Source organism: Prunus avium, chromosome 7 (genome assembly GCF_965620075.1).
Source record: "Prunus avium chromosome 7, drPruAviu1.hap1.1, whole genome shotgun sequence".
Classification (NCBI taxonomy): Eukaryota; Viridiplantae; Streptophyta; class Magnoliopsida; order Rosales; family Rosaceae; genus Prunus; species Prunus avium.
Genome location: NC_142290.1, coordinates 26279690 through 26391039, shown reverse-complemented (window position 1 = coordinate 26391039; position 111350 = coordinate 26279690). Strand labels below are relative to the sequence as shown.

Here is a 111350-nt window from a genome sequence, read left to right as displayed (position 1 = left end):
CCATAAGCCTTGGAGATCATTGTAGTAAGTTTCAATCGAACCTCCCCCTTGTCGCATACGGGAGATTCGCCTTTTAAGATCATACACCTGGGAGGTGTCAGTGCCATCAAAGTAAGTTGTGGCAATTGCATCCCATACTCCTTTGGCCGTCGGGAATCTAATGAAGTTGTCAATCAACCTTGGCTCCATGGAGTTGATTAGCCACCCTTTCACAATTGCATTTTCTGTCCGCCATCGGTTGAATGTAGAGTCTGTCTGAGGAGGTGCTGGGAGCTCACCCGTGAGATATCCCAGCTTGTCTTTGCCAGCAACATACATCTCAATAACTTGAGACCATAAGGCATAGTTGGAGCCATCCAATTTAATGCCAATTTGTACAGAGGAGGTTTCGTAGGTAATTGTCGGAGTCGGAGTCGTAGTCGATGTTGATGCTTGTGTCTTCATCAACTCAGCCATTTGAGTAGCAAATTCTGTGAAGGTAGGTTGATAAGGAGTAGCCGGATCGGTGGTGCTACTTTCAGTGGGAAAGAAATCGTTTTCTCCCATGATTGCAGCAACGATTCGAGACTAGAGTCAGCAAGATCGCTGCTCTGATACCATGTCAAATTAAGGAGAAATATTGAAGGTTGAGTAGAGATAATGGAGAGTGTAGAGAATTTTGGGTGCTATGCATATTTTCTGATTTCAACTTATGTTCATTCTATTACACATCAAAACATATATACATGTAATAACCCTAAAACATTCCATGAAACATTCCCTAAGACATTCCATGAAACATTCCCTAAAACAAGGATTACATTGCTCAAGAAAAGTATTCCCTAAAACAAGGAATGAGACAAGTGCCATGAGACAAGGGGTGTCTTGTGTTTCATGTCTTTGTGTTCCACAAAGGACAATCACACAAGAAGCCAATATTGCTAACATATCATACGACCCTTGATTTTCAAGGCGCCGGAGCACCATCCTTGTTGTTCGTTCACTCACCCCATATATCACACGACCGTCGCTCCCTGAGCAGCGCGCCGGAGCACCGCCCAAAATCCACCGCCAACACCATCACTCGACGGCCTTGTAGTTCAGGCCGTGAACCTAACAGCCGAGACCAGTTCCTCTCTCGGCTACAATCGTTTGACTAGGAAGACAGATCAAACAGGCGCACCATTCATCCATCCAAAACTCATCGAAACATCAACGCACGGTAAACCGTGCTGGCACGCCCGCGCACAACCGCACCGCACCCAAAAGCAGGAAACCCCGTGTTAACGCACATCCCCTCGGCCCGGAACTCCAGGCCGTGAGATTTGCGCGGCAGACACTAAATAAAAACAACGTCCTGAAGTGCTCTTTCTATCATCTATATTACCAGCCCAATCTGCATCCGAAAATCCTGCAATTTCCACATTTGAGTCAAAGGAATAATGAATTCCAAAGTGTAAAGTCCCACTTATATATCGTATTATTCTTTTAACAAAAGGCCATAGGCTGATTTAACTTAAAACATCCCATTAGAAGTGGCACTCCATATCTGAGTATCCTGCAACTTACTCCCAGCCCCAATAGGAAAATTAATGATCTTCTGTACAATTTCTTCAGTCACTACACCCCTAAATTTATCAATATCCCACCATCTATTTTTAAAAAAGCTATCCACTATACAATCCTGCTTAACAGCATTTAGCACACCTTCTTGGTGCAACAAAGGAGCCTCATGGAGCCAATGATCCTTCCAAAACAAAACATTATCACCCCGACCAAGCCTCCAACTCATACCTTGTCTAAGCAGCTGGGCACCATAAATAACACCTTTCCAGGTAGAAGAACCATCCTTCTTACACTTACACAGTAAGGAAAGATTAAGAATGGATTGGGCTTTTAAATACTTGTCCTCAAACATCTTTACCCATAATCCTTGATCTTTGTTATGAATTCTCCAACCAATCTTAGCAAGCAGAGCTTGATTCATATTGGCAAAATTTTTGAAGCCTAAACCACCGTTATTCTTAGGCCTACAAACCAAATCCCACTAACAGAGATGAACCTTATGCTTCGCATCAGTTCCTCCCCAAAAGAAATTCCTATTAAGCTTGTCTAACTCCTCACAAGTACTCATAGGCAATTTAGCAGTTTGCATTGCATACACTGGCATAGCAAACATGACAGCTTGAATCAAAGTGGTTTGACCAGCAAAAGACAACAATTTACTTTTCTAAGAAGCCAATCTCTTATGCACCTTGTCCACGATACCAGTAAATGTACCTTTCGTAACTATAAAGTGTAACAGGGGCATACCCAAATACCTCCCCAAATTATTAGTCAAAGGGGAACCACAAATACCACTTATTTCGCTAGCTAACTCCATACTAGGGCTTGTCAATGGGCCGGGCCGGGTTAGCCCGGCCCAAATTTAATGGGCTTGGGCCGGGCCGGGCCGGGCTTTAAAGAGGAGAGAGAAAATATCGGGCCGGGCCAGACTGGGCTTTTTTAGAAAATTCAAAGCCCAAGCCCAGCCCATGAGCCGGGCTTGAAATAGCCCATCGGGCCGGGCCGGGCCGAAATGGGCCTAAAAAATAAAATTTTTTTATAAGGATGGTATATGCAGACTGAAGTGGGCTAAATGCAGCGTGACCCAAGCTTTAGCTAAACCACAAAATCATAGAGTTATAAACAACTAAACTCATTAAACATAGTCCTATTACATAACATTTCAACTTTGAATGGTCTCATTTTCAGATTCACCAACAATCTCAACGTCACTGTCTACCATCCAATCTGGTCTTGATGCTCTAATGTTCATTAATTCTTCAGCTCGTTGCTCATCCACTGATGCATCTTGCTTTCTTGAATCTGCCAAGGCCCAATCTTACAAGCAAATTAAAGCTTCTATTGTACTCGGACTCAAACTAGCCCTTTTCTCCGATACAACTCTACCACTTGCACTAAAACATGATTCTGATGCTACAGTAGAAGCTGGAATAGTTAGCAAATCTCGAGCCATAAGGGAAACAATAGGGTATAATGATTGATTGTTTTTCCACCAACCCAAAAGACTAAATTGATTATCATCAACAACTTCTATGGTTGGTAAATCAAGATAAAATTGTAATTCAGAAGTGTTGGTGGAGGAAGAAGAAGAAGAAGATAGCTTTTTCTTTTTCCAGCCTTCAATTGAGAAATTTCTCATTATAGGGACAGATATAGAACTAGGAGTTTGGCCAGTAGAAGTTGCAACAATATTTTGCACATTTTGAACAACATTAGGAATTACATTCTTCTTGTAGATATCAAATAACTGAAATAATAAAGTCTTTATAGCTAAAATTTTTGAGTCAATGGTTAATTGATCAATACCTATCATGTCTAACCATTCAGCAATTGCAAATAATTTAAACCTAGGGTCCATAATAGTAGCAAAGCAAAAAACCATAGGAAACTCTTTCCAATATTTATCAAATTTTGTTTTCATTTCAGTCAAAGCATCCTTAAAAACAGAAAATTCAGAATGCACGCTGAATCAAACCTTTAAAATCATGGCTATCAACAAATGTAAATGGCAGTTCAGCTCTAATAATAAAATCCACAAGTTCTTTACGAGCAACATCATGATCATAAACAAAATTAGTCAAATTTCCAGCAACATCAGCATTTAATAACATTTGACCTGGACTTGCCCTAGCTTGTGCATCTTCATGCTTTTTTAAATGACGAGATAAATGGCTAGTACCACAATTAGAATTACCAACCAACAAAGTATTACAAATAACACACTTAGCCTTAATTACTGGTTTACCACTTTCAATTTTGTTAACCTTTTCAAAAAAAGACCAAACTTTACTTGTTAATCTAGGTGCACTACGTGACTCTGAAGGGGTATTTGAATCATTTGTACTTTCAAGCAAAGGTGACGCAGGTGATGTACTAGAAGAATCCATTTTGATGATATTAAGAAAAATAAAGACAAATGGAAAGTGTTACTTGATAAACAGCAGAGCACAAGCTTTAGTTTTGTAGCACTAACACCTGCAAAATAAACCAAGAACTCGTTAATAATCAAAGTTCAACACTAATACAGCAAGATATATTATAAAATTAAAACAATTGAATCAAATCAAAGTTCAACACTAATACAGCAAGATATATTATAAAATTAAAACAATTGATAATTCCTTACCTTTTTCCACCAACAACCATAGAAAATGAAAGAAGGCCACTGTGACTGCCCCTTTAGTGTTTCTCCCTAGTGCACGAAACTGGTACATAACAGAGATGAACGTGATAAGATGCAAATTAGTAAGTGGGTAGCCACAAGAGATAAACAAAGAGATAAAGTGCACGGGAGATACAAGATGAAAGAGAGAAAGAAAGAGATAACAAATAAATAAAATGGGAGAACATGGGTAGCCACAAGAACAGCAAATCATCACAAACAAAGCATAAAAAGTCATAAAAAGTCATAAAGCCAAAGCAAATCATCACAAACAAAGAGCTAAACATAAAAATAATAATAACAAAAGGAAGAGATGAACTTCTATACAGCAAACAGATTTTAGCAAAAGGATAGATATGAACTTCTCATAACCTCAGTTCCTCTTGCACACAAATAAGATCAAAGAGAGAGATCTTAGCCAAAAGAAGAAATCAAGATGGATACCTGGATTATTGGACTTGGATCATTATTTTAGATCTGCAATCTTAGTTTCTCTTGGACTTGGATCTACAAGAGAAATGAAGAGGAAGACAGAGCCGAAGAGGAAGAGTGAAGTGAAGTGGGCGGCACTAGGTTTAGACTGAATTATTTGATAATACCTCTTTTATATAGAGGCATTGTATTGGGTTGTCTGACCTAAATGGCTATTGGGCCTTTCTCTTTTCTTTTTTTTTTTCCAGAAACAAGCACCAGCCCCTAACGGCTATGTATTATTATTAGATAACGGCTATATATATATGGGCCTACGGGCCGGGCTGGGCTTCATCGGGCCGGGCCTATGGGCCGGGCTGGGCTTCAAACACTCAAGCCCAAGCCCAGCCCAAGCCCAAGCGGGCCGGGCTCTCTCAAAGCCCATAACGGGCCGGGCCGGGCTTTTTTTCGATGGGCCGGGCGGGCCCCCGTAAGCCCATGAGCCCGCGGGCCAAATGATGAGGCCTACTCCATACTAATGTTGGGAGAGCAAAAGATAGTCGATTTATCAAAATTAACCGATTGACCAAAAGCTTGACAGAACAAATCAAGACAGCCCTTCATAACTTGAGCTTGTTTAATACTAGCTTCAGCAAACAACACCAAATCATCAGCAAAAAATAAATGAGAGACTGCAGGCCCTGATTGAGATGTCTTCACAAGCTTCCAACACTTTCTATTCACATAATCAAAGATGATATGCGATAATTTCTCAATGCACAACACAAACAAATAAGGGGAGAGAGGATCTCCTTGCCCAATACCATTACTAGGCATAAAATCTTTAGTAAGCTCCCCATTAACATAAACTTGGTATCTCACGGAATTAACACAAGCCATATGTAAGATCCCACATCGACCAACAGAGAGGGGGTGATGTGCCTTATATATACACACCCGCATCCATCTAGCACGAGGCCTTTTGGGAGCTAACTGGCTTTGGAGTCATGGGAACTCCGAAGTTAAGCGAGTTGGGGGCTAGAGCAATCCCAGGATGGGTGACCCACTGGGAAGTTGCTCGTGAGCTCCCAAAAACAAAACCTTGAGGGCAGAGCGAGGGGCCCAAAGCAGACAATATCGTGCTACGGCGGAGCTGATCTCGGGATGTGACAATTTGGTATCAGAGCCACTCTGCCGTGTGGTGCGAGTGTGCCGACGAGGACGTCGGGCCCCTAAAGGGGGTGGATTGTAAGATCCCACATCGACCAACGGAGAGAGAGTGATGAGTCTTATATGTACACACCCGCATCCATCTAGCACGAGGCCTTTTAGGAGCTCACTGGCTTCGGAATCATGGGAACTCCGAAGTTAAGCGAGTTGGGGGCTCGAGAAATCCCAGGATGGGTGACCCACTGGAAGTTGCTCGTGAGCTCTCAAAAAAAAAACCGTGAGGGCAGAGAGGGGGGCCCAAAGTGGACAATATCGTGCTATGACGAAACCAATCCTGGGATGTGACACCATAATCAACTTGCTACATTGGGCAGGCAACCCTATTTCCTCTCGAACATACTCAATAAACTTCCAGTTTAAACGATCATAAGCTTTAGAAAGGTTGATCTTCCACGCAATGAAACCTTTCTTACCTTTAGAAACCCTAAACTTATACATCATCTCTTGAGCAATTCAAATATTGTCAAATGTTCCCACCTCTCGCCAAGAAAGTCCTTAAACCCCTGGTGCTTTAGCCACATCATTTCAAATCTAAAAGGCCTGCATTGGGGATTAGGATGAAAGCCAGATTGTGGACAAATCTTTATAAGGCAATGATCAGATTTGGTTCGAGGCAAATGCTTAACATGAGCCTCAGCAAAGCAAGATCTCCACTCCAAATTACAAACCACCTGATCCAATCTTTCAAACACTCTCCCATTGGTCTAAGTGAATTTAGGGCCAGAAAACCCCAAATTCACCATCTCATTACTAAAAAACCATCTCCTAAATCCCTTGAATCTCCAAGACTAACCACCTCCAAGCTTATCCTCAACTTGCAACATCTCATTGAAATCCCCAGCAAGCAACCAAGGCATTTTTTGACAACTAGCAACAAAGTTCAAATAATTCCACAGTTTCTCCCTCTTGCAACTACAAAGCTTAGCATAAACAGTAGTCAACAACCAAGGAACTTGACCAGGCCATGAAACACAAGCTGTAATGGCCTGATCCATAGTGCCAAGCACCTCAACTTTAACTCTATCACCATGCCAAAGCAACCTTAAGCCACCTGAAAATCCCACAGGATCCACAATTTCAAAGAAAGAGAACCCCAAAGATTTCACCATATCCATAGCTTTTTGGCCACTAATCCTAGGCTCACACAAAAACAAAATATCCATACAATGAGTGTAGATCAACTCCATCATATTAGCTCAAAATTTGGTTCAAGCAGCACCTCTCACATTCTAGCAAACAATATCCATAAACCTAACAACAACAAGCAGAAACCTAAGGGCTAAACCCTTAAAAACCAAAATTCATACCTTCAGTGTTAGTGAAGGTATTATCCAGCAACTTCCCATTAGGAGATCTCACTTGACCTTCAGAAGTATCCATTTCTGCAGGCAAAGGAACACCCTCCTCCTCTGGCACACTCTCATGATCAGAAGAACCAATAGAATCTACATCACTATTAATCCCACCTCCATCCTCCTGGACACTCTCATTATTAACTATATTTGGTGGTTAATGCCCAAATATATAAATTCCCTTCCCACTTTGCACATCCTTGGAACTGACCCAATTAGCAACCTTATTCGGCAAAGACTGTGAGCTCTCTACCCTTTTCCCACCAATTACCATCTTGCCTCTAGCAATTAAAGCCCCAAAACCCGTGCTCTTAGACCCTCCTTCCTTTCAGGCAGTAGCCGTCAAATGCTTTTTATCCTGTTGAGGCATATTAGAGATATCATTCAAGGGGTTTAGAACATCTGACTTAACAGCCTTCGATTTGGTCCACACTTTCTTATCCAAGTCTTCATCTCTTGTAGATGGTTCACCTTTCCCATAAAAACTTTGCCCAGCAACGCCATTAACAACCAACTCTTTTTGGCCAAAATTTTCACTTACACCATGCAGGCCATCAAATCTTGAGCCCTTAGCTCTAACCCCATTATTTCTACCTCCCTGATCCTTATGCATTGCTTTAGGCCGTCTCCTTGCTGGAACATTCATCCAAGGGCCTCGTAAGTTTTCCAAACGATCTTCACTATTCATAACAACACCACCTTCCAAAACATCCTTAGCAACTGAACTTTGTCCCTCCCCAGGCACAGCAACAGGAACATAATTCCTCTTCTCACAATGCTCTCTCTTGTGACCATACCGCCCACACAAATAACAAATATCAGGTAGGCCCTCGTACTCAATATTATACCATTCTTGATTAATCTGGACAAAAGCTTCAAGAGGCTGTAAGATCCAGTTCAACACACAGTCTTGCAAACTTACCCCTATTCTGAGACGTAGTTAGAGCATCAATCTTTAACAACTTACCCAACAAGTTGCCAATTTGCTTCAACGCCCACACATCAAAGCATTCCAACTGGATTGCCGAAACACAAATCCACGCAGCCATTCGAGTAATATGAGCAGTGGCAGGACAAAACGCAAGCCTCCATTTCTGCAACACGAAATATTGTCCTGCAATTATCCAAGGCCCTCCAGTTAGAACAAACTCCAGATCTTCCTCAAGATCAAACTTAACAACAAAATAGTCATTCACCAAATCCACAAGTTTCCAGCCTCCTTTCAAGCTCCATTTCTGTTGTAACCTATCATGGAGGTATTTGTAAGTATGAGAACGACCCAGGAGCTTAACTATCAAGGCATTTTTCCAAGGTTGACAGAGCCGAGACATAGGCTTCTCAGAAAACTGAATGCTGGGTCCCTTATCCCCTTTAGAAATCACTACATCCTCATCATCGTTCAACTCATCATAATCAGTATCCAGACTATTAACATCAATGCCAATATTTTTCACCAAATTTACCTTATTCATGAGTATATCCCTAAAACTCGCACCATCAATCTCATATTGCAGACTTGCAATTCCCATGGTATCCATCACAGGGTTAAGATTCTGACCTAAATTCAAATCATGAGCCACCATCGGAGCCGGAATTGCATCAGAGATGAACGCATCTTGACAACCCAGCTCAGCGCGACTCCGCTTTGTTAATCGATAATCCTTTAAGAAAACACCTGGAGACCCCTCTTCCATGGTGGAGAGAGATTTAGAAACTCTTCAGAACCAAGGAGATCGGAAGACGACCTGGAAACCACCGTAGAACGTAGTTTCCAACGAAACGAAAGAGATAAATCTAGATGCAGATAAATTCGTGCGCGTTACTACTTGTCCCTTTGCTATCTAAGAAAGAGGGTTAAACACTTAACCTGTTCAAATTTTAATCAAGTTGGCATCCATATGATATAGCAGCAGAGTATTATGACCTTGTTGGTTTCTTGTTTGAGAAGCAGTCAAAAGGCTTCAGCTATATCAGTTTTCACTTTTGCTTTGTAAATAATCCTCATGAATATAATTTTCTGATCAGCATAACCAAGATCACACATTGAAAGCAGCAAATTGGTTCATGCACAATTTTATCTTATAAATGAAATTGCTAGATGTATTAAATCTTTTTGTGATATTAAGCCTAATAGAAAATAATGAAACATATAGTAAAAACAAACCTAACAATTTGGGGAACATGGTGGCCCAATCAAGGCATCATTCAGAACACTAAATTTTACCACTGTTGCATCACCAGAGGTGCTCAAATTTGGATCTTCAAATCCAAGCCCCGATGACCAGCACAAAATCTATAGAAAACACAAAGAAAGGAGCCTTAGGCCTTGTCTGGTGGGCCGGACTGGACTGGATATAATCAATTAAAATAGACACGGAGGACTGGACTTGATATTTTATTTTATTTTTCTCTGAAATTCAGATGTCGAAAGCTACGGTTTTTTACGCTTTAAATTGAAGCCCATTTTCTGCTGGCTCTGTTCTTTTGTTCTTCTACTCGCTTTTCTGCTTTGTTCTTCTGCCCATTTCTTGATATGCTTCACTTCTTTTGCTAAAGCAATTTTCGACCAATTGTATGGTCCTGAGTTTTTTTTATCTTGGTTTTCGTGTATTCCCTTCAATCTTGTTTTTGATTGCTTTGAAAAATTTCAGATGTGGAACCCATTAACATCTTTCAAATTGCTTTAATTTTTCGTCAGATCTGGAACCCAGTTTTCGTTTGTGCGTTAATTTTTATTATTTTTTCAAAATGTTCATATGTTCTTGTGGTGAATCTTTCAAATTTCATAGCTTCATACTATCGATTTTTTACTTTTGTTTCAATTTATATTTTTGTACTTATGTTTTGCCAGACTATAATTTTGTTCATTATGGGAAAAATAAATAGTTTTTAATCTCATAAAGAAAAGATACTTTAAAAAATCTAATAATAAAATTATTATGTTTTCCGTCCAGTACAAAGTAAGTATAGCACCAAACAACATACTTAAAGTCTGGTCCAGTCCAAATTATGAAGTCCAATCCAGTAGCCGGCCCACCAAACATGGCCTTGATGTATAACTGCACACAGAACAAGAAAATGTGGGATATGTAAACACACAACAGCAACTGGAAAAAATTATTAGATAACCAATATGAACAAAAGTTCTGAACCCAGAAAATTTTTTAGATGAAAACCCTAGGACTTGAGAGTGACTCTTCAAGTGTAAACCCTGCAGTCTTCCTAAAGTCGCATAGTTTTAATACCACGTAAGCCCAGCCCTCTCCAATGGTTAAAATAGAACCCTTTGTACCCATGTTCTCTTAAAGTTGGAGTAAACTTCCAGGTCCAAAGTATCAGATTTTCTATAATTTATAAATTCCCCTGATAATATTCAACAAAAGCATTTTCTCAATAGCTTGAATAAAATTGACATTCAACTTTTGAGTAAGAATAAATTTCACTGAACCTAAAGGCATGAGAAAAGTATTTTCTTAGTGTCTTCATTGAACTAAGCAAACTTCTCTCGCATTGCAGACTTGAAACATAATTAAATTTTCTGAGTAAAGAAGCAAAAAAAGGCTCACAACATTAGCCAAAAATGGACAACGTACTTCAATCGAGTAAACACTTGAATTTAACTGCTTGGATGTACATACCAAGAGTTCCACCTGTGCTGATTCCATTGTTCAAGTTCAGGGGCTTCAGCCATAGGCCACTCGCATCGCATGGGAAGAAAGTGAGCTTAGGGCATCTAAATTTCTCCAAATATATCAAGTCTGGAAATGACACCTGGAGTTCATTCCAATCCATCTTTAATTCACTCAAGAACTTCAGACGTAATATCCTAATTGTCCACTTGTCATTCTCGTGAACTTGACCTAGACTTTGGAGCTGTCCTCCTCTAACGTAGAGTTTCTTCAGACTCTTAAGCTTTCCAGGCATCAACCAACTGGGTGCTGTCATCTGAGGGTAGCACTGCAGATCCAGCTTCTCTAGTTCCTTAAAATGTTCCTGATTCATGGTAGTAGTTCTAGTCATTCGCTTGAAGGTTGGTAATCTTGAAGGGATTTTACGGATATGGTTTCTTATGCCAGTTGGTGTTGCTGGCCCTGGTGCAGCATTGTCTTGTGTTTGGTTACCTCCCCTACTCTTCAAAGTGTTTTATGTTGCTGGCTGGATGGCTGGGGGGAGGTATAACCCTCCCCATGCTATTGTTAGCTTTCGAAGCGATCCAAACTGTTGGAAACCAATTAGCTCTTCTTCTCTGGGAAAATCCTTCCTGCTGGTGTTGATTGTCAATTTCCTCAACTTCTTCAAAGCTGACAAATCATGAAGAGTACATGAACTATCATTCTTATGATCACAGATTATGAATCCTTTAAGAACTTGGAGTTCTGAGAGCAAGGCAATCCCCTTAGGCATGTGCTCCAGCAAGTAACACTCAGACATATCCAAATGAGTGAGCATCTTAAGCGAGCCTATTTTCTCTGGAAGTGTTTCTAAATTGTGGCATGCACTAAGATCCAAGATCCTGAGACTAGAAAGCTTGCATAGTGAATCAGGAAGCTCCATAATCCTAGATATCCCTCGTAGGCTGAAGAAAATCAAATGTCTCATATACCTCATCCCTTTAAAGAATTCAATGTCATCTACTTCAATGTGATGATTAGCTCTGCTGTGCCACCTTCCAAGATAAAGAACCTTCACATTCCTTAACCTAGACCAGTCAACTTTGGAAAAATCTGGATAAGCCTCATTCACATTGAATATAGTCTGCAGCTTCTCTGGATCCAAATCGGGTCTGTTTGCCAATGTCAGATGAGAAGACCCATTCATCAAGCAAGCCCGGTGAGACCATGAAAAGTTGGCAGTGGGATTTCCTTTACTATCAAAATCAAAGAATCTCACTTCTTTGGCAATCACAATCACTGCGGAACGAATAAGAGGGTGCATTTTAAAACTATGCACAACTGATCTCCGTTTCTTGTAAACAGGTTCAATGCAGCCCTTCTTTGTTAACTCTTCAAATACACCATATGCAGTTTCCACGATCGTCTCTTTGCTATCAACAGGAGGGTTCAGGAACCCTTCTCCAATCCACCAATGTACCAAAAGCCTCTTCTTTATAACCTCATTTTCTGGAAACACGGCGAAACACAACAAGCAGAGCTTTGTAGTAACATGAAGACTGTTATATACAACCCGAAAATCTTTAAAAGTGGGGCTATCTCCAAAAACCTTACTGAAATGTAAGTCAGACAATTGATCAAGTACTTTGTTGGGATCGAACACAACACCAGTCAATGACAAAGGATTAGCCTTGTTCAACACCATTTTGTGCGGGGACGGAATTAGGAGTTTTAGTTTGATGATTATCTCACTCAGGACCCGAAGCTTGGATTGAAATTGCTTCACTCGTGAGTCATGGATGTGGAATTGAGTGGGCTGATCCAAGAGTTGGTGGAGGCTGTGCTGTGGTTGTAGGAGAATCTTGAAAAGAGCGCTAGCGCTTTCTTCTAAATTCTTGAGCCCGGTGAATGCCTGCCTGATGTAAATGAGGTCTTTCCAGAACTTTTCGATTTGGGTGGCCATGTTGATCTCATAATCCCTTTGGCTGTTAGAGAGGGAGAGTTTGGCCTTGGAGAGATGGTCAAGGAGAGAGGGAATGATGGTTCCTCTGATTCTCTCAAGGGGCAAGATTTCTTCGGAATTTGTAGCCATGCTTCAACAAAAAAATCCCAAGAAATGGAACTCAATTAGTGAACATTTCTGTCAACAGAGTTAAAGTTTTGATTACAAACAAGATTTTTTTTTTCTACAATCAAGCCTCAAGGCTTTAGCAAAAACATATATTCACAAAAAAGACCGAAGAGATGCATTTCCTATTATTTTAACATCAATTGCATGAATTATTCAGATTCAATTTAGCTACTACTCCTGCGGAATGTAATTAACTAAGATCTAAGATCCAATTTACTTATAATTATTTTTTGAATTTTACCACTTTATTTCCCCCAAAAGTAAACTCTAAAGGATGATTAAACAGGGGAATTACATACTGAAAATACAGTTTACAAAATATATAAAGTGGCAAAGAACTTACACTTGAGTTCAGGAGCTTTCACTGTATAATTCTAAGCTCAGGAGGGAGGCAGGACCAACCCTAATCACAAGCCATCCATTTCAATTAGCCTTAGCTATCGAGTCCTTGATGTTCTTCAAATTGCAATCGAAGTCCTTGGCTAGCTCTTCTTTCTCTTGGGGGGCTGGCTGCGACTACCTGTGTGAGGTTTCCTTCTGGAACAACACCCAAACAGAATTTCAACAAATATTAAGGGGGCAAACGCACGAACTACGAGGACGCCGTCAATCTATCCCTAAATACTATTTTTGCAGCCAATCAAGAACTTGAACTGTATGAGTGTTGCTACTTACCAGTCAAACTAGTGTTGATATTTCCACGAACCATATTTTCGCACCCATTTTAGGACCACTTCAGTAACATTTGAGTAAGTTATTTTCAAAAAAAGAAATTATTTTAAAACAATAAGAATTTAGCATTTTTAGGATTTTGTTGAGTACAAGCGATAGTCTAAACTACAGAGAGGCTGTTTCTTACACACACAATCAGGGTCAGTTCTGTGCACAGGGTAAGTTGGGTGTCCGCGTAGCGCAAAATTTAAATAAATAAAAATTACCTACATACGTTATAAGCCCAGTCCAAAATTAAAAAAATTAAAAGTAAACCCTACATCATATCTTCTCTGCCCATTCAAGTGGTCTTATGTCTTCTCTCTCCTTCGCTTTTGGCTATGCGACATCAGTTTGTTTCTCTATCTTTTAGCTACCCAACATCAGCATCTTCTTTCTCCTTCCATTTTCTATATATCTTTAATTATAGTTTTAATTTAATTAGGGATGAAAGAGAGTTTTCTAATAATATCGATAATGCATTGATATATATATATATATATATTTAAAATTTTGGAAATGTGTTTATTTTTCTTTTTCTTTTTCTTTTATAACTTAGTTTATTTTCTTTCCGAAAAAAAAAAAAAAAAAAATTTGGGCTTTCGTTTGGATTGGGTTTTCAATTGATTTGGAGGTTCCAATGGGCTGGACTTCTTCGTCTTTTGGGTTTCGGTTTGCGTAGAACTGTTTGTTAGGGTTTACTGTTTTGTTTGGTTATTTTTGTTTTCCTTTATTTTTATTTTTTATTATTTTTGCAACTAAATTATAATTTTAATTCTTTTTTGTTCTTTTATTTAATTGCTTTACTCCATTTCATTTCTTGTTATAACTTTGTTGATACCTACATTCTTCAACATTGAGGACAATGATTGATTTAGGTTTGGGGGTAAGGTTTAGAAGTTTTGTTTTGTTTTTTTTTATTATTTTATTTCACCCAAAAATTAAAAAAAAATTAATTAAAAAATAAAAATGGTGTTATCTCTAGATTTTTATGCTTACTATCATCAAATCAGATTTAACACTCATGAATGATTTTTACGATTGGAAACATATTATTAAATTTTAAACCCATAATTTTAGTTTTTTTTTTTTTTTTTTTCACTTATTTCTATTTAGTGGATAATTCATGAGTTATACTTTGAACTCTCACATGCACATCAACACTTTAGTGAGAATGAAAGAAAAGATCAATTATAGTTAACTTTGTTGTTTTAAGTAGAGTTAGAAGACATTGCTCTTGATTGACCTTGGCGTAAAAAAACAAATAAGTAAATAAATAAAATAATAATAATGATGTTAATTTATCCAGAGTTTTACTTAGTAACCGGGCCTCTTGCCTAAACAGCAGCGAGTGTTCGCGTCAAACGGTAAAGTTTTGGGGTAAATACATTTTGTGACTAGTTTAGTTCTGTAGCCTTTTTAACTCGAGTTAATAAGCCCTTAGGGGTGTTTCTACACCTAATGCCTTAAAACCTTTGGTTTGAGAGTCGTTGGCCTAAATCTCGCTACATGGGTTAATTAGAAAGCTTAATGGAACTAAACATTGCACAGTCACAATCAAAAAAAAAAAAAAAAAAAAAAAATTGTATATATATGCTTTGGTTAGTTATTTGCACTGAATTTTGATAATGATTGAAATAATGAGGTTACTATGATTGAAATTAACTTTTGTCTCTAAAATGTGTTGGTTCACTTAAACACCAAAGGAAACAAATGAAAAATTTACTAAATGATTATAAGTGATCAAAACTTTATGTGGGGATTAATTTGAAGCATGTTTGCTCTTTTAAAAATTGTTCATGAATTTTTCAATCCAAATAGCTTTTGATGATGGTTAAGCATTTGTTTAAATTTTCAAATTTTGTTGTAGCATAAATTTTTAAACTCTCATTTCGATGTTTGTGGGTATCATCACTGAAAGCCCTCACGAGACTATACTCGTCCACTAGGGTAACCTAGGGGTTTAAAGGCTTGTTGCATATGCTAAATGCAATCGAGATCCCTGCGAAAGTGGCTTAGTTTTCTTTTCTACTTAGTTTTTATTTTCTTTTGCTCGAGGACTAGCAAAATATAGGTTTGGGGGTATTTGATGAGCACAAAATTAATACAAGTTTTATCCTTAAATTTATATTTGTTAGTATTTTCTTTTGTTTTATATAAATCTATTAAAGTATTTTTATTGTTTCTTTCCAATCTTTGTTTTTATATTTAATGAGTGGTTGTTTGTAGATATTAAGTGTCTTCCACCAATAGCATGTTGAGGAAAAGAAGTAAGTAATGTGTTGCAAGAAGAAAGTAAAGGATGAGAAGAAATATGTGCAGCAGCAAATGCAATTGAAGATAAAACAAATGAAAAGAAGAAGCAATCAATTGCATGAATATACTCTAGGACATGCATGCAAAGCTTCCATCATTGAAGAAATAAAGAAAGAATGAATAAACAATGAAGGAGAAGTTCAAATTGACTACTTGCAACCAATGAATGCAAAGAAGAATGATGATGCTTGAGTTGTTATCTAGCTACAATTTGAGGAAAGTTGCTGCAGTTTTTATGAGAAGATACGATAGATGAGCAAGTGGAGCAATTGATAAGAAGACTCAAAGATCTTTGTGAAAACCAAAGTCAAGGAACTAGGCCAAGATTAAGGAATATATTTGAAAATGATGGGTACTTATTTGAAATGATAAAAGCTTGGAGTAAAGAAGCAAGTGGAGAGTGGTGTGGAGAAATTCAAGAGTGATACCCGACAATGAGAAGAAGGAAAGTATGGAAATGCATGACAAAGTGTTCAAGTGGAAGAAAGTTTTGAAGAATTTAGATAAGGAGTCATCATCACAATGAATTAATTAAAGAAAGCAACTTGGCAATTGGTTTGATGGCAAGTGGAAGACATATTAAAATCATGAATATTGCTCCCATCCTCCTATAAATAGATGGAGCTACGGCATTGTAAAACTACACCAAGCTCCACAATCTTGAGCTTTTTCTCTTTTCCCTCCATATTTCTAAGTCTTAAATTCTGTTTTTAGTTTTATTTTATTATGGGGAACTAACTCCCTAGATAGGGCTAGGGAGGAAACTTTTAATATAAGTGTGTAATTTTTATTAGTTTGATCCAAACTTAAGCTTTAATGTGAATTTGTAGTTTTTGTTTAAATGGAATTTGTAGTTTTCTTTTTAATTAATTGATGAATGTTTGATAATCTATTTCATGGGTTCAATCATGTTTTTCCCATAGTGTAGTAAAAACTTTCATGCTTTTAAAAGAGAAGAGAATTACTAAAGATTAATAGAATTTTGATGAAGATTATTTTTTTGATAGTTTGTTGCCAATGGTACAAGTTATGCTTAGAATACTTCTAAAGGAAATTAAAAAGAGCTTTAATTATTTTGAACAACTACAATGGAAAATATTTTGTGGATCAAATTATTAAGAGTTGCATGCTTATGTTAAAAGTGGAAACCCAATGCCTTAGTGTTTTAATCAATTAAATTTTCTCCAAATCAAATCTTGCATAATTCTACCTCTCAATCACACTTGTTCTTTTTCATCTCTGTTATTTTCTTTACACTGCTCTCTGTGGATACGACACTCGGACTTCCGAGCTACACTACTATACGATACTATCTCCTTTGATTTTTGTAAAAGTGGTACGAACAAATTGTTAAGGTTTAGAAGTTTTGTTTTGTTTTTTTTTATTATTTTATTTCACCCAAAAATTAAAAAAAAATTAATTAAAAAATAAAAATGGTGTTATCTCTAGATTTTTATGCTTACTATCATCAAATCAGATTTAACACTCATGAATGATTTTTACGATTGGAAACATATTATTAAATTTTAAACCCATAATTTTAGTTTTTTTTTTTTTTTTTTTTTTTTTTTTTTTTTTTTTTGTGTGTGTGGGTAATTTCTACAGCTTATGAATATCTAAAAAAACATAAATAGCACAAATAAATAATAAATACGAAACTAAAGATAGTCTGAGAATTCAATCCTGATAAACAGGATTCTCCAAGTGAATCGTGTCATCCTGCATAACAAAATTATCCAAAAATGGTTTAAGACGTTGACCATTAACTTTAAAAACATTACCATTTTTTGGATCCTCAATCTCCACTGCTCCAAAAGGAAAAACTCTTGTGACCACAAATGGACCTGTCCATCTGGAACGAAGTTTACCAGGAAAAATATGCAATCTCGAATTATATAAGAGAACTTTCTGTGATGGTTCAAAGTTTTTCCTCAAAATATTTCTATCATGAAAAACCTTCATTTTCTCTTTGTAAATTCGAGAGTTTTCGTAAGCATCATTCCTTAATTCTGCCAACTCACTCAACTGAAGCTTCCTATTTGAACTTGCATCATTTAAACCAAAATTAAACATTTTAATTGCCCAATATGCCTTATGTTCAAGTTCAACTGGTAAATGACAAGCCTTACCGTAGACAAGTCTGTAAGGTGACATCCCTAAGGGGGATTTGTATGCTGTACGGTATGCCCATAAAGCATCAATTAATCTCAAAGACCAATCTTTACGGTTAGGACTCACAGTTTTTTCCAAAATTTGTTTTATCTCCCGATTAGCAAGTTCAACTTGACCGCTTGTTTGTGGGTGATATGGGGTAGCGACTTTATGAGTGACACCATATTTTTTCATTAAAGCCTCAAAAGGTTTATTACAAAAGTGTTTTCCCCCATCACTTATAATAGCTCGAGGTGTTCCAAATCTTGCGAAAATATTTTCTTTTAAAAACCGCAAAACAGTTTTATGATCATTATGTCGACAAGGAACAGCCTCTACCCATTTAGAAACATAATCAATACCGACCAAGATATAAAGATATCCAAAAGAAATAGGGAAAGGACCCATAAAATCAATGCCCCAACAATCAAATATTTCAATTACCAAAATTGGGTTCAAAGGCATCATGTTTCTACGGGTAATTGCCCCCAACTTTTGACAACGGTCACAAGTTCGACAAAAAGAATTAGTGTCTTTAAAAAGCGTAGGCCAATAGAATCCACACTGCAAAATTTTTGCAGCGGTTTTCTTTACAGAAAAATGACCGCCACATGCTTCATTATGACAAAAAGAAATTACTGCATGGATTTCATTATCAGGTACACACCTTCTAATGATCTGATCAGGGCAATATTTAAACAGATAAGGGTCATCCCAAAAGAAATTTCGAACCTCTGTAAGAAATTTCCTCTTGTCTTGAGCAGTCCAATCAGATGGAATTTTACCTGTAGCAAGAAAATTAACAATGTTAGCAAACCAAGGTAATTCTGAAATAGCAAATAATTGCTCATCTGGAAAAGAATCATTAATTGGCAATGTTTCAATGATATCCTCAAAACTCAATCTAGACAAATGATCAGCCACTACATTTTCTACTCCCTTTTTATCTTTGATTGTGATGTCAAATTCTTGAAGTAGTAGGATCCACCTAATCAGTCGAGCTTTAGCATCTTTTTTTTCAAAAAGGTATTTTAAAGCTGCATGGTCAGTGAAAATAACAATAGGTGATCCAACTATATAAGAACGAAACTTATCCAAAGCAAATACCACAGCAAGGAGTTCTTTTTCAGTTGTAGAATAATTCATCTGAGCACTGTTCAAGGTTCTGCTTGCATAATGTATGACATGTGGCTTCTTATCCTTTCTTTGCCCCAAAACAGCTCCAACCGCGTAATCACTAGCATCACACATAATTTCAAAAGGTAAAGTCCAGTCAGGTGGTTGCATAATTGGAGCAGATGTGAGCATTTTAATTAATTTCTCAAAAGCCTTTTGACATGAATCAGACCACTCAAATTTACAATCTTTTAATAGGAGATTACACAAGGGTCTAGATATTGCACTAAAATTCTGAATAAATCTCCTATAAAAACCAGCATGACCTAAAAATGATCTGACATCTTTAACAGTTTTTGGAACTGGCAATTTTGAAATCAATTCAATTTTTGCTTTATCCACTGCAATTCCTTTAGATGAAACAATATGACCAAGAACAATTCCAGAAGAAACCATAAAATGACACTTCTCCCAATTTAAAACAAAGTTTTTCTCTTGGCATCGAACCAATACTTTTTCCAAATTACTCAAGCAATTATCAAAAGAATCACCAAAAACAGATATATCATCCATGAAAACTTCAAGAAATTGCTCAACCATATCACTGAAAATACTGATCATGCATCTTTGAAAAGTAGCTGGAGCATTACATAATCCGAAAGGCATTCTACGAAAAGCAAAAGTACCAAAAGGACATGTAAAAGTAGTTTTTTCTTGATCTTCAATGGCAATTTCAATTTGATAATAACCTGAGTATCCATCTAAGAAGCAATAAAATTCATGACCGGCTACCCTTTCTAAGATTTGATCAATAAAAGGTAAAGGGAAATGGTCTTTTCTAGTTGCAGAATTCAGCTTTCTATAATCAATGCACATACGCCAACTTGAAACCACTCTAGTAGGTATCAATTCATTTTTATCATTTTCAACCACAGTTATGCCAGATTTCTTAGGTACAACTTGAGTAGGACTTACCCATTTACTATCAGAGATGGAATAAATAATACCTGCATCTATTAATTTTAACACCTCAGTTTTAACAACATCTTTCATGATTGGGTTTAACCTACGTTGTGCCTCCCTAGAAGACTTGGCTTCATCCTCTAAAAATATTTTATGAGTACAAACAAGAGGACTAATTCCCTTAATGTCAGCAAGAGTCCAACCAATGGCAGATCTGTGAGAATTCAACACATTAAGTAACTTACCTTCTTGCAAAGAGTCAAGTTCAGAAGATATTACCACTGGAAAAGTGTTGTTGGACCCCAAGAAGGCATGTTTAAGTCCCATGGGTAAAGGCTTCAATTCTAGATTAGGAACTTCCACATTTGATGGCAATGTCTTTTCCTTTCGAGGTGGAAGCTTCTCAAACCTTGGAGTCCATTTATCAGCCTGTAAGGAATTAAACAACGAATTAAGATAAGCAATTTCTGGCTCCTCAAGTAATTCGGATTCTTTAGAATTCAATAAAAGAGTCTCAAAAGGTTCAGAAATACTAGTCTTCTCAAATTGATCCTGTACAAGAACTTCAATCAAGTTCACCACTCCACATTCATCATCTTCATAAGGTTTCCTGAAAACATTAAAAATGTTAATTTCCAATGTCATGTTACCAAAACTGAGTTTCATTATCCCACTCCTACAACTGATGTGTGCATCACATGTAGCAAGGAAGGGACGTCCTAAAATGACAGGAATTTCATTTTCAGAATGCAAAACAGGTTGTGTATCCAAAACAACAAAGTCAACAGGGTAGTAAAATTTGTCCACTTGGACCAATACATCCTCAATTACCCCTCTCGGCACTCGTACAGAACGATCAGCAAGTTGCAACTTCATTGTTGTGGGCTTCAATTCACCAAGACCTAACTGCAAATACACTGAATATGGCAACAAATTTACACTAGCCCCCAAATCAAGCAAAGCACAATTGATGTAATTTTTTCCAATTACACATGAAAGAGTGGGACTTCCTGGATCTTTGTATTTAGGAGGGACCTTATGTTGCAACAATGCACTCACATGTTCAGTCAAAAATGCAGTTTTCTTCACCTGATGCTTTCTTTTAAATGTGCACAGATCTTTTAAAAATTTAGCATAAGAAGGAATCTGTTTAATAGCATCTAACAGAGGAATATTAACTTTGACTTCTTTAAAAACATCCAAAATTTCATGATTTTGATTCAATTTCTTTGGAGGATTTAAAGCTTGGGGAAAAGGAGCAGGAAAATTATTTTCATTTAATTCACTCAATTTGGACTTGTTTAGTTCATCATTATTCTTAGATTTTTCAACTTCCTTTGGTGAAGGTGTTGTATCAATTATTTTACCACTTTTAAGAGCAATGACAGACTTAGCATGTTCAATTGAGGTTTCACACAAATTAACATTTTTTGGATTTGGTTGAGTTTGAGAAGGAAATTTCCCTTTTTCATTTATTGCAAAAGAATTTGTCAATTTAGAAATTTGGCTTTTAATTTCTTTATTTTCATCAACCATTTGACCAAACAAGGTATCATACCTTTGATTTTGCTTCTGTTGTTCCTGCATAAATGCTTGAAGAGTATCGCTCAAAGATGGTCTAGCATTAAATGTATTAGTTGTAGGAAATTGATGATTGAAAGAATTTCTCTCACTTACCTGAGGTTGTGAATCATTGCTCCAACGAAAATTTGGATGATTCCTTGTCGCTGGATTGTAAGTGTTGGAAAAAGGAGAATATTGTTGTTTGAAGTTTCCAACAGCAGCACAACGCTCCTCATAAGCTCCTTTCATTTCCTGAAAAATTGGGCAATTTTTAACAGTATGACCAATCTCATAACAAGAATCACATACTTGATTAACATCAGCTTGAAAAACAGGTTGAGGCAAATTTGATTTTTCCGTTTTCAAAGCAGCTATCTCTTTAGTCAAAACCTCAAATTTTAATTTCCAATCATCTTCTTCTTTTAATTGATAAATTCCTTTATTAGTAGAAGATGTGGCAATTCTTGACCGATCAGTGGTCTCAACTGGACTGGGGACAGTCCATTGATGAGCTTTTTCAGCAATTTCATCCAAAAATTCTAGGGCATCATCAGGGTCTTTTTGCATAAAATTTCCATTACACATTGACTCAACAAATTGGCGATCACGAGGGAGAAGTCCCTCATAGATATAACTAGCAAGACGCCAATTTTCAAAACCATGGTGTGGGCACAAATTCAAAAGCTCTTTAAATTTTTCCCAAGTTTGATACAAAGTTTCATTTTCCTTTTGAGAGAAATTTGAGATTCTTTTCTTAAGAGCAATCGTCTTGTGATTAGGAAAATACTTGTTAAAAAATGCTTGAGTCATTTCCCCCCAAGAACCTATGGATCTAGCCCTTAATGAATACAACCAACTTTTAGCCTTTTCTTTTAAGGAAAAAGGAAAAAATTTCAACCTTATGAAATTAAGCCTATCAAGTTGAACATTGTAAAAAGTGCCAATAGCCTCTTCAAATTCCCTAACATGCACATAAGGATTTTCACTTTCCATGCCATGAAAAATGGGAAGCAGTTGAATCATTCCAGGTTTGAAATCATAATTTGGCATGTTAGGTGGAAACATGATGCATGACGGATTTGGTGCACGAATAGGATGCAAAAATGTCTCTAAAGTTCTAGGTGCAACTACTTCTCTCATTTCATTATTCTCAATCTCATTATTTTCAATATGAGCATTAATTTCTTGTTCATTATTCGCAATTTCTTGTTCATCATTCACAATTGCTGCCATGCTTTCAGATTTGTTGGAATTTTCAGTTGAAGAAGTTGAAGCAGAATGTTCTAAATTAACAGTTTCAGACTTTTTGACAAACCTTCCTAGATGATCTCTAGGTCGCATAAAGAAAATAAATAGATAAACAAAAAATACAAATACAAATATATATTAACAATGAGATAAGTTTGGAAAGAGTGTACCAGATGTGAAGAATTTCACATAACCAGCAAACCTTTGACCAAGGGGATCTCTGCACTCTTTGACAAGCCGCTCCCCGGCAACGGCGCCAATTTGTTCGTACCACTTTTACAAAAATCAAAGGAGATAGTATCGTATAGTAGTGTAGCTCGGAAGTCCGAGTGTCGTATCCACAGAGAGCAGTGTAAAGAAAATAACAGAGATGAAAAAGAACAAGTGTGATTGAGAGGTAGAATTATGCAAGATTTGATTTGGAGAAAATTTAATTGATTAAAACACTAAGGCATTGGGTTTCCACTTTTAACATAAGCATGCAACTCTTAATAATTTGATCCACAAAATATTTTCCATTGTAGTTGTTCAAAATAATTAAAGCTCTTTTTAATTTCCTTTAGAAGTATTCTAAGCATAACTTGTACCATTGGCAACAAACTATCAAAAAAATAATCTTCATCAAAATTCTATTAATCTTTAGTAATTCTCTTCTCTTTTAAAAGCATGAAAGTTTTTACTACACTATGGGAAAAACATGATTGAACCCATGAAATAGATTATCAAACATTCATCAATTAATTAAAAAGAAAACTACAAATTCCATTTAAACAAAAACTACAAATTCACATTAAAGCTTAAGTTTGGATCAAACTAATAAAAATTACACACTTATATTAAAAGTTTCCTCCCTAGCCCTATCTAGGGAGTTAGTTCCCCATAATAAAATAAAACTAAAAACAGAATTTAAGACTTAGAAATATGGAGGGAAAAGAGAAAAAGCTCAAGATTGTGGAGCTTGGTGTAGTTTTACAATGCCGTAGCTCCATCTATTTATAGGAGGATGGGAGCAATATTCATGATTTTAATATGTCTTCCACTTGCCATCAAACCAATTGCCAAGTTGCTTTCTTTAATTAATTCATTGTGATGATGACTCCTTATCTAAATTCTTCAAAACTTTCTTCCACTTGAACACTTTGTCATGCATTTCCATACTTTCCTTCTTCTCATTGTCGGGTATCACTCTTGAATTTCTCCACACCACTCTCCACTTGCTTCTTTACTCCAAGCTTTTATCATTTCAAATAAGTACCCATCATTTTCAAATATATTCCTTAATCTTGGCCTAGTTCCTTGACTTTGGTTTTCACAAAGATCTTTGAGTCTTCTTATCAATTGCTCCACTTGCTCATCTATCGTATCTTCTCATAAAAACTGCAGCAACTTTCCTCAAATTGTAGCTAGATAACAACTCAAGCATCATCATTCTTCTTTGCATTCATTGGTTGCAAGTAGTCAATTTGAACTTATCCTTCATTGTTTATTCATTCTTTCTTTATTTCTTCAATGATGGAAGCTTTGCATGCATGTCCTAGAGTATATTCATGCAATTGATTGCTTCTTCTTTTCATTTGTTTTATCTTCAATTGCATTTGCTGCTGCACATATTTCTTCTCATCCTTTACTTTCTTCTTGCAACACATTACTTACTTCTTTTCCTCAACATGCTATTGGTGGAAGACACTTAATATCTACAAACAACCACTCATTAAATATAAAAACAAAGATTGGAAAGAAACAATAAAAATACTTTAATAGATTTATATAAAACAAAAGAAAATACTAACAAATATAAATTTAAGGATAAAACTTGTATTAATTTTGTGCTCATCAAATACCCCCAAACCTATATTTTGCTAGTCCTCGAGCAAAAGAAAATAAAAACTAAGTAGAAAAGAAAACTAAGCCACTTTCGCAGGGATCTCGATTGCATTTAGCATATGCAACAAGCCTTTAAACCCCTAGGTTACCCTAGTGGACGAGTATAGTCTCGTGAGGGCTTTCAGTGATGATACCCACAAACATCGAAATGAGAGTTTAAAAATTTATGCTACAACAAAATTTGAAAATTTAAACAAATGCTTAACCATCATCAAAAGCTATTTGGATTGAAAAATTCATGAACAATTTTTAAAAGAGCAAACATGCTTCAAATTAATCCCCACATAAAGTTTTGATCACTTATAATCATTTAGTAAATTTTTCATTTGTTTCCTTTGGTGTTTAAGTGAACCAACACATTTTAGAGACAAAAGTTAATTTCAATCATAGTAACCTCATTATTTCAATCATTATCAAAATTCAGTGCAAATAACTAACCAAAGCATATATATACAATTTTTTTTCTTTTTTCTTTTTTCTTTTTTTTTTTTTTTGATTGTGACTGTGCAATGTTTAGTTCCATTAAGCTTTCTAATTAACCCATGTAGCGAGATTTAGGCCAACGACTCTCAAACCAAAGGTTTTAAGGCATTAGGTGTAGAAACACCCCTAAGGGCTTATTAACTCGAGTTAAAAAGGCTACAGAACTAAACTAGTCACAAAATGTATTTACCCCAAAACTTTACCGTTTGACGCGAACACTCGCTGCTGTTTAGGCAAGAGGCCCGGTTACTAAGTAAAACTCTGGATAAATTAACATCATTATTATTATTTTATTTATTTACTTATTTGTTTTTTTACGCCAAGGTCAATCAAGAGCAATGTCTTCTAACTCTACTTAAAACAACAAAGTTAACTATAATTGATCTTTTCTTTCATTCTCACTAAAGTGTTGATGTGCATGTGAGAGTTCAAAGTATAACTCATGAATTATCCACTAAATAGAAATAAGTGAAAAAAAAAAAAAAACTAAAATTATGGGTTTAAAATTTAATAATATGTTTCCAATCGTAAAAATCATTCATGAGTGTTAAATCTGATTTGATGATAGTAAGCATAAAAATCTAGAGATAACACCATTTTTATTTTTTAATTAATTTTTTTTTAATTTTTGGGTGAAATAAAATAATAATAAAAAACAAAACAAAACTTCTAAACCTTACCCCCAAACCTAAATCAATCATTGTCCTCAATGTTGAAGAATGTAGGTATCAACAAAGTTATAACAAGAAATGAAATGGAGTAAAGCAATTAAATAAAAGAACAAAAAAGAATTAAAATTATAATTTAGTTGCAAAAATAATAAAAAATAAAAATAAAAATAAAGGAAAACAAAAATAACCAAACAAAACAGTAAACCCTAACAAACAGTTCTACGCAAACCGAAACCCAAAAGACGAAGAAGTCCAGCCCATTGGAACCTCCAAATCAATTGAAAACCCAATCCAAACGAAAGCCCAAAATTTTTTTTTTTTTTTTTCGGAAAGAAAATAAACTAAGTTATAAAAGAAAAAGAAAAAGAAAAATAAACACATTTCCAAAATTTTAAATATATATATATATATATAGAAAAATAAAAACAAAAACTGGAAAGGGAAGGTCACGGATAAAAGAAGGAAGGGATGTGTCGGCGTGCAGAGACAGCGTTCAATAATTAAGCAGAAAACACGGAAAGTGAAAGTGAAAGTAAAAAACATGAAGGTAAAAGAAAAAAAATTGTCTCCCCTCTAAAAACACGCGGCTGCAAAACGTTAGGGAATCCGAGAGAAACAAACGCAGAAGCCGAAGTCTATTTAACCCGTCTCTGTGGAGTTGAGCTTGCGTCTGTGTTTCATCCTGAAAACTCAGAGTAAAACATCAATAAGCAAGAAACACAAATCACAATGGCAACCTCACCCACTTCCCTCGATGATTTGAATCTAGAGTTGGCCCTTGCGCCATCAGTGGCTCAAGTAAGTGCTCCTCCTCAATCCGTCTTCCCAAACTCCACATATCATCATGGCTCGGCCTCAAACTTTGCTGAGGCAATGCCGAGAAGAGTAGTGCTGCCAGGAGGGATGACTGTTAGGAGACTCACACCGGCAGATCATCTGTACATGACACAGAGGTCAGACAAGGCCGCGGTGGAGGAGTCTCATGATTTAACTGTTCTCCACGCAACCTCCTCCACAAATCTGGGCATAAGATTACTGGCGAGGACGCGAGAGTGCGCAGTTCTGACCGAGGAAGTAGCCTCTTTGAAGGCTCAGGTGGCGGATTTGCAAAAGCGGCTCTACTGTGCCAACCAGCAAGTAGAAGCACTGTGGAAGAGAAACAATGATCATGCAGAGCTTTTGCAGATTCTACAAATAAGAGAAAATAGAGGCAATTAGTATGATGCCTCAGGTGGCTCAATATCTGGGAAGAAACATGTGATTTTTAAATATATGTATGCATTTTCACGTCTATGTATGTAATCACATGTTTATGAAATGAATAAGTATTCGAGCCAAATTTCCGTGTGTGCAATCAAGAAGCAATCTACTTCCCAAACTTAACAACAAATTAAATACATAAACAAGTAAAAGAAAGAAAGAAAGAATTACAGTAATAAAAGCAAAGAGAAACAAGAAATTCAGAATTGCCTTAGTTGGAGATCGGGTTCCGATCTGTTTATTTATTTATTTATTATTTTTATTTTTATTTTTTTTACAGTACTTAAATAGAAAGATAATACCTGGAAAATATGCATGTCAATCCCTTTGGTATTTATCCCGTACAGAATGAAAGACAAAAATAATAAATAAATAAAATCCAAGCAAAAAGAAATAAAGACCAAAATAAAATAAAACACACAAAAAGAAAACTAAAATCTATACAAATACAAAATAAACAGTCATAAAAGAGTGCAGAGATCCCCTTGGTCAAAGGTTTGCTGGTTATGTGAAATTCTTCACATCTGGTACACTCTTTCCAAACTTATCTCATTGTTAATATATATTTGTATTTGTATTTTTTGTTTATCTATTTATTTTCTTTATGCGACCTAGAGATCATCTAGGAAGGTTTGTCAAAAAGTCTGAAACTGTTAATTTAGAACATACAACTCCTGAAGCTTTCTCTATAGATTCTGCAGCTAGCCTGAATGTTGCGCAAAGAATATACAACTCCTCAAGCAATCAACGCACCAAACAAAGGGCAAAGGTGCTTTATTAAAGCAACAACCTTCCCTTTTTTTTTATCAGTTTATGATACCTTGAAATATTATGAAGCCTTCTTATTTCTTTTTTCTTTTTTCCTTTTTCTTTTTTCTTTAGCTTTCTTCTTTAAGAAATAAAAGATAGTGGAAGCTAATTGGATCCAAATTTGAGTTTCTAGTCTAATTTGCTCCTTCTTATTGAGAAATTATAGAATGATACGATAGTACCATGTCAGTGTATAGTACTCCCATTCAAATACAGCTACATGTCTATTTTAGAAAAGAAATTTAATTATCGTTTCACAGCTGGACTTTTTAGTTTAATTCTTAACTTTTGAAATAAAATTTGAAAATAAAAATAAAAACGAGAATTTCCTAACAGCCTAACTATCTCCTAACCCAACAACCCTAATCCCAACTACCTGCTATTACGGCCACCCTTCTCCTTCCAATATCTTCACCCCTTATACTAATTGTAGACGGGGTTTTAGAGGAAGGAGGATTAAACTGGTATTGATGATGATGAAATGGAGTAGTGTTGATAATTAAAAATTGGTTCGATCTTGAGGGTCTAGATCTGGGTCTGAAAATATTCCAAGGTGGCAGTGGGTTGAGGCTGGTGGTGGAATTAACATTGTGTAGAGTGTCATGAGCGAATTTAGAAAAAAATATATATGTAGGGGAATTAAGGAAGATGATGATGTTGGGTTTGAATGTTGATGGTCTTCATGAGGGGCGGCGATGGCAGTGGTGAATAGAAAGAGAGAGGGGAGGAAGAGGAAGAGGAAGAGGATGAGAGAAGGGCGGCTGCCATGGTTTTTCTTCGTTTAAGTTTTCTTTTTTCTAATTTTATTTCAAAAGTTAACAATTAATAAAGTAAAAGTTGTAAAATAATAATTCATTTCTTTTATAAAATGGATACATGGCCGTATTTAAGTGGGAGTATCATACACTGACGTGGTAATACCGTATCATTCTATAATTTCTCCTTCTCATTAGGTTTGAGTGGAGGCTAATATTACAAGGATGGATCGAGTTGGATTTATTTGAGACTGATTGAGAGAGTGAACTTCAATAAAGAAAAAGAAAAAAAAAAAAATTGGATTCTTTCACTTTTCCTTTTCTTAACTTTTATGATGCTTTGACTGGTCCACCAGGTTCTCCAAAGTGATTGGTTTGCTTGCTATAAGAGAGGCTGCTATGATTAGTAAGTCGTGGACCTTGTGGTGAAGAAATTACACAGTTGACTTGACTCTCCCAGTTGTAAAGCAAACTCTCATTGCTCTTCTGCACCAAACCACTCATCAGGTTTGCTCTCTATCTATCTTTGATTTGATTATCTTCATTTTCTTTGGTTTAATTTTAGGTGTTAATTTGTTGTTCTAAACACCATGTCATGAACTGAATATATTCTGATTGTTTGAAACTTGCAAATGCTTGCCTTAAATTCATTTCTGCAAAAAAAAAAATTATTCTGTTCTTGTGTTAGTACGGGTTGTTGCTATAAATATTGCTGTTCCCAGACTTCAATTCTCCCCAACATTGTCTTTGTTTCTTCTAATCTTAGTTCGTAATTTTGTAGTTTTTGTTCTTGAGAAGTCCAGATAATTTTAAAAAGTCATTTCTGTGAGTGCCTTTTGAGCTCTGAAGTCTGAACCATATAATGCATTTTACGGAAGCTTTAATTTTCATCCAAACGGGGCAGTTTTTGCTGTAATTTTGGCATTCCTAAACCAAGCAATTAGAAGATAAATAATTAAATATTTTTCACCACTTTTTTTTATTTATTTATTTATTTTTGGGTTAACAATTGCAGACTAATGGTTCTGAGCTATACAATGGAAGATACCCTCTTTCATTGGTTTTAATTCAGCTACACAATCTAGTTCTTTAGCAACACCAAGGATTTAAACAAATAAGCTAGCAAATGATTAATTTCAATCCAGGCGCTAAAAAAAACAACATAACTGGCACCTTTCCTGTTTTAGCTACTCACCGGTGAGGGAAAACTGAGTTTCTTTTAACTTTCTCAGGAAGTATCCGCGTTTTCAACTGAAGAATTTGGTGATAGTTCCAATTACATTGCCCCAAAGTCAAGTAGGCATGTGAAGATTTGAATAAATTTAGTTTAATTTTATCTTATCATTCATGCTATTATGAGTGCGAAAAACAACAGGTTTTTTTTTTCCCATTAGCTGAAAAATCTACAATTTTATTCTATTCTTATAGAAGTTTCATGCATGCTTTTTTTTTTCGGAGTCAGCAATGGCTTTAGGCACAAAGGAACGGATAGAAAAGATTTTGGAGTTGCTGAAGATGAAGAATGATGATGTCACAACAGTCGTTCTTGATGGGAAGCGTGGAGTAGGGAAAACGTGGACGGCAAGAGAGATAAGCATGCAGGAAGACTCAATATTCCATGACAGTCTATGGCTATATCTGAATAACAAATATGACAGCAAGTCTCTTCATGAGAACCTTGCCAGGCAGATGTCTCTATTCTCTATTCACGAGGAATGCGAAGATGATGATGTTGAGGAGAAGGAGGAGAAGGAGAAGGAGAGCTTGGAAAATTTGAAGCCGAAAATATCCAAGAAGCTTCAAGAGTTGATATCTGCAGCACGTTCAAAAAAGAAGCCTTTTCTACTAATTCTGGATGATGTTCCTCATGAGCAGGATGTGGAGAAGATTATGTCAGAACTGAAGGAACTACTGAATTCAAAGGAGCTCAATTATTATCTAAAGGTTTTAGTCACTAGAGATGAAGGTGATCGCAGACTTACAGCAGAGGGGAGGAACGAAGAGATTCAGACCAACACATGGCTGCACAACATGCATGTAGATCAATTGTCTACAGAAGACTCCGAGATCTTATTAAAACAAAAGGTCAAGAAAGAAATTTCTGACTCTCCAAGCTTTAAAATGCTATCAAATTTTATTGTGGAGAGGAGAAAGTCCAGGCCTAATGAAATCATCGCAATGGCAAAAGCATTGAATTACATTGAGCATATGGATTCTGGGGTTTGGTCCTTGGACAGTGTTTTCGAAGCAGCAGCTAATGATGTGGAAGTTGCAATCAATCTGCTATTTCGCTCCTGGTATGACACGTTGCTAAGCGGTGTTATGATAAACTGTTTCTGGCATAGTGTGCAACTTTTCTGCAAACATGTTGGTGTGCATTACAATGAGTTGATCACTCATTGGATAATGGAAGGATATGTTGGATGCATTGATCATATTGAGAAAGCCTATGAACAAGGACATGATGTTCTGATGAAGCTTATAGATCGTGGCATGCTAAGAAATCAAGAGGATAATATGGTTATCATGGGAGGAATGGTTTCGAGTATCACTGATCAACGCCGTCGAGAATTTAATGGGACTGCAAACCTCGGATTGGCTAATGTGTTTGAAGATGACAAGTGGGAAGGTCTTGGGAGGCTCACACATGCGGATGGTATGATAAAATCACCATGCAGTCCTAAAACCTGGGAGAAAGTCTTGACACTTCAGATGGATGGACGTTCCCTTGGCAGAGAAGTCCCTGAAAGATACTTTCAGCCCATGCAGAAGCTCCAGGTTTTTACTATATTTAATCCCAGGTTTAAATTCCTGCCTTCGTCCTTGACTAGCATAAAGAGTCTTTCTATTCTTGTGCTTAGATGTTGTGATCTCTTGGAGAAAATTGATCATATCCGAGAACTCAAAAACTTAAATGTTCTTGAAATATCTGGTGCTACTTGCTTGAAGGTTATTCCTGGTGATCTTTTTGAAAACATGCCTCACCTTCGAAGCCTTAACCTTTCTGAATCCAAGGTCAGATCACTACCTAGTTCTCTCTTCGATAAAAGTGAACTACGGTGGCTTATCCTTAGAGGATGTGCTCAATTAGAAACACTTCCAAGCTTAAAATCTTTTAAGAACCTCAAGGTGCTTGATCTATCTGGTGCTCTCTCTTTCCAAAAATTCCAAGACAAAACCTTCGACCCACTTGTGAAACTTCAAACAATTGATCTTTCCAATTCCCAAATTAATCGCTTACCTTTTCTTCACAATCTTGGTGAGCTCACTCGGCTCCTTTTAGGTGGCTGTGCACACTTAACAAGATTGCCCACTTTGAACACTCTACCTCGGCTTCAGATTCTTGATCTTTCAGGTGCTACAGGTTTGAAAGAAATGCAGGACGAACCATTAGATGGCCTTAATGTCCTTGATTTATCCAGCACTCAAATTAGTAGTTTACCTTCAAGCACAAGCAACCTTTCTGATCTCTGCTTAAGAGATTGTTCTAAGCTTGTGAAACTGCCAGTCATAAAAGCAATGAAAAAGCTTGAACTACTTAACCTTTCCGGTTCTAGCAATTTGGCTGAAATTGAAGACAAATCCTTAGAAGATATGAGGTTCCTTCGAGTTCTCAACTTTTCACAAGTCAAAGTAAAAGCACTGCCGTCCCTGTCCAACCTAGTTAACCTTCGCCAACTCTTGCTAATGGATTGTTCATGCTTAGAAAAATTGCCAGAGATGGCAGGCCTTAAAAGACTCCAGGAGCTTAATCTTTCTGGTTGTGTGGCATTGGTTGGTTTGCCAGACCTCAAAGCCTTTGACAAATTAGAGATTCTTGATGCTTCAGGTTGCAGGGATTTGAAAGAAATACAAGATAAATCCTTTGAGAACATGTCTCATATTCAGACACTCAATCTCTCAGACACTAGGATTGAGTTCCTTCCATCTGTTCCCAAAGCCAGCAACCTCCGTCACCTCGTACTCAGAAATTGCCAAAACTTAAAAGACCTTCCTCCTCTTGACCATCTGTTAAAACTTGAGGAACTCAACCTATGTGGTGCCATTAATTTAAATGGCATTAAAGCAGAATTCCTGGAGCAGATGGTTCACCTCAGAATTCTTGACCTATCTGGAACCCCACTTACAAAGCTACCCTCCATGTCCAGACTTACAAACCTCAGACAGCTCTCCCTAAAAGCTTGTTCATCCTTAGAAACTGTGCCAAATCTGGAAGCAATAACTTTGCTTGAGATTCTTGATCTTTCTGGAACAGCAATTGGGAGTCTGCCACCTCTAAACATTTTTAGCAACCTCTGCCAGCTCTTGCTAAAAGATTGTTCGGGGATAAAAGAGTTGCAGAATCTGAGGTCTCTTGGTCGTCTGGAGGTTCTTAATCTGTCAGGAACCAGAATAGAAAATTTTCCCTATGAGATATCGGAGTTGACTGATTTAAAGCACCTTGATCTGCCAGACTTGAAGAGTATGCATGATATTGACTTGGGAAAGATAAAGCGTATACCACAAGAGGTGAACTGTGACAAAGGTGGCATCTTTGAGTGTGCTGATATTGGTGGTGACAAGCCTTCCATATCTGTAAGTGGTTCTACAATTTTTCAGTTTTTGGATGAAAATCCACAGTTGTGGGAAACAAAGTTCAAAAGATTTCATTTCTCTGTGGTCGAGAAGCAAGGCGAAGATGGTGATATCAACGGCTGGAAAGATGAACTGTTCTTCAGAGATCTGTACTCCTACACCAGGCATTTTCCTAAAGAGCACGATCGGTCTTTGGAAATCCATGGATCATATGGTCTTCCTAAAGGTTTTGAAAGTGTCCTGCAGCATGCTGATTATATATCCTTGGTTGATAATGACCGTATAAGTTGCCTATCTGAAATAGGTGCTGATAATGTGAAGGTAATGAAAGGCTGTTGGATTGAGAGATGCAGTGAAATTAAGAGCATTCTTCGTGGAGAAGAGGCAGATGTCAGACTGGGGAGCAGTTTAGAGATTCTTTGGATTTCAAACCTTCCAAAGTTGAGCAGTCTATACAATGGGAAAGAGGATCTGGAGTGCTTTAAGAACCTTAAACATTTGTATCTAGATTGCTGTCCAAAGATTGTGAGTGCCTTTCCCTCATCCCAGCTGCTAGAAAACCTCGAAATTTTCCATGTTCAATTTTGTGAGAGATTGACAACTTTGTTTGAAAGTGATTCACCATCTGGATCTACATTGAAAAAGTTGAGGACATTGTATCTGTTGGAACTGCCAGAGTTGACGCGCATTGGGATAAAATTGCAAGCTCAAGTGACTTTGGAAGTTATGGAATGCCCTAAGTTGTCCAAGGACCATCTTGATGTGGATGACCGTTTGTCCGAGTAATTCTATTGGTAAGTTTCCAGCAGTAGTCTATGTTTTGCTGATGTAACCCACTTAAGTCTAGTTAATATAAACATGCATTGTATTCAGTTTTTTGAAACATCAGTGTGTAATACCTTGGTGCAACAGAAACTAGGTTAAAACTTAACATCAAAGACCATATATATATATATATATATATATATATATATATATATATATATATATATATATATATATATAATTACCTAAATTGCTGCAACAATGCCTGATATTGATACAAAGGCTTTCAACATAGCAAACATTCCAACATCAACGTTGAGAAAATCTGGCGAAAGGTGGTGGACATTTATTTCAGCATTGTTGTATTTCATATTAGGCTTTATTTGTAAATGAATTTATTGATGTTTAGTTTTACTTGTTATTTTTCCCTTTTTTGTTAGATTACTGCCAATGAAGATATGTTTCTGAAGTTTCTCAAGCTCAGCTATGGGAATTGGTTTCTGGTCATGTTGTTGGCTCACTCTCAATACAGGTAACAACTAACACTAGAATAATCAATCATTCAGTAGTTTTGTTTAAAGCTGTGATAATAATATTACTTTAAGTAAGACTAATCAATAGTCATATTCGAGGTAAATCGTTAGTACCTTGAGTTTGAAAATCAAATAATTTGAGAATTCTTATACTCCCAATTGAAGTTCCAATTCCAATTCTCTCCAAGGTTTTTTTTATGTGCAATTTTTTAAAGTGTGAAAGATAAGAAATTTTTAAAGTATAGGGCTTGATGAACTTAATCTGAATGAAACTCCCAAAGTTATCTGCAGGCCACCTGTAGCAAGATCAGTGTAAGAACCTGTGCCCAATTACCCACGAAGAGAGTTCATCTACTTCACCTACACCAGCTCACACTCTTCACAGGGGCTTCCTTTAAATAGCTTGTTTGACTATGATGCTTGCTGGACATGTAGTTGGGCTTGGCCTATTGTTTTAGCGGCTTCTACCTTGACATTATTGCGGTACTCTTTCCGACTCTCTTACATACGAGGCTCGTGAACACCCCCTCTTCTTGAACAAAGATCCAAACCACCAATGTCGCGGTTGTAGTGCTTTTGATCTTACAAAAACCCGCTTCAGTTGTAGAGAGTATAACTTCCATCTGTGTATTTCATGTGTTAAACTACTGTTGAAGAATGTATCGGAAACTGACAAAGTAAAAATACAATATATATTGAGTGGTTCAACTACTAATAGTTTTAATTTTTCTTTTTCTCGTGCGTTGATTTCTTCCGTTGAAGCAATTTTTTTATCTTATTTTTCAGTACATACCTCCATGGCAAATTTCACTTATTCAAAGACTGGCCTCAGCTGCTAGTGATTATCTTACCACATCACAGCTGAAGAGGTCATAACACGGCAGCTAAATTTTATATGGGAATTAATCAACCTCAAGCTTCTTAGTAATTTCCTTTCTGGAGACCTCTTAACTTGCATGACAAGATACAAATCCAAATTGAATTGAACAAATACATGAGCAGAGGATTTTTCTGTCTGGTATAGGTACATGAACTTTCATCTAGAAGACTTTAGTTTTCTCTTTTAAATTCGGCCAATACAGCCAAAATTAGACTTTTGCTTGAGACAAAACATGTTTTTCTCCTTGTATATTTTTTCCATTATCTTTTTCTTGCAGACGAGGTTACTCTGATGTTCACATGAACTTTCCTTGTAGATTTCCTTAGGAAACAAACCAATTCAATATCTATTTTTCTATTGACTTTAGTGTTAGAATATATATATGAGAGTTTATGCACTGCCTGACCTCAGTTATAAATAACGAATATACTTCCAAGTTCATGGTATGTTGATCTCACATGCCTTTAAAACATTCAAGTAGAGAAGTAGAGGAAATTTATCAAGAAGTTTCCTCCTAATACAAGTCATTAGTCTGACCTTCAATTTAGCTTAAATATTGCAAACGAATCTGCCCTCGTCATTGAACCTTGAAGTTCGACTTGTTCCTTCGATTTCTCGGTCTCTCAAACTCTGTATCAGATAACCTTGATGTAACATAGAATAAGTAGTACAATACAAACCCACAAGCAATCACCTTGATGTTGAATGTATGTATAAAAATATAATTCCAAGTCCATGGTATGTACAGCAAAGTAGAGAAAACTGACAAAGAAGTTTCCTCCTAATACAAGTCGTTAGTCTGACCTCAATTAGCTTAAATATCTTGCAAAAGAATGTGCTCTCCTTGAACCTTGAAAGCTCAACTTCTTCCTTCAATTTCTCTGTGTTTCAAACTCTATATCCTATATTGCCAAAAACAAAAAGCAACAAACTAAACTCTGTATATATACTCATATAATCTTCATGAGTAGCATGCAACTTTCTTCACTACAAAGGTCTGCACTCCTCCTATTAGCCCTCTTGTGTGGTGCTCTTACTCCAGCAGGAGGCTTGAGTTTCAGCTATCCAACATTTCGAGACAACATAGATGAAAAGGATTTCATTAAATCCGAATATTCACGCATATATTTTAGTGCAATCCAGATCACTCCTGATCTTAGTAACGTGGCTTCCATCGTGAATCAATCTGGAAGGTTTTTATATAAAAAGCCATTCAAGCTGTGGGGAAAAGGCAAAGGCGGTGTTCGCAGCAGAGCATTGTTCAATTCTACCTTTGTACTTAACATCACTCCCAAAACCGATCCAGGTGGTGAAGGCTTGGCCTTTATCTTAACCGGAAGTCCCACTCTTCCAGAGAAGAGCCAAGGAGAATGGCTTGGAATTGTAAATGCAAGTTCAAATGGATCTGCTCAGGCTAACATAGTGGCAGTAGAATTCGACACAAAAAAGAGCTACTTGGAAGATGTAGATGACAACCATGTGGGCTTGGATGTAAACAGCGTTTACTCAATTCAACAAGTTCCTTTACTTAGCTATGGTGTTACTCTTTCAAGCCAAATGAATTACACGGTGACAATTCGGTATGACAGCCAGAACATCACCATCTTTGTTTCCCAGACCAATGAAACTAGGGAGGAAATGAAGAATATTCCAGTTTTGTCTCGCACTCTTGATCTCTCTGAGTATCTTTCACAGAAGGTCTATGTGGGATTCTCAGCTTCCACAAGCAATAGCACTCAACTAAACTGCATACGGTCATGGGATTTCCACTCTTCACATATAGATGAAAATTCAAACCTGCTGTGGGTTTGGATTACGGTCCCAGCAGTAGTTGTCTTTGTAACTGGAGTTTCTGTTTACTTGTTCTGGACAAGACAAGATGAAGAGGAGGACGCACATCTGCAGATAGACGAAGAGATTCAAACAAATTCCACGGCCCCCAAAAAATTCAAACTCAAAGAACTTCAAAGAGCAACAGGTAGATTTAATCCCAAGAACAAGCTCGGAAAAGGTGGCTTTGGAACAGTCTATAAGGGCCTCTTGGGAAACAAAGAGATAGCAGTCAAGAGAGTCTCAAAGGATTCACATCAAGGCAAGCAAGAATTCATAGCAGAAGTCACCACAATCGGCAGCCTTCGTCACAAAAATCTGGTCAAATTAATCGGATGGTGCTATGAAAGACATGAGCTTCTTATCGTCTATGAGTTCATGCCAAATGGAAGCCTAGACAGATTCGTATTCTGGGATGACAAGTTAGGGATGGAGAAAGAGGAACCAACACTGAGCTGGGAAAGAAGGCACAGCATAATACTTGGGGTAGCTCAAGCACTCGATTATCTTCACAATGGATGCGAAAAGAGAGTGCTTCACCGAGACATAAAAGCCAGCAACATCATGTTAGACTCAGATTTCATAGCCAGGCTGGGAGACTTTGGACTGGCTCGTACCATCCAACAAAGTGGTTTAACTCACCACTCCACCAAAGAGATTGCAGGAACACCAGGCTATATGGCTCCAGAAACATTTCTTACCGGCAGGGCTACTGTCGAAACAGATGTTTATGCATTTGGTGTTCTTGTGCTAGAAGTTGTCTGTGGAAGAAGGCCTAGTAATCAAAACGAGCAGAACAACTACAACAACAGCATAGTGTATTGGCTGTGGGATCTTTACAGCAGAGGAAGGATCCTTGATGCTGTTGACTCCAGATTGGATGGAGACATCGATGAGGATGATATGGCATGTGTTCTGGTTTTGGGATTATCTTGCTGCCACCCGAACCCGCATCTGAGGCCATCCATGAGGACTGTCCTTAAGGTTCTTACAAGGGAAGCAGATCCACCAGCACTGCCCACTGAAAGGCCTGCTTTTGTGTGGCCAGCCATGCCTCCATCATTCAAAGAGGACACAGAATTTGATCTGGCTGGAGGGCAAATAACACCATTCACAGATCTCACTGGAAGATGACTTGGCCAAGAAGCTAGAAAGGAAACCTTGCTCTTCTGTCAATGTAATTCATTTAATGAAACTTTGCTTCAAAGAGAAGGGTAAAGTAAAATTTGTAGAGGTAACTCATTAGTACCTTGAATTTGACAGTCTTAAACTTTGGTGGAGAACAACATGTAATTTGGTGGAAAACATTTTCTTATTTTGGGGTGGAAAAACATTCCAATGGGAGCAGTTTGTGTAAGTATATAAGGCACCCCTCTGCTTTGATCTTGTAGTAATGTGCAAATTATTTAGTAATAGACGTTTTATTTAACCACTTTTTTTTACCTTGCAATTAAATCCGCTTACAGCCAAGGGCTGGTTTTCCAGCAGGCTGCAGTCAATGTCTGTCTCATTCTATTTCTTTCCTGGAAATGTTTCTGAGTTACATAACAGATTAAAAGATTTTGTCAAGTTAATACGAAAAATAAAGTTTATAGCATACTTGTTGTAGAATTAGAACTTGGAAGCAAAAGAAGCTAGAAATAAATAATAATAATACAAATTAAAATTAAGGATCAACTACATAAACCTGAACTTTGGGGTCGTTTCAAATTGGTACCCAACCTTTGAAGACCCTACAAACTCATACTCAAACTCACAGAAATTCTACACCAAGCCCCTCCATTAACAAGACCGTTAAAAATTCTTTTAATTGCTGATGTGGTAAAAATCAGTCCTACTTTTGCCACCTCAGCAGTTAACAAAGTGACTTCTTAGAGCATCTCCAAAGGAGATGTCAAATGCAAAATGTTAAATTTGAATTTGATGGCTTATGTGAAAATTTGACACTTTGGAAAAAAAATTAACTTCACACGAAATACCAATTATCATATTATTTATTATATTTTTAAAAGCAAATATGACTCATACGATGCATAAAGTTTAAAAGAGAGTAAATGATAGTGACATCAAACTTTTTTATATGTTATTTTTGACATATGTGGCAATTTAACATATCGGTTGGAGATGCTTAAAATTTCCCTTTTGCATTTTTTTTTTTTAAAATTCCAATACCACCTCCCTTTTCTAATTGCAACAATTTATAATATGAAAGAAGACCACAAAAACATGAACAGAACCATAAACCTCTGATACCAGAGCAACTAATTTTCTTCAATAAAAGAGAATAATATTTCATTACAATGACATGGATCCAATCAAACTCCTCTCTTATATTTTCTAATACTCGCCAACTGGTAATACCATGGTTTCAAATGAAAGTGGGAACAAATCTATATCTCGGACTTCAACCCAATACCATCTTCACTAAATGTCAATCAACGCCGAAACCAGAAACAAAACTCTCAGACATTGTCAGCTTGCACTGTCAAGTCCTGTATTCCCAAATCATGATACAAACCATGCACTAATTGAAGTATGGGGCGATCATCTATCCCTTTCTTTACCTGTTAGCATCACCAACTAAAATCAGCCCCTAAAGGTAGCATATCCTTACTGAGAAATATAGAACTTAATTTCCAATGATTGTTACCTGTATTGAAAGTGAGCCAACAACATGACCAGGAACCAATTCCCAAAACCGTGCTTGAGAAACTTCAGAAACATCTTCGCGAGCAGTAATCTGACAAAAAATATAATGCCAAATTAAACATCAATAACTCCAATACTAACAAAACATAATATTAAACCATACTGCAATAAATTCACACTACCTGTCGCCAGCATTTGCTCAATGCAGAAGTTGGAACGTTTGGTGGTGCCATTTGGAGTAGAATACCACCACTCGCTCTAAATAGTGGCATTACAAGCATAAAAACTGCAACTGAAACTAGTCCGAAACACAAAACTTCTGCATTCTGAACCCTACACAGTTGAAAACAGATCTCACATAGGAAGAAAAATCAGGGGAAACAGAAAAGAGAAGTAGAGAGAATGAACAGTATTTACCCCAGAGACAGAAACCAAGATGCCAATATCAACCCTGCACTGGGAAACAAATTTCCATTTACCAGTGTCAGATGAAAGTTCACATGAGAAATACATATAAAAGAACATGCAGGCACACAAGGAAATTAGTTTACTAGAGAAATAGAAATGGAGGGATAGAGATGAGAAGGGAGCATATTATACCTACGAATGGAATCTGCAAGAACATGCAGGCAAACTGAGTGGTTGTTCATATCTTCTGCGTTTCTGTAAACTGCATGACGTGTACACCATATGAAAAAACATGTACAGGAGGGAAAGAAACATCTCATTTTCCAATACTCATACTCAAAAGCAAAGCCCTTAAAAGAGTAAGAATCATTTATGTGCAATAAGGGAACACTGATGGACACACCAGTACTATCAGTACCAGATATATCTGGAAAAGACAAACAATCAGCAATGAGGCTGATGAAAATGTACGGAATATAATCTCATCATTCTGATGTTTCATAGAAAGTTTTACTTTCGAATTGCTATGCCAAAACCTCTCTATCAATTTCATACAATAGCAATAATTTAGTTGGGGAAAAAACTAGAAGACTTGGCGGCCTTCAATGCAAACTTTTAACTAAGTTGCACTTGCACCAAGGTATATATTGAATCCATTAGCCTGAACTTTCAAAGAACTCAAATAGACTAAACCTAGGTGTAGGTGAAGTAGCTCTCATAAACAAGTACCATGGTAAATTTCATACAGTGAAATCACAAATGGGTCTCAACACCAAAACATAAACTACAGCTGGAAACTTACCAAGATTGACACGGGCATAATTTCTGAAGAACCAAACACCAATAAGATTCACCAGTAGATTTGTCACTGCTGAAACAATCAAGTAATGCCTATAACCAGATAATTAGCAGACAATAAGATCCATAAGAAAAACTGCAACCACAAAAGCAGGAACCAAAAAGTTTCTATGCAGTGATTCATCTAATGAAAAGAGCAGTGCAAAATTAATTTTTTGAAAATTGGTCCAATTTAATTAGATAAATAGAATGATTATTCACGCATAAAAACGTATGTACTAGTGAGATCACTTCAAAACAATCATTATCTGATACAATTGTCATATTGCCCAGTTTTAGTTAAAGATAACCTAACAAACGCATGAATCTACAAATATTTTGGTAAGGAGACAGCACAAGACTTACTGAAGACAATCCTAGAATTATACTTTAATGTTGCATGGAATTGAACTTCCTCAGAAATCAGTCACTAGTTGGAATTGCTTAGCTAGTCAATCAACCACACTAGGAGAGGTCTCAGATACATGATGCCTAACACATATAAGAGTGCACCATAAAAACAACCATCCGAAGACACATGAAATGGAATAAAGAAAAGTTTTGCAACAACAAGGAAAGCAAATGAAATCATGAGATCCCAGTAGTGTTAAGTATATATGGCAAAATACCACAAAATGGTGAAGATTCAATTGACACACCATTGGAATAAAGACCTAGGAATGTAGTAGAGTATCTGGGCATTGTAGTTTCCATAACCAACTTACTTGTGTTCAGATTCATCCTGTATGAACGCATGAAGTGCTTCCACGGCCAAGGAGAATGACATAAACAAAAGAAACAGCTGTCTACATGTGCAGCAGAATCAAAAACGAAGTCCACATATTAGCCGAGAGGATGCACGAAAGGAAGTAATACAATAATTAAATGAGAAGAAAAGGGACTGGAATCCAATGCAACAAGTTGAGATGCATAAAAGATGTTAAAGCGAAAACATATATAGGTCATGGAAAAGGTTTCATCTAAAAGTAGCCACAGAAACAAGCGAACCAAATCAAAACTAATGGCACTTGGATTGCAAGTCACCCAACAAAACGTACATTAAAAATTGACATAAATTTGAGTTTTTAATCAACATCAATATGAGAATTAAAACAAGACTATTACCAATGCCCAGAAAGTAGGAGGACACACGTAATGTTACACCAGTTACCAAAAGTAATAGAATCAAAGAGTCCCAAAATACAAGTACTACGCAAACATCATCACCTAAAAATGGAGAAACTAACTTAAAATCCATAGAAAAAGTTCGGTAATTTATCACAAAAGTGGGTACAATTGCAATGATATGGGAAACGTGAGATACTTACAGCATTGGTAAAAGCAGACAAAACTTCTAGCCTTTTATACCTGATTCATAGAAAAAAAGGAATTCATTATACACATGATTATCAAATCTAAAACATACCCAAATAGATTAACAATCCAACTCGTGTTCATATACATAAAAACACAACAATCTTACCCATAAGTGTAAATTCCATCAGGTTTCTTTCGAGAAGCAGCCATAGCGAACAATGAAAACGTTAATAAGCCACACCCAAAACTTAAATGAAATGAATCTGACACCAAACCTGAAAACACAGCACAACAATTCAACCAAAATTCAAAAAATAAAATCATCGATTAAATATAAAATGGGAAAATTAATAACAATTTACGAACCTATACGTCCCGTGAAGAGTCCAATACATAGCTCCGCTGTCGAATACGCAACATTAAGCGAAATCAACAAGAACAATCTCTTCATATACCGATTTCCGGACCTCAAAATCCGAAACACCGATTCAAAAACCAACAAGACGGATAATTTCTCGGCCGAAACTCTTCGTTCCCCGAAAAGCTTGTCATTTTCCTCTGCCAAATACGCCCCTTGAGGAACGTCAATGCTCGACACGCTCGGCGAGAGAAACGGCGTCGCCTCAGAGTCGTTGAGATTGATCGAAACCGGCGTGTGTGGTTCGTGGTATTGCTGGAACGAGGCTTGGCGCGAAAAAGCCAATCTCCGATCGCTGGTGCCAAGTCCCAAATCGGCGCTCCATGGGTTCTGAGGGCCTTTGAACGAATTGCTCTTCTCCATGAAAACACTAATCCAGAGTCTGATTTGAGATATTAGGGTTTGGATTGGAAGGATCGAAGCCTGAGATTCATACTTATCACGAAACCCTAATTTAAAATTAGGGCCAGGCGAAGACTGAAAGTCAAGTAAACGAAAGGTAGACTTGTTGCATGGGGTGGGGTATGCAGTATGCTACATGTATGAATTGTTCAAAGTTTGGTAATCAAAATATGGGGTCCAGATTTTGTGGACTTTGTTGCCCCTAGATCAACGGCCTGCGTGAGAGAATCAGATGATTTTTTGTTGTGATTTATGGTAAATCTGTGGTTGGACTTAGAATAGTGAGATTTGGAACCATTCAAGCTCAACTCTGTTGAATTCTTTTGCAGTGGATGCTACGATATTGTATGTTTAATTTTTAAAAAAAATTCTTTTATATTTTGCTTTATCAAATTTGTTTATTTGTTTTTGTTGTATAAGAAACCTAAACTTTTCTTATGTTGTTTGTTTTATACATTTTTTTTGTTGGTAAAGATGTTGTATTAAACATCATAAGAGTCTACAAGGAAGATGATGACAACATCCGAAAGTCAAAGTGAAAACCAGGAACAAGAGCGGAGTCTTAAAAAGATTCGCAGTCTGAAACGATCACGAGAAAACAATAAAAAAGAAAAAACTACTGCCAAAATTCTATCAAGGAAAAAGAGTACAACTTTAACATATGTTCAACAACAACAACCAAGGGTGTTGGTCCATCAGTGATCGGTCGATTGATACTTATAAGCCGAACGACCAACCTGATCAACCGACTACATTGTGCAAATTGACCGACCCGATCAACGACTACAGTGTGCCATTCACATCCCGCAACCATCCGACACTTCGGAAACCTCTGATAAGTAGTAGGTTTTCCTGTAGGAAGTACTTTTAGTTGGTTGACATCAATTTCCAAATGTTCCGGTATAAAATACTTGAGGAATATTAATTATCAGCTGGAAAGTAAATAAATCTTTGCTCTGAAAAATGATAATTAACATCAGATGGAGAAAAAGAATTTCATTAATTTTTTAATTTATGTTCATGCTTTATACAATTTGATTCTCTACAGAAGAAGTGAGCAATTAGAGACAACTGCAGAATGAGGGATCTGGAATTATGCACAAGTCTACTGTAGGCTGAATAACTTCGCATTTTGCAGACATCAAGATCAAATTCCAATGTGTACAATGGACTTGGACTTGGAGAAGATATCGGCTCCATTTCTATGCGAAGACACAATCCCAACTTCGCCATTGTGATTAAAAGTTTCAACTCCAATCTTCATACAATTGCTGGGCTCTGCAACTGGCAAGAAATTAAGATTATGAAAACCGTCATTGAAAAGTAAAAGGGTTGGAATTGAGATAACCAAACCTAAATAAGTACATAGATGAAGACTTATGTTGAGGACATTATATATAAATACAGAAGAAAGAAAAAAAAACATTGACCCATCTACAATTTATAGATTATAGATTTTAAGGAACAAACTGACCACTGACTCTATGCAACAGTGTCACAAACATCATACCCGTAGGTGGGAAGGAAATGCCAAAAAATTAAAATGTGATAACTCACCATGTTGTCAGGACTGTAGATGATAATCCAAAGTATAGGCATGCATGTCAGAAGGACTTGTCCCAGGCCTGAAACAAACATCAAGCACGTAAGATCGTTTTAGATATTCAATAGAAATCAAATTTGAATAACTCAACAATGTCTAATTTAATATTAGGCGTGGTTGAATTACTTTTATCCTTAAAAAGCAGAAATTGCACTCATTAAGGTACGGGAGTTGAGTCATTGTTTACTAATTGGAATATCATATAATCTGAACCTACTTTTTATTGATGATACCATAGTGGAACTTAAGTTTTCCGGCCTTTACATCTTCTGCATACTGCAGCCACAAGAGATAAGAAATTGACATAAGATAAATGTTTAGAAGTAATTGAATAGATATTATGGGTAATAGGTATAGCATCCGCAAGAAGCCCATACCAATTTTAAGGTCACTACCATCGACGAAAAAGCCAGAGAATCAAAAGGTATATCATCAATTGCAAATAGTCGGCATTCTGATGATTCTGGACCTGGTGAGAAGTGGGGCTTCTTCAGCCTTGCTAAGAAAATTACATAAGTCTGTTTGAAAAAACACAACATAAACACAAAGACATCTTTATCAAGTGTATGGGATATCAAAAATTTTAACAAAAATAAAAGAAAAGGTTAATAATGAGAAGTTTCTCACTGACCTGGCCAATTAGTGGGATGTCCAACTGAGCAAAAGGAGACAGCACTTCCACTTCTGCACATGCTTCTTCCCAGGTTTCTCTGATTGCTCCTTCTGTAGCTGATTCCCCAATTTCCATATAACCTGCGGGAAGAGTCCTAAATGACAACACCCAACAATGAAAATTAGGATAAACATCATAAATCAAAAAATCTTGATGTTTAGACATAATTTTTTCTCCTTTTCCAGAAATGATTAGTCAGTTGACCATTCCCAGATAAATACTTTATCCATTTACAAACATACCAAAGGCCATATGATGGTTGAATCTTCCTCTTGCAAAGCAGGACCATGTTATCATGCTCAATCAGACAGCCCACAACCTATAAGCATCATTTGAGCAAACAATAACGAAATTGATGTCACATTTGTATAAAACAATTACTTCTAATATGTATAGCACAAATCATATTAAGGACCAAACTTAGGTGACATAATACATAGCTCTAGAACTTCACAATCAAAATACTAAGCACACAACACTACACTTTTTTTTCCCTCCTTTTCAAATTCAATCAATTTTTTTCCTAAATTTTACCATTTATAGAAATTGACTCCAGACGATGAAACAAAGATAAAAGTAAGCAGGCCAGACTGGTTTACAATAGAACCAGAGTGAACAGGATTGTGTCAGTCTGTGAAGGCAACACATGCATGTCAAATCTATTATAGAGTAACGTCTTAAGTAATGCCAGGGAAAAAATAACCAGGGTAGCCCTTCAAGTATAAAACTATGATGTGAATCAAATACAGCAGGTGAAGAAAATAACATAAATAACCTTTATTTTGCACTGCCATCAAAATCAGATTTTGGAATCGACAAAAACTTCTGCAACATAGTATTTCTGAACAATTCCCAAACACTATTAAGTTCCAAAAAGAATAAAGAACACAAAAATCATTCAAGTTAGGATGCATATCATGTGATCATGTGATCGATATTTAAGCTTAAGTGAGAGGAAAACCTGGCTGAAATTGGGACAAATATTGAAGCTGCCAGAAAAATACGGCATACATGGATGTTGTATATTAAATATTATATGTCAAAATATTGGTAGTGTTACATGGAGACAAAACAATAATCTAAAGATACTATAGATGAGATCGATAAATTGTTACGCACTTACCCTAATGTAAATCCTAATAAATAGACCGATCACATAGAGACTTTGTTTCAAATCTATAACATAATAAATTCAGTCTATTTCCAACCAAGAAGTTCCAGCACCTTGTTATAAACTAATTTCAAAATTAAGAAAAACTTGGGACCTCTTGTTCCTGGATTGGCACATGCACAACTCAATGAAATTGTCATCGCAAAACAAAGGCTAATTTGAACAGTATACCATTTTTGGGTTCTCGTAGGTAATCTTATCACAAACCGTGCAAATAGCTCTTATCTTCTCCTCTCCATCAGGTATCTCATGCTTTGTTGGGCCACCACACCACTGGCAGAAATTGATCTTACGAGCATTGCCCTTCATAGGAATAGAAATTCAATTCATAAAGCACAGTAGGCTATAATAAATGAAAAGAAAATGTTAAAAAGTACAAATGAAATGCTCAATCTGGGTTATAATCATGCACTGTCGTAGTAAAGCATATAGATGACTTGATACACTACCATTGTCCTGTCAAAATCTCTAGCTATGTCTACCAATTACTATTTCAATAACTAGACATGACAACTCAAATATCAAAAGGGGGGAAAGAATAAGAAAGTTCTAACTACCCAATAAATTCACAGGAATATCCACAAAGTTTAAACTTTGAATTATGCAATGGAGCATATGGAGGTGACAGTTCATGCGAAACGAACAGGCCAACCAAATTTCTCCTCAATTATAAATTATACAGAAGCAAAACGCTTAATCTCATTAGATAACACAAACCCATTTCCGCATACTCAAAAGCAACCAAAATCCACTAGAACCCACCAAATAAATTGAGCATGCACCCCAAAAATCTATACCAAACCCATCAGTACGAAAAGAAATAGACCAAAAAAAACTTACAGCTGAGTGAACCGCGACTGATGAAGAAGGGCCACCTGGGTTTGGCCCAGAATGAGCTGAGGACATGCTGAAAGCTCCCAAACGAGTGCGGCGAGGTGAGGACCCAGGAAGTAACAAAGTGGTTGTTGTCGGTAGAATTGTCGAAGAAGAAGAAGATGATGATAATAATAATAATGGTTTGGAGCAGGTGGAGATAGAAATGAAGGACACCTGCCTGCTGCCTGTATAGCTATAGGGCTTCCAACGATGCGAAACCAAGCCTGATGAACAACCCAAGATCTGTCTAGTTTTTAGCATTATATGTTTATCAAGAATTTTTTACCAAGATAATCAACCAAATAAACTGAACCCAAATTATGCAGAAAGAGTGACAGACAGCTATATCAATATCGGTTTCTCTTTTTTTTTCTTTCAGAAGCTTTTCTATTTCTTTTGTCCAATACGGATTACGGAGTGGTATCCCGCGTTAACTCAGCCATTTTGCGCGAGTTCATCGACTCCAATTTTGTAAACTAACGGTGTCACTAGCATTATTATTTTCTTTTCATTTTTAGCTATTAATCTAGTCATATTTATGTATCACAACACAACGTCGAAAATTTCTCAAATTCGACTCTCTGTACCTAAGAACCATAAAAGAAGAAAAATATAAAGAAAAATGCTAAATTATCTTCTACTTCTGCTTGTAATAAGCAACATCGAGGGGAGTGGATTTGAACACAGCCTCAAATGCAACAATAACGACTCTTAATCATTTGAGTTACAAGTTCCTTACAACTTGTCACTTGAGCTACAAGTCCCTTGCAACTTATAATTTAGGGTTTCTATCACAAATGGTCCCTGCGGTTTGACAAATTATCACATTTAGTCCTTTATATTTTCTTTCTGACATTATTGGACTTTTATGTTACACAGTACACCTCACATATCAATTTGGTCCCATCGTGAAGTTTTGTCGAATTTTCTATTAAATTGATGACGTGACATGTATGTGGTACCCACATATCCAATGAGATTATCCCACGTGGATCTAAATAAAAAATATTTTTAAAAATAATAATTTAACATTTTTTTAAGAAAAGAATATTTAACATTTTTTTTTAAGAAAAAAAAGATTTAACATTTTATAAAATAAAAAACAAAATCAACTGAGCTTCCCCATCCCCTCCACCTCTTTCCCCTTCCATCTCCTCCACCCTCCACCTCTGATCTCTTTGTCCCCACCCTCAGCTTTCTCTCTCTCTTCTCCCGCAACCCCCATCGACCACAGACCCCCCAGTCCACCCCCCCTCACTGACTCAACCTCACAGACTCCCAATTCCTCGACCCAATGCCCAATCCCTCCACCATCCCTCACTCTCTCCCTCTTTTTCTCTCTCTCACCCTATTTTTCTCTCCATCCATGTAACTCCCAAGCCCAACGCCACCATATAACCCCCATCCCCCAGCCACTGCCCAAATTCCGACCCCACCCCCACCAGAGACCCATCCACAGCTCCTACACAGCTTTTCTTTTTCTAAATTTTTCTTCATCATTTTTAATAATTTTTTAAAATTTTAATCATTGTTTAATCCATGTGGACTGGAGTCCACATCAGCAATCTAACAGAAATTGTTTACGAACCTCATAGCAGGACCAAGTTGATATGTGATGTGAGGTGTAACATAAAGAGTCAAAAGTGATAATTTGACAAACCTCGTAGACCATTTATTATAAATATCCTATAATTTATAAGTAATTAATAGCAATTACATTCGTAGCTGAGGTTCTAACTCGGTAAGAGCATCTCCAAGGGAGATGTCAAATACCAAACATCAAATTTAAATTTGATGGCTGATTTGGCAATTTGACATCTTACATAGCTTTACACTCCACCCGATATGTCAAATTAAATTATTATTTTATTACATTTTAGTGTTAATTTATTTTTAATTAAAAAGAATATAAAATAAAAAATAATAAAATATTCATTTGACATCTTGCTTTTGGGATGTCAAAAATAACATCTCAATCTTCAGCCTTCATTCCACATCAGCTTTGACACATCGGTTGGAGTGTGTGAGATGTTATTTCTAGCTGTTAAATGTCTATGTGGTACTTTTGACATATCGGTTGGAGATGCTCTAATATATATTCTTTCTTGTACACCTTTGTTTTGAGTATTAAGAAATGAATGTTCTATGCTAAATTGTCTGGGAAGATAATATAATTCTTCCAAAAAATTCATGTATATTCAAATTTCGTTTCAAACTGATATTCCATATTTTCATATCAATCTTTCCACCAAGACTCAATATTAAGAAAGAAAATATACTGTTTATTACATCCTCAGTAAATAATTAAAATAAAAATAGGCATACATACTTCCGGCAGTGCAAAGCTGCCTGTGAACAGCCATCGTCGGATAATTATTCCACTGGCTGAACCCTTTCAAAGCCACACCGGCAGCCTTGTTCTGTTTCATAAAAAATTTCAACTATAACTACCATTCCTCCGTGCCCTAGAGATAAACCCCCAACCTTAACCTGGTCTTCTAGGATTCAAGCCTGTCCCTTAATTGCCTAGAAAAAAACTACAAACTTTAATAAAAATATAATGATATGTTACATGTACTAGCATCTCTGCACTTAAACTAAGGTAGCCGGCCGGCTTGGTACATCCTCAGTTCACAGCCAGTTTATCACATAAAGATTGATATGCCGCACTGCAAAGCTTGAACTTTTCCTCTGCAGCAGCCTGCATTAATATAGCAAAACTGTTAGAAGTCTGAGCACTCAATTTATGTAAAGCATTTGAACATCTCCAACCACTTGTAACAAATCTTCAATGCACTACAATTGCTTCGACCAATGTCACTCAGCTGGGCATTGCTAGGTAACTAGTACCCATAAATGATTTTCCACACTCACCAGTCTGGTGAAAAAAGAATAATTTTCCAGCTCTAAGTGTATAAGCCAAATTAGACTCTCTTCCTTTACACTCGTGATATTCCACATCAAAGATTCAATATAAAAACAATCCAAATGAATGATTAGAGCATGTTGATGATACCTTGGAAGTGCCCTGGTGACGATCTGGATGCCATTTCAGCGCAGAGATTCGGTATCTAAAATGTAAGTAGGATTCGGATTAGATGATGAAGCAAAATTAACATATATGAGTGGAAAAGAGTGATTGAGAAGTAAAAAAGCGATCCTGCTAAAAGAACTCACGCATTCTTGACATCTTCAAGTGTTAGAGGGCCAGAAGCACTCAATCCGAGGGCCAACCTTTCATCTGACTCCGACCTTTCAGACTCAGACTCAGACTCAGTTTCATATTCTTCCTTATTCTGTTGTCTCCAATTCCGGGACCTACCATAGTTAGAGTGATTTGAAGAGCTCCTCCACTGCGAACTCTCTTCATCAATGAACGACCAATGACAGAATTTGGTTCCACCAAACGTGGATCGGAAAATGGTCTCCACATCTATATCTTCTTCACAATACTGGAAACCTCCTGAAATAGCATTGCAAATTGCACTGAGATCATATGCAACTTCAAGGATGATGAAACTGAATTTAGAAATCACAACATAACATCAATCATGTAAGGAACTTGAAAGGTGCCTATCTGATGCCATCACAAAAGAGCATTGCCTACTTCAGTTGAATTTAGAGTCCTTATACACGATATACGGCTCACAACCTAAACCACACAAAACTACACCTAGTGGTCTCTGTCGAACAAATGTCGCACTTAAGCCCACATGAAAGGCTTTATTCCAACTGCTCGGTAAAATTTGTAAAAGATTCCGGGCAAAATGATTCCTGAATGGGAGCCAACTAAAAGACAGACCCACTATCCTGACCCAGGTTAAAAAGATGTGCCATTCATATATCTAATTTTAGAAGATGTACTACATGTCCTTCTCTGCATAAATACTTCCTTACTTCTGCCAAAATTCCAGGCTCCTTGATTGCCTCCCCTATTCTTTTTGGATCCCTTGGCTGAGTATTGCTTTTTAAACCATGAGGTGCCTTTACTAGAAGATGGCTCATCCTCATCACACTCATTCTGCCAACTCTGAAACATTCAAAAAATATATAGTTGGAACATAATCAAAAAATTTACAAAAACAGAAGAGGACAAAATTTGTAAATGTTCACCTATACATAAATTGGAAAAGGCCAGTATAAAATTACAAAAGATGAGCAACCCATGAGAAATAGAGATATATCAAATCATTACTAGGACGAGAAAAAAGGAAAAAAATTTCAATTGAAACCATCATGTCTGACAAGATACCACTAAAAATAAACAGACTGTTGCCTGGAAACAAAAATCATCAAAAGTGGGGAACTAAGAGAAAATGTGTTATATCAGTGAGATTCATTTCTGTACAAGTATTCTAAAATAAGTATATATATAAAAAGATTGACTGCTCTGGTACTGCTACCTGACACTGCTCATTTTCCTTATAACTCAAGAATAACCTACTGCATTTGACACTTCAAAATTTCTAGCACGAGAATTTGCATGGTCTCAAAATTAAAATCTTAGAGTTAAATGTAACAACAATTGCCATTTTCCCAATCATACTATAAAACGAAATAACAGCAGGAATAGAGAACCTGAAATAGGAAGTCTGCATAAGCATTGACATTGCGCAGTAACGTTTGCTTTGCATGGTTCCTTCTGGACCTTCTTGAATGGTTGTTGAATCTCTGCAAATGAACAGTTATGAGCAACTGACATAATTTCCATTCACTATCAGAACTAAGAGATAGAATGTAAGTTATTATAATTCAAAAGGGAAGGAATGGGAGTAAGGAAACAAATGGATACAGATGAACCTAAAATTGGAACGGCCTGCATATCAAATGCAGTGAAGAAATGTACAGCACAAGAGGAAACAGAATAACTTTCAATAATTCATTTTGTAAACTACAAAAAAATAATAATGATAATAATAAAAATTGGACCCACAGAAAAATAGGCAGAATTAACATATCTAGAACCTAAGGATGATCACACAGTCCCCTTCATGCATCAAACTGGCCACTTACATGACAATGAGAAAATATATATATGCTGTAAAGATTAATGCCAATGCTTTGACATAAACTTGTGCAGGTACTAACAACATACTAATCAATCTAAAGGTAAGCATTATGGCAAAGAGACCTATCTTGGTTGGGCTGTTATGTGGGCTTAAGAGAAATACATAAATCAGAACCAAGTCAAGATCAATAGGATCAACTTCTTGTGCCAAAGATCTTACCATTTTCAAAGAAACTAGAGTTACATCCCTTTCCCAATTCCATTCAAGAGTTCTTATGTGTTTCCACGCCCCTTCGAGTGATGGATACCATGTCAATATAACCTTACTAAATTCAGCATTTCAAAGTTCCTCTTTGCATTCAAGGTTATTATTTTGATATTTCCATTCAACTAAAAGTGGGACCTCTAAATTAATGAATGGAGTAAGAGACAGTTGTGGCCTACTTGTCTTTTTATGAAAGCTTGAAATTTTACCACAATGCACTGGCTACTTGGTGAGAAAATGCAGAAAATCAATCAATGAACTTCAGCTCAGGAGCCCAACTATTCATTTTCTGAGATAGATAACTTACAATACCCTCTACACATATTAGCTAATGAACTATTTCATTTGACCATGTTTTCAGGCACACTCTCGTTTATAAGATTCCCAAAACAAAATGAAACATAATCCATAAAAATTTGTCTATTTCTCACTTCCACTTATTTTTTCACAGCCAAAGAAAGCAGATAGAACGGGCAATCAATAAGGTTAAGAAAAAAATACCAAAAGTATCAATCTTTTTTTTGGATTCTCATCTCATTGATGCATACCCAAATCACCGAAATTTTCAAACTTCAGCAGAAACTATTAAAAATAAACAAAATGGAACATGACCCAGAAACATATATATATATATATATATATATAGAGAGAGAGAGCGAGAGAGAGAGAGAGAGAGAGAGAGAATTACAGGTTCCCAATAGTTGCGTCTCTTACGATCCAAGACGGGGGTAGAATGAAAGAGGGCAGCCCTCACATAAATGCAGCAGTTGAGTTTTGAGTTCGTAAGAGCCGCTTTCATGCCGCTATTCATTTTTTTCTGAGAATTGATTCTCAGAGAGAGACAGACATAGAGAGAGCTTAGAGAGGGGAAGCAAGCAGAGGTGAAGCCCACGGCCCTGAACCTACGCTCACGCTTCGCCGATGTATTATGGAAAGCAAATGTTATTTTGGGTCGGGTCGACCCGACCGTAATAAGCCATGAAGACAAAAGATGCCCTTGGCAAACTTGGGCTTCTTCCTTATTGGTTGAGTTTGAACATATTTGGGGACTTCTACGTTTGGGCTAGGCAAGATAGGACTAGTGTATTTTGCACATTCGTTGTCCTTGCAAAATATGAGATTGAACTTATTAAATTGGAAAATGGTGGTGGACAAGCCACCAAAGCTACAAAGAGCACTATTATAATTCAAGCAATAAGTGACATATGCATTTTAAAAGCATCATCCACCTGCTACCATAATCCATTTTCTGTTTGTAGCTTTGGTTACCAGTTTCTCTTCAGTGGTGGGGGTCTTGCGTTGGTGGCTCAACTCGTGGGTTTTGGGTGGTGCAACATTTCCATATTCTTTGTTTTAGGGTTTCCTAAGTGTGTGTTGTGTTTTGTGGGATTTTTCTTTTATGTGGGATTTATGCCTTTACCCTGTCTTTCATGAGTTTAATGACTATAGTTGGCTCTATGCCTTTTGTATTGCATTTGGTTGAACTCATTTTTTGGGTATAACGTTTGTGTAACTGGCTTTGGCCTTCTATTGAAAGAAACTCGATTCTAGCCACACAAAAAAACTTATTAAATTGGACAATTGTCCCGCCTGTTAGAGAAAATTGTGGAACTCTATAAGACATGACTCAAAGTTCAATCTTGTCTCGATCAGCCATGTTCGATATTGAAAGTTCAATCCAATGTTGTTCAGGGTGATCATACCCAAATTGATTTCACCAACAAATCCAACCATTACAAACTAGGGCCTAACCAATCTATCAATCAATTATTATATCTTTATATTAGCATTTTTCACAAAATGAGCTATAAATTTATCTTTTCCTTTTTTTTTTTTTTTTTGAAACGCAACGATAGGCTACTCTAAGGGGAGGGGGCTCAAGCACCAATGTGCACACATGGGGTTTCGAACGGGGATGCCATGGGGGGAAGGGGGAAGTCACCACCACTGTGGTAGAACCCACTGGCAAATTTATCTTTTCCTTTGTTATGTGTGAGTGACTCACTATAGCTTTCTTGGGAGCTACTCTGATGGAGCCAGTCAATTTTTAATGGGGTGGAGCGGGCTAATTTTCACTAAGTGTGAAGAATTTCCTAAAAATTAATAGCAAGTTTTGACATTTCCAACAATTACACAAGGTTGGAGCCCGCCCTAATCTAAAAGTGATCATGTCCTTGATCTCCTACAATAAGAAATTTTATTTTCACCAACAGGGTCTAGCTTAAAGGTGTACATCGGTTCGAAACTAATACAATTTCATGAATACGCATCCGATCCAATGTAGATTGGATTATGATTTTTCCAGTTGAGCATTGGCGACATCTAAGCACCAACTTTAGGGAGAGTGTTGGCGTGACTTGTGGACCCTTGAGAGTTTCCTTGCACACCAAGGACTCTCATATTAATTGTAATTTATTTTGCTTTTATTTATGATTTCCTTGACCATCAAGGTTTTATTGTACTAGTCTCTTTGCATGCGCTTACGCGCCTGCGAGAGGTTTTTTTTTTAAATTTAAATTTATTTTAGAATTAAAAAATATAATGGGTAGTTGTGTTCCATAAAAATAGGATCCATTATTTAATTTTTCTTTTAATTTTAATTTTTTTAATACGAAAAAGTGTGAATTTACCATATTATTCTCATTTAATTAATAATTTTAATTCTTAATGTTTGCATTAACCAAGGGCATTTTTTGGTATTTTGAATGTTTCACCATTCTCTGCCCTTTGCTTTATATATATATATATATATATATATATATATATATATATATATATAACCTTCTACAAGGAGAAGAATACATAGAAAATTCCCACAAACTATATTCTCTCATAATTTCTCATATTTTAGAAGGTCTTGACTTGCAAACAAGTGGTCTCAAACTCGAAACCCCATAGCACCTTCTATCGCTTGTATTTATAAATAAAAAATTATTATTTACAGTGCTTTGGGCTAGTTATGTCATGTATTCTCCATAGAGAATGTCATATGTGTAAAAGGCCCTTATGCCCTAATCCATTGATGGGCTCTTACTTATACCATAACTTGGTGTTGTAACTTAATAAATCAATGGATAACAGCCCACATGTAGTGCCATCTCCATTTAGGTGTTGTAACTCAAAAATATTAAGAGGAGTGTCTAATTGAAGATGAGGGATGGTAAATGTAAAGGAGTCTAATATGTGGACCCATGAATTTATGAAAAGAAGTAAAACTAAATAAATTAATAAAAGCATGTCTCTTTTAAATAAAGAAGCATGCCCTTAACCCAAATTTTTTAATTGGTGCAATACATAGTTTGATGAGTAGGTGACATGGTTATTTTTTTTATAAAAAAAAAGGTGCTTCTTTTAGCATACAAGCGGGACCAAACTAGCCATGATGACCGATCCCAAAAGAAAAGATGTTCACATGGATAAAGATGTGCAATTAGGATCTCCCTTGCTCACTAAATAATGGCTTTACCACACATTAACTGTAGCAAAAAGTACAACTTTTTCTGTTCGCCAATTATCACTGCAATGCAACTGGTTATACTTAAATCAATTAACCATGAGGTGATTAGATGACAATTGGGGGGGGTAATTCCTAAATGTCAAACTCTAGATGACACCATCAATTTTGGTGTGCATTCGATTGTTGGATTATAATTTTTTGTTTTTGTAAAGATGAGACGAAGAATCTCTCAAATAAATTTCAGAGCCCATATATGTTCGTTGTTTGTTTTCACTGTGAGACATTTTACCAACAACATTGACCCAATTCTTAAGAAAACAAAATCAAGAATTAAATGGGCTAACAATTAAAATTTAAGGAAGAAAATTAACTTCCCAGGGATTATCAATCTTGCTCACTCCTTGATGGGTATATCCCTCGTTTGTTTAACTCGTATGCAATGTCTTAACACCATTTGCAATCCATTTAAGATTCATTGGAATATTATGAATTATTAAAATAATGCATTGGATTATATAAAAAAATAAAAAGAAACTAAGTGCCCGTTTGGCATTGCTTATTTGGGGTGATAAGTGATTTTTAAAAAATTTTGGGAAGCCCAGCCCGTTTGGTAAACTATAAGAAAATCACTTCTTGTTAAAAATTGCTGTGAGAGAAAGTTATAATGGAAAGCAGCTAATAAGGTGCTTTCATTTTCTGATTATGCAGGAATCAGTTTCAAAGAGGCGTTGGGTTTAATGATTATGCTGCAATTTTTTTTCTTCTAATTATGCGGGAATTAGTACCAACAACACTTTTAACAAAAAGTTTACCAAACGCCAAACTGCTTTCTCTCACAGCAAATCTGACAGTGATTATTTTCACAGCACAGCAATGCCAAACTGGCCCTAAGAATGATTTCCCAATTAGAACAGGGAAGAAAGAAAAAAAAAAGAAACTTTTATACAAGGCAGCCTGCCCCCAAGATGGGAGACCACGTTGTGAGCTTTTGCCGGTAGTTATGCGTTTCACGTTACGAGTCTTTTTTAATCTTCTCCTTCTTCCTGCATCACATTCTGTCTTTCTTCTCTCTTTTTTTCCCCTTCTTTCCCCAAAAATCTTACCTCTCACTAAGATTTCTTTTCCTCAAAACCTCTGTAATCGTAATCCCTTTTCTCTTTCCCATATCAAAAGAAAAGAAAAGAAAAGAAAATCCCATGTTCATTGTTTGATGATGGTGGTTGCTGATGATCAGAAGCAGTGATATAAATAAGAATACGAAAGTGGTAGATGAATTTGTTTATAACTTAATCAAAAGCAAGATTGAAACTTCCCTATCAAATGAACCAAAAAAAATAAACTTCCCTTCCCATATCCATTGTTTGATCAGGGTGGTTGCAGAAATAGGAAGCAAAAGAGAACGTGATGCAGGAAGAAGGAGAACGACAAAAAAAAAAGGACTCAGATGATTCTTATTATGTTCATACTCTTCTTGGTAATAATGTTTTTGTGTTCTTAGATTGGAGACAGAAAAGAATGATGAGCGATAAGAAATGGGGGTGGGGGGAGACGTGCAGGGAAGGAAGAAGAAGAGAAAAAAAAACAAAACAAAACTTCTACAGCCGTTAACGTGTTCCATCTGCCGTTGCTTTCGCTGTTGACTAATTCACCTGGGCAACGTCTAAACGGAACAATCGACGAGAACATAGGCGGTGCGTGCAAGTGTCTGTGGATGTGACCGCACGTGAACAAACACGCCGACATGATCTCCAATCAGTTGGAAACGGAATTGCTGAGTTGGCGTTTGCTCTTTTCGCACCGTCCCATGTATGATTACTACCACCCAACCCCACACACACCCCCGCCACCCCCTCCCACTTAAATAAAGTGCTTCAAGAGGGTATCCTATTTAGAATACAAATTCTATTTTGTGTGACCAATTTGCCCCCCTACTCTCTATTATTTGACAACTATACAAGTGTGAGGGCATTTTTGGAAGTCAAATTTTGGTAGTGAAGTAGTGAACTTTACTCACCTAATTGGCATGTACGTTGTCTAGTGACTTGAAATAGATGCCTAAATCTAACCATGCGATGCACACCATGTGGTGTGCTAAAATGGTTATCAAGTTTATTATTATTGATATATGTTATAATTTGAGTCAATTTGATACATCACAAATAACACATACATGCTATGATGATGTTCGTATTTTGAAATTTGTTTTTTTTTTTCGAATATAAGCGATAGTCTAAACTACAAAATAGAAAGGGGGTTTTTTGCACACGCACTACCAAAGTGTTATGAGGATTCGAACCTAAGACCACTAATCTGCAAACTTAGACCATTTTTATCATGCTAGACCCCCGTTGGCTGAAAAATTATTCATATACCATAAAATTGAAAGTAACATTACATTCGAGAGTTTTGATGTGCTTTTGAAAGTACCTATTCAAATACATCACACCACTCAATAATTAATGAAAAAAAATCTAATTATGTGAGCCCCTGTTTTTTTATAAGTTCACTAACAAGGCTGGTAGATGACGCTTCTCAAAAATGCTCCAATAACCAAAATTAATTTTAAATTTTCAAAATACCAACTCATGTGAATGTCTTTGTTTTATTTTTTTTCAAACGTCGCTTTAAATCTTATTTATTCAGCTAATAAAATCACTCAAAATCTGATGTATTAAGTACTATTTCAAATTTTTGAAAAATAATTAATAACTCAATTATTATTAAGGAACAGTTACATTTCGATGTACTATATGGGCATGTTTCCTAATGTGCCCTTGGTCATAAACACAAAGGACGGGTGGGCCATTAGCACTAATAGCAGGGGCATATCAGTCCTCGCAATAGCAAAGACCGAAAGTGAGCCAGCTGTTTCCACCATCAACGTGACTCGTCATGGGGTCCGTTGATCAGATATTCGTAGCCGACGGTCAGGATCTCGAGAGAGCGAATTTGAGGTTCATTTAAGCTGAATTTCATTTTGGAGAGCTTCCTTTTTTTAAACAAGAGGGCGGGTACCTCAGCCATTCTGTTAAGACAGAGGCAGACATCTCCAGAGAGAGAAACAGAGAGAAAGATTGTGTTCTATTTCCATTCAAAGGTACTCCTTTTATAATAAAAAATTAAAATTTTTGCATTTCATTTGATTTTTTATGCCATCTTGTCTGGTTATTGGGCATGATTGTTGAAAACATTGATGGGTTTTGCTTGATCATCTCAAAATTATCTACATTTATGATTTTTGAAAACATTGATGGGTTTTGCTTGATCATCTCAAAATTATGTTATTGAGGCATTGGATTGACATTTCCTCTCAATTTTGATGTTTTAATGATGATGATCTGCATAACCTGCTTGTTGATTTGATTTCCCATTATTTTTAAACTAAGCCAGCATCTTTAGCATTTCTTATTCCTGGGTATCAAATTCGTGCATCAAATTGCACATACTAATAATCCACAGATGCATATGAATGTGATCAAAGGGATGAGCACTTGTTTGCTATAATTTGATGCAATGCTGGTTTGTTTCTGCGGCAGGCAATAGAAAATGGCAGAATCTGAAGATATTCAGCCTCTTGTTTGTGACAATGGTACTGGAATGGTGAAGGTAACGAGCCCATAACCATTCTTTTGTGATCCCAAAATGGCTTTTCTTTTCAAAACCATAAAGGAATTTTTCTTTAAGGTTGATCATAGTATCAAAGTGATGAATATTATCTGATCTTGATGATGCAGGCAGGATTTGCTGGAGATGATGCTCCAAGGGCTGTATTTCCCAGCATTGTTGGTCGCCCTCGCCACACGGGTGTGATGGTTGGTATGGGGCAAAAGGATGCCTATGTAGGGGATGAGGCTCAATCAAAAAGAGGTATTTTGACCTTGAAATATCCGATTGAGCATGGTATTGTTAGCAATTGGGATGACATGGAGAAGATCTGGCATCACACATTCTACAACGAGCTTCGTGTTGCCCCAGAAGAGCATCCAGTTCTCCTGACAGAAGCACCCCTTAACCCCAAGGCCAATCGTGAAAAAATGACTCAAATCATGTTTGAGACATTCAACACTCCGGCTATGTACGTTGCAATCCAGGCTGTCCTTTCCCTATATGCTAGTGGACGCACAACTGGTAAGCCATTCAATTGAGTACTTGATTTGTTTTCTTTCTAAGATGCATGGTATGTTATTATCATTATATGAAAAATATAAAAAAAAATTGAACCAAATAAATTTGCAATGGATCTCATAGGAGAATAAATACAGATGTAAAATAGACATAAATTTGTTTGCTAAGTTGAAAACACAGAGACAACTGTGTGCACCTCATTATTAAAACATGTTCTTATAATGGGGGAAAAGAATCAAATTCATGCTTTATAGGCAAATTCAAGTTGGTTTATCAAATTTATCATATAATTTCCATTTCCCTTAATCTATTGCATACCTGCATTTCATTAAATAAGCTCATAGGAAATCCTTATACCACCCATTGCATGATTGCATTCATGATATTTGCAAAAGTACTGTGGAAGAATGCTTAAAAACCTTGAATAAATAAAATTAAAAATTGGTTTTTAAACTTTGATTTCTAATGTTTTGTGGTCATGTATGTTTTGCTGTTTAGGAATTGTTCTCGACTCAGGGGATGGTGTGAGCCACACAGTTCCAATTTATGAAGGGTATGCCCTCCCACATGCCATCCTTCGTTTGGACCTGGCCGGTCGTGATCTTACTGATGCCCTTATGAAAATCTTGACTGAACGTGGTTACTCTTTCACCACCACTGCTGAGCGGGAAATTGTGAGGGACATGAAGGAGAAATTAGCATATATTGCTCTTGACTATGAACAAGAGCTAGAGACTTCAAAGACCAGCTCATCTGTGGAGAAAAGTTATGAGCTACCTGATGGACAGGTGATCACCATCGGGGCCGAAAGATTCCGCTGCCCTGAAGTCCTCTTCCAGCCATCCATGATTGGAATGGAAGCTGCTGGTATACATGAAACCACATACAACTCTATTATGAAGTGTGATGTTGATATTAGGAAGGATCTCTATGGCAATATTGTCCTTAGTGGAGGCTCCACTATGTTCCCTGGCATTGCTGATAGGATGAGCAAAGAGATTACAGCATTAGCTCCAAGTAGCATGAAAATTAAGGTCGTAGCACCACCGGAGAGGAAATATAGTGTCTGGATTGGAGGCTCCATTTTGGCATCCCTCAGCACCTTCCAACAGGTAATGTGTTGTGTGTGTCTGTGTGTGTGCATCTGTTTTACTCACTCTACTGATGCATTTAACATTCCATCTCTATATTTTAAACTTAGAGTAACATGACCCGAACTGAGTTTTCCGAAAGCACAAAATGTTGGTATTTGTAAAGAACATTGTACTTAATTGGAAACAGCTGAAACACCTCTTTTACTTGACAAAGTGCTAATTTGATGCTTCATTTAGGACGTAAGTAATGTATTTGTCACTGAAAGCTACTTGTCTTTGAATGCAGATGTGGATTGCAAAGGCAGAGTATGATGAATCTGGTCCCTCAATTGTCCACAGGAAATGCTTCTAATCATGCAAAGCAAGAGGCGGAAGGAGAATTTACACTTAACAGATTTTGTATTAAAGAAAGGCTTCTATTTAAGTGGTTGCAGAAGTTCTTTTTCTATTCATTTTCCAATTTCATTCATGTCTATTTCTCTGTGTTTGTTATGTTGGGACATGAACATGGAGGCGAGCAAATTATGATTAAGATTCAATTTTTTTCATTACTGCTTTGTTGTAGAGAAATTATGTATTGTTACTGATTTGGTTTGGTTGAAATCAGAAATCCCCTTCATTATTATTATTGGTTCTTAAATGAAGCTTCTTTTGGTTGGTCGAAGAGAACCTATACCTTTCATTTGTGATGCTTTTTGCTATTCAGATATCAATTATGTCATTATCTCTATATATTGTGACAAATTCTGACCCAGATACGTTCGAATCCCAAGAGGAAACTGAACAAACAAACAAAATCTGTACTTTCTATTTGGCTTTTGGACCCAACAAATTCTGTACAAAATGCTGTGGATGGAGTGAATAAGAAATTGGAATTTTCTTATCTGTAGTAATGATGGAGTCTTTTGAGAAACGATAATCCTAGGGTCATCAACTTGCTTGTATCACAATTTTTTGATACTAACTTATGTGGCACATAATGACAACTTGTGTAATTTGTCATGTCTCTGACATTAACGTGGATTTAATAAATGTTGACATTGGTTGACATATCATGTTCCACGTTAATTGGTATCAAAATATTGAGGTACAAAGCAGCAATACCCTAAAATCACTTTTTCAACTTCAAAATAATCATCATACACTCCTCCATGGTGAAAAAAATGAAAAGGAAAGGAGTTCAAGATGCTTATTATGAAGGGCTAATAATAATTCCTTTCTTAAAAGACTTTGACCTAATTACATCAATGCTAGACATAAAAAGCATCCAATTTCTCACTCATTCGTTCCAGATCATTTGGAATCTTTGTTGCTGTCTCTTTTTTATGGCATGGCCAGAGACAAGATATTCTGACTTTGTGCCTAATAGAGATAGATTTTTATGGGTGGCACCTTTAGCACCAACAAAACCAAGCTGGAAAATGTGCTTTTACATTTCCTAGATTTTAAGCAAACCTGACAGGTATGCTCAATGATAGCCTGATTGGAACATGCCAAAGTAAGTGGTGAAGATGTCTTGACTTGTAACCCAAGCATTATTCTTTCTGACAAAGCAAACCATTGGGTTTTACTATTGAGTTGGGGATGTAGTGATGAACTGCTACAGAAAACAAGGGACTGGAAAAGCAACAAGCCCAACAGATGAGCTTAATGGTATGTTACACAAATAGGTAAGGTGAGATAGATCTATAACATGGGATGTTTGTTCATCTCAAACGGCCACAAGCCATGATTCTGAAATAAGCTTCTTCAATACAATCGAAAATCAAAATCACACAGTTAAAGATGATGTTTGGTATGGTATATCAAATTTCATCCCTAAGAACTGTATAGTCCCAGTGAAAATGAAAAACAACACTGTGAAAGATGTTCATAACAATGGCTTGCCTCATAAAAGAAGATAAGCTTGATATTCTCCATTTCAGACTTGCGCCATTGTTATGAACAACACAGTGAAAGATGTTCCAGACACTTGTCATATGGTAAAACTCATCGAAGATGACAAATTACTTCACTAGCTCCACATCCTTCAGAAAACTAACAGTAGCTAAAAGCTTAATAAGAAGATTTATTAAAACCAAACAAATTTCACAACTTTTGGGTGTATACAGACTCCAATTTATGAACCCCAAAAAATCTGAAGCTCTCCCATAGCTTTGCCTAGGGTGCATAGATTTATGGAAAGAAATCACTTTATATAAGAAACTTCAAAAAGGAGTAAAGTAAAGCTGGAAGAAACAACCCAATGTTAGAAAAATGTTGAAAGAAAATAAAACTTGCTGAACCTGGTCTCTTAAAACCAGACCCAGCAAACCAAGTTACTGGGTGTTACGGACTTCACATTTATATCAATCCTTGAAAATGTTAAAACTTGATGGCCCAACAGTGTCAATGAACCCTTTTACTGACAGCTCAGGTGCCGGCTGTTTTTTCTCCAGCAAATCATGATCTATAAAAATGACGACAATCGTAATATCATCGTGAAAGAACCGCCTAACTCCCTTTTCAACCTTCTTAAGGTCATCATATCTCATCTCCCGTTTCCTAGCTGCCTCGCTCAGAGCTGTTTTAAGAAGTCTTTTTGCAATTCCCTGGCATTTGTGAAAACAACAGAAAAAATAACTATTGATATATATATGATAAAGGGAAAAATTGACAAAAGAGGCATTGAAAGAAAAAACATACTGCTCGAGGATTATTATGTACAATCTCCACAGCTTCCTGATTTGTCATGTGCTCCCATAGTCCATCGGATGCAAATATTATAAACTTATCATTGGGTTGTAGAACTCTGGTACATACAGATGGTTCTGCTGTAAGCACAGGCCGACCGAGGGGTTCAGGAAGGTGGAACCTCGGAAATGTAGGATCAAGAGAAAATTCTGGCCTCTTTAAGTATGCATCACCGATAGATCTAGATACCTGAGAGGAAGCAAGGAAACACACAAAGGGAGAAATATAAATAATTAGTAATAGATTGTCAATGATCTTATCTCACTGGCAAATAAACTTCATAAAGCACACAACAGAGGAATTTGAATGTCCGACTTCCAGTGTGCATACCAGTTAATTAAGCAAGCACATAGCATTTGGAGAGGAATGAAGAAATACAACACAAAAAACCTAGTCCTGCAGAGTCTCAATATACATGACTAATGCAACAATAGCCACTAATTGCCCTTGGACTAGATAAGGGGTAGGAGGAGCGTCATAGTATCAAATTATAACTGCTAATGCATGCATTTGTCTTTTCCATACATTTCTTGAGAAGGCATGTACATATATTACTACAATCGTTAAGAATCCAACACAATTATGGTAAGGTAATTGCAAACATTTACAAAATTCGTAAGCCATAAATCACAAATGGACTCATTTTTGGAAAGTGGGCATCCTTTCAAGAAGGACGTTAAAAAGGTACATCAATATCTTTAAAAACTAGAAATAAACAACCATGGCAGTTAAAAAGAGACGAAAAGTGAGTAAACCTGTATGATGCCTTTGATACGCCAAACTCCATGCTTCATAACTACAATATGTGAATCATTTGGATGCAAGGACCTGAGTTCTTGTCTAACCTCCTCCAAACTTGCATTGTGCTCCTTATTTAGCTGCTCACCAACAATCTTATTCGATCTACCTAAAGAACCAATTACTGCTCTCGAGTCTCCTAGATTAGCAACATACAACGTCCCTCTCCAGATAACTCCAACCAGACAACAAGACCCAATTGCTGCCATTAATGGTTTTATTCCACAAGTCCTACGCACAAGAGTAAGGAACCCATCCTCAGTTGCAGAAAAGGCACTTCTAAGGATATCTTCAGATAGGGCTCCTTTTTCTCGAGCATGTCCTGTAAACACACTTAAATAAGTTACGATTTGTAAAATCCAAAAGTATTTCATGTATGGCACAATAGCAATTGGAGGGTGAAGCCTAGAATACAGATAATAAGCAGTGGTGCAACAAAGAGTATCAAACATGTCTACGTTTCAAGAGAGACCTTCAATGTTGTTTAAGTGTCTGGCGAGTAAATTCCTCAAGGGATGTTAACATGTACAAAAGAAACGCCTGTATTCTTAAACTATCTTCCTCATCCACTTCCACAATCACATATAGCTAAAAGCCTCTCTATTGGGATCTCAAAACAAAGGGTCCGACTCTGGAGTGGAAGAGAAAGACAACGCAATAAAGAAACACAAAGATCTCTATACATACACCAGAAAATAAAGAAAATAAACTGCACGTAATAAACAAAAATCTTATCATTTTCTATAATTGAACATCCAAATCTACTCCAAGTATGCAGAACAAAATAGATAAACAACATAACTCAACCTCCAATCGAGTCCATTAATGGAACCAATTTTCTCACCCAACTTTTCTTTATCAAGATAAATAAGTTAAATTTCTTCAAATAACAGCACCAAGACAACCCCAACTCGCAAAGGACGAGTCGGGGATGCAGAGAAAAAAAAAACCCAAAAAAGAAAAAACATAAAATTTAACCAGTAGAGAAAACCAAGACTCTGCTTCAAACACAATTCACATTTAAAATGACAAGATACAGGAACAACAAGAAGAACAGAAGAAAACAAAACAACCCCTTTTTTTTAAAAAAACACACACACACACACAAATTCACAAAATTACAAACAACTCCAACAATCCCAAGAAAAGCCAAAAAGAAAAAGAAAAGAAAAAACCCAAAAACCAGAAACCAAGAAGAGAGGGGCTCACTCATAAGATGAAGAAAGAGATGGTCAGAAATGAAGCGAGACGCGTCAGGTCCACCATGCCCATCATAAACACCAACAAAGGTGGCATCACGGCCAGTCTCAACTTGGCTCTGATCCTCAAGAACTTCATTGGCCTGGACCACAGCGAAGGAGAATTCACCATAGGAGTGCTTGTCAAGGCTTCTGCACCATAACAAAGGATCTTCAAGAGATGAGTCATCAAGATCATCCTTGCTCATACGGGCATATCTCCTCACTGGCTTCCAACACGTCCACGCTATCCTTGCCAGCCACGAAAACATCCCTCATTTCCCAAACCCAACACTGCTTTTACTCTGTAATACAACTACCCTTTTGCCAATATGTAGTGTTTTGTGTGGGAAAAAAAAGTAAAGGAGGATGGATTTGGTTCACTTGGTTTAATAAAGTTGCAAAATTTGGGAAATATTGGAGCTTGGGATTGAAAAAGCCAAAAGGGGTTGTGATTTTGGGAACAAGGACTTGAAAGGCTTGGTGGGTTTGTGTCTCTTCTCTGTCTCTGTTTGTGTATTGAGAGAGAGAGAGAGAGAGAGAGGAGAGAGGTTTTGCAGAGCAACAACTACTGGGTGGAATAGAAGGGGAAAGTTGACGAAAGCGTGTGAGAGGCACTCTTTTTTTTTTTTTTTTTTTTTTAAGTTTTGTTTTTCTTTTGTTTTTTCGAAATGGTGTTTTTGATTGGCGAAAATGCCACTAGTACGATGACTAAATTACAGGTATGCCACTAAATCGAGATGATAACCGGCCGCGGATTTGGCACAACTCTGTTTTCAAATTATTTTATTTCCTTTTTTGTTAGAATTCAAATTATTTTCTTTTGTGGGTCTCACCTTCACATTATTCATCTCACTATCATCCGTTGTCTTCTTCTACATTTCTCATTTTATTTTTATTTTTAAAAATATTTATAAAAAACAAATATGACTGAAGGCTACTTAGCCATGATGCCCTCATTTTTGTAATTTTTGTAAATATCCATTTTAAAATTGAATAGTTTATTCATCATTTTTTTTTTTGGTCGAAATAGTTTATTCATCAATGAGGAGGGTGCAATTGAAGTCATCCTTCACATGAATAGTCAAAATGAAATTTAATTTTTAAGGGTTTCAAAAATTCAAATCTCCCCTTCTTCTTTAACCTTCTTTGTAACCAAAAAAATAAAGAAAATTATTATTCTTTATTTTTTTCCGGAGTTAGAAAGATGATGAGAAAAACTCACACACACGAGTATCATGGGGGCTTGAACTTAAGACCAATTAAGAGCACACCAAAAATTTAGTCCAATTCTACTAACACCATAGTGGTGCACATTCATATTCTTTGGTTTTAATATTAAAATTCTGAATTTTTTTCCCTTTTGTCTTACAATATCATTAATGGGCAGAGCTATGGCCCTATGGGCCTCAAATACTTTTTATAATTAAAAAACTTTTATAAAAAAAAGTGAAGCTTTTCTTTAGCATATATACATTATTAGGCTTTAGATTCTTGCAATATCACCCATGTGCAAGCCGCAAATGACTATGAATTGATGCATAATATAAGCTATACAGCTTATCTTCTCCAATTATATACAACTAGAAAACTAGTCACAATATTATTTTTTTTCCTTTCTTTTTTTCCTTTTTTCTTTATTAAATTTGAGAAGACTTTGTTGACAAAAAAATATTCGATCAGATCCCAACACCCCAAAACACGTGTGAGTGATTGGGTAGGTGTAGGTGTAACCATGTAAGCTTATCAGAAACCAACTTTTGTCCTTTGGATGAATGGAGGAAATGCAGAGGCAGAGGCAGAGGCAGAGGTAGAGGAGGGTAGAGGGCATGTTGTTTTCCAAGAAAGAAAAATAAATAAAGGGAAGATGGTATTGGTAGGGCTAAACACATGAGGCATGTGAAAGTGGGTTTTTTATTTTTTGGGTGTTAAAATCTAAGCTAAGCTAATCCATAAAGAGGCATTCATGGGATGTACAGTTGCAATTAAAGATGTTGTTGCCACAGATGGGATCACATTTGACCCCATAAATCCCATCAGATGGGTTTGTGTTGTTGAGGTCAATGTCACATGCTCTTTTATTTGGCCAACAAAATGGGTGGGTTGGAAGCTCCACTCTAAAGTAAACTCTCTACGAAATGTAATGTGCCATAAGATAGGATAAGAGCTTGGGAATTTAGGGTAGTCTCCAAAATCTTGAGAAATGATCTTCTTTTGTTAGATTTATGTTGAGAGATTATCGGATTCTTGTAAAATTCTATTTGATCGATAGTTTAAATTAACAATTGAAGCAGTTTATGTTGTTGAACAATCTGTCAAAATCTTGAGAAATGACATTCTTTTATTAGATTTATGTTAAGAGATTATTGGATTCTTGCAAAAGTCGATCAGATCGATAGTTCAAATTAACAGTCTAACAATTGAAGCATCTTATGTTGATCAAACAATCTGTCAAGATAATATTGAATATTTTTTGAGTTAAAGAACTAAAATGGTACTTAATTTATTCATTGTGAAAAAAGAAACAATATTAAAGATTAATGAGAAATATAAATTGGATGCAAGATTTACACAAGGCTGACTGAGACCTTCCAACTAGAAATTTCTGGAATTTAATAGACTGTCTGTGAGCTAGGCAATGTCACTTATCAAACGCTTGTGCCTATTGTAATGCTTCTCCATGAAAACCTTTGAAGCCCCTTCTATGGTCCTTCTCCATGTCTGCACAATAGATTACAACAGAAGAAACAGGGTTGGGGGGTCAAATGTTAGAAATCAATGACATCAATATAAGTTGACTTTTGTTTCCCACTTGTAATATAATATAAACATTTACAAGTCCTTTATCAAAGAAGAAGACATATTTTTATGTTTCTTCTTCATATCTCTTCTTTCTTAATTATTTTTCCCTGCCCCCCCGTGATAAAAATGGAGATGGGCATAGGTTAGCCGGCAAATTGGACCAAAGCTAGTGACAGCTTTACCAGCAGAAAAATGCTGCAACAAAGAGTTGCTGCAGTTAGAAGAGTGAGAGGGGCATAGTTTGGTGAGTACACTAAGCTAGCCTATGGATGGATCATGGGAATAGGCTAACAGATGATAGGGTTGGGGGGCTGAGCCTATATATTTCTCTTCTTTTTTATTATATAGAAGCGATCATAAAGAGAGGAGGAAACTAAACTTAGAACCTCGGATATAAGGGTAAATGTACTTGTGCTACAAGCTATTTGCACGGTTTTCTTATAGTTGGTGTTAGTTTTTTACCAAGTGCTAGAACTGCTTGAGCACCCAATTAAACAGATAATTATGGGTACAAATACATTGGTAGCCACAAAGTTGTTGATCAATATGGTTCCAATTTGCCTTAATTTCCTAAGAGGATAACTTTTGTTGTAATAAAGCACCTAGCAGCAAGGCTTTGGAATGTAACACCATAATATCACAGGCCACACACAAAGTTAAGACATGATAGCTAACATTAAGTGGTTTAAGTGGAAAGGCTAGCTAATAAGAGAGTCAAATGGAAACTGAGTCTGAAGCCGATTATGTAGAAAAAATTGGTAAAACTAGTTTCTAGCGAAGCTATTATTGGAGAAGAACTTCCGTGCAACAATGTGCCATTGTGACGGTATTCCAATCCAATCACGCATGGCCACTTTAGAAAGTTGATTTGGCTTGGGATGTTGCCACATTGACATTAAGTGGTTTAAGTGGAAAGGCTAGCTAATAAGAGAGTCAAATGGAAACTGAGTCTGAAGCCGATTATGTAGAAAAAATTGGTAAAACTAGTTTCTCAGCGAAGCTATTATTGGAGAGAAGAACTTCCGTGCAACAATGTGCCATTGTGACGGTATTCCAATCCAATCACGCATGGCCACCTTAGAAAGTTGATTTGGCTTGGGATGTTGCCACATTGACATTCCTTGTGGTGTACCGTGTAAGTAAGCTTTCATTTATTGGCTTTGGGCGATGGTGAATTAACAATGGCTTTGAGGGATTTTGTTTTTAAAAGAAAGTACGAACAACAATCAGTGACTTACTTTTGTAACCCCACTCACGAAATTCCCATTGATTGCTACACTAAACTTCAAGCCTAGATGTTTTTTCTTACCTGGGTAATAATTACATGTACATTTACTGATTTAAACAAAGTTTAACACACCCATTTAAATTAGCTGGATTTTATTTTTCACCTTAGTTCTTGGCAAATTGGCAACTAAAACAGATAATTAACTCGAAGATTTGATCAAAACATGGGATGTAATAAAATAAAAATCCAACCTTGTGAATGGCACCAAAGAGAGACTTGTTCCTGATATCCCTGGCCCTGAGTTGTGATGCCCTGCCATGAACCCCAAGTTGCCTAAGCAATGCCTTGTTCTTAGTCCCAGCAGCAGGGAGCAGAGACCTCCTCTCCACTAAGCTGCTCTTGCCATTTGATGGGCTCTCACATTGCTCCCCTTCACCACTTGCCCGGTTTCTCTTTTTACGGCGTTTCGACACCCGAATCACTTGTTGCTTTTCCGGGGCCTCCTCAGCCTCATCCCCTGAATCAGCAAACTTTCTTAGCAGCTCATCGGAGGACTTCTTGTTTACATGTTGAACACTAGCTGAGGTGGCAGCAGGAGCTGGAGTTGGAGTTGGAGTTGGAGTAGGAAGAGGGTCCATTGTAAATTTGTGATTTAAGAATATGAGAGAGAGAGAATGTAAATTGCAATGTGGATGGATTTTTTGTGTATGTTGTTGGGTTGGTGAATTTGGAGCTTAATGTATGTGTGGGAAATGGACCGTTGGGGTTAGTGAATGATTTGAATAATGTGGACTTGGAAAATATAGCCGTTAGGGAGAGAATAATAGACAAAACTGTCTGGTGCAAGGCAATGCAATGTATTATTGGGCATGTGATTTTGTGAAGACTCGCACCAAAATTCCAATTTGCCATTTTACTTGCGCGCCTCCCACGTTCACGCTGACAAGTTCTGCAGATGATGATGGCGTCAAAGTTGGATCTCGTTCGGGTTTTGGACCTAACAACGGTAATATATGGGTTTGGGTTTGGATGCATTTGGGCCAGAAGGCCCACAGCGTTTAAAGGTCAGGCTTCTAAATTCTAAATGCACCCAAATTTTTTAATCAGTCATGGTCTTGTTTACAGTCAGTCGGTTTACAGTTTCATTAAAAATTGTCGGTAACTGAACCGATTCCACCCATAATTAGCACACCCAACCCTGAGGCATAATCAGATTTTTTTTTTTACTGTTGGGTGCTCTGATTAATTCTTGGATGAGCTCCAGCTCCATCAGGGCCAAAGCCTGTCCAGATATTTTTTATTACCAATTGGCACAATGGCATGACATGACAACGGTGAAACTTGGAAGCCAAAAAAAATTGTATCAGTTGATAAAATCTACTAATGTTTGAGACTTCATTAACATCTTCAATCACCAGAATGCCTACTTGAAAATAAATACAACAAAAATTACACCAAAAGCCAATTTTATAAATATAGGATACTCTAAAAGCAAATGTTGAAAATTAAAAATAAAACTAAGTGGCAGGTTTTGGCTCCACAGATTCATCACATTGGGCTTTCTCTTCAAGGGATCTCCACAACTGCTGTTAGAGGATGTATTGATAGCCAAAAACTACTGTAAATCCTGTATAACATTTTGGAAGCCTGAAATTACAAATCTCCAATTTTAGTTGAGAAAATTTCAGTAAGAAGCTGCTGAATGTTGGCTTCCAGACATGAATTTTTATATATTTATGTAAGATAAATCAATGTCAACTTGTCAAATGAAGCAAAATAATAGGCACTTCCAACAATAGCATTGGGAGCTGATGCAAGTCAGATCCCTTTGCCCCTCTTAAATTTTTGACATGTAACAATGATACTGACTAGTTATTGGTTGAAACTCAATAAGTGATTCTGATTTTTATTCAAGTAGGAATAGTTAAAAATCCATTGAACCAAGTTTTAAGTCATCAATGCTCCTATGAGATTACTTCTAAATATTTTCTCATTGATAATCATATGTGATATTTTCAACTGAAACACAAATAACATGTGTATTTCAAAAGATGGAGCATGCCACCGAGCATTATAATGATGTGTTCTTTCAGAATTTGTAATGACTGGAGGCAGCAGATTACGAAGAATTCAGGGCTCTAATTGATAAACCTCATACCGTGTTGTTATGAGCTGAAGTGAGTCCCAAAACTGAGCGTATGGCATTCAAGAGTTCCCAAGTTTAGCTGCAAAATTGGGAAACAGAACATTTAAGGGATCAAGGTGTCATTATAGACAAGACACGACAAACGTGTCTAACATCAATACCGACACCAGAACTTATTCCTCAAGAACTTTTCAGCATGCCTCGAATATACAACTTACCACAACAGCAACTCCTGTCTCGCAGAATTTAGGAATGCAAATAAGTCTCACCATCTGCCCTTCAGATCCTGCAATAGGAAGTTTTTATACTACTCAACTGATAGAAAAAATAAATAATTAAATTTTTTGGCATGAAAAGTATTATTATATAATATGATTACTAGAGTTACAGTTGACCCAAAAAAAAATTACTAGAGTTACAAGATATACCCTTTACTAAGCGGCTATCATATTTATCCTGATTACCAATGAAGTAAACATGAGGGCAACTCTCAATCAGGAAAGGATCCCTGTCTGTGAAAGGATAACACCCTGAAAGATAACAAGAATATTAATTTTAATCTCAAATTAGAGAGGAACTCAGCCTAGCTGAAAATATCCAAACCAAAAAACCACTTTAACAAGACAAATTGACTCGGATGACCAACAAAACTACACAAGCAAAAGGTATAATTTCATACCAAGAGTATTAGGTGCTGTTGGTGCCAGATGCCTCCACCTCAATGTCCTTTCAACAAATTCAAGTTTATCCTTTGCTTCTGAATACTTTTCAAGATCATCTATATTTTGACCCGATGTTCCGAGAAATCTGAAAACCACGTCACCAGTACGTCAAACTAAGTACCTAATAAATAATACCAAAACAAAATTGTTGATCAACAATGCCAAAAGTCAAATTAGATTTACAATTTTACCTGATATCATCAAGATCAAAGCAATGGGGATTAGTACATGATCTAAACGTGTTATAAGCTGATGACCCAGGGAAAAGGCATCGGTTCAAAGGCTGAAAGGAAAGGAATATTAGCTACTTACAAACCTTCTGCAGCAAGGAAAAATTTCTGCATATATACTTTCAAGGACATAGATCAAACCTGCTGCGGCAAGGCAAAATTAGCAGGGTCATCGAGACCTGGCATGATATCCAAAGGCAAACCTGCAGCAATCTAGCATAAGTAGATTAAATTAAGCAGTGTGATTCATGATAGGAATATAGGCGCAGTATTGACTAATCAAACTGATAAAAAGAACCTGGGTCAACAAAATATCCAGCTCCTTAATTGGCTCAGACAGCCTTGATTGATCCTTTGACGCTAAATTCTACAAACAATCAACAAAATGACTATTAGAAAGAAAACTACTACATTTTGCTTGGAAATTTAAGAAACTAAACTTCAACTTTTCTAAGCTTCCCATTTTATTATTTCAACAAAGATTAAAAGAAAAAAAATCAAAACTATATTAATCACATTGCCGCCTCTGCACCTACAATTTAAAAGTAATCATTAAATAATTATATTCTGCCTTATTATCAGGGACGTATAAAAGTGTTACCTGTCCATTAAGAAGTCCACGAGGAACTTCAATAGAATTTCCAGCAATAACAACATGAACTATTTGTGCTGCAATACCTTGCTCCTGTTCAACGTTGTACAAAGTTAGTATGTTAAGACAGTTTAAAATATAATGAACAGCACATGATCTTGAAGGAAACGATGGCATGAACCTTCTCATCTCCTAAATGTCCTGTAATATGATCAACAAGAAGCTGAAACTGAAGAGGGTTTGAAGAGCTGCTTCCAACACGAAGTCCAGACACAAAGACAACATACTTGTCTTCTCCTGCATGCAGACAAATTAAAATTAGTGAAAAAAGAAAATTGAGGTCAAGGTAATAGTGAAAGATACTAGAACATAAATACCAGAGGAAATGAGAAACTAAATACAAGACAATTACTAAAACTTAAAAACCAAAGTATATGAGGATCGAACAACAAATAGCGACTTCTGTTTTTCTTTTAGTTTCTTTATGAGCATAACATTGTAATTTTATAGAAACTGAGAAAACCTCAAGAAAGTTCAAAAGGGACTAAAAGCAAAGACTTTCCAATTTATACTCAAAGGTTTCAAGTTATATTTCCTGTGAATTTAGCTCCTCTCTAGACATATTATCTTTATAGCCAATGTTGTCTAACATATTTCTGCATAAATTCGACCTTTTGCTGTTTAGCTTCTCTCTAATCATCTCTCACCAATATAAGATGAAGGTTTAAAGAAACAAGTGGCCAAGCACAAACTTTACAGAAAAGAAGAAAAATTGCAAAATAAAAGAGAGCCAGGTAAATCAGATTATACTTGATTTAAGTGGCAGCTCTATCTGGGGTGGTAAGCCAGCTTCAAGAACATCTAGGACTAAGAAGTCACCAGCATCAGTCTCCTTTCCGTGCAAACCAACAATACTCCCTATCACCATGTTAATGTAAAATAAGCATGCTTCAATATTAATTTCATATTATAATGTTAAAAAATTTGGACTATTTCCTATCAAAATGAACAATTCAAATGTCATAATTATGCAATCAAAGGAAAGCAAGTAAAATAGGCCCAACAGATTAAGCTTCATGTACACTGAATCAAGACAAAGCGGATTAGAGTTTCCGAATAGCATATGGGACTAAAAGCCACAAGCACTTTATTGCCTCACGGCAGCCCAAAAGAAACCAAAATCCCACCAAAAGAAGAAAAAAAAATTATATATATAGAGCATTTTGTTTGACACAGACCTGTTACATATACAGAAGGTGAAAGCATCCCAGTAAGCTTTACTCTTCCACTTTCATCTTCCAAAACCAGATGGTCATCCAGGTGCACAAAATTATGTGGCTTGACAAGTGGTGTCGTAGATCTCTGTAAAAATTGCAATATTGTTAGAAGAATTAAAAAAACACTCCATAACTTAATGACCAACACTGCACATGTACACTACCGTCTTAGAGTACTCATCAAGAATACAAGGTTTGAGTTTCATGTGCTTGTACAGGGTTCCAACAACAATGCATTCCTTGTCCTTTTCCAACCCCAAAACTGTGCAAACTACAACACCATACGGAACGCCTATTATATCAGATTACCATTTTACCAGAAACCCAAATCACTGATACTTCAAAATTAACATAAATGTTTCACTGAAACAAAGAGCATTAACATAAACATGAATGAAAACGAAAATCCTAAAAAGTAGACAAAAAGATACTGCCTTGATTCTAACCCAATGGCATGTACTAAAAATTGACCCTCATGTAAATCAATAACCAAAATACTAAAGGGGAGCTGTCATTGGCACTCCAAAATAGTCAGTCTGCAGTTCCCCCTTAAAATTTAACTTTTTAAATATCATTTTTATAGGGTGGAGTACAGGATGACTGTTTTGGAGTGTCAATAACAGCTCCCTAAAAGTTCTAACTTTCTGCACATCCCACCCCTAATTTTAACACTGAGAAATTTTGGATTGCATAAAAAAAAAAAAAAAAAATAAAGACAACAATAAGATAATCAGAGCAAAACCGGAAATTTTAACGAATTATGGGAAGCCAATTTTCTTCTACAGGTAGCCAATTGAAAGACAAACCTATAAGCCATCAACTAGAACCCACATTTCCTTTTTTTTTTCTTTTTTCTTTTTTCTTTTTCCGGATACTAACAGTGCAGAACAACATGTAGCAGGAAAACCGAAAACTAAAATTGAACAAATGCTGAAACTATTACAACAATTGAGAACCTGGTAAATGGGGTTTCCAATTAGGGACAAGGGAATAGAGGAGGGTCCTCATCATATGGAGACGTGCAAAGTATATTTGGCTGTACTGCTGACCCCTGTACATCTCTTTCTGAATCTCAAACCTCTCGTCCTAAAATAAACAGAAATAAGAAATAAATAACTAAACAAAAAAATTGAAAAAAGAAATAGTAAAACAGGACAATTGCTCTAAAACTGTCAGTTGTGGCTGTTAATTGAGTAATGGTTGCTGAGAAATCCTAGAACAAGATATAAATGTCCGGATTGAGCACAAAATTTCTACTTTCCGTTCTTTTCTCGTTTGTTTCTCGGCAACCAAACAAGGCGATGCGAGAAGAAGTGAGGTGAAGTAAATCTTCGAGGAGAGAGAGAGAGAGAGAATACGGACCAGCAAGTTATAGGTGGAATGCTTTCTCTGGAGGTTCTTCTCCGAATCGATTTCCATGGCGGGAAAAAAAAAAAAAGGAGAAGCAGAGAACTTTTCACTACTCGCTTTTGGGCTTCGGCTCAGCAACTCAGTAGGGCTTTTTATATGCCCAAAAAACAAAGTGTTTCGATAAATTTGCCAAATGTCGCATAAAAATCACAAGGGGATGTAGCTCACATGGTAGAGCGCTCGCTTTGCATGCGAGAGGTACGGGGTTCGATACCCTGCATCTCCACTCACCTTATTTTTCAATCAAATATTTTGTTAACGTACAAATTCTGCTGCCAATATTTGAGAGGAGAGAAGTTCTCCAATATTTTTGTTTGTCATTTTTTAAAAAGTTCATGACAAGTTAAAATAAGGGTTAGCTGAAGTGGACACTACTCTTTTTTTTTTTCTACGTTTTAAATATATCATATTCAAATAGTACAGCCGCGCGGCTATACTTGGTTCATTGTTCACTACAACAACCTTATTGATGAATTAGTCGAGAATGGAATCACACCCTATGTGACCTTATTGATGAATTAGGAAGGAAGAGGGGGGGTGTTTCTCATACACACACATCTAAGGGTGTCACAGGGGTTCGAATTTGAGACCACTAGTTTGCAAACTAAGACCCTTTTTTTACTGGGTTAGACCCCGTTGACATGTGGCCACTTCAAAAATTCTAACTAAAATAACTTTTTAGGGAGAAAAAGCTAAACGAAAGAAGGAAAATCCATTAAATCTAATGACCCATATTACACAAGTTAAACAATCTTACCACAATATGAGGTTTTGTATTTAGTTTATCTCCAAGAGTCATTGCTAATTGTCAAATGAGAGTAAAGGCTTTGTACTTTCGTTAAGGAAGTTTGTTGGGTTGTAAATGTTACAACTTTATATAGTAAACTAATAACCTTATACGTGTCAAAATTCCATTTGTTTTGAAGAGAAATTCTTCTTCAGTTTTAAGGAGCCAAACTTATTTCAATTTTAAAATGGTTTGAAAGCAACATTCTCTTAATAACTACGTACCAACTACCAACTAGCATTAATTTGGTGATCTTTCTATATGGACTTTATGAAAAGAGTTCTCACGATTAAAATGTAGAAAATTAACATGATTATGTTATCATTTCCTTTTAAATATGTTATTAATACTTTTTAAAATGATACATATATTTTTTTTTTTTTTGGTCAACTAAAATGATACATATTTACTTTAGCATTTCACAGGCGTTGGTTTGGTAAAGCCAAATAAGTGATGGTGGGTATCCGCTTCAATTGACAAGACAACAAGTACAAATTTTCCGGTATATGATGACCAATGGGGTCTAAAATTTCTTACCTTTATAGCTTGTTTGCCCTGTAATGTCATATACTTAATGGAACAGTCGAAAGCATGAATAAGATTTATAGGACATGTGTTAACATCTAACACGCAAATTATGTGAATTTTGAAAGAAGTCGACAATTCATTCTAAAATTATTAATTGGTAATGGAGAAATAGTTTAATTTTTTGTAAGCTCATCCAGTGGCGTGTCCAGGAATTCTTTCAAGGAGGGTCAACATTATTAGCTTGAGAAAATCGTGAATATTAACATATTTTTTTTTTATTGTATAATTTAATTGTTATCTTCCAAAATCATAACCCGCATCGCTGAATCAAATCATAATACATTGCTCAAAAGAGAACTGAATAGCTAGTGTTGAAAGATTTACTTGACTGATGGCCGATTCAATAACAAAAACTACAAGAGAACTCAATAAATGAAAGAATAGAAAGATCGAAGTTAAAAAGGAAAAATGAAGTAAAGATAAATATAGGAAAAACTATAGAAGTAAAGAATAACAATTAACTAGAGTTAGAAAGTTAGAAGGGTCATCTATAAAAGAAACCCAAGAAAATCAAATATATCACATAACAAATACATTTATTGCATAAATTGGAGGAGTGTCAGCTAACCCTTGTGGGTCTTAGCTGGCTCCGTCATTGAGCTCATCCAAGGTTTATTAACTTACGTAACACGTAGACAACACATATTAAATGACGTAGAATATGTGTGGTCGCTAACTTCTAATGTGGGACATAATTCTTCATTGTACATCATCACAAAATGCGTATCTTATCCACGGTCAAAAATTACCAACACGCATTGAGTGGAATTAACTTGGTAAATCCTTACAGCCTTCTTATCCACCTAGGTAAATATGTTTTTTTTGGTCGTTATTAAAGATTTTTATGTTTCACACAACCGACATGACCAAAAAGAAGGAAAGAAAAAAAAAAGGAACGGTAACAAACTAACTGTCAAAACGCATGCCGCAGGCCAAAAAACTCAGCGGCAGGACAAGCAGCCGCCGATTCCGATTCGCCAACAAATTCAATCAAAAATTGAAAAAGACCAAACAAGATAATAGATGGATATTAGTATTATTTTGAAAATGACGAAAACACCCCTCTATCAGACACACACACAGAGAGCCTTCCCACTTCCCTCGCACCCTTCAACCACCCACCTGTCTCGTCCACTCCTTACTATATCAGAGTCAGACGATTCAAACCCAGCCAGCCCTGCTCTCTTAATTCTCCCTCTCTCTCTTCAATGGCGTCCGTTCAGAGCCAGCTCTCTGCGATTGCTTCGATTCACTCCTGTTGTTCGTCGTCGTCTTCATCGTCCTCGTCCTTCTCTTCAACCACCACCACCACCACCACCACTTCACTGGTCCCCGTCGGAAAGTGGCCGCAGTATGGACGGAGAATCTCTGGGGACCGGAGACTTCGACTCCGGCGATCCCTGTGCCGATCAATGGTTCAGCAGGCCGTTCCCGGAGCTCCTGCCGCGTATGCTAAGGAAATGGAGAGGCTTTCAGCAAAAGAATCTCTGCTTCTTGCCGTGAGTCTCAGCAATTTTATCGTCTTTTTCATATACGATTCTCTTAATATATATGATTAATGTCAATTAAAAGAGAAATTGATAGCTTTATGCACTGATTAGCTATTTTGGAAGTGGTAATGTGAGAATAAGGCAAATGTAAGGCTCTGTTTGGTTGCCATTTTCAGTACAAAATTCGCTTTCTCCTGAGCTAGGAAAGTATACATGCGAACTACAACAGTGCTTAAGTATTAAAATTCAAATTAATATCGACCGTGGCATCATGATCTCCATTCAAATTATTTGGTACCTTTTTTTTTTTTCTGAAATTCTTTGACTTGTTTTGAAACCCTTTGTTTCAGTTTAAGGATGCTGGGGGTTTTGAGGCTTTGGTCACTGGAAAGACAACAGACATGGAGCGGATTGATGTGAATGAGAGGATAACTAGTTTGGAGCGGGTCAATCCAACACCACGTCCTACAACGTAGGCACATATCTAAACAATGCAATCACACAATTTTTTCTTTTGGTTTGGATGAGATGTTCACTTGTTTGTTCAGCTACCCAGGTCGCCTTTTTTGGAAGGTCGATGGAATTTCGAGTGGTTTGGATCAGCAAGCCCAGGTCTATTTGCCGCTAGATTTATATTTCAGTGAGTGCTGCATACATTTACCTTTTTAATTGTTGGATTGGTTGAAAAAAAAAACCTGGTTTTAAATTTGAACTGAAAGGTAGCTAAATGTATTGATGCAATCTCTCTGTTGCTGCAGGAGGTTTCCTTCAACTTTGGCTAGTTTGTCAAAAATGGAGGTGGTCATCAAGGATGGGAATGCAGAGATTACAGCAAACTTTAAACTGTTGAACTCGGTATTTATTTTGTCTTTTGAAGTCCTCAGTCCATGGAATGCTTTCATATATATGATGAAGCACTCAGGGTAAATACTGCATTTGTCACATCTCCATGTGAAATCGCAGCTCCAATACAATATGTTATGGATATTGAACTTAAGTGGGTCATTATTTCTGTTGTAGCACTAGTGCTTGGTTAGGGCAAGTTGGGTCGTGTTTGCATTAGAACTGTGGCTTGCTTGTGCGTTCTGTTTAGGTACAACATCACAAGATCAGCCAGTCAATCTGTGTGAACTATTTTGCATCTTGTTTTTGTCATTTTTCTTGGACTCTTAGGAAACCTAGCAATTATTTGTGTTAGTTCCACCTCTCAATAAATGCAATTAGTATGATTATTGAGGGAGAGAGAAAGAGAAGTAAATTTTTAGTCTGATAGTATTTTCTGTGATAACAAATAGTCAAGGCATAATCATGATTCAGACATGGTGTTACCTATCATTTCTCGGTTTCCACCTCCTATTTTTGTGCTCTGTTTGAATTTTGTTGATGTAACTTTTTATGAGCATTCATTATAAAGCATATTCTGGTTCTTTGCAGATAGAAAGCAAATTTACTCTGTCAACCAGGTTATCTGTGGAGGGACCAGTTCGAATGAAAGAGGAATATGTTGAGGGAATTCTTGAGACACCAACAGTTATTGAAGAGACAATACCAGAACAGCTAAAAGGTGCATTTGGTCAGGCAGTGAGCACAGCGCAACAACTTCCTTTTCCTATTAGGGATGCCTTTTCCAGTGGGCTGAAAGTTCCTTTAAGTAAGTGTGATCTTTTTCTTACCCAGTTATTCTCTTATCTGAGTTGCATAGTTGAATCTTAAACTGCAATCAACCCTTTTAATATCTGCCTCTGTTGTGGTCTGGTACCACGTATTGAGACAGTATATGAAATTTGGGAAAACTTAATATTTGGGATAGAAAGATGTTTGTGAATTATTTTGAAGTCTATGAATCACTCCAGTCAACTCCTATAAATCCATTGTCAGAAGAATATCTGCTCTGCTGTGGCCAAGTACTATGTAAGGGAACAGTTATGAAATTTGCAGAACTGACTATTTGGAATTAAAAGATGCTAAGATGCTTGTAAATTCTTTTTTGTCTATGAATCCTAACCTCCTGCTTGATGATTTTACCATGTGTTACTGTTTTCATAAGCTCTCTACCTTTGGCAACTTTTGCTGTTTTGACATTGCAGCAACCAGCCATTTTGTCTTTGTAGATTGATCAAATATTCCTGCTCTCCCTTCTGTAAATCTAAGGGTGTCGATGGTATACCTGGGGGTACTAGTTGAGACTTGGTTAAACATCATATGCAACATCATATGCCCACCATAAATTTTCTGAAAATGTTGTTACCATTCTTTGAGGCATCTATAAATTATAAATTCAGAACATGGTATCTTTGCTAATCTTTCCTTTTACAAGAAGATAAGTTTTCCTTTTATTTTCATATTAGTTAAATTTACATAGGGGTTAAAAGAGCTATAACATTTGCTTTTCTTGAAACATGAACGCTCTCTTTTTTCCAACCTCCTTTTGTGTCTATTTTGGGAGGTGAGGTAAGGTAAATGATTAAATACCCAAGTCTCAAAGGGCACAGTCATTGATGACCTTGGTAGTGGTTTGTGTTATGATTAGGTACCTCAAAGGAGGTTTTTCCATCTACAAGATTCTGCAGCTGTTAGGTTGAGTATATAGTGAGGTATTGTGTCAACTGTGAGGTATCTTAAGGTGTTGCTACTTAGCCAGCTACAGTTTATTCTTGATATAATTATAATTTGTCATATAACCATTAAGTGTCCCATGTTACTCTCTCTTGGTTTGAACCTTTTTTGTTGGTTGGTTGCCTTAAAGTGTTCTGGAGGATGAGGCTTAGGACCCATAACCAGAGAGTTGATCTTATAATTCAGATTGAAACATTGTGACTTCAAAAGCTGCAGATATTTTATGTTTTGTTTAATTAACAATTTTACCACTCAGATGTGTCTCGAATGCAGTTTTCAAATTCCCACCCTTGCTCTTTCTTGCATGTTTTATTTGTTTGCAGCCTAGAATCCAGAATATTAAATGGTTAGATACAATAAATATATAATTTTCTCATCACTAAATTCAGTCATAAAAATTAGTGGAAGCGATCATCTTAGATGCTATGGGATTTTGCGCATATGTGATGATGCTTTTTCATTTTTCGATGTATGTTTGTAGTAGCATATGCCGACCCTGCTAAATGCTCCATCCAATATGATAAAAAGAAGCAATTTGTCTTCCGAACCTTAGAAAATATTACCTTCTTATATTACTTTTGCCTCTATGCTAACTTAGCTCTCATTATGAACCCATGGCAAGTGTTTACTGCTTTATGCTTGCCTAGTTTTATTTTTTTTCACTGTTGTTTGTACTAGTGTATGCCGCTCCCTGCTAATATTCCATCCAATATGATAAAATAAAGCAATTTAACTATTCACTCCCATCTAATACTGCTTTATCTCATTCTTGCCTCTATGCTTTACCTTGTGTCTGCAGCTGGAGCTTTTGCGAGACTCTTCATGATTTCATATCTAGATACAGAGATACTTGTAAGTATCCCACTGAGTATTTTTTCTTCATAATTCAGTTCTAATTTGTTACCCGTAATGATTAGCTGAATTAGATGACTACCTAAGTAATTAATCTGCTTAGTCTTGCCATATCAAACTTGGTGGAACTGAAAACAGCTGTACAATTTGAGTTTTAGATTGTCTTCACAAAAATATAGCTAAATTTAGTTAAAATCTCTTGCATGTAGGCAATAGTTTAGGGACGAATGAAGTTTCATTTTTCCTTGGGGGCATCTGTTTTGTTTTCATCATTTGTAGTAGAAACTTTTCTAAATTTCTAAAGTACATTCTTAAAGAGGGTTAAACTCATAAGGTGCATGATGTATATTTTGCCAAAAGATATATGATGTATTTGGAATCCATTATTTTCCCTAGATCACCTTGACCTTTTCATTAGTCCGATGTTTGTGCATGAATAATATTCATAAATAAAGTCAACAGTTCATAAATAAAGTCCACGGTAATGCCTTTTGCTGAGCTTGTTATTGTATTTTGTGATTATCTTGGATTTAATAACAGATGAAATAGGTTTACATTTGCTCCCTTTACCCTTGACCTCCCTTTACCCTTTACAATTTATAAGTGTTTTACCTCTGACAATTAGAAGTCATTTCACCTTTGTCTCTCTGTTGTATTATTATATGAACCGACTCTAATATTTCCTCTTAATCAATCTTACTTAGCATGCAAGACTTTCTGACTTTGTTATTCTGACTTTGAACATAGTCTACACACTAACAGATGCACTCTATCTCCCCCACAAACCTTGTTCCCAGAGTCAAACTTAGACATTTGAATCTTGAGCCATTATCTTATAGCTTATACGTGCCAAACTGGCGTAACCATGCTTTCTCCACAACTTCCATACACTTGCATGAAGTTGGTTATGGGTGGTTAGTTGCTTATAACTGTATATGGTTGGCCTGTGGTACTGTCAAAACAAGAAAAAAAAGAAAAAGAGTTGGCCGGTGACTATACATATGAACATTTTCAGGCATCATAATACTAGATCGGCTTTGATCTTTTATTATATTGCGGAGTGGTGGCTTCATATAGGGCGCTGCGATCGGATTTTAAATTCTGCTACTGGGTTTGATGCAGATAATAAGGGATGCAGCTGGAGTTCCTGAAGTACTGACAAGGTTGGATACAGCTTCATCTCCCCTGGAAGAAACCGTCACAGAGTATGAGAGCTAAAGGTTCTTCTATGTATGAAAACTCAAATTTTTTTCTATTTTTTTAGATATTAATTAAAATAATAGTTACACTTCACCTCTCTCTCTCTCTCTCTCTCTCTCTCTCTCTCTCTTAATGAGATGTTGCTTTTTTTTCTTTTTTCTTTTTCTTGTTGTCTTCCAAAATTTTCCAAATAATCACCATAAAAATAGGTGACATGTTTTATTTCTGTTAAATTCAAGTCAACGGACCAAAATTGAGTGTGGTTGTTCCTCCAAGTCTTAAGCATATATATAATTTGTTTGCACTTGTGATGATTTTTAGATTCGCTGGATAAGAACAGGGAAAATATTTGTAAATTAAAAGGTTGGTGTGAAGTGTGAACGTGTTTGACTAAAATGCACCACGCTGTTTGACTATTGATGTGCTCTGCTGTCATGCTTGATTTACGACATGCCGCCACTAAAGCTTGACCTTACATCATTTGGAAGGCCATTTCAATATTTAATTTTCCTTTTCCTTTGGTTTGATTACTTGGTTAGTTGGCTGTGTTTCCCTGTGGCCTTTGCCACTTTGATTAGATTTTTTTTAGGGCTGAGTTGACTGAAAACTTGGGGAACCCTGGAGATGTCTGATATGAAGAGGGTATAGTAAACTGTTAGTAGTTTCATTTTGAAGATTAGAATTATGATGCTAGCATCAGTTGTCCATGTGCGTAGGTGATTGTGGACCGATGATGCATTGTAAGACTCACGTGCATTAACAGGTTGATGCATTGTTGTTGACACTTCAAATTGTAGGAGAAGAAATTGTACAAACATGTTGAATCACGGAAGCTTCTCCAATGAAGGGGCTGTGGTGAGGGGTTGTGTTGAGAGGTTCAATCTGTTCGTCCAATAATAGCTCTGCAATTGATCTGATGGCTATGAAGGATCCCTCATTATAACCCCTCATTACAGCCTCTAGTTCAATCGCTTTAGATTTTAGGCATGTAATTCTAGAGGCATTGACTCTTTGTGTACGGTCGTTTTGGATCAACAACAGATGACACTATTAGAGCATCATAGAGGCACTAATTGTGGTTTGATTAATGGTGTTGCACCTGTCATCTCAATCTAGCTTCATTAACTTATGCTTAACTTGTGGCACCAAGAAATAAGAAATTTTAATATAGCAATTTGCGAATAAGAAATTCACCAAAATTTTTGACTTCTTTGTCAACTATTATTATTAACCTCCTGATGCGAACTTGGGCTTTTTCTATTTTATTTTTCTTATAAATGAAGAAAATAATTTTACAGCTCTTGGTATGAACTTAATATCTATTCATCTCCAATGACGGGTCTAGCGCCTTGACTTGCAAACTTAAGGTCTCAAGTTCAAATTTCCACGGCACCATTGTTGTGTGTGTGTGTGTGAGAAATTTCACTCACTTGTAGTTTAGACTATCCCTTGTACTAAAAAAAACATTTATTCATTTGCTCATGGTACAATTGGTAGGTATGTATGTGTACATACAGACATACATTTATATGTATGTATATATCTTCCGTACATTTGTAGATGGGAATGGGATATAATATACAATAATTTTTAGATTAGTTTATGGGTTTAATAACTTTTATTTATTAATTAATTATTAGCCAACTTGGGAGCAGTTGGTGTTTTTTTCCTCTAAAACAACAAGTGGGTTATGCAGAATTGTGTGTTAAATTTCATGTGGGCAATTAACAATGGAAGTTTCTGAAAAGGACTAACAAAACTTGGAGTTGGAGGAGTGTATCTGGAATTTCCATGCCAACATGATAAGAGAGAGACGACTTCTGTAATAAATGGTGAAAATTAAATTGCAATTAGACTCTTGCAAGAAAAGCTATAAATTTATTAAAATATATAATTTCTACATGTTCCTTATCATTTGGTTTTCCAAATAATAATGATACTCTTACCGCATTTGCATATTATATTCTCATACCACTTTAGGTGACAGATGAAGTGAACATCCATATTAATTAAAATTAATTTAACATTTTCTTTTCTTTTATGATTTATTGACACTTTTTAATTGATATAGCTGTCCACTTCATCTATCACATAAGTTGGTATAAGAATATTGTATACAAATATGTTAAGAGTAGCATTACTCAACAAGAAATCTTCATTTAGAGAGAGAAACAGAGGCCCCACAACAACAGATACATAAGACAAGAAGGAAGTCCTACATCCAAATGTAAGGAGAGAAACCCTCTTAAATATTATTCAATTTAAAAGCTAAAACTAAAAAAAAACAAAGAAATAATTAAGAAATATTATAAGTTTCTGCAACTGCAATATCTCTGCAGAAAACAGAGAAGCACTCAAAAGTATATGTCTTTAACCCTTGTATTTACATCAAATGAAGAGAGAGAGAGAGAGAGAGAGAGAGCAGAAGAACATCAGAAAATTGGAAAAAAATAATTAAAAAGACATTGATAAGCAAGTAGTACTAGAATTAAGTTAAACTCTCTAAAAATCCAAAGAAATTAAGCAAAATATTTCAGAGAACTCTGAAACTCATCATACATTCTTCTTCTTTTCTTTCTTTTGGTGAGAATCAAACATCAAACTTTAATTTCTGAATTGCTAAATACTTCTAGACAAGTTGGGTTCCTTCAAAACCATGCAGGTGAGAATTTGAGGCATCCAAATTGGGCAGCAGAGGAAATTCACCAAATTCCTGAATAAACCCTTCCAAATCTGCAAATCTCTCCAAGAACCCACCTGAGTTCTCTGCATTCCACATCATCCCTTCTTCCTTGACTCTCTCTCTTGATTGATCCAAACCCATGTACCCAGTTCTCATCAGCTCCAGCTTGTCAGCCATTGATGATGCATTTTTCTTGGGTTCTTCTCTGCTGCTGGGAATTATATTCCTTGGCCTCTTATTCTTCTTCTTGCTGCAGCCATTTTCAGATGGTTTTCCTGTGAGTCTCTGCACTAACTCCCTGAAGTTTGCCACGTCTGTCTTGATGATCTCTGGTGCAAATATGTGAATGATTCGAATTTTGGGCTTGGCTTTTGATATTGTTTGTGAGTCTCTGTGGATGGCTAGTGCTGCTGGTAAATTTGAGCAACAAGTTTGCTTCTTGGTTAATGTCTCCTCCATGAGAACTTAATCGCTAGAGAGAGAGAGAGAGAGAGAGAGGAAGACAGAGAGAGAGAGGTTGGGAAATGGGGATTGAGGAAGTTGGTGTATATATTTGTTTAGAATGAAGAAGGTGATGCTTATATAGGGGAAAGATTAATATAAAGGGTAGTTAATTATTAATTAATTAAATTGGAAGGACAAATGGGAAAAAACTAAGAAGAAAAACAAAAGAGGGGAAAAAGGCTGTCTTTGGGAGAAGGGGTTGGATGAATCCTTGTCTGGCAAATTGCTAGAGTCAATAGAGTAATTAATGGAACTCAATGGTCCCCTATTTCCCAAATTGGGAATTTCATATACTTATATATGTATTCTGTTGTACTTATTTTATTATATGTTAATGTTTTGTGAGTTTGGGGTATGGGAGGATGTAATGTGAACATGTACGATGTTTTTCATCATACATGAAATTACCAAAACATCCCCATTTTCCATTCAATTTGGAACTTCATTATTAGGATCATCTAATTGTAAAATTTCAATGCATGATTCTCCTCTTCTTTCTCTTCTTGATTGAACCTTGAGAGATGAGTGGTTCAATCATTTAATTAAAGTTCCAATGAAATGGGATTTCAATGTTTAGTTATGAGGGAAGCTTTCATGCAAATTCAAATGTACTTGAGGATTTGCTCCTCCAGGTAAGGTTCTAGGTTCGAGTTCTAGCATCCGTGTTATATCTGTGAGTTTAGTATATTATCACCTCTATCAATAGAAAATATTCTCAAAAAATGTACTTACGGTTTTATGCCAAAGTAGAAATTATATCAGATTACTATTCTTGTCATGTTAGATGTTAGATGCCTATGTTAGATGTTTGGAATTGATTCAATATCACTTAACGACATCTTTATCTTTTGATACTAAACATCAATGTCATCCCTAACATTATTTTTATTTATTGGACTTCATCAAAACTGTTACATGATCGTGATCGACATTTAAAAAGTACTAACCACATTAATCACGTACTCTTTAAAAATTAATCACACATGTCATGCACAAAAATAAGTTTCATATGGGTAATTATGTCAATAATATGGAAATACAATATCATTACACATAAAGCCGTGAAGTTGGAACAAAACCAATGTCATGGACTCATTCATGGGTTCATGGCTTGCACACAATTGTACGACAGCCGTACCTAATCCCGCGTTCCAAAAACAAAGGACTTTGTAAATCATTACTTTTCTGTTTGATCCTCCATCTTGTCTGTAATTTTTCATTACTGAATTCCTATAAGATCTGAAACTTGATATGGAAGCACAATGATTTTGAGCATCCATTGTTTTGGGGTTTGGTCATCTCACTAATTGGATACGATCCAGCAAAGCAAGCTGCAAATAGTAGTGTGCATGTAGGTGGAGAATTTTAAGTAGCTATATAAAAGAGTATCAATTTGGTCCCATAGAAAGAAAAAAAATTCAGGAAAATTTCTAGATATAAGAAACTTCAAGTATGCATGTGCGATGTCCGAGGGTAAGTGGAGATCATGAGTTCGAATCATGCATGTATGATGTATTAGGAAAAAGGAGAGAATAAAAATCATATTATTTCGAAAGTCAAAATTCTGTCGATAAGATTTAATAATATAACTGAGTGAAAATGAAAGCATTCAACTCTTCAACATGTTGAATTATTATTTAATTTTGAGAAGATATCTATTTTGATTGGAGTTACACTATTTTCACCCCTTTCAAATTAATCTCCCCACAACCTATGGTTAACATTTGAATGTCCACAGCCATGGCTATAGGCGCCATCCATCATCCATGTCCATTTGAGAATGACCATTTTGTCTAGTTTTATGTGGTACCCTCTCTTCTTCTGGAGGAGTTCATAAATTCAAATTTCATAGACAATAGTTGTTAATAAAAATAAACGAGAAAATAAAAAAAAGATTATTGATAAACTGCTTTCGAAAATGATGTAGCTCTCATATATTCTTCTTTCCTATCCTTATTATTCTTGAGTGCCTGTCTTCATTTTTTTTTTCCTAATCTAAATCAATGAAGACTTTATATATAGTGTGGCTAACCTTTCATAATTCCGAAATCTTATTTCATCTTGAGTGATAAAGACAGGATGGAGGCGATTTTTATTTGTGAAATTAGACGAAAAAATAAATAAAGGCTTTTTATCACGAATGGTCCCTGAGGTTTGTGAAATTATCGCCTTTCATCCTTAACCTTTTTTTGTGACACTAATGGTCCTTAAGGTTACCCTATGCACATCAAAATGGTCCTTCCGTTAGCTTCCGTCAAATTTTCTGTTAAAATGTTGATGTGGCACATATATGAAACCACATATCCAATAGAATAGAGCCATGTGGCTTTAAATAAAAGGTATAATATTATATTAAAAAGAAAATTAAATTTTTCTTGAAAATAAGTATTAACACTTTGAAAAATGAAAAAAACAAACAAACAAATGACCTCCAAGTTCTACCACCAGCCACCTCCCATGATCCCACCCAGCCAACCCCCATCCTACCTTCCTCCGACTGACAGCCAGCCAAACCAGCGCAAACCCACTACCACCGCCGCTCTCCTCTCCAACACAACCAAACTCCACCTTGCCTAGATTAGCGCGAGTTGAGTCGCTCGAGTTGCTGCTTTCATTTTCAACTTACCCAATTTCAACAGAGATGAAAATTGGGCAGCAAATATTACCAAAAAGAAAGACAAGAAAAAAGGGCAGCAACATCACCTTTCAAGATGCCAAGATGGACAATTCAAAATGCAAATTTCAAAACAAATGTCCCGTATTATCAAACCAATTAGCTAGAATTTGAAAATTTATTCAAATTAAAAGGCTCGAATTCAAATTTCAGATACATATCAAGACACCCATGGATCTGGTGAAGAGGGAGATCCACAGTTGGGATGTGTCGGATAGGAGAGAGAGAGAGAGAGGGGCTGGGGCTGTGCTTTTTTGAGGGAAGAGAGAGATGAGCGGGGTTTGAGACAGAGAGAACACCCAACCCAGATGTAAGACAGAGAGAAAGATAGGGGTGCCGGAAGGGAGGTGCTGCAGGGATGGGTGTGGGGTGTCAGGGCTCAGAGGATAGGGGTGGCGCTGGCCTTTGTGATTACTCCCTTTTTTTTTTCTTCTTCTTCTTCAATTCTCTGGTTGTTCGTTCGTGTTGATTTTTTTTCATCTCTCTCTCTCTCTCTCAAATCTGTGCGATTTGGGGAGTTCAATTATTCTTTCCTTCTTTTAATATTATTTTATTAATTTTTTTTTTATGTTTTAGTTTTTAAATACTTTTAAATATTTTATTAATATATTATTGGATGTGTGGCCCCATATATATGCCACATCAGCATTTTAACAGAAAGATTTACGGAAGTTAACGGTAGGGACCATTTTGATGTGCATAGTGTAATCTTAAGGACCATAAGTGTCACAAAAAAAGGTTAAGGACGAAAGACGATAATTTAGCAAACCTCAGGGATCATTCGTGATAAAAAGCCATAAATAAATGCTATTTGATGGAAAATTAACATGTTCTTTTAGAGGGTGAAAGATAATGAGATTTTCAAGATTGAGAAATGGCTTTTTGTGAAAGACTCGAGAATTTTCTATGCAATGAAAAGAAAGAAAGGTTAGCAATTAAGAGGTTTATTGTTGAACTAAACATTAAACATATACAAAGGGCCTTTTTAGTTGATACTTGTTCGACAAGATAATATATAAACCCCTCATAGCATAGCACCTTGGTAGTGTGTGTGTGTGAGAAATCCCCCTCCAACTGTAATTTAGACTATCATTTGTATTAGAAAAACGACATTGCTTCAAAATCAATCGTGGACGTTTTATTATTAAATATTGACGTAAATTAACAATCTAATAACGTAATATTGTTTCGCAAAATAGAACCCTATATCCTATGTAATTATGTATATAAGAGCAAACTAGTACGTACGGATGCATGAGGTATCTGACTCTTGCTAAATTGCAAAACCGACTTGGATGTTATTTTCTCATCATTTGGCTCTATGTTTTCATCTCATAGCTACAGAGAGAGAGAGAGAGAGAGCGAGCACCATGGCCGGTCTTAAGAATTGTCACTACTTACAAATGGAGCTTTCGATCCCAAACATCAATCCAAATTCATATTTGACTACGTCTTCACAATAGATATTTCTATTTATATTTTATCTCTTGCATTATGTATAAAGATAAATGAAAACATTCAACAGGCGATTTTGTAATTAAGCATAAGTGAGATTAAGAAAGGTCCTTAACAAGGTTTAAAAAAAATTATAATTATCCGTTTTGTATGAAATTTTGGACACAAAAATAATGCTAATGGAAGCTGTTATGTGTGAATGCCAAAAAGGCTTGTTTAGGTGAGAATTGCTCAGTGGGGAGGTCAAATGGGCACGTGACCTTTTACAATTGGTGCAACTGCCATGATGTTTTAGCTTTCACTTTTTTGACTTTTTACACGATCGTTCGTGCATGTCATGCTATTGAGAACGCAACCCTAAAATGGCTAGTCATCCTTTTTAATTTGCAACTTTTACTTTTTTCTTTTACTTCAATTGGATATATAAAAAGGCTTTTTTTTTCAACAAAAATCCTTCCTTGTAATTCTTGTCTAATTACATCAATTTATACATATATTATATACAATTTGTACGAGTTGGTAGCTGGCAGTTTACCATTTTTCTTCTAAGTGGGGCTAATTTCCCAACAGAATTGAGTGGGGCTAATTTCCAATAGCGTAAGGACTATCATGTATGAAAAAACACCATTGTATTTCTATAAACAGAATTGCCGTTTCTATTAATGTAAAATACAAATGTTCGGGTCCGAATAATCGTGATCGTATTTGTAGTATCTATGGATTAAAGCACATCTATCTAATCTAAGATTTAGAAAATCAATCATTTGTGTTAGAGCTCTTCGTTTTTCATGCTATGCTTAGGAGAAGTAATGAAAAATAATTGATAGCCGGCAGCAGAGGAAATATTATAGATATTCAATTGGATATTATGTGGATCTTCCGTTCTGATCAGAAAATAATAACCGTCCGATGTGCACGTGATGAGCTGACACCCATGATGATGCGTTTTGCGTCATCAGAGAAAGAGAGAGAGAGCACACGAGTCCCGTGCCGGCCCAGGGATGGCAGAGCAAAGACTCAATCTCAACTGCCACGGGGCGACGTTGGTGCCGTCCGCTGCTTCCTGAGCGGGAGCCAATCCAACGAGTGCGAGGCCACTCTTTATTGACGTCTTAATTACTAATTAGGATTATTGGGTGAAAATTACAAACTTGGGTTGCACGACTGCACTCTCTTGTTATGCTTAGCTGGATCCTGTCAGCTTTTTTCCCAACATGTGTCTTGCGCTGCATTTTTCTTACCAATCTTCCACTCCTTTTCAAAATTTTTTTTAATGAAATAATGCTCATCACTCATTCTTTGAACAAGGATGGATTTATCAGGTACTTAGCATGTATGTTATTATAATATGAATCGCAATTTTATATTCTTACAAAATCTACTCCAGGGATTATATCAAGCCTACTTGAAAATGATTTTGACTACATAAGTAAACGTTTTTAACCATTTGAATTACAAATTTACTATAAAATTCTGAATGCATGTGTAACTCATTTGGAAACCGCAATATAATAATCTACCATCATTTTAAACTTGAATCAACTGACCTACACGTGTTTAATTATTTACCATGGAGTGATGATCTTACATTGATTGGTAAAGTGCCTGATAAAGATCAATATAATAGCTATAGAGTTTGTCCACCTAGCTTAACTAGCTTTTAGGGTTGCTATTTATTTATTTTTGGTAAGGGTTGGTATATATTATTGAAGAGTATATAGAGAGAGATAGAGTTTTTATTGAGGGATTTTTTAATTGAGGGACACTCTTGTAAACAGAGGCGGAGCCACAGTGGGGTCATTGGGGTCGCACGACCTCTTGGAAGCCATGGAAATAGGCTTAGAGGTCCATTGGAGCTGCTGGTGCGACCTCTTGGAGCTGCTGGTGCGACCTCTTGGAGCTGCACACCATATGGTCGACGAAATGTCTGAAAGAACGATGGGTTGCAGGCTGAAGAAGAAGGCTGGAGCGCGCCAGTTTTTTTTCTTAAAACGACCTGGCCAAAACGACGTCGTTTTGGGCCAGGTTTTAAAAAATTAGAAAAGACCAGCGTATCCTCTCCAGCCACAGCTTCTCCATAACACAACTTGACGGAATTTGTCCTCAAGCCAAAGTTCAAATGTATTTTACATATGCTTGGCCACACAGAAGACTTTGCTCCTAAGCATGTGAGACACTATAATTGAAGTCAAAGCAAAATAGCAAATTGCTATCTATTGGCCTCTAGACCATCACAAAGCATTCTTGCCCCCAGTAATAACAAAGTTTATATTTTTAATATCCATCTGAAGCTGCAACTTCTGCCACTCTTGCGCCTCAGTTTTTTTTTAACTACATGCCATTCTAATTTTTTTAAAAAAAAATTTAAAACTTAGGCAGCAGTTTAATTAAGGAATTTAGGGTAACTACATAATCTCCTCCCTCCTCCCTCCTCCCTCATTTCCTTATTTTATAATTAATTCGGTGGAAAAGATGTCCAATTTGCGGAAAAGATATCCAACATGTTTTCGTGTTTCATGAGCGCTGGAAGAGGTTTAGTGAAAATGTCTACCCACTGAAAGTCTGTACTAATAAATTCTAGTTATATGTTTCCCTTTTCTATGTGATCTTGAATAAAATGATGTCTAAAGTTTATGTGTTTAGTTCGTAAGTGAAGTATGAGATTCTTAGAGATGTTTATCGCACTAATTTCCAGTAACAATGTGAGTTTTTATTTTCAATTTTTTGCATATGTAGAATATATATGTTGATGCTATCCTAATTTATTTTTTTTGGACTTTTACACTAAGACCCCTTGTGTTTCGATTCCTGGCTCCGCCACTGCTTGTAAAGACCATTTATTATTGTATTTCACTAATCCAAACAGTGTATTTTGTAGATATTCATTTAAAGATCATCTCTACAAAAAATCACTTGAATCATGTATCATTTGGCCACTTAATTATAAATTATTAAAATTCAAGTACTTTTCTAAAGTACCATGTTTATTGATTTTGTTTGTCTTAATTAGATGCCTTAATGATTTTCAATTTGCACGATTTTTTGCAATGATGATCTCTGAATGAAGATGTGAAAAATAGAAGGTTTGGATTATTGAAAAACATTTCATAGGAAACCTTAAAAGGTGTTCAATTATTTGAGTTAGTACCGAGTATAAAGTGAATAGTGATCTAGACATAGTGGTGGCTAAGTAGCCGAATGTCAAAGTTACCTTGTTTTGGGGACTTTTGCCCCTTTCTATAGATGTTGCGACATGTGCATCTTGAGTGAGATTTTGATGTGGGACTGTGGGCATCACCTGAGGGGATGCCACGTGTTTTTGTGAGAAATCTCTAATGAAGCGCGGTCTTTAGCAATGATCGGCAGTCCATGGTATTGAAGACTCACAAACTGTCGATAGTACTTTGTGGGACGTAATAGATTTCCAGTTTTAGTGGGTCCTCCTTATGAGTCCCTTATTCCACGTGTCGTTCTCTGATTGATCGGTCAGATATGATATAAACATATACATATGCATATATGTATTTAGGTCTTCTCTCTAATTATATTATGTGTTTCACATTAGGGTTGCTAGGTCGCAGTGGATGTGATGGAACAATGGCAACCTAGATTAGTATGGCGTGTAACCAAATTTGGTGCTATATATAGTCCTGCCCGAAATGATTAAGGCTAGATGGGGTACTTTCTCTTTGGACACCCCCCAGATCATGATACATATATGCTTATATTCTTCAATAATACATATATATATATATAGCTGCGTGGCAGAGATGGCAATGATTATGGAACACAGAAGCTACTAGCTAGTTCATTTTAGGCACTATGCAGGAACAGAAAGAAAGAAAATAACATATATATTTATGGCATACATGTCACATGTTTGTAAGTACCCGCCATAATATCGGCTTATGAAACCAGACTCAAAAAAACCAACACATGCAGAATATATATATATGTATATATGGTTTCTTACTGTAAAATTGAATGTGAAATGAAGGAGTTGTTGCACGTGATGATGATCAGTTTGAATCTGACATGCACATGCAGATGATTTCATCTTACTGTTTGCATGTATTCTGAGACTGCGAGTGCACAGTAAAAGTACTACGTATTGCACTGTTAATTTCCATATTTTCGCTGTACTATTTGGTAACTTCTGTGCCTAGAAAGGCTTCCTTTTCCTACCCAGGGTAATTCATATTATTTGAAGCCAGTACTTCTGCTTCATTAGCTGGCCTGCCCCTCTATATATATCATGACGTAAAAACACTCAACCCTTTTTTAGGTTAAGCCTACAGTTTTGAATTTTCTGGGGAAGGTTCGACTAATCGAGCAACATGTTGGAAAAGGATGTATCAACCATTTAATTTTGTTCATTGACTGTTAAGTATCATGCATTGCATTGCCACCGCAAAGACAAATATTTGTATCGTCATATTGTGAATTTAACTCGCACATTCAAATAAGAATCAATTTAATAAATTGTCAAATTGTCTACATTCACAATTCGACAACGTAACGTTGTCTTAATAAAGATATATTTCAAATTTCCACTAGACATTGTGTTTTTTTTTTCTTCTTATAACATTAGTTGTATGACCTAATATACAAGATTCTTCTCTATACAATACAAGATCAACATGTATGTTAATTATCAAATTACTATCAGAGACCAATTCATGTGTACATGTAAAGTTCAACATAGATGAGATTGTTAATACGTACATGTGCCGTGTGTTTTTACGACCAATTCAGTAAAGAATTAGTAGTACATACATTATTGGACCTTTTCTTTTGCATGTATGCAGTTACCAGTTGCTTTCATGGTCGATTTGTGGTCCAGAGATTTCACTTCTCATTTGTCTTGCTTTTCTTTTTAAAGTACAAATTAAGTAGCCCAAATGTTTGCCTAAGAAATCTTTGACTTGTAGATATTCAAGGAGTTTTCTGTTCTTATGGCAAGTCACTTTCTTATCTATTGGCCATGGCAACATGTAAGTATGCATTTACCGTTGACCGATGGAAAATAATACCAACTTAATATGGTTTAATTAAGAAATAATAACCATCGAACGTAAGTAAATCGACAGGATTTTGAACTTGTCGCGATTTGATTTAGTCTTGCATAGTAATCAAGATTCAGATAATCCATTCCCATTAATTACCACACACAAAAAAAAAGATAATCCATTCCCATTAAGCAATTCATACCCTTCAAGTTCGTAATTTACAACATTATTAAAAAATAATAATCCAATATTCATAATATATTTTGGTGTGGTTAAAAGGATTATGTAATAACATAATGGGCTTGTGTGGTAGGGTTGTAAACTGGATTGCAGATTTCTAATTTATTTTTTCGCAGAAGCCTCTTATGATAACAGGGCCTGGAAAAATAGATGAGCATATTGGGCCAGCATAATTAAGCCTGGGCTGAAGTTTATACTAGATACATTGATTGGGCCACTCCCGTAAACATATTTAATTTTTTTTCTGTTTTGTTTGATATTCTAAACTACTATAGTCGAGGAGGGTGATTGAGCTTCCGGTGCAAGGGGCGGGCGCACTGCCTTGGCCAAGTGGCCGATCCCACATTTGTCTTTTCCTTTTGTTACATGTAGAAAATGGAACACTTCGTCTAGAAATCCTAAACTCATTTACCACAGCCTTCTTCACCACTGACTCATTTAATTCAATTTTGTTTTTCTTTCTAATGACATAAAATGAAGAGTAATATTCTTCCAAATTCCGAACTCACCACGGGCTATATTGCAATTTACACTCATGTTTCGCAATTGGAGTTGGATTGAATCACATTTGATCAAAAAGGATAACACTAATCCAATGATGTATTATATAGTCTAGCATGATTCATAATTCTACTATATTTGGGCTCTTTTAGATATAATGCATTCCGAGTTATTTTTAGGCCACCTAGGATTATTAATTCTATCCAACTATATATATATATAATCCGACTCACCAAAGGAGTCCTTGGATTTTATTCTTCCACATCCCTCAAAAACAGGGTATAGATATTGTCGGCGAGAGTGCCAAATATCAATGAATCAGCTAAGACAGATGGAATGGATCAGCATTGTCCTGTGGCTGAGCAAAGCCCATGCGTTATCATTTCATTTAGCCCTTCCTCCCTCTCGTTCAGGGATTCATTGTGCCACATAAATTGAGTTCCAAGTTGCAACGACTCTCTTGAGTCTTTCTCAACCACAAAAGTGAAAATGAAAATGCAAATATTCAGAATTGGTTTAGCACGTTCCGTTTTTCATTAGGCCCTTGGAAAGCTTTTTGCTTAGGAAATTAACCACATTCATTGGAGGGGAGAAAAAATGGAACGTAGCACAGAACATTCTCGCATTCTACAAGAAATAGGGGTGAGAAAATTATTGAAAGAGCACAACTAGTCATATTAAAGTACAGTCCCAAGCAACGAAATAAACCTAATTCATGAGTGAAAGGGGAAGCTCAGATCCATTACAAGAACTTAAAACTCCCCCAACACTCATCCGGACAATTTTAATAATCACATTCATAACTTATTATTGTACCAGAAGACACCTTTCCTGTCACCCTCATCTCGCTCAATATAAATACACTCCTTTGCCTCCCTGAACATTGCCTTGAAGACCGGCGTCCTGTCTATCTGATAGTAATCGCCCAAAATCGGCTTGATAGCTTTGGTGGCTTCCATTGCATGGTAATGTGGCATGGTTGAGAACAAATGGTGAGCAACATGAGTGTCTGTGATGTTGTGGAAAACCTTGTTCAGGATGCCGTAATCTCTGTCAACTGTTGCCAAAGCTCCTCTCAACCAGTCCCATTCGGAGGAATCGTAGTGTGGCAATGAAGGGTGTGTGTGCTGCAAGTATGTGATCAGCACCAAAAATCCATTCACCACCACCAAAGGTCCTCCATAATAGCATACAACCCAAGCAAGCCCTTTCGCCACAGCAAGACGGTATAGCCCATATACAACTGCAAGAACACCGGCGTCAGAAAGGAAAATCTGCAGTCGTTCACGATCGGAGAAGATGGGGCCATATGGATGGTAGTGGCAAGCAAAGCCTTCATAGTGCCTCCCTGAAACATTGAAAGCCAGATACAGAGGCCAGCCTAGAGTGAGTTGGATGGTGAGTGTAAGGAACCTGCCCGGTGGGTTGTTTAGATATTTGGAGTACCATCCAATAGCAGACTTCTGCTTGGGGACAAAGACCTCATCTCGCTCGATGGAACCTGTGTTAGAGTGGTGGCGGCGATGGCTATACTTCCAAGAAAAGTAAGGCACAAGGAGGGCAGAGTGGAGGATTAGACCAACTGTGTCATCCAGCCATTGATAATCACTAAAAGCATGGTGACCACACTCATGCGCTATCACCCAAACACCAGTCAGGACACAGCCCTGAACGAACCAATAAACTGGCCACGCCAAGAAAGAGAAAGGTTGAGAGAGAGGCTGGATGTAATTGGAAGCAATGTAGTACAGGAGAAAGGCAATGGTAAGGTCATAAAAGACATAGGAGAAGGAGTGGATAACAGAGCGCTGAAAGCAATGGGGTGGGATGGCTTTCTTGATCTGGCCGAGAGTGAATGGAGGTTTTGAGTATGGCACTCGCTTGAGGTTGTCGATTTCAGCGTTCTTACGGGTAGGGGGTGCGGACATTCTTCCACCGGCACCCATTGCTCCTAAATCTGCAAAGAAAGAAGAACGAATCTCTTGAGTACAATGTAATTGTGAAAGGAGGTTTGTCCACAATGCACCACCAAAACAGAATAATTCAATTGTAGTGCCACAACAGGATTTCAATAGTTATATACTAGTTTAGGATATCAGCACCAAGAAACAAAAAGGAGATACTATTAAGGGTAAAGGTAAAAGACATGAAACAATTATAAATAATTTTATTCCTCAGATCTCTCACATATTCCTTCCTGTAGACCTCGAGAGTGACTACGGCCAGGTGGGTTTACTCTTTGGCTGAATCGAAAAGAACCACAAAAATGAAACACCGCTAACGTTGAATTAAAAATACACCAACCGATTGAGATATTTGGAGGTTCAAGCCTCACATGACAACCACTCAGAAACAAAGTGCCAAAGTAAACGGACCAAAACCAACCAGAAAGGCAAGTGGAATATCCAAAAGAATCCAACATACAAGTAGAGGAGCTCTTACATCACACAACCAATTTGATCTAAGTTATTGCCGCCACTATTAACCAGTGTAAACGTACCGACAAGCTTCCCTGGTTTTGTTACATATTATTCTTAACAGCTGAGACAGAGATGGCAAAGACTAATCACTCAAATATAAACTAGGAGTTGGTGTCACTATTAGAGATCCACTATGCATAACGGGCAATTTGACAACAAACTCAACTCAAGTTTTTATAAACAATAAGTCACACCAGAATTTCAAATCAAGTAGAACAAACACATATAAACCTAGCGGATGTTTAATTCATGCCCCACAATTTTAAGTAATAAGAATTTAAATTAGTGTTTCTTTGTGTTAATAATACAAGGTTAACTCAAACTTGAAAGCAATCGGTGGGGGGACTGACCCTTAAATTAGCCGTAAAACTACCAACAACAAAGTATTGCGAAATAGAGTTTTCTTATTGATATTCCTTAGGACCCACCACAACTTTAATTATGTGCCGAATGCTACCCTACATAGGCCATAAAGAAACAAGACCCTCATGCTAGTTGCAAAGTAGAAAAATCAATAAATATGGTGGGCAGACTTCTCAATCCTCAATGAATCTAAAATAGACAAGGAATTGAGGCCTGTCAAGTGAAGGTATACCTTACGCCTCTCTAACTTCAATAAAGAAAATAAAAATAAGCATCTTTTATACAGGTTCAACGTAACTACAGCACCTGCGGAAAATAAATTGTTTGGCTCTCCCAATATCATGGCCGGGCCAACCATTCAGTCAAGGCTAATTAAATATTAATTAATGACAAACAAAGCTCATTCTCTTCTACGCATGATGCACTTGACGATAAAGTTTTGATTTTGACCAGATTATTTCCTAATGTGCCGAACATTTCCAACTTGCCCATTGCGCAAAAAATATCAAATTTAATTTGTTGCCAACTTGCCAACCAAAATTGAAATTCCAATGATAATCTTGTTCTCCGAATATTCTTAAAATACTGTTACGCAGCTACAATGAATTTCTCGTTGGAATTTCAAATTCTCAAATCAAATCTAACCAAAGCTTCGCAAAGTTACAAAATTATCAGCCGAGAAAAAGTTATCAGGAAAATGTGCAAAATAGTCAGGACGCACTTGCAACCGCCCCAATAAAACGCGGCATTTAAAGGTAAGGAGCCAAGAAGGAAAAACGAGAACGAAGACGAATGGCCAGAAAATTCAGGCGTGATGGGGACGCACTGACGCAACATTAGAACGGACTATTATTTTTCTCAAACGGCAAAAAACGGAATCCACATAAACTAATATTAAATTCTAATATTAACAGTCAAAATGATGAAAAATAATTTAATAATTGAAAATAAGGTGTGAGAGATGACGACAGAGATCACATGTGAAAGGACCAAATCAAATAACGCGACAAAAGATCCAGACTGTTACGCTCGGATGAGTCAGATCGGACTTCGAAATGCTCAATTCCTTTAAATTAATCATACCAAAAAAAAAAAAAAAAAAAAAAAAAAAAATATATATATATATATATATATACGTATATAAAAGAATATCAGTTGTATTATAATAATAATCCAGCTCAAAATCGTAGCCGTTGAAAAAAGAGAAGGAAAAAAAAAGAGATGGAGTTGCAAACGAACACGAAGATCTGAATCTCCATAGAGAATGAATGAGCTTAAAAAATCATATTAGTTGCATTATAATAATCTGGCTCAAAATCGTAGGCGTTTAAAAGAAAAAGGGAAATAAAATTGTAGTTGCAGTCGCAAACGAACACGAAGATCTTAATCTCCATAGAAAACCATTAGCGCCTAGATCTAATCCAGATTACGCCATTGAAGCAGGAAACGGAGCTCAAACATACAAAATAAAATCACATTCAATCAAAAACCGCGAAATGCAAGTAGAAAACTCCGAATTTGACAAGCCAAACCATACAGAAACAATCAAACGGAAGCAAAATGAAGAAGAAATCTAGAGAGAGAAAGTACCTGAACGAGGCGAGAAGCTCTTCTCTCTCTCTCTCTCTCTCTCTCTCTCTCTCTCTCTCTCTCTCTCGCGCTCTTGGGCTCGGTGGCCTTTTGTATAAGGAGGAAGCGCCGGCCCTTTTGAAGTGTCCAGGAGGGCCTGAGGCCACGACTATTTAAGCTTTGGCTTCCCTCCCTCTTTGCCATCTCTGTGGGACCCACGGGTTACGAGACGGGGGCCACGGATTTCTTTGGACTTTGTATATCTGATGACGTGGCCACAGCTGATTCGATCTCATCGGTAACTCTTGCTTGCTTTGCGTGACACGATCAATGCTCTGCCTCAGGCTTTTAACTGATTTTACATTCGATCCTGACCGTCTATTTTCCCACTCACTTTCGACGTCGGGGATGGGACGTGCCTACCTATGTAAGAGAAAGTGAAAAAAAAAAAAATCTCTGGGCCATCACGTGTTTGTGTCAGTGTCAGTGTGGGTTGGCCCTCATGATCCTGGGGAATTTTTTGTAATGACGAGAGTGGCCCCTGCGGAGTTCGTGAAACGACGTGTTGGGATTTGAGGTTTTTGGTAATTATGGGCTGCATTAGGGTGACGGTTGTGGAAATTATGGCGCGGTAGGCAATTGCCACTTATGCTGGTGACCAGGGACCAGCACTTAACACCTACACATAAAAACATAAGCTTTAAATTTATTTACAAGCCAACGAAATTAATTGCGAAATAATAATAATAATAAAAAGGTCAAGAAAAATAACCCAACCAAAAATAGGGTTATAAACAAATTTGAGCCATTTGGTTTCACGATATTTTTGAGAGCTAATTTTCTCATTTCTCTTTTGTTCACTTACACTTCTTTTGTTGAAAAATTGTCCATGAATAAAACTTTTAAACTTAAATGTTCTTAAGTTGAGGTGATGATATCATTGTGTTGGATGGGAAGTCCATCATTGAAGTTTTTAAGTTGTAACTTTTTTGAGAAATTATGTAATAGTATTGGAGTACGGTTATGTGGTATAATATGTACACGTGTTATAATATGGGTAGACAAAATGGTTGATATTCCCTTTAGGCTGTGTTTGATAGATGGAAAATGAGGCTTGGGGATGGAAAATCATTTGTTTTCTCATGTTTGGTAAGTCCAGACATGAGAAATGGTTGCCTTCTACATGAGAAATAGGGGGGAAATGTAACCCTTCTCCTCCTTAGTTTTATTTTCTCTTTCCGTGTGAAACTTTGGAAAAATTGGTCAGTATTAAATGCACATTTTTCATGAACATTTTGTCCCCATTAGCAATTTAGCATTACAATATAACATTAAATGCATTCTTTTTTTATTTGATTTCATATGGATATAATTGGAAAATTAAACCAACTTTGTTTTACATTTCTAAGCAAACCAAACATGAAAATGTAATAAAGTGATATATTTTGGTTACTTTCCTAACATTACCTTAATTTCCCATTCCTTAAGAAAAGACATGGAAATCATTTTCAATCAAACTTTTTTCGCAAATCAAGTTATAATATAAACACGCGAACAAGTTAAACAACGTAACCACATCTCGTGAGTCGTGACTAATTAGGCTTTGTTGATTTTGCCATAAAAGAAAGTAGGTTTCGGGAGTTCATTAACTACTACACCTCCGTTGCTGATAGTAAGGTCAATATCGTGGCCGTCAATTTTATTTTGAGGAAATGTGCGTGAAATTTTCTTCCGTTTTAAAAGTGGTTGAAGAAATGTTTCATCGTTATCAGTTCAGTGGTGCCCATCCATGTGCTGCTACATTTTTGCAACACTTTTTTGTTATAGTAAATACTATTTTAAAAAAAAGAGTGTAAATGGACAAAAAATGAGTGAGAAAATCATCACCTTTTTTAGCAATAGTATAAACTATAGGGATGGGTGTCTTCACACACACTATCATGATATTATGCGGATTCGAACTTAAAATCATTAGTCTCAAATCAAGGCCTTTTTCTATTGCGTTTGGTCTAGTAAAGAGTTATTTTGAACCTAACAAAATCAAATTGCAACTAATTTTATTCGTTGCATTAAGTATTTTGTTTGGCCTCTTTCGGGAATTATCTATATTGAAATTAAATTCTTTATATTATTATTTTCTGACACTTGCATTTCTTTTTCCTTTTTATCATTATTTACATTTTCACATCGCATATTGAAATCTATAAACCCTCCAAATTTGACGTCATAAAATCTCTTTATCTTCAATGATTTAATCAAAACAACAACAACAACAAAAACAAGAAAGACGTGTTACTTATTTGATACACGATGTGTTGTCATGGCCTCTAACCATGGTGTTAGGTGTGTGACATCGCCAAGTAGCACTGGTCCTTTTTGAATTTAAATTGTCCATGAATAAGACTTTTAAACTTAAATGTTCTTAAGTTGAGGTGATGATGTCATTGTGTTGGATGGGTAGTCCATCATTGAAGTTTTAAAGTTTGTAACTTTTTTGAGAAATTATATTGGAATACAGTTACGTGGTATAATATGTACACATGTTATAATATGGGTAGACAAAATAGTTGATATTCCCTTTAGGCTATGTTTGGTATATGGAAAATGAGGCTTGTGGATAGAAAATCATTTGTTTTCTCATGTTTGGTAAGTCCGGACATGGGAAATGGTTGTCTTGCACATGATAAATAGGGGGAAAATGTAACCCTTCTCCTCCATAGTTTTATTTTCCCTTTTCGTGTGAAACTTTGGAAAAATAGGTCTGCATTAAATGCACATTTTTCATGACCATTTTGTCCTCATTAGCAATTTAGCATTACAATATGACATTAAATGCATTTTTTTTATAATTTGATTTCATATGGATATAATTGGAAAATTAAACCAACTTTGTTTTACATTTATAAGCAACAGTCCCGATCTCTTGGACCACAGGGGTCCAAGAGATTTGTGGTCACTCGCCGTTGGATGTAAATTCAACGGTTCACTCACTCTTGCACTCCTTTCAAGAAACTTTTTTGAACCATTGGATTAATATGGAAATGTAATAAAGTGATATATTTTGGTTACTTTCCTAACATTACCTTCATTTCCCATTCCTTAAGAAAATACATGGAAAATCATTTTCAATCAAACTTTTTTCGCGAATCAAGTTATAATATAAACACGCGAATAAGTTAAACAACGTAACCACATCTCGCGACTAATTAGGCTTTGTTGATTTTGCCATAAAAAAAAGTAGGTTTCGGGAGTTCATTAACTACTAAACCTCCGTTGTTGGTAGAAAGGTCAAGACCGTGGCCGTCAATTTCATTTCGAGGAAATGTGCGTGAAATTTTCTTCCGTTTTAAAAGTAGTGGGAGAAATGTTTCATCGTTATCAGTTTAATGGTGCCCATCCATGTGCCGCTACATTTTTGCAACACAATTTTTTATATAAATGTTTGAAGATGTCCCAAAATCAAATTTCCTCTCATCTTTTAATAAGAATTAACCACATGTTTAAATGCTGACCAAATTTCATATGAATATTCCCTCAATGTTAGACCTCCAAAATTGAATTATATGCATATGGTTTTATATAACACGTTTACCTAGTCTTGGACTTGAATTTCAATGACGCCAATCTGCTGTCGTTGCCCTTTTATGACGCAGTCTCTTGTTTAAATCAACATGTCTTTGTCATTTGATTATTTACGTGTCTGTCTATCTCCCAACTATATGTACATTGACTTTTGCGGTTCATAATTCTTTCATTTGTTATTGAGATTCAACATGAAACGTCCCATGTGATTTTTGGTCAATTGTCTTTAAGCATGACTTATTTTCAAACTGATAGGACATGACTTGTCTGTCTTCTCCAGTGAATTTCATAGAATCCTAAACTCCATTTCACAATGCATTGCATCTAGCTATCAAAGTTCAATGTTGTTCTCTCTCTCTCTCTCTCTCTCTCTCTCTCTCTCTCTCTCTTGTTTGTTGATTATCTTTTTTTCTTTTCAGAGTTAATTTGTTTTCTTAAGATGCACTCTAAACGGTACCGTATGACCTAATTTTCCCCAATCTGTATCTTATCTAAGTTAAAAGCAATTCCTTGCTTTATTAAAACATGTTTCGTATAAAACTTTCTAAAATATATTGTCTAATATAACTCAAATATTTCAAATGAACTAAATAATCAAGCAACTTGAACAATAATTTAATTCTGATTACAAGTCCCCATCATCCCAAGAGTTTATTCTCTGATTACAAGTCTGATATCCTTTTTCTTGGTTATTACAAGACTTCTTTTGGTTATAGTCATAAGTTTATTTTTCTTATAGATAACTCTAAAAAGTTCTAGATACCTTAAAGTATGCAATTCTTTTTTATGCAAGTTTAGGGATGGGCATGTGAACTGAAAAACTGTTGAATCGAGCCATAGATAACTGAAAATAATCATGTTGACTAAAAAGTCAACTTAGGTTTAAGAATAAAATTGATCCAGTTCCTAGTAAATATTACCAAATAATGATGACTTTTGTCACTTTTTTTTTGTACTGAGTATCGATTTAAATTAGGGGTTTTTAAAAAAAAAAATATTGAATTGGGTTTCAGTTTAAATCAGTGAGAATGGAATCTCTCAGTTAAAATTGTAGTGTTTGTAGTGTAATTTAGGGTTTAGTTTTGTATGGTTGAGTTGTGTTAGGTGCATGATGCAATTGTTAGCCTAATTTAAGTTTCGATTGTGGTAGGTTCATGATTCAATTGTTAACCTAATCATCCAAGCATATCAGGGAAACGCCGAACTCTCTTTACAAGCATAGTTCAATTGTGTTATTTTCATTCTATTTATATGCATTTTTTCATTTTGTATTGTGTGTTTTTTTTGGGTGATTGCAGATACTTTACGGGGGGTTACGCAAACGACACGTGTCATTACTCTCATCTTCGTGTCGCAACTATATAAACTTTCCTAACTGCCTCGTCATCAACACTGTCGGCACCCAGCGACACGTGTCTGCATCGTGTCAATACAGGGATCGTGATGTTCTCTCCAGCGCCCACCTCAACTCTCTATTATTCCACGTGTCACGACTCCAGCACGACCTTTGAGTCTATTTGAAGTGCACCGTATTAAGCTGCTACTACAATGTGCTTAAAAAAAAAAAAAGGTTTTTGAGACAAATTATTTGGATTGAAAAAAAAAGGAAAGGAAAGAAAAAGGAAGTGAGCTGAAAATGCAGTCTGGGAAGAACGTAAAGGGGTCTGTGAAAGAAGCTACTGCTAACGTCGGAGCCTCTGCTAAGTCTGGCATGGACAAGACCAAAGCCACAGTGCAAGAAAAGGTTTTATTTAAATCATGTTTTTTGTGTTTCATTTTATGAATTTATTATTCATTCACCATTTGTTTTTGGTTTTTCCAACCAAAAAAAGGTGGAGAAGATGACAGCTCATGACCCGGTTGAAAAGGACATGGCAACCCGAAAGAGGGAGGAGAGAATGGTGGAGGCCGAGCTGAACAAGCGTGAGGTGATGGCGCACAACGCCGCTGCTAGGCACAAGGAGTCTATGGGTGGGCCCACGGGGTACACCGCGAGTGGCACTGGGACCCACACGTACTCCACAACCGGGACCACAGGGCAGCACACTGGGGCCCACCAGATGTTAGCGCTTCCTAGACATGGTACCGGGCAGCTCGCGGGCGAAATGACCGAGGGAATGGTGGAATCCCACCCTATCGGGATCAACACGGGTATGGGTCGGACCACAGCCCATAATACTCGTGTGGGTGGGAATGCACCGGAGTATGGAACTGGTGGGACCTTCAGTTGAAATGGAGCCTTTGATTTTGTATTATGGGCCATTATTTGTGGGCTCGGGTTAGGTCATCTTTTAAATCCGAACCCTTTTTGGTGGGTTAATATGTAATATGTGGGTGCTTTTTTCGGGCAAGTCTTTTTAAGGAATAGTGGTCGAAGAAGTTTGTTTTGATATTTTACAAGTTTTAATTGAATAAAATTGGTAGCATTGTGTAAAAGTTTATATATAAATCTGAATCAGAAATTTGGACCAAGTGCCTGCTAATTGAGAAGATGCTTTAGATATGTGAGATGAGAGAGATTGAGAGTATATCAGTGCCAAAAAGAATAACTGCTTGTGGTCCTAAAAAAATTAGTAATGATTTTTTTATAAAAATATCTGGGGGAGATATTCAACTTTAATCTTATTTAATATTAAGAAGAGAAGTATCTTTGCATACTGGATTTGGTTTATTTTTATTTTTATAATAATTATTTTTTTAAAATATGTTTTTAATAATTAAAGGATATTTTAGGAATAATGATGGTTGGAAAGATAGTATTGTGTTTTTTCAAATTTACATGGTGGATGGGAAAATAGGACAGGGGTAGAAATAACAACACTCTTTTATTATTGTCATTTTCTTTTTCTTACATTCTTTTATTATTGTTATTTTCTTTTTCTTACATTAATGAAAATTAATACGGTAATAATTAATTAATGCAACTTAATGCACATATTCAGTTCCAACCATACTTCCTATTCAGTTCCTAAAATAAGGAGATCTTTAGGAGCTCCTAAATCTAAGAAGAGAGAATAGACTATTAGTGACTCCCTATAATTTAATGTTGCCTTATTTAATGAATATTTTAAGGGTGATGATTTTCTCACTCTCTTTTTGTCCACTTACACTCACTTTTGTTTTTAAATATTTTTTACTATAACATATAAAGGAGGGTAACTTGTGTAAGTGGACAAAAGAGAGTGAAAACATACAATTTTCAATAAAAGGAATTTAAGTGGACAAAAATGAGTGAGAAAATGAGCTTCCTATTTTAAATCTTTAATTAATATTGCCATTAATTATATATATATATATATATATAGATGGATCATTTATGTTGAATTAAAAAAGAATTATAGAAATTATGACTCCCTAAACTAGAGAGTATGATTGAAGTTGAAATTTTATAAGAGCTCCTAAAATAGTTTTTGTGTATTTTTAGCTAAATTTTAATTAAAAATAGAGAGTATGATTGTAACTGCTCTTAAAAATTGGCTTTGCACTATTTTGAGAAAAAGTTAATTAAAAATATTAGATTGTAATTCTATACCTTTCTAAGATTACTAGTTGGTGACCCTATTAAACCTAAAGCTTACTAGTTGTTTAAACTCCAACATCAAAATTCTTACCAGTTAGATAAATTATTGACTTAACCCAAGATCCTTATCTCGTTCCTTATCTTATGCTAGGAAGTGACAATCTATTCAACGTGTTGTTGGTACCATGACTAACCGAGCAACTAGCGAAGCAAGACCAGCCATGTGCCGTACTTTGAGAGGTCGTCACCTTAGCCAAAGAATCCTTGCCATAAGTCACAACTAGGGGTAATGTCAAGAGTCCCATATTGGAAGACTACAAGAGGTGGAGACTCCCCTTCATCTATAAAAAAAGACTACTCTCCACTTAGAAAGGGTCTTGGGTTTTGATCCTTGGGCCTTGGACTCTTGGGCTTTATACCTTAGGCCTTGAGCTTTCTTCCCTTTATCTTTGGGTCTAATCCCCTTGTACAAATGTAAGCAAATATTATCATAATGAGAACATCCTTTTCCATGGACGTAGCCTGTCATTCGGGTGAACCACGTATACCTTGTCTTCTATATGCTTATTTACTTTACTTACGCTGAATTTCACTGACTGCCGAAGGCAATAACCTGCCAAAGGCACATACACATGCTGAAGTCCCACGTATTCACACATCATCCACCACTCCACATCTATCTAAGTTGAACTCCATTTTGGGCGTCAACATGTGTTTTATGGAATCTTCATGTAATCTTCAAGTTCGTTTTTGTTCATTTTTGTTTTTGTTTTTAGTAAGGAAAAACAAAACTACAAAACAAAGCCACGAGGACAACCTCCTCCAGACAAATCAAATTTGAGAATAGGGAGAACTGAATTTGGAACAATGTGAGACCAAAAGTGTGGAGATTTCAATTGGTGTCTCAAGATGTGATTGCATATGCAGTGAAATTGATCTCTCTAAAAATGTTCTTAAAATTCAAAAAAAGGAATGAGATGTTGGATGTTTAATATCATAGTCTATAAGCCTCCTAAGAAGGTTGTTTGTTCTTGCCCAAGAAACTGTTATTGGACATTGAACAAAGGATTTGTTCTCATTCTTATGGGTTGCTATTTGTTCTAACCATTAGGCTTCTAAAGGTCTCTTGGGAGGAAGTTTGTCTCCCACAAAGAGGTGGGTGGGTTTGGAAGCCTTAATGATACTTGGGTGAAAAGCCATTCAAGAGTCAATATATCAATTTGCTTTTGGTTTAGTGAGCACCAACTACCTCTATTTTCAACGTTGCAATTTGCTTTTGGTCTGATTTTGATGGGTCTATTTTCTAAGTGGAGAGTGGTCTTCTTTTATAGGTGAAGGGGAGTCTCCACCTCTTGTAGTCTTCCAATGTGGGACTCTTGACATTACCCGTAGTTGTGACTTATGGCAAGGCTTCTTTGGCTAAGGTGACGAGCTCTCAAAGTACGGCATGTGGTTGGTCTTGCTTAGCTAGTTGCTCAGTTAGTCATGGTACCAACAATACATTGAATAGATTGTCACTTCCTAGCATAAGATAAGGAACAAGATAAGGATCTTGGGTTAAGCCAATAATTTATCTAACTGGTAAGAATTTTGATGTTGGAGTTGAAACAACTAGTAATCTTTAGGTTTGATAGGGTTACCAACTAGTAATCTTAGAAAGGTATAGAATTAAATCTAATATTTTTAATTAACTTTTTTCAAAAGAGTGCAAAGCCAACTTTTAAGAGCAGCTACAATCATGCTCTCTATTTTTTCAATTAAAATTTAGCTAAAAATACACAAAAACTATTTTAGGAGCTCTTATAAAATTTCAACTTCAATCATACTCTCTAATTTAGGGAGTCATAATTGCTATAATTCTTTTTTAATTCAACATAAATGATCCATCTCTATATAAAAAAAAAATGGCAATATTAATTAAAGATTTAAAATAGGAAGTTGATTTTGTCACTCCTATTTTGTCCACTTAAATTCCTTTTGTTGGAAATTGTATGTTTTCACTCCTTGTTTGTCCACTTACACTCCTTTGTATGTTATAGTAAAAAAATATTAAAAAAACAAAAGAGAGTGTAGGTGGACAAAAAGAAAGTGGGAAAATCATCACCCTTAAAATATTCATTGAATAAGGCAACATTAAATTATAGGGAGTCACTAGCCCTCTGTTTGGATGAGGGAAAATAACTCGGAATTTAGCTAAAAGTCGGGAATTTAAGAAAAGAAATTGACAATTCCTTTGTTTGGCAATTTAAATGCAGAATTTATTAAATGATGTGCGGAAAAAATTGTGGAAATTGGAGCATCA

The 111350-nt window shown here is 36.3% G+C and overlaps 15 protein-coding genes and 2 non-coding genes across 23 annotated transcripts; 7 read left to right on the top strand and 10 right to left on the bottom strand.

Annotated features, from left to right (window-relative positions):
• Positions 1 to 10112: 10112 nt before the first annotated feature.
• Positions 10113 to 13590, bottom strand: LOC110769572 (disease resistance RPP13-like protein 4). The gene is given in 3 exon segments (XM_021973574.2): positions 10113 to 10259; positions 10839 to 12951; positions 13286 to 13590. Coding segments are annotated over 2 exon segments (2139 nt in total). The 5' UTR covers positions 12904 to 12951; positions 13286 to 13590; the 3' UTR covers positions 10113 to 10185.
• A 3980-nt stretch (positions 13591 to 17570) lies between these two features.
• On the bottom strand, positions 17571 to 19692 carry LOC148293234 (uncharacterized). Its single transcript, XM_088255830.1, has 3 exons — positions 19290 to 19692; positions 18770 to 18905; positions 17571 to 18634 (listed from the first exon to the last, which is right to left on the bottom strand). Exons 1-3 carry the CDS (start codon positions 19690 to 19692, stop codon positions 17647 to 17649), a joined length of 1527 nt encoding a protein of 508 aa, XP_088111956.1. The 3' UTR covers positions 17571 to 17646.
• Positions 19693 to 22417: 2725 nt separating this feature from the next.
• LOC148293233 (small nucleolar RNA R71) lies at positions 22418 to 22524 on the top strand. The gene has a single exon (XR_015825936.1). It is a non-coding gene; the product is annotated as a small nucleolar RNA R71 (small nucleolar RNA).
• A 6698-nt stretch (positions 22525 to 29222) lies between these two features.
• Positions 29223 to 35457, top strand: LOC110769574 (putative disease resistance protein At4g19050). 3 transcript variants are annotated; one of them, XM_021973583.2, is made up of 5 exons: positions 29223 to 29380; positions 30106 to 30169; positions 30332 to 34242; positions 34654 to 34745; positions 35038 to 35457. In XM_021973583.2, the coding sequence occupies exon 3, from the start codon at positions 30338 to 30340 to the stop codon at positions 34232 to 34234; it is 3897 nt and encodes a 1298-aa protein (XP_021829275.1). In that variant the 5' UTR covers positions 29223 to 29380; positions 30106 to 30169; positions 30332 to 30337; the 3' UTR covers positions 34235 to 34242; positions 34654 to 34745; positions 35038 to 35457. The 3 variants fall into 3 exon arrangements, with proteins under 3 accessions (XP_021829275.1, XP_021829272.1, XP_021829274.1); XM_021973580.2 differs by lacking the exon at positions 30106 to 30169 and having other exon boundaries at positions 29224 to 29380; positions 30336 to 34242; XM_021973582.2 differs by lacking the exon at positions 30106 to 30169 and having other exon boundaries at positions 29224 to 29380; positions 30336 to 34242; positions 35028 to 35457.
• A 945-nt stretch (positions 35458 to 36402) lies between these two features.
• Positions 36403 to 38921, top strand: LOC110769575 (Concanavalin A-like lectin protein kinase family protein). The gene has a single exon (XM_021973584.2). The coding sequence runs from the start codon at positions 36590 to 36592 to the stop codon at positions 38588 to 38590; it is 2001 nt and encodes a 666-aa protein (XP_021829276.1). The 5' UTR covers positions 36403 to 36589; the 3' UTR covers positions 38591 to 38921.
• Positions 38922 to 39689: 768 nt separating this feature from the next.
• On the bottom strand, positions 39690 to 43739 carry LOC110770738 (Cation efflux family protein). Its single transcript, XM_088244147.1, has 10 exons — positions 43034 to 43739; positions 42834 to 42942; positions 42679 to 42718; positions 42076 to 42152; positions 41316 to 41404; positions 40706 to 40775; positions 40523 to 40561; positions 40288 to 40438; positions 40107 to 40196; positions 39690 to 40020 (listed from the first exon to the last, which is right to left on the bottom strand). Exons 1-10 carry the CDS (start codon positions 43446 to 43448, stop codon positions 39919 to 39921), a joined length of 1182 nt encoding a protein of 393 aa, XP_088100273.1. The 5' UTR covers positions 43449 to 43739; the 3' UTR covers positions 39690 to 39918.
• Positions 43740 to 44468: 729 nt separating this feature from the next.
• On the bottom strand, positions 44469 to 48250 carry NUDX23 (nudix hydrolase homolog 23). Of its 2 annotated transcripts, none has more exons than XM_021974939.2 (8): positions 47775 to 48250; positions 47106 to 47237; positions 46006 to 46082; positions 45722 to 45857; positions 45468 to 45608; positions 45308 to 45366; positions 45045 to 45112; positions 44469 to 44765 (listed from the first exon to the last, which is right to left on the bottom strand). In XM_021974939.2, the coding sequence occupies exons 1-7, from the start codon at positions 48069 to 48071 to the stop codon at positions 45052 to 45054; spliced, it is 903 nt and encodes a 300-aa protein (XP_021830631.1). In that variant the 5' UTR covers positions 48072 to 48250; the 3' UTR covers positions 44469 to 44765; positions 45045 to 45051. The 2 variants fall into 2 exon arrangements, with proteins under 2 accessions (XP_021830631.1, XP_021830629.1); XM_021974937.2 differs by having other exon boundaries at positions 44469 to 44771; positions 47775 to 48249.
• Positions 48251 to 50038: 1788 nt separating this feature from the next.
• Positions 50039 to 54030, bottom strand: LOC110770735 (Chaperone DnaJ-domain superfamily protein). Its single transcript, XM_088255877.1, has 6 exons — positions 53772 to 54030; positions 52389 to 52481; positions 51708 to 51840; positions 50988 to 51273; positions 50827 to 50881; positions 50039 to 50511 (listed from the first exon to the last, which is right to left on the bottom strand). Exons 1-6 carry the CDS (start codon positions 53892 to 53894, stop codon positions 50437 to 50439), a joined length of 765 nt encoding a protein of 254 aa, XP_088112003.1. The 5' UTR covers positions 53895 to 54030; the 3' UTR covers positions 50039 to 50436.
• A 5454-nt stretch (positions 54031 to 59484) lies between these two features.
• On the top strand, positions 59485 to 62310 carry LOC110770756 (actin). The gene is made up of 5 exons (XM_021974974.2): positions 59485 to 59637; positions 60077 to 60146; positions 60275 to 60668; positions 61164 to 61777; positions 62046 to 62310. The coding sequence occupies exons 2-5, from the start codon at positions 60087 to 60089 to the stop codon at positions 62109 to 62111; spliced, it is 1134 nt and encodes a 377-aa protein (XP_021830666.1). The 5' UTR covers positions 59485 to 59637; positions 60077 to 60086; the 3' UTR covers positions 62112 to 62310.
• A 1497-nt stretch (positions 62311 to 63807) lies between these two features.
• Positions 63808 to 67126, bottom strand: LOC110770757 (Protein phosphatase 2C family protein). The gene is made up of 4 exons (XM_021974975.2): positions 66500 to 67126; positions 65248 to 65612; positions 64445 to 64681; positions 63808 to 64350 (listed from the first exon to the last, which is right to left on the bottom strand). The coding sequence occupies exons 1-4, from the start codon at positions 66798 to 66800 to the stop codon at positions 64108 to 64110; spliced, it is 1146 nt and encodes a 381-aa protein (XP_021830667.1). The 5' UTR covers positions 66801 to 67126; the 3' UTR covers positions 63808 to 64107.
• A 1880-nt stretch (positions 67127 to 69006) lies between these two features.
• LOC110770758 (uncharacterized) lies at positions 69007 to 71315 on the bottom strand. Its single transcript, XM_021974978.2, has 2 exons — positions 70810 to 71315; positions 69007 to 69249 (listed from the first exon to the last, which is right to left on the bottom strand). The coding sequence occupies exons 1-2, from the start codon at positions 71194 to 71196 to the stop codon at positions 69160 to 69162; spliced, it is 477 nt and encodes a 158-aa protein (XP_021830670.1). The 5' UTR covers positions 71197 to 71315; the 3' UTR covers positions 69007 to 69159.
• A 595-nt stretch (positions 71316 to 71910) lies between these two features.
• On the bottom strand, positions 71911 to 77014 carry POLD2 (DNA polymerase delta small subunit). Of its 2 annotated transcripts, none has more exons than XM_021974979.2 (15): positions 76888 to 77014; positions 76482 to 76611; positions 75690 to 75796; positions 75487 to 75610; positions 75059 to 75166; positions 74430 to 74545; positions 74258 to 74341; positions 73955 to 74023; positions 73798 to 73869; positions 73618 to 73709; positions 73384 to 73511; positions 73133 to 73234; positions 72923 to 72990; positions 72717 to 72783; positions 71911 to 72205 (listed from the first exon to the last, which is right to left on the bottom strand). In XM_021974979.2, exons 1-14 carry the CDS (start codon positions 76942 to 76944, stop codon positions 72724 to 72726), a joined length of 1317 nt encoding a protein of 438 aa, XP_021830671.2. In that variant the 5' UTR covers positions 76945 to 77014; the 3' UTR covers positions 71911 to 72205; positions 72717 to 72723. The 2 variants fall into 2 exon arrangements, with proteins under 2 accessions (XP_021830671.2, XP_088112103.1); XM_088255977.1 differs by having other exon boundaries at positions 71911 to 72185.
• A 74-nt stretch (positions 77015 to 77088) lies between these two features.
• TRNAA-UGC (transfer RNA alanine (anticodon UGC)) lies at positions 77089 to 77161 on the top strand. Its single transcript has one exon. It is a non-coding gene; the product is annotated as a tRNA-Ala (tRNA).
• A 2211-nt stretch (positions 77162 to 79372) lies between these two features.
• Positions 79373 to 84561, top strand: LOC110770766 (Plastid-lipid associated protein PAP / fibrillin family protein). 2 transcript variants are annotated; one of them, XM_021974985.2, is made up of 7 exons: positions 79373 to 79809; positions 80151 to 80272; positions 80357 to 80440; positions 80559 to 80655; positions 81235 to 81451; positions 83216 to 83268; positions 84391 to 84561. In XM_021974985.2, the coding sequence occupies exons 1-7, from the start codon at positions 79519 to 79521 to the stop codon at positions 84484 to 84486; spliced, it is 960 nt and encodes a 319-aa protein (XP_021830677.1). In that variant the 5' UTR covers positions 79373 to 79518; the 3' UTR covers positions 84487 to 84561. The 2 variants fall into 2 exon arrangements, with proteins under 2 accessions (XP_021830677.1, XP_021830678.1); XM_021974986.2 differs by having other exon boundaries at positions 84284 to 84424.
• Positions 84562 to 86791: 2230 nt separating this feature from the next.
• LOC110770762 (VQ motif-containing protein) lies at positions 86792 to 87697 on the bottom strand. Its single transcript, XM_021974982.2, has one exon. It carries the CDS (start codon positions 87608 to 87610, stop codon positions 87098 to 87100), a length of 513 nt encoding a protein of 170 aa, XP_021830674.1. The 5' UTR covers positions 87611 to 87697; the 3' UTR covers positions 86792 to 87097.
• Positions 87698 to 98159: 10462 nt separating this feature from the next.
• On the bottom strand, positions 98160 to 102127 carry FAD2 (fatty acid desaturase 2). 2 transcript variants are annotated; one of them, XM_088244084.1, is made up of 2 exons: positions 101968 to 102127; positions 98160 to 99491 (listed from the first exon to the last, which is right to left on the bottom strand). In XM_088244084.1, exon 2 carries the CDS (start codon positions 99478 to 99480, stop codon positions 98332 to 98334), a length of 1149 nt encoding a protein of 382 aa, XP_088100210.1. In that variant the 5' UTR covers positions 99481 to 99491; positions 101968 to 102127; the 3' UTR covers positions 98160 to 98331. The 2 variants fall into 2 exon arrangements, with proteins under 2 accessions (XP_088100210.1, XP_088100209.1); XM_088244083.1 differs by lacking the exon at positions 101968 to 102127 and adding an exon at positions 99722 to 99864.
• A 4965-nt stretch (positions 102128 to 107092) lies between these two features.
• Positions 107093 to 107969, top strand: LEA4-5 (Late Embryogenesis Abundant 4-5). The gene is made up of 2 exons (XM_021974936.2): positions 107093 to 107272; positions 107361 to 107969. The coding sequence occupies exons 1-2, from the start codon at positions 107165 to 107167 to the stop codon at positions 107757 to 107759; spliced, it is 507 nt and encodes a 168-aa protein (XP_021830628.1). The 5' UTR covers positions 107093 to 107164; the 3' UTR covers positions 107760 to 107969.
• Positions 107970 to 111350: the final 3381 nt, after the last annotated feature.

Coding starts and splice junctions, on each gene's coding strand:
- LOC148293234 (XM_088255830.1), bottom strand. CDS start 19,692: ATGGTTTCTTCTGGAATTGTTCTTGGTCATATTGTTTCATCTAAAGGA. Junction 18,906..19,289: donor ACATGTCATACATTATGCAA/GCAGAACCTTGA, acceptor TTCTTGCTACAG/GTAAAATTCCATCTGATTGG. Junction 18,635..18,769: donor AGGTGTGTACCTGATAATGA/AATCCATGCAGT, acceptor TTCTTTTTGTCG/AACTTGTGACCGTTGTCAAA.
- LOC110769574 (XM_021973583.2), top strand. CDS start 30,338: ATGGCTTTAGGCACAAAGGAACGGATAGAAAAGATTTTGGAGTTGCTG.
- LOC110769575 (XM_021973584.2), top strand. CDS start 36,590: ATGAGTAGCATGCAACTTTCTTCACTACAAAGGTCTGCACTCCTCCTA.
- LOC110770738 (XM_088244147.1), bottom strand. CDS start 43,448: ATGGAGAAGAGCAATTCGTTCAAAGGCCCTCAGAACCCATGGAGCGCC. Junction 40,562..40,705: donor CTTGCAGATTCCATTCGTAG/GTATAATATGCT, acceptor TTTGTTTCCCAG/TGCAGGGTTGATATTGGCAT. Junction 40,021..40,106: donor TTGGCTCACTTTCAATACAG/GTAACAATCATT, acceptor TGATGCTAACAG/GTAAAGAAAGGGATAGATGA.
- NUDX23 (XM_021974939.2), bottom strand. CDS start 48,071: ATGCTAAAAACTAGACAGATCTTGGGTTGTTCATCAGGCTTGGTTTCG. Junction 45,609..45,721: donor ACATCCCACTAATTGGCCAG/GTCAGTGAGAAA, acceptor TTTTTCAAACAG/ACTTATGTAATTTTCTTAGC. Junction 45,367..45,467: donor TGGTAGTGACCTTAAAATTG/GTATGGGCTTCT, acceptor TTGTGGCTGCAG/TATGCAGAAGATGTAAAGGC.
- LOC110770735 (XM_088255877.1), bottom strand. CDS start 53,894: ATGAATAGCGGCATGAAAGCGGCTCTTACGAACTCAAAACTCAACTGC. Junction 52,482..53,771: donor GACGCAACTATTGGGAACCT/GTAATTCTCTCT, acceptor GTTCATTTGCAG/AGATTCAACAACCATTCAAG. Junction 50,512..50,826: donor GTCACCAGGGCACTTCCAAG/GTATCATCAACA, acceptor ATATTAATGCAG/GCTGCTGCAGAGGAAAAGTT.
- LOC110770756 (XM_021974974.2), top strand. CDS start 60,087: ATGGCAGAATCTGAAGATATTCAGCCTCTTGTTTGTGACAATGGTACT. Junction 60,669..61,163: donor TGCTAGTGGACGCACAACTG/GTAAGCCATTCA, acceptor TTTGCTGTTTAG/GAATTGTTCTCGACTCAGGG. Junction 61,778..62,045: donor CCCTCAGCACCTTCCAACAG/GTAATGTGTTGT, acceptor CTTTGAATGCAG/ATGTGGATTGCAAAGGCAGA.
- LOC110770757 (XM_021974975.2), bottom strand. CDS start 66,800: ATGTTTTCGTGGCTGGCAAGGATAGCGTGGACGTGTTGGAAGCCAGTG. Junction 65,613..66,499: donor TCTCTTTCTTCATCTTATGA/GTGAGCCCCTCT, acceptor GTGTGTTTACAG/GACATGCTCGAGAAAAAGGA. Junction 64,682..65,247: donor GTATCAAAGGCATCATACAG/GTTTACTCACTT, acceptor GCTTCCTCTCAG/GTATCTAGATCTATCGGTGA.
- LOC110770758 (XM_021974978.2), bottom strand. CDS start 71,196: ATGGACCCTCTTCCTACTCCAACTCCAACTCCAACTCCAGCTCCTGCT. Junction 69,250..70,809: donor TCTTTGGTGCCATTCACAAG/GTTGGATTTTTA, acceptor TCTATTGTGCAG/ACATGGAGAAGGACCATAGA.
- POLD2 (XM_021974979.2), bottom strand. CDS start 76,944: ATGGAAATCGATTCGGAGAAGAACCTCCAGAGAAAGCATTCCACCTAT. Junction 74,546..75,058: donor AGAGCTGCCACTTAAATCAA/GTATAATCTGAT, acceptor GTCTGCATGCAG/GAGAAGACAAGTATGTTGTC. Junction 72,991..73,132: donor TGATAGCCGCTTAGTAAAGG/GTATATCTTGTA, acceptor TTCCTATTGCAG/GATCTGAAGGGCAGATGGTG.
- LOC110770766 (XM_021974985.2), top strand. CDS start 79,519: ATGGCGTCCGTTCAGAGCCAGCTCTCTGCGATTGCTTCGATTCACTCC. Junction 81,452..83,215: donor TGGGCTGAAAGTTCCTTTAA/GTAAGTGTGATC, acceptor TTGTGTCTGCAG/CTGGAGCTTTTGCGAGACTC. Junction 83,269..84,390: donor ATCTAGATACAGAGATACTT/GTAAGTATCCCA, acceptor GGTTTGATGCAG/ATAATAAGGGATGCAGCTGG.
- LOC110770762 (XM_021974982.2), bottom strand. CDS start 87,610: ATGGAGGAGACATTAACCAAGAAGCAAACTTGTTGCTCAAATTTACCA.
- FAD2 (XM_088244084.1), bottom strand. CDS start 99,480: ATGGGTGCCGGTGGAAGAATGTCCGCACCCCCTACCCGTAAGAACGCT.
- LEA4-5 (XM_021974936.2), top strand. CDS start 107,165: ATGCAGTCTGGGAAGAACGTAAAGGGGTCTGTGAAAGAAGCTACTGCT. Junction 107,273..107,360: donor AAGCCACAGTGCAAGAAAAG/GTTTTATTTAAA, acceptor AACCAAAAAAAG/GTGGAGAAGATGACAGCTCA.